This window comes from Brachycentrus maculatus, unplaced genomic scaffold (assembly GCF_059751285.1).
Source record: "Brachycentrus maculatus isolate JH-2025_06_01 unplaced genomic scaffold, ASM5975128v1 h1tg000144l, whole genome shotgun sequence".
Classification (NCBI taxonomy): domain Eukaryota; kingdom Metazoa; phylum Arthropoda; class Insecta; order Trichoptera; family Brachycentridae; genus Brachycentrus; species Brachycentrus maculatus.
In genome coordinates this window covers 952,900-1,062,521 of record NW_028280897.1, presented here as the reverse complement: position 1 = coordinate 1,062,521, position 109,622 = coordinate 952,900, and the positions used below count along the sequence as shown (strand labels likewise).

Here is a 109,622-nt window from a genome sequence, read left to right as displayed (position 1 = left end):
CAGGAGGGCCATTTAAGTCACTTTTGCTTGGCAAAAAAATAAACATCAATGCAGTTAGTCATTTTTAACAAGTCAATATATTATACTTCCAAGTTTAAAATCCTTTGGGATTTTTTCAGGGCAATATTAAGCTTGTAAAAAATCAAACAGTCAAATAGTTACGTTTTTGTAAAAAATCCACACGGTCACTTTCTATACGTTTGACTACGATATATATAAAATATAAAAATGAAAATAAATTAAATGTTTTTATTATTTTAATCGGAACATATTTTTTCTGATCTCCTATATGAAATTTCTAATCGAAATTTTAAGTACAATATTTTAGTCGAAATTGAATCTCCTTCCCCCGTCGAACCGGTAGCCGTAGGCGGCGGCGTTCTTGGCGTCGACCAGGGCGGGGTGGCGATGCTTAAAGAAGGTTCCATGGGCGTGCGGCGCGCGGGCGGCGCTCCCCTGCGGAGTGTTGGGGTAGAAGGCTTCGAACTGTCCTTTGGGAGGCAGAATCTCCGCGATCTCTGGGTCGTTCGGATCGTAAGCCCACGCGCTCATCGCAAAGATCACGACCACGAAGAATACGAAATTCATCTAAAAAAAAAAGTCAAAGTTAACTCGTTGACTGCCACGACAATTTTCGGAATTCCAGTCTAAAAAGCCAATTTCACAAACAATAAAAATATTCATATATATTTTTTGACATCCCATCAAAGATGAAGAAGAATATGAAAGTCTTGGCATTTACGGCTGGTTGACATTAAATGTTGTAAATAAATTATCTGGTCAAATTATAACCTAAAATAATAAAAATGAAAATGAAATTTTCTGGCGTTTCTCATGAATGTGATTATAATCCAGGATTCGGACCTCACAAACAAATGTAAGAGTTTTTGCTTACTAAAAAGCTTTTTTACATCTCACCAATAGATGTCTCTAGTAAAGTTCTAGTGATTCAATAACAAGGTTTCTAAGTTGGTTCATATATATGGAACTTCCAAGAATTTCAGTAGTGTGGTTGTCAATAATGGGTAGAATTGGTGAATGTTACACGTGTGTAAAAAGATCACTTAAACCAGCCTATGACAGTCGTCAGCCCCGTAAATGCCCAGACTTCCATATTCTTCTTCATCTTTGGTGAGATGTGAAAAAATAATATGAAAATAACTCCTGTAATTGGAGATAATCCAGATTTTGTGAACCAGTATTTGGACACACTCAAAATGCTGTAAATAAAAATAATATTTTACTTCTTGATTTCCAATATTTTTTATAATTATATTTTCTGTTCGTTTAATAATAAATTTTCTGTTTATATAAGCCAGCGTGATTTTTTGTTCTCTTCCCAGAAGCCATCTACCCATATTAGCACTGATGTATGTACTAGGAATTTTATCGTAGCTGCACGAATATGGCAAGTAAACACAGTACGAGATAACTCGTAGTTGGTGTCCTAGCGAAGAACGCAATATACGAGTTATCGCGTAGTTGGCAGTCAACGTGTTGAATTATTTTGATTTAATAATATTCCCTCTCTTCTATGACCAATTCGCCTTCAATCCCTCCAGTCGTCAGCGACCGAATTCCAGTTTACTAATTGTCCTTTCTCAAATCTTTCTCACTTCGTTCTCCTAGCTCAGTCAGTGTCATAGAAAGACTTGGTACCATAAACCAAGCTAGAACATAAAATACCGAAAGCTCTTCTTGTAACAGATGGCCTGTTGACGACAGTTAACAGTCCGGCTTCTCCTGTAGAGTTTTACGTGGTTTTCTCTTAGCAAAGAGCAAATACTGATAAGTTCCTGATTGGCGCACACTGGTTTATCTCTACTGTTCCCAACACACTTCTAGGGTTTTAAGAAACATATTTTTTTTGTGTTCAAATCTTGAATCACAAATCTAGTACTTTTAAATCACAAATCTTAGTTTTGAGTACACGGTACACGTGTATAAAGTGATCTCTTAAACTAGCCATGAAAAGCCCTGTAAATAGACCGACTTCACAATTCTATATTCTTCTTCGTCTATGTTGAGATGTTGATTCTAAGAATAATTTACGCTAAAAATCAAAACTATTTTTTTAGGTTGACGTCTAAACCACCTGGACTATGGTTTGGACACGTGAAACGAATGACTGACTACTTTATTTGTGCTATTATAATATTACAGAGACTAACACGCCTTAACGGTAGCTTTAACGAGCTTGTACGAATGCGGGTATGCAACCCCGAGTGCCATGACAATACATATATATATATATATATATATATATATATATATATATATATATATATATATATATATATATATATATATATATATATATATGGTTATATTTCTACTTACTACGCATCCTCCATATATTTTTCATTGTATAAATAATTTTCATCACCCTGAGCTACTTCACTCACGTCATCAGCATCTCTTCAAACATATTCTATTCCCATTCTCATGACAATGGAGCGCAGGACATACCTTCATATAATCACGATCGAGCCAAATCGATACGTTGGCTTATGTACCACTCGAAAATAAGAATATCTCTTCTCTTATTCTTCTTCCTCGTCGATTTCCAGCTATCAATACATTTCTTTAGTGATCTGCTCGCGAGTCGTCTAACTTGGGGTTGGCCGTGCAATGCAATGTGGGGAAGTCTGGATGGTTCCATTCACCTCACATGCGCATATCATTGTCTTCTTCGTTGTCTTCCTCGCCTAACAACATCTTCGATCTCGCATATTTCCTGGTGTTCCTTTTTCTATTTCGTAGACTCGTGCTAGATATGGTCCTTAAAGTCTGCATTTCCTCAGAACAAGAAGATTTTTTTTTCTAACCGGAGCGATATCACAATGAACCGGAGCTGTCTATAATATCCAATAATCTTGCAAATCAGGATGGCAATTCCGGTTTACTCCGGTCGACGCCAAGGCGATAAAAATATGTCACATGTCCTAGCGAACATTCATCGAATCTTTAAATTTAAACTTGCATTTACCTCAAAACGCAATTAATCGAGGTTTCAAAGTGTCTGAAGTGCTCTACGACAATTTACTTTCACAAAGTATTTGCATAAAAAACTGTCACGATGAACGAATAATCCATTCAAGTTATATTTCACGATAAATATACCAATTTTTATCCGGTTTTAATTTCATAACAAGAAATGCTACAATTTATGTATTGTATATCAATGAAATAATCATTTGTTATATAACAAAAATAAAATGTGAATGGTTTGGAGTTTTTTTTCTCTTTTAAACACATGGAAATATAACCTATGTTATGCTTTCCTAATACCAGTGAATACGACAACGAACCATTTCCCAAGGAATAAGTATTATATTACCCGAGCGTTGATGAGTAAGTATATACATTTTTTCTTCCATACCGTTAATTTTATGGTAGATCTATCACTGTTTTTAAACTTATAAATGAAAAAGAAACTTAAATTGTCGTTGTTAGTCAAAATAACGACAGCATGTACAACAAAGTTACATTGCAAGTATTTTGTGCCAAAGTTAAAAACACTTTCTCCGATCCCTGGGTGGGGTGCGCCACTGAACCGATTTTATTAGCAAATGTTCAAACCAAAACTTGATATTGATCAATTTAAAAAAAACTTTGAAAAAACCACTACAGATGGCTCTGTACAATCACTAACACAAACGTTCTGTACAAATTTAAATAGTACATATCGCTCACTCCTTTCAAGAACGTCATAAATCAAAAAACTTGATTTTTCAGGAGAGCGTTTTTAAAATTTAAAAATATAATACAATGTATTAAAAATAAATATCAAGCAACTTACTGAACGTTTTACATTGCAACAGATCTTTTTTAGTAAAACCTGAAGGTTTTTACTCCATTTGAAAAATATTTAGTATGTTTAAAAAAATAATTAAACAATACCTTTTCTTCAAAATGCAAAAACAACACTTTCTGCCCTGTAGCGGGTAAATATTAATTTAAAAATATGCCACTTTTGCTGGGATATAGTATATTTTCTGGGCATTCCGAAAACGTGCACAACTGAAAATTGACGAATTATGATTTATGACGTTCTTGAAAGGAGTGAGCGATATATTACTTTTACAAAATGCTGTACTTTAATTCCGAATTATAGTAGAATTAAATTCAAGTACCTTATGACAATAGTATTTCTTACGTAATGCGTTCCCTTGTGAAAAACGCGTGGAAAATCTATGTATGACAGAGTAAAAAATGAAAACATTATAAATTAATATGCAACTAAGCATCTGTATCACGTTTGTTAAAACTTTATTAAAAAAATAATTTTTATAAACTAACATTTGAAAAAAAATTGTAATAATAGCAAGAAATACAGATTTTAATAAAAACATTCATAATTTCTGTACTCGACATTTTGCTGCCAACCGTTAACAATCAATCATCGATCATTGAGTTTTTCGACTCTACGAGCTGGAAATTATTCTCACAATTATTCTTCGAGGGTTACAATCTGTGTGATGATTGGTTTGCTTCTTTCGTGGTCAGTCTCTACCCAACTTTATCCTCTGCTCGTCTCTTCAACTCGGGGTACCCGCTTCAATGCATGTCGGAGACAATTTGGTCCATGTAGGCTAAGCGGTCCTCTGTAGTCTGTGCCTTCGCACATGCCTTCCGCAATCGTAAGAAGCAGCCTGGGTGTCTCATATTATGTATGGCCAATCCATTGCCTTGCTGTTATGTTACTTTATTTAGTAAGCATCTAGACTCCCCAACCCTGCTTGATACTTCCTTGTTCCCTACATGTTCTGACCAATGAATCCACAATATTCGCCAACATCTCACAACTCTATGTTGAAGATAACATTTTTATTAAACAGGAATGTTTCCGGAATAAATCACTATAGAACATTTTTTGCTCACAATCTCAATTGCCATTTGTAACTTGCCAAAATTAAATTCTGTCATGTAGGAGTGGCTATCCAGAGATGTTCTCTTTTGGATAGGTTCAATATCAACCTGTGTTCGGCTATCAATTGTCCTATTCTCTCAATGCACTTATTAACTGTCAAAAAGTTCATCTTTCTTTCCCAGTTTACAATAAAAACTTGAATTAAAAATGGATAGATTTTACCATGTGACTGCCGAATCAATTAATGAAATCATATAGTTCTATTATATTTTCAACGTTTTTGGTATCGAGAAGGTATAGAAGAGGACCTAGGGTTAAATCTCATGGTACACCAGTAGAGACGGAATGATTGGGGGATTTTAAATTTTGAAATACAGTGGAACCTATCATGGCGAGCATAATTAGTTCCAGAATCTTACTCGTTAAGCGTAACATTATTTGTTTTGACTGGCATGGAAGTCCCGGTTCACAAGTAAATGTCGTGAAAAAGGGACTTCCCCTTTCTCTGAAACTTATCGTTCAAAATGTCACTAGTTAAGGGAGCAACTGTTTCACATATTTTTTTGCTCATAATGCGATCATTATGAGATGTTCCACTGTATAACAAAATATTCACATTCTCTAAGGTAAGAGCAAAATGCTTGTACCTTATTACAAATGCCATAAGTCTTCTTCGAGCATTCCAGGAGAATATTGTGGTCAACCGTTTCGAAGACAGAACGCAGACTGTCAGCTTATAGTATTTAATATGTTAACCCTTTGAGCGATGAATAATAATGAAGATTTTATTAAGAATTAATACTAACATTGGGCGACAGAGTCAACTATTTTCCATGCACATAAAACTAATAAAAAAAATATGGTAAAATCAGTTTGAACTATTTCTTTTCGGGGTGCCCAAACCAGGTACAGGCAAATCAGCAAAGACCCATTTTTTGCCAGTGTGTGTTACGGGCAAATTGTTTGCCCGATTGGGCAAAGGGTTAAAATATTTGAAATGTCAATACCATGTATAAGCTATATAAGGTTGTGGTCCACATAACATAGGATTTATTGGAAAAGAAAAGGGAGAAATAAAAATTAACAATTAATACATTTATCAATACATTTATTATGAAAAATACTAAAAATAAACAAACAAAATATTGTAAAAAGTGTTCTTAGTCAAATAAATATAAATAATATATGCTCAAATAAGCAAAACATCACATTTTAGTTATATATAATGCAGATACATCAAATCTTAGTTACAAATTCCATTTAAAAAAAAAAATGTTTATGCACAACTATCTTAAAAAATAATGATACAAAAACAAATACAATAAATAAGTGGTAAATAAAATTTAAAAAATAGTACATTGTTAAGGTTGTATATATAGTGGGTGTGCTGGCAAAATACACTAAGTAGTATGAAATGTCATATTTATGTAGTTTTAAAAGTAAATTTAACTTTAGGTTTAAAAGTGGGAATTTTATTCGGGCTAAAAGCTTTCAATAACAAGAATTATTCAAACAGGGATTTTAGAGTTAAGGTTTTTTGCCAGTATCCCACGATATGCTTGTATATATATATTTTTTTAGGAAGTGCAGGGTATTCAATATTTAACCAAATGTGTAACATAAGTACGTATAAATAAAAATGCATTTTGAAATTTTTTACGAACATGTTTTTGTATTGTAAACTCTACAATATATATACATTACATATTTAGGTATTATTCTATCTCCCTGTTTAATCAATCAATTCAGTACTAATTTCCATTTAAAAATGGATAAAAGTCCTCTATTAAATCAGACAAAATATATTACATTTTATTAGAAAAAATAAATTATTACTTGGAGAAAAAATAAATTACTAGTTCATTTTAAAGAATAAAGGGTATATTTTACAGCGTCTAAGATACATATTTAAATTATTTATTTACAAATATTTCCAAAATTTTATTTTCATTTTGAGTAAAATAAATGTATTAAAAACTCATTCACTAATTCATAAAAAATATATATTCAATTTTGATCTAGATATTTGTTTTTTTTTTAAATTATTTTATGTATTTATAAAATAATATATATAAAAATCTTTATATATATTAATAATTCATAAACAAATATAGACTGTGTTTTGGTCAAACGTATTTTTTTCTCTTCAAAATAGCGTTTTATCACTCAGGAGGAATGTCAGATTCAATTTACTTCATGTTTTTTTTTGTATTTATAAAAGTATAAAATTTTATGAAAAATATATGGCAGGTATGTATGAAAAGATGCATGAATTTGGAAGAGGCGAAGATTGTCTGCAAAGACAGATTGGTGTGGCTTTCTATTTTTTATGCCTCCCCTGCGGTGAAGCGGCGTGATAATATTTTTTTTAAAATTAAAAATAATGAAATTTTTTATTGTTAAATATGTATTGTGTAAAAACAAAAAGTTTTTTTATAATTTGATGAGATCATATGCTTTTGAAATGAACCAATGATGTTAAAACGACAGCAAACAATATTTTATTCCTGTCATTTCCTGACTGGAATACATTATTATTATTTTTTTTTAAATTTAAAATAGAAAAACCCGCAATGCGTCTATTTTAGATCTGCAGGTAGGATAGTAAGGATAGGGAAGGTAAATGTGAAAATACATCACAAACACCCAGACCAATTGAAAATAAATCTTTCTTGAATTTATTTTGCGATTGGCAGGAATCGAACCCGCGGCGCCAGTAACGCAGTTGAGCGTCTACCCAACTACGCCACGTCGCCCGTCATACTTGAACAGGGACGGCAAGCTAGCCGACTGATGTATATTATGAGTATTGTATATTATGAATATTCAAGATTCATTTGAAAGTGTCAAAATGCTTTTTTTATATGATCTAATACAATTTTTAAAAAAACTTGTTCTTTTTTTCAATGAAAGTTTAATTTAACCCTCCCTTCCCAGTATTGTGTACCTTGTACAAATTGCTTGTAACAACCATAATATCTCTATACATATAATAAATACAAGGCTAAGATTTTAGGTATTCCTCCATAACATATTTACGCATTGATTTAAAAAATAATATTAATAATAACCAGAATTTATCGGGTTCATCGGAGGTATTTTGTGAATATCGGAAACTAATTCGCGTATAAACAGCGCGTCAAGAGTGTACAGGAACCGCGACATTATATTCAAATTTCACTCTTGCATATTTGCACTGTGCAAGCGTGAGGAGCTCAGAGCTCAATGTTCTCGGGTTAGAGGCAGTAGCTTTTGGGCTCCCGACAAGAGTGGACCTATGCTTGTTCCGTGAGCATTGCCAAATGGTTTTTTTTAAATGTTTTCAGCAAATAAATTTACATTATTAAAATTTTTGACTTGATTTATAATTAATTTAGGGGATTAGCTATGTCCGTATTTTTCCGATTTCAAATCGCTAATTTTTTATTGTGTAGTCACTACCCAACACCGGAACGCGCGTTTTATTTTAGCACCTGAAGGGAAAGGTTAAAGAAATTTAGTCAAAAAATTTTAATTGTTTTACAAAAATATTTTCGAAACACGATTCTGCCAATCATTAATGGTTTTGTTCAACAGCTTATGTACACAAAATATGCCACAGTAAGGGTATTTTTTTACCATGCATATGAAACTTTCCTGAATACTCCTTGACGGAAACACAATAAATATTTGTAAAAAAAATAAATATATATTCAAATAATTTTTTTACATCTTCAAATTTCTTACATTTAAAATTAATGCTATTATATTATTTTGTTCATTTCTATAGGAGTGTATGGTAAGCTCTCAATTTACCAAGATAGCTGTGACCAGGAAGCGTTTAATCAGGATGTTTAACAAAACAAAGTATTTTAAGGTCTAAAATGTGCACACCAATATGACATAATTTTAAAGTTAAATTCTACAGATTAAATTCGCCGCAAATAAAAACAGTCAACTGTGTCTATAAAAGTCATATTACGGAATTTGGAAACACTTGGCAACATTCACAATTGTTAGGATTAATGAAGTTATTTTAAAGTTTGTGCGGAAACAATAAAAAATTTTGGGAATTCAAAACATTGTGCATTTTGATACTTTTTTTTAATTAACCGGGATACTCAGTAAATTGAGAGTCTACAATATATGTACAATAAATAATTTATATAAACATATTATTTTATTCAATGTATAGATTATAAATGGCGTATTTGAGTAGCATAACAATCATCACTTGAATATTTCATTACTTAAGAAAACACTTGTTTTCATACCACTTGAGTTTATTTATGACTACTAGTTTCGGAAGCTAAGCTTCCATTTTCAAGTCTACAAGTAAACATAATTAATAAAAAACAGTTCTATAAATAAGGAGAAGGGTAAGTCAAGGGGAGGGGGGGTAAGTCAAGGGGGCGGAGTTTGAAAATAAAGGAAAAATGGAAAGCAAAGGTGAAGATTTTGAAACAATATATTATTTATTTAATTATTATTAGAATAAAGTTTTTTTTGGATTTCTAAATAATTCATAATTTGGCCTTTATGTGGTACAAGGTGTAATTTTAGTTTATGTTTTATGAGAGTGGAATGAGTGATTTGTATCTATAATGTGATTTGCAAATTCCGAAAAATAATTACTAAAAGTACCGCTACGATGTTCTTTAATTGAAATCTTTAAATTTCTCGCGGTTTGGCCTATATTTTTTTTATCGCAATCTCCACACAATCCCCTCCTTCCACTAACTTACCCCTCTCCTTATTTATAGAACAGTTTTTATTAATTATGTTTTAGTTTACATTTAGACCTGAAGAAAGTGTTTTCTTCAATAATTTTAGCATGTCTTACCACAAAGTAAAATGCCGAAACAATAAATGAATATTTCATAGTTACTAAATTAATGAAAACTTATACATATCCAGTAAAAATGTTTTTTTATGAATCTAATTGAACATTGCAATGCGAAAAAATCAACAGCATTAGGTTTGTATATTTTAGATAAAACACTTGATAAATCTGTTATATTTTTAGAATATCATATATTTCGAAACGAACACCAATTTCGATTTAGTCTCCAGTCGCTCAAAAATAATATATCTTATTAAAAACTATTCCATATTTTGCTCTTATAATAACGCAATCGTTCAAGTGGTCTGGCAATTAGACATTTGACTTATATCCATGTTAATATGGAAAAAGTACCTTATTACTTTTAATTATATTATTACTATTATTATGGAATAAAAATGATATGCAAAGAGTACGGGAGAAAATATGCAACAAAAATTATCACAAATATTGTCTTTTTACTACAATCTACACTTTTTATTACACAATTATACTTACTTACATATAACCCAATAAATTACTATTGCTTAAATTCTTGAATCACATTTAACGACATAATGATTTTTTAGCATTTTCAAGAGCATTTTTGTATCGTCAGTCTACAGTTAGCTAATAACAGCTGTAGAAGTGTGTTACAATTTATATGTTTTATAGTGCCTAACAATGTTGGGTGTATTGAGTAATTTAATTTTTTTTTCATTATTGGAAGTTGGTCAATAATCATAATTAATAAATTATAGAAGTAAATAAATTATCTCACTACTTTCACAACACCAATCAGAATTAAAACATTTATTTTCTTAGCTTCTACGATTTTGCAGGACCTTAAATTTTGTTTCTACTAAAGTCAAATCAAAATTCAGTTATTATGTTCATTATAACCAAGAAACTTCAGAACAGTAGTAATAAAAGTGGGTTAGTCAATAAATTATTGCTAGTACAGTGGAATCTCTGATATTCGTTAAGCGAAACACTCGTTATGCGAAACATTTTTTGTTTTGACTGGCGTGGAAGCCCCGGCTCACAAGTTAATGTCGTGAAAAAGGGACTTGTCTTTTGGGAGCAACTTTTTCACATTTTTTTTAAGCTCGTTTTGTTAATTACTCGTGAGAGGTTCCACTGTATTTTTATATAAATATTACATCTTACAGGATAATGTTAATAATATCATCATAAGAGACACTATTGTTGCAAAATCGATATATGCATTTCTGACTAGATTTCATAGTAGTATCATTTTGTAAATTTTAACTTTATGTAGAAAAAAGATGTTTAACATATTTACAAAAAAATAAATAAAATTATTGCTACAGTTATTAACCACCAGGTATTAACACCAGTATTAAACAAATTAATGTTACATTCTTGACATAAAGTTGATACCTATGTAATATTCATTTAGCAAATATAATAAATAATTAGCAGTACGAAAAGGCGCAGTCAAATCACATTTTGTAAATAATAATAAAAATATACCTGAAAGAGACAGACGGCTTTTGTCTTTTTGGCGGAATTGTGGAAGTTTTTCATAACCCTTTTAAGGTGAAACTATGGTCCAATTGCACATCAATGACAAAAACAGTAGATTTTAAATAATTTGAAGTCTTCGTTCATTGAACGACATCAACACTTTTAACACATTGTTTGCAGAAAAAGCTGGTAGAGAGCGGGAGACGCTTATAAGCATTCTACTCGCTTATTTTTGGTAGAGTGCAAAAGGACGCCAAAAACAATGTGCAGATGGGAATTGGATTTGCAGTAACTTGTGATTAGTATACTGAGGTTCGGGCTTCAGACTGTCCGAGTATAATCAGGGTTGAAGTCCATGAAAAAACCACCTGACAAGAATGTGTTAAAACTTTATACTATCGTCTAGAGAAAATAAGAAAAATTAAAATGAAACAAATACATTGTTAAACGTTAAATACTACTGTAAAATATGTTAAAATAAATGTCATGAATCATTGTATTGCTTGAAATTCTACTCGACTCAGTTTCAAATACAAAATTCAATGGCCATTATGTATTTCAATAAATTTGGCACGATCCAGTTCATCAAGAGGTGACATACTCAAAACATAATATCAGTATCTGATACATACATAGTTTACTCAAATATCTCTTCATTTCTCAAATTCGTAACAAAACAGCAGCCCACAACACGTAATTTGAGTTTTACACTTACAAGCGGTGACACTTATTTGAAATTGCTACATAACACGTAGAAATACCTAACAATTTTATTTTAAATTTCTTCAAGCTTATATTACAGATTGCGTTCAAATTTGATGAACATGCAACAATAATTATTAGTAGCTTATATAGAGCACATTAATATGGTTACTTAATTACACCCCATCAATTTGAAGAAAGTTTTCACACCAAATAAGATATGATCACCTTTACAGTTATTTTTCACACTATAGATATCGTATTTTGCTATTCAAATGATTGTGTACATTACAATTCGACCCTGTCTAATTACTTTTATATTAAATAAAAAATAATTAGTTGACATTTTTGTATAACATAAAAGTGACTGATGACAAATTTAAACCAAAAACCATTAAAAAAAAAATCCGTATTGTGTTACTTGTCTTTATCGTTATTGTTGTCTCTATGGTTTTGTGAACATACAAAACCATAGAGAAAGTGCAGGTGTATAAAATTATTGTTGTTATTATTGTTGGAAATTTCAATATTATTATGAGTATATGTATTGATGTTTATTTGATTCAACTTATTGCGGTAAGGTTTTATTAGGTTTACTGTTAAAACTAATAGAAGTATTGAAATACTTAATTATTTATCATTACGAGAAAAGAGTGTGACTAATTATAATACTTTAAAAAAAAAACAAATCTTGTGACACAATTGCAAATGTAAACAAAATTAAAAGAACTTCACCAAATACATATAATAAACAACCTTGTCTTTAGAGATCTCATATGCTCATATTAGTTATATTTTATACAATATTAGAATGCACGTAATTGCAGTTACAACCTTTTGTCGCACAAGACACAGCCCTGCTAAGTAAAAACACAGTTGCGACAAAAAATGACTGGCAGGTAATAAGGTCAAAAGTTACGTTACCTTACACACATGTGATATATTTGCGATTTACCAATTCGACAGAGAAAAAAACATAGACTGGAATTCAAATATAAAAACAAAACACCTGTACAAGACCACACTTTGATTTTATCAATGTAAACATCACTAGTTTCGAGAACTACATATGTCCTCATAATCAGGTGAAAATGCAAACTGTTTGTATTTTTCCCAGTTGCTGAGAGCATCAGTAGTTCTCAAAACTAGTCGCGTTTACATTGATAAATTTAAAAAGTTACACAAGTGATTTATTTTCATATTCAAATAATCATGCTTTTACGCAAAGTTAATGCCAAATGAATAAATAATATAGGCTGGAATTATTTGTGTGTTAACTTTTTTCAAGACGAGAAAATTTGTTAATAATGACCAAATCATTGAAATAAACTGTTATAGAAATAATTAAATTTTTATAAGCGAGACTCATAGTTTTTATTTGTGAATCTTTTTAGACACCACGAGTCTTTATTTCCTCTGAATGAGGTAAACGTAACTGTGTGTTTTTTTTCATTGCTGATACAATACTGCATTTTGTCATTTGTTAAGCATAAGTAACCCTTAACATTATAATTTCCATTTATGACTTTTTTGTATTGGTGTAGTTGTTAACTTTTTGCTTAGCAGGGCAGTATAGGGATAAACGACTTTGGTAATTCATCGTAATATTAGATGGTACTCCAAGCAAATGCTTACATCCGTGGTATATTTCTATTACACATCCTAGATTACTCTCGGATTTAATATTATTTTATAATGTAATTAATATTTAAGTAAAATAGGTTTAGAATTCTTTTTGTTGTAATCAACCACTTGTAAATTCGAAAAGGAAATGTATTCACTGACAATGTATCCACATACAAATATGAGTGGAGATTTTTTGAGACAATTTATATTTTTTTATAATACAACAGCTGTGAAAAAATATTGTAATTCAAATCAATAAGAAATTTATCAAATACACTGCAACATTATAACAAATTGTGGAACCATTTTGTCAGTTGTTAATCTAAGATGTAAATTAAATATTACATTATAAATATTTAATTTATTCACAATTTACGCTTATTTCCGTCAAAGAGGTGGCTAGCTACTCCATTGCTTGATGAACCATGATAATTTAACAAATTTAGAGAATACGCTATTTGTACTATCAAACATACTGCAACTTTATAATAAATCTTGGAAGCATTGTGTCTGTTGTCAAACTAAGAAGTAAAATATTTAATTTACATACGTTATTTTAATTACTCATTTAGTTTTGAATTTTTTCGATGAGAAATTTCGCTTATTCCATCAATACGATGGTCAGTATTGCTTACAATTTGTGATACAATCTAAGAAATTTAGGGGAACACCATTTGTATTAGCAAATACACTGCAACTTTACAATAAGTATTAAAAGTATGTAGTCAGTTGTCAAACATAAACTATTTAAATTACATAATGCCTATGTTAATTATTCATTAGTTTAGAATTTTTTCGTTAAGAATTTACGCTTGTTCCATCAATAAGGTGGCAAGCTACTCTACTGCTTATAATTTGCGAAATAACCTAAAATGAAAGAATACACTATATGAGATAGCAAATACATCCCAACTTTACAACAACCCTCGGAAGCATTCTGCCAGTTGTCGAACTATAATGTAGATTATTTTTAATTACAAAATACACATTTTATTTATTTTTAGTTTCATCAATATTATTGAACTACCCTATTGCTTAAAATTTGTTCCTCGGGACTCACACATATTGATAGAGAAGCATACATAATGGTTGACTTCATACTACTCTAAAAAGGGAAATATTTAGAATTATTGTTACTTTTAAAAGACACATTTGATAGTAATAAGCATCTATTTTTCCTTGGAAGATCTACGCAACACACATATAACACACATAAGTAATTCATCTCAAATGACTTCTAGTCATCACTTGAAGGGATATAATATAATAAAAAAAATAAAAAGCATCAACTTAATATATACAATTTGACATTTAAATTTTTTAATGGTTTTAGTATTTTTTCACATTTGTTATGTATACATGCACCCTCGATTAAAACCCATTACTTTCTGACTTCACATCTCAGCTGATTCCTACAATTTTTTTTGAATATTGCTTTAACATTCACTCCAAACAGTTTTCTAGCGCCATCTCACAAACAGACTTACAAACATGGCAAAATTAATTTCGATAAAAAAAAGGGAAAAGTTAAAGCACTGTGTACATATAAATTATTACAAAACTTGACAGTAAAATATAACTAAATAACCATCATGTCGTTTCCCAATAGACAGAAAGAATAAAACGCTACAACGCTACTTCTCTTTCATATGCATGCATCTCTTCTTACATACCCGACTATCCGACTCTGACATGACCATTCATCCAAAACTCATACATCTCAGAATCACTGTCAGAGGTAAAGGGGGCATAACCTATCACCTTGGCAGTCTTGTTGATCCGACTTTGAATCTGACAAACACGAGTCTCGCATTGACAAACACATACTCTTTCATACATATTATTATTCTGGGTGATAGAAACACGGTGACGCCCTGGCACACTCTACCCGACTTACTACTACTCTTCATCACATCACACAGCTCTTTCATTTTTCCATTCATAAGTCCTCAAATTTTTCTCCTGTTGGCGCTTCCGCGGGAAGTTCGGTTCGCTGGGCAGCAGGCTCCGGCGCAGTCTTGGTAGGCGTATACCCGATGACCTACTAGGTTATTACTACTGGGAAACGCTGAATTAATTCGCAAGAAGTCTCTGGGGAGCCTCAAATATAGTAGTTCTAGGAACACAGAGAAACACGGAGTAAAACCAGAATGTATTGTATAATAATTAGATGGAATGAAGTCTCGGAAATATCTCCTGGAAACTAGCTATTTGTTACACCCCAAAGACTGAATGCTGCTTTTGAACTGTATTAAAAATGTATTAAAGATAAGTAGTAGTATATAAAAATTATTGTAACAAAATAAATAAAAAAAATTGTAACAAAATAAATAACAAATAACTCTTTACCATGCAAAATTAATAAATAGTAAATAAATGTTTAAATGCAAAATATATACATCCTAAAATTATACAAAAAGAATACTTAGGAATCACCCGGTATTTAATATTATAACATGTAATTATTTGTAATCACTAATATATTATTATTACTCATGTAATCTACAAATATCGGGGTAACTGGAATCACCTTTTAATTTTGTATATGTGAGGTTTCTAAACATTGTTACATCTAGTGCATTGATGTTACAGAGAATACCAAAATTACACATTCATAAATTTTTATAATAATATTGCATAATGATTTGCTTCAATATACCCCCAAAAATTACTTTTAGAAATGCAATTAAAGTCCTACCGGCAAAAAGAAGTCCAACAATACAGTACGGGGTAAGGGGAAAGAGTGCTATCAGGTCAAACGTACTATTACAATTACAAGTGGCTTGGAAACATACTGTCATCAGTGATGATCATTCCAAACCGTTATACTTTAGTGGAGATATTATGGCTAGGTACAACAAATATAGAAAGACCAGAACAGAAATCATCCCCCTTTGGTTTTACATACCGCCCCCTTTATTTCTTTACACAGGACTTCCAATTCCAGCAGATCTATAACTCTACCGATATCGACCTTATGATAAAGAAATTTGGTATGTATATTAAAATCAGTACTTTAGACATTTTGTAGATTGTCGTACGCTATTCCCGGGTAGCCGAATGCATAATACGCAGGAATGGATGGCCGGGTGAAAGGTGAAAACCAGCCAATAGAGAAACGCCCGAAGACGGACTGAATACTTTTCCAGTGAGACTGGCGCTCCCATTTGGCTTCCTCTTTCTTGAGTTGCTCAATACCCTGGAAAATGGTAAAATGAAATATAAGAATACTTACTTCTAGTCCTGCAACAACTAGATGGCGCTAAAGCAAAAATAAAAACTTCTAAAAATTTAACTATTAAAGCATAATTTTAACACATACTGTGCATTGAACATGGCTCCCGTATCCATACACATATTAAGTTGTGTTGAGTAAAGATAAGGATTTTTAGCCGGTTCTATGTGTTTTGAAAACACAAAGGAATATGCTTATTTATGATGCTAAAATAAAAAGCATGATTTCATTTTGAAGTTATAGGTTTTCAAAAATTTGCACTCTATGAGTCATTTACGCAAAAAAAATTAAATTTTTCAAAAAACCGGGTTTGGCCGGAACCTGCTCGCAATTCATTTTGAAATGGGAACAGCTTCAAGTAAGTTTGCCAACAAAAGAAACAAACTAGAGACAGTAGTGTTAGACATTTTTCGGCGACGGACGCGTCCTAGTGCTGCACTGCACTACTCGTTTTTTATTTGTACTACCTACCGAAGAGGAACACACCAATTCAAGTCACCCAGGATCCCAGCGCTGGATCAAGTGTCAGGAGGGCATAAAGAGGTCAGTTCTTTTGTAGTGCTAGCTCTTGTCGGAATTGCCGTCCCTTTGTCTTGGAGGTTCTGATGATACATCATCAGACCATAACTTGTGGGGATTTCGTGACTAATACAATCACTACATTTCCTTGTTTAGAGGCGCCCTCTCAATAACAGAGAGAATATGAGATTCGCTCTGTGTGTATCAAAATTACGTGTCGGTAACACGTGGTTGCCATCGAGCCATCCGCACTGTGGCAAAGCAATCGGTCCCACGTGTCAGTTACACAAGCAACAACCAAAAGGTCCTTCGAGTTATTCGTTTATTTTTTTGTTGTTTAGTTTCGTACCAGGTGAAACCAACGATATTGGCAGTTAACATGTTAAGATATTTACCGTTTCATCAGTCCAGATGGCCTGCAGCTGTGTGCCCAACATAGCGACCGTGAAGATGGCAAAGACGAATGCCTCGATGATCAGCATGATGAGGAAAGCCATTGTAGCAGTGGGCGAGACGGCAGAGCACTCCTTCCATTCCATCTTCACGCAGGAAGCCAGCTGCATTGCGGCCAACACCAATGAGTGGACGGAAATCATAGCAATGTACAGCTGAAATAAATTCAAATATATATAAGTGATTTTTTTACAATATTTCGATGTTTTTATGAAATTTCTAGGATATTCATTGTTCATTGTTCATTGAAATTAACAGTGTCCTCCTACGTGGTGTAATGGTTAGCATGTTTAGATACCGCGTTGGGGGCCCCGGGTTCGATTCTCACTGGCGGGTAAAATAAATATTAGTGATTTTACACACTAATATTTATTTAATAATACACTGGTCTGGTCCCTGAAGCGCAGGAGTGATCGCCTTACCTCCATATAAGTAACGATCAAGATAACACCGCGTCAATGCCATGCTGTACCCTATGCACCATTGGGTGCAGTAACGGTTAGAAGATGCACAAAGGTAAGGCGACCAGATGTACACGGGTTACATGCACCGCAGTCAGGGTGAAAATAAATAAATGTTTTCAACTCACGGTGAACAGGACAAAATACTTCTGATTGTTCTCTCCGACGCAGTTGTTGACCCAGGGACAGTGGTGGTCCATCTTGCGGATGCACCGCTGGCAGACGGAGCAGTGGTGGGCGCGGTCAGGCTTGATGCTGCAGCACTTGGGGCACTTGAACACCACCTGGCCCTCCTTGAACCGGATGAACCTCATCATCTCCAAGGTGGCGGTGCCCTTCGGAACGGCACCCTGCGCATCAAACAAAATAAATTAACCTTGCTAAAACCTAAACGCTGTGAGAATAGGTGTCTGCCAATTTTTTTACTTTAAATTAATTTTAAGTGATGTGTTTTTATTAAATACTTAATGATTTTTATCTCCAAATATTTCAGTAACATAAAGACTATATAATTGTACTTAAAAAAATAAAATACTTGTATAAATTATATATATATTTTTTTGAGTTTATTAATGTTTTCATCACCAGGCGAAAATAAAAATTGTAGTTCTTAAAACTATTTGTGGTTAGGTTAGGCTACTTAGGTAGTTCTTAAAACTATTTGTTTAAGAAATAAACAAATAGTTTTAAGAACTACTTAGGTAGTTCTTAAAACTATTTGTCTTAATATTAATAAACTCAAAAAGTGGTTTTATACAAGCGTTTTATTTTTACATTTAAATCTTCATGTTATTCTACAAAATTAGGGCCAAATCAATAAATAATGTTTGATTCTAAACTTGCCCCCAATTCTTGATTGATGACTATCTCTAAAATCCAAATTGTCTTCATAAAATAGCAAAATGGCTACAAAAATACTGAAGCTGTCACACATTGATCACTAATATTGAACAAAGAAGTTTCAAATATTTTTTTTTCACTAATTGTGATCAGTCTATACTTTTAATAACTTGGTGATTTATTGATTTCAATTAGTAACTATAAAACAGAAACAAAACTTTCAGTGTCGCGTGTCACTGCGCCTATAACAGCCACTAACGATATAATTTTTTTTCTCGTTTTCAGGTAACTATCAGAGATAGCATTACAAAATTGTTACATTTCAACTTCAACTATGGTCAATAAAAGCAACATTTAGGAATATTCACATTTTTCCTGTTTTTAAACCATATTTTCATATGGTGTACAAAATACATATCACCGGAACGCGCGGGAGTTTTTAGCATCGTAAGGGAAGGGTTAAAGACACAAGGTTAAGTCCAACTTACAGGATCCGTAAACATGGTGCGGATGTGAGAAGAGAACGCCAATATCGAGAAAGTTTGGAACAAGGCCAAGTTCCCATAGCTGTACAGTGGAAAGTTCACAAAAGAAGGGACCAGGATAATGCATACGACCACGTATTCCGCAAAGAAGATCAGTAACCACGTCAATCCGGCACAGATTATGCCGCAAATGTCCTACAATATGGAGGGAAAAAAAACATTAGTTGATATTTACTTGTTGATTCTATTAATAAGTGCATTGAGAATGGATAACTGAAATAGATATTGAACCCATCCAAAACAACTCTGGTTACCCACACTTCTTCTCTTCTTCATCTTCTTGCTCAATGCTGAGCGTCGTGGTCTTCTGGAATGTCAGGCACTTGGTGCACAAGTCCTCTCCATTCTTCCCGGTCCTGGGCCAACTTGATGGCTGCGTTTAGCGAGGATCCGGTTAATTCCTTTATTTGGTCTGTCCATCTTGTTGGAGACCGTCCTCTTGCCCGCTTGCCTTCAACTGTACCTGTTACTACCAGTTTTTCAAGACTCTTCTCGTTCTTTCTGGCGATATGCCCAAAGTAGGACAGAATCCTTTTCCTGCAAGTCGTGGAGAGTCTTTCTGTCACTGACAGTTCGCGGAGAATGGAGACGTTTGTGCGTCTTGCAGTCCAAGGAATGCGCAGCATCCTCCTCCAGCACCACATTTCAAACACATCCAGCATATGTCTTTCCTTTTTCCTCAGTGTCCATGTTTCCACTCCATACAGCGCAATGGAGAATACAAGAGATTTCACTAGACGGGTTTTCGTTCTCCTCAGTATGGACCGATTTTTCCATATCTTCGCCAGACTAGACATTGCTGATTTTGCCATTCCAATTCTTCTCCGGATTTCTGCTTCACAGCCTCCGTCTTTAGAAATGAGTGCACCTAAATAGATAAAGTCGTCGACTTCTTCATAATCCCTTAAAGAATTGTTCCTTATCAGGGTGCCGAATCGGTCGATGACAAGAACCTTGGTTTTACTTTTGTTTATTTGAAGTCCTAAATGCTGGCTTTCTATTTCGACTCTATGGAGGAGTTCAGCCATTTCGTCCTCATTGTTGGCTATTAGCGTTGTGTCGTCTGCAAACCTTATATTGGAGATCTTTTTGCCCCCTACTGATACGCCACCTTCCCACCCGTCTAGTACTTCCCTCATTATATATTCTCCATATATATTGAAGAGATCAGGAGACAGTATACACCCTTGTCTCACGCCTTTTTGTACTTGAAATGACTCTGAGAGGAAATTATCAACTCTTACCGATGCCAAATTTTGTACGTATAAGTTGTGAATAAGAACTATCAACTGTCTCGGTACACCCATTGTTTCCAAAACCTTCCACAGGCAATTCCAATTCACGCAGTCAAAAGCCTTTGTATAATCAATAAAGCAAAGTACGACCGGAACCTTGAACTCCCGACTTTTCTCGATTATTTGTCTTATGTTCAAGATTTGCTCACGTGTACCCTTGCCTTTGACGAATCCAGCTTGCTCAATTGAAATTTGCCAGTCGAGGTAGTGTTTTAGCCTTGCTTTTAATATGTGTAGCAATATTTTGCTGGCATGAGAGATGAGTGAGACAGTTCGATAGTTTTCACACTTTAGCGTAGAACTCTTCTTGTGTATTGGAATAAATACAGATTCCACCCAGTCCGTTGGCCATATTCCTGATTCCCATACCGAATTACATATATCGTGCATCCTCTTAATGCCGTCATCGGTCATATTCTTTAGGAACTCAGCTTGGATTCCGTCCTTTCCAGGCGATTTGTAGGATTTGAGTTTTTTAATGGCATTCTCTACTTCCTGGAGAATTATATGGGGTTCATCTGGATTTAAATCATTGAATTCTGCCTGGGGTTGCATACTATCATCTTTGTATAGATCCGCACAATACTCTTTCCACCTTCTGATGACTTTGTCGATTTCACAGATGGTATTTCCCTGCCTGTCCTCAATGGTCCATGTTCGAGGCTTGAACTTCTTGGCGAGTGTTTTCACTTTTTGGAACAAGTCGCGAGTGTGATTAGTGTTAGCGTGACTTTCAATATCCTCGCAAATCGAATTGATGTAGCGCTCTTTATCCGCTCTGCAACTTCTTTGGACTCTTCGGTTCAGTTCGGAGTATTGGACTCTTACTTCCTGGGTAGATGTGCTCAATTTCTTAAGCCGTTTCCTCTCTTCAATTAATTTCCAGGATTCTTCGGATATCCATTGACCTCGTGTTTCCATATTTGTCCTCGGGGCTTGAGACTCTTTGATGCTTGACGCTATGATATTCTTTAGCTGTGACCATTTGTCTTCAGGATTATTAGAATTATCTTGAGAACTCTGGATCATGGATGAGAAATTTACTTGGAATTTCTTCAAGATGTCTTCAGAAGGGGTAGTTCGTTTTTTAGCCACATTTCGTTTTATATTTTTCAGCTTCATTTGTATTTCAGCAACAAGAAGTTGATGGTCAGAACCGCAGTCGGCTCCTGGGAAAGTTTTCACATTACGAACAGTCGATCTCCATCTCTTACTTATCATAATGTAATCAATTTGATTCCTGTATCTATCGCCAGGTGACTTCCAGGTATATAGTCTGCGTATGTGGTTTTTGAACCACGTGTTCATAATAGTCAGTTCAGTTTCTGTGCAAAAATGCAGTAGTTTCTCGCCTCTATCATTACGTGTGCCAATTCCATAGTGTCCGACAATGTCTCTCGGTTGGTCAGAGTCTGATGTTTTTCCAATTTTTGCATTGAAGTCTCCAATAACTAGTGTCACTTCTTTATTAGGAATGCTACGAAGTACAGTCTCTAATTTTGCATAGAATTCATCAGCATCTGATTCATCCGCAGAAGATGTGGGCGCATAGGTCTGTATAATGTTAAGTTTGCAGGGAGAAGTGTTCATTTTCAGATGTATGATTCTGTCACTGACAGTAGTGTAGCTAAGCACATACTTGTTTAGGTGTGGTGCTATTAATATCGCTACCCCTGAGAATGATCATTTTTCTTTTCCTGAGAAATACATTGTGTTCCCATCCTGTGTTGTATGGTGGCCTTCATTGGTCCAGTGGGTTTCGGAAATACCTAGTATGTCTATTCCGTGGCTGCTCATTTCCCTCTCCACAATTTGTGTTTTTCCGGGTTTCAACAATCCTCTTACATTCCACGTTGCGATTCTGAGGTTCTTCCGTAATGATGTTCTCTTGTTCTAAGTGCGGATTGTTCTCAGTATGGCCAGTAGTAAATTTTCCATACGAAGCCTGGTTTTCCACTCCATTATGGCCGGTATCCAATTTCACACCCCGCAGCCCGGACCCGCGGTGGCGCCGAGCGTCAGTCGGATTGCGTGACATACCTGTTGCATATTGTGATGACATTTCTGTAATACTTTCTTGGGAGAATAATACAGTGGTTTCCCGTTGCCTTCCGTATCGCAGTACTAAAGCCATTAAAGTCCTCCTGACCATGCCTGTAGTAATCTGGTCGAGAGCCTTGCCGATGTCATTCATCTTCAGCCTCCAGCCAATACTGGTGGGTACTGCTGCCCTCCACCAGGGAAGTTTATCGACTTCCTAGTCTAGATCCATCATGTTCAGCGTAAACAGGGGCACCTCGTGTAGGATGTGGCTCTTCACCACGCATGACGGTCTTGGTGACAAGAGAGCTTGATATCTCTTTTCACCCTAGGGAAGATGAGGCCCAGTGTCCAGTCATCCCGAAACAAAGGTACTACCTCTCTCTCCCCCTTACCCACACTTAAATGACAGAAATTAATTGATAACACGACACCACCCAATGCAAAGACTACCACTTCACTGGCTGTCGAATTGCTGGGGGTATTTTTAGATTCTGTTCTCTCTCTTTAAACAATCAGCAAAACAATAAGTACATGCTTTTATCACCTAATCCAAATGGCGAGCATTCATAAGTATCTGCCAGTTAATGCTGCCTGTCAATTGATAAATGCGTTTGTAGTATCTAGAGCCAATTATTATAACAGTATACATACGAGTCTACCAAACAATAAAATGACTCAACCAATCAGTGTTTAACACTGCAGCAAGACTGATTCTTGGAGTTTCTAAATTCAGTCACATCACCCCACTACTTCAGCAATTGGACTGGTCACGTTTTCCCGAAAGGGTAGAGTAACTCTGTCCACTCATATAATATCAATACATAATATGACTCTGACCTGTGCATTCTATACGAATAAGTTGATAGATGTCTCACGTTTGAATCGTCTACAACAGCTGCCATAGGTAAAATGATCTTAAACAAACTCGCAAACAGCGCACTAAAGGCGAAAAACACACTTGGCGAGTGTGTGTATCGTTTGCTAAATCATTTCTACAATCTACTTTTCCCCAATTAAATCACATTAAACCACCCTTGAGTTCGTGTTTTACGAAAATGGCACTTAATAAATTATCCAAAATTATTATTATCATTCATGCCATCTGCATTATGAATGTACCAGACTGGTTGAATGTCACCGGCGCCAGATACGTAGTGAAGGAGTGGGAGTGTGACGCGAAACAAAGGAATGCGGGACCTTGAACGGGTCTGCGCTTGAGGCGTTTCGCCCTGTCAGGGTGCGGCCGTGTTATTGAGTGCCTAGTTTACAGGACTCTACTGTCTTATTATTAATGTGTGCGTAAGAGTCAGAAGAAGAATAATCCAAATTTATATAATGGTTCTTACCTTGACACACCAGGCAAAGCCTGAACAACATTTATTTTGCATATCTATTTCATGTTTGAATGATCGGTAAGGGGATTCACTTATATCCATCATCTTGGCAATGTTTAGCACATCCAGTTAGCAAAGTATCTGTAACAGAAGAAGGAAGAAACTTTAACACATAGAGGAGAAAATCATAGAATACGCAAATACAGTAGAAACTGGTTATAACACGTCTTTTACAATTCACATTCAGATACGCAGCGGGTCTTTTTATGCCATTTTTGTTTTGGACCCAGCAACAAAAAACACATACAAGCACTGCAAGGTAAATTAAAAGGTTAAAATTCTCAATATGAGGGGTCAGTGAATATTCCATCATACCAAGAGGCAGTAAAGGGTTAGAGATAGCCATTGGATGGCTAGAGGCACAACAAGATTATGGCCTAATAAAAACCATGCAGTCCCCGAAAAAAATCTATTCTCTAAAATGGATTAATGTCTTTTTTTAATCTGATTGTGTTATGATTTTTATTAATATTTCATGAAAAATTATAAAAATGGTAAAAAAATGTCTAAATCCAGTGTAAATTTTTAAAAAATGCCTTCGTAGCACATTCTTGTCAGGATTTTTCATCAACTCAAAACCTAATAAGTATACTAATTAGGGTCATAAACTAATCACAAGTAATCCCAAACCAAATTCCGACCTTTACAATGTTTTTTGGTATTTCTCGCGCTCAACCAAAAGTAAGTAAATTATAAGCGTCTCCAGCTAAAATACACTTTTCAGCATTTCCCGCAAACAACGTGTTAAGAATACGCATGATAAACTATCACACTCTGCAGCAAAAAAAACGGCATCAATATTTTTAATATCAAAACTTTTACCATTCGCTACTTAAAGCTTTGAATTCAGTAAACTGAACGGAGATGAAATATGATATCTCAGAAGAATAAGAAGAAGAATGTGCGGCAAAACAATGTGTGACAGATATTTAAATAGTGAAATAAAAATGAATGTAAGGCTGAGATAAGCATTATTGATAAAATTTAAAAAAGGTGTGTTGATATGGTTAAAACATGTGGAACGAATGAGTGAAGAAAGAATACTAAAATAAATTTATAAGGCAAATGTAGTTGGAAATAGGAGCAGAAGAAGATTTAGCATTATCAAGTATATCAAATACTTGAAAACGGTAAGTTCAAGATTCAAAATAATCAGTGGAAATGTATGAGGAGGTCTATGAATGTGGAAGAGGCGAAGATTGTTTGTAAAGAAATAGTGTTGCAATCTATTCTCTCTCCCTACCCCTGCGGAGAAGCAGCGTGATGCTTAATTAGTTATTAAGACTTTACTTCTATTTAATAAAAAATAAAAATTTATGAATTATTTTTAAGTAACTTTTATTACGAAATTGGCAGAGGAAGGATGAAAGCAGAGTGAACGAATTTGTGGAAAATCGAAATTAAAATGAAGATATTAGAAAAGAATGTAACGTTGAACTAGGGATAATTAAGAAAATTTCTTTAAGGTGGTATGACATGTGGAACAAATAGATAGCGAGAGAATGACTAAGAAAGTATATTTCACAAAAGTGAACGGGTGAACAAAATGCAGACTGCCAAAAAAGACATGGAATGACTAAAATCTATAATGTCAAAAGTCTATGTAATCGGAGGCATATATGACTAGATGTGTGGATAGGAAGGATGCTAGAAGCGTATGTCAGGATAGAAGGGTTATTCCGTCCTCTCTGCCTACCCCTGCAGGGAAATGGTGTGATGGTAGTGGAAGTAGTACGGGCGGCCCTCAACTTTTGCATAATTCGCTATTTCACACATTTTGCTACCGTCGTATTTTGTCAAACAAAATACGACACTCTTGTGTTGCCAAAACAGCAATAGCTATTTTAAAACATTATTATATAGGGTGGTTATGAAATAGCCCATCCAGGCAACTAACAAGGAAGGCGAGCCTACACGAAAAGATTTTTGGAGAAATTGAAACATACGGCTCGCAATAAACAATATATGATGCTAGTGGACCAAAATAAAAGAATTCACATTGAAACTATATTGAAAAAAATACGCCCACAATTGATCCGCGATTACCTAAATCTTGAACAGTCTCAGGAAACTATCAAAAATGAAATAGAAATAATGATGAATGAAGTAAACTTGAACAACGAATATGAATTATTCCAATCGCATTCAGACCCTTTGTCCAATGAATATCTAATTAAACAACAAGAAGCAAATAAAACAGAAAATGAAGGCGAAGAAGACATTGAAATCGCAAAGAGTTTGAGAGTAAAAAATAAAAATGAAACCTTCATGCAACTTGTAAATTTTTGTTATATCTTAAGTACGTAGAACTATCGAAAAAGACATGGCATGTTGAAGAAATCTCTATCAGGAAAAGACAAAAAAAAGGGGCTATTCAACAATTTCTTGACAAATCCGTAAAGAAGATTTCTGAATGCTAATTTATTTCGTTATTCTATTACGTGATTAATAAATAAATATCAAACTAAAAATATGTTACATTTTTAAACATAACCTCTACTTTTGCGCATTCTACTTTCGCGCACATTTTCAAAAACCAATTAAGTGCGAATGTCGAAGACCGCCTGCGTTACTATGAATTGACAAGTGGCTTAAAGTGCCAACGGCATTCACAATTAAAACCCGGAAGACAAGTTGATGTTAAAGAATCCCAGCCCTGGTTTTATACATGTTTTTGTAAACCGCGCTTCTATTATCTTCTTATTGTGCCCGCATAGGGTTGGCAATTATCAGTAATTTAACTTTGTCTGCAGCCGCTCCAAACAATGACTCAGCACTACAGTGGAACCACTCTCCCAATTTTCAAAATCAGGACCTAAGTTTTCCTCTTATTACCTTCCACTTTGCCTCGTAATATAGTGCATATTGCTGATATTTCTTTACCCGAATAATTTCTATTTTTATTTTACTGCTGTGTAACACCACACAACAGCAATTCAGCGTGTAGTACTGCATTTAAGGAACTAAGTATTTAAGATAAGGAATTTACAATGTGACTGTTAAGAGGATACAATTATCTTGCTAAGCCATAATTCAGATAATGATACAATAGAAAATATAATGGTAAAAATCTTTTAAATATATATTGACAAATAGAACATTATTATGAATGGAGAAATATATTTTACTAGGTCATTTAAAAACAAAAATGACCACCCTAAGCAATAAAATCCAACTGGGCAGTTAACTAAAAAAGTTAAGATATGGAAATACACTAACATAAAATTCGGCAGCAAAATTAAAATATATAAAACTTGTGTGAGACCCATCGTGACATACGGGATCGAATGCAGAGCCATATTTTGTATATTCTATGCTTACTATGGACAATGCAAAATAAACATTATGAGGTGAGGAATGTCAGATCAATGTTAGAACAGGTCAGTAAAAAACTAACCCTCAAATTGTAAACATGTCTACTAATAAGAAAAAGTGTCTCTCGATTCGTGAAAAGGTGGAAAATATTCCTGAAATAGAATGTGGGATGAAAAATGTTGAAGTGCGTAAAAAGTTTTCATCATTCAGTTGTCAACATTGTTGAAAAATAAAAATGAATGTCTTTTCATCTGAATTTGAAAAGAACATCACGGGCACAAAAAAATTGAAATTGGATTGTACAAATGTTGATGGAGCTTTACTAGAATGGTGTTGTACCCAGAGAAGCGCAGGATTTTCCAATTTTTATAGGAAAAGTGGATTGGCAGAAAAATATGATGTGTGTATAATGGGTGTATTGTGTATTTTTGTTTGAATTGCGACTTTTTGTGTAACATGACCGTTCCAGATACTTCATGTCTTCGTGCGATTGGAATGTTTATAAAAAATACCTATTCACTAATATAACGAGTAACACTTATAATGAGCAAATTCAATCGGTCCTATCATCCTAGCTATAACCCAAGATTGGCTGTATTTAAAAACAACAACAAAATATAAGTAAAATATAAATTACTGATATTCTTCCTCTAATCCTTATTCACATCCAAAGTGCATCGCATTAACATGGAAGCGGTGTAATCTTGATCCTTTATTATCTGGTGATCAGTCTTGCAATACCAGTCCAAGGTGATAATACTAACCGTGAAATACTAACTGTGTATTAGAGTGAAAAATCATTTATATTTATTTTCACTCCCCTGGGAATCAACTCTGAGACCTCCAGCATGATAGTCAAACATGCTAATCATCCACTACGCGGGCGAACCTAACCTCTGTTATATAAAACCAAAATAATGAAAACTACCTGTTATTGAAAGAACTTTGTTAATTAGAAATTCAGCTGTATAAAGCATACGTTTAGGATACTTAAATCAAAATAATGTTTGATCAAGCAGATTGTCACCTGAAAGTAGAACTATCCTAACTGCATTTAAGGAAGTGTTACAAAGGGGACAATCAAACTTACAATGTGTTGAATTGTCAGAAGTTTCTTCGAAATATTTCAATTCAAAATGTTTGAATACCTATTAATTTAACCTGAACCTTCTTCGCAACAAAATCGGTAACAAAAATTACACAAACACACCTTCAAAGGTGAGTTCTGTTAAGAATTAATAATAGCTATTTATTTAAGTCCATAACTCTGCACAACATAATCTTTTTCATAAATAACATAATACATTAATAAAAACCCAATGCACGTCACATAGGATATTTCTGTTTTCAGGTGACAATATTTGGGTACAGTATATCATTGGGTAGTATTGGATAGTTATGTTTTCAGGTGACAATATATAGGTGGGTAGTATTGCAATTGTATTTGATGACTATTGCAACAAAACAAAAATCGTGATGAAGTCAACAAATATTATAAAAAATATGATCTGTCGCAAGCTAAACGCAAAATGCCGATCCTATAATGTCAAGATATTAATCGATTGTAATCGAACTCAATATTCATTACATCTATAAAATACAATCGCAATGCACAATAAATGTATTCAACAGCATGACATTACAATATTTAAAAAAAAAACATTTTGTTGTAAAATTGTATAGTTTACCGATTTTTGACAAGCGAAGATGTTTTTTCCTGAGACCTTTTCAATTCGGGCAGATTCACACAATTCTTGGCAAAAAAAAATATGCCGAGATTTACCCAAATGTAGAAACTTAACGATGTAATGTCCAAGAGTTTATACAAGATATCTGAGGTAAAAAAAGATATTCCCGCGATAAAAAGCGAAAGACCTCATCCGCTCGAACTAGACATCGAATAACTGATATGACCGAGCAGGACGAGCGGAGATTATATTGCTGAACGAAACCGGGGTCGCAGACTACCATAGACTGAAATCAAACCAGAGATATACAACTGAACGATTCTATGTAATAATGTTGCTACTACCAAAATAAATATATTTAGATCTAAAAAAAATGTAAAAAAAAGTAGGCACCTAATTGTAACTGGAGTGTGATCAGACGTGCAACTTCCGACTACGACAAGAAGGTAAGAAAGACTACGGCAGTCTGCTGCGATTGGCTACCCGGCCAACGGGAGACGTCAGGTAATAAAAAAATCATAAATGAAATACCAATGACGACATAATCGAAAATAGATCTTTCATCATATCTCTCCCAAGTATATTAATGGATTCCTTTGTATGCAAAAAAAGTATTTCACACAAAGAGATTTCATTCCAGACACACCTCTTACAATCTCTTCCCACTATCGTTCACTCTCGCATCTCCATACAAACCGAGCGCTGATTCAAAACCGTTTTTCTTTGTACCAACCCACCCATTCAAATCATCGCCCAGAATCATCTTTTCATTATTCATTTTTCCATTCATCAAACTCATTACATTCAACCAAAACTCATCCTTCTCAGACTCGCTGTCGGAGTTAACAGGAGTATATCCTATTAAAACAAGTAGCTTTGTTTATCCGACTTTGACTATGGCAAACATGAGTCTTGCGTTGACGAACACATACTCTTTTATATCTTCTATTATCCTGGGTGATAGAAACGCGGCAACGCCCCGACAAGCTCTATCTGACTCACGGAGTCCAGACCAGAGAATCAAAGTGCCGTTGGGTTCCATCGATCCATTACCTTTTTTCCAGCTTTCAGTCACACATAATAAATCCAAACACTTACTTTCCATCATATCACACAGTTCATTCATTTTTCCATCCATACGTCCTCTTACATTCCACGTCGCAATCTTGCATTCCTCTTCTTTGCGCCTCCACGAGAAACACGGCCAACTGGGTGGCGAACCACAGCGTAGCCATTTATAGGCATTTTCCCGCATTCGTCCACAAACCTAGACCGAGAAAAACATGGCACGATCAGGTATGCCAAATACTTGAGAGTGGTCAGATTAGGGGTCGTAACAATTGGCGGGTATGTATGAGAAAATGCATGAACGTGAAAGAGGTGAAGAATGTTTGCAAAGACAGAGTAGTGTGGCGTTCTATTCTATCTGCCTATTATGGTTAGTTAGTTAGTTAGTTAGTTAAATGAATCATTAATAAGGACAATTAGAAGCTTAAATAAATAAAAATACTAATCATTGATAATACATTTAAAAAAAATAGATGAGGAAGCACTTCTCTAACAAATTTTGACACGTAAATATGTATTATCTATGGAAAACAGGTTGTCTGTTAATAAATTGTCATCCGTCACTCTTCCAGCTCCGGTGTTTGCGAGTGCTCCGTGTCACTTTTGAGTGTACATTTTTGAAGCATCTGTTCCTCACATAATGGCAGTAAGTAATTGAAAAAGCGAACTATGTTATTTATCATACATTATTCTACAACTTACTGCGATATTTTTCTCCTTTCAACCCAAGTTTATGTCATGTTTTGTCATCAGAAATAAGCTTTTTTATATTTAAAATATTCGTTAAAGCGTGTTAACCTGTCCCTTTATAAGCGTTTTATAACAGAAGTGATGCCTATAAATGAAAATCTGATTTTAATATGGCTTACTGGGTTATTATTTCATGGTACATATATTCAATTTCACCATGTCATAATTTGATTAGAACCTTTCATTATATAATATTCAAATTCATTTTTAAATATTTCATTTTGCTTTTAACTGATATAATATAAATATTTTTTTGTGAGTGACGGTGAAGTAAAATATTTACCAAAGACTCACTAATAAGTTGACATTTTAATTTGAAAAAATCTCAAATACATTTTTAACTATTAAAAACACGTATTAACATGCGCATTAATACCCGAATGAATGCGGGATTAAGAGGTCAATACACAAGGCGATACGATAGAGTAAAGTACCGTCCTCCCATTCTGCATAACCATTGGTATGTTCAAATTTCTCAGAAGAATACAAGTTTTAGATGTAAACAAATTATTTTTTAAAAGATAATACAAAATTGAACAAAACCAAAAAATACTGAAGTTTACTGAATTTTTAATAATCCATGATCGATATTTGTTTTTTTACTATTTTATTTCCGTATTTCAACATTTTTCGGCTTGAATAAAAAAAATTTCGGCATCAGTTATTGAATGAGCGTAGTAGAAAGTTTTCAATCTTTCAAAGAGTGTGCATGCTTCTGAAAATGAAGGTACAGGCAGCGGCTACTCTGCACCAATATCGATCTCTTCTACTGAACCCGTCAACCTTGCGTCACTTTGCTGCGCCTTTGTTTGGGTAGCAACTCCCAGTTCTTTCTCTGTTGGGTAAGCTCTCAAACCTTTTCATGCGACACAACATTTACATTCTCCTTTATCTGTTGCTGTTCAATTTTTTTCTCTCCTCTTCTATGTATCGACAACAAAAATCTGGGTGTATTCATTTTTTTCTTATTCTTTCAGCAAACGCAGCAAAAGGGAAAACAAGGTACTAAGGGTGCCAAGCAAATTGTCAAAGAAAATGGCGATACTCTGATAAACTATAGAAACATGGGGATGGGAGCATCAGTCATTTATATACTCATGACTATCATTTTCTTCTTTGATAGTTTTACAACAAGTATTATTGTAAGTATACAACCAAGAATTGAATTTATTAACCTAACTTGTCCCGGGGGTACTAGTTTCACATTTTATAATATAACAGCATATTTAACTGTCTCAAATACAAGTTGTGAAAAATGTTTAGTAAATATATAGTTTAGAATTTTGAGGTTACTGGACAGAGAAGTAACGTCAAAATAGAAGAATACCCTCTGTATAATATACATGATACATATACATGTAAGGCATTTCAGAAAGGGTTCATATAAGGCCTAAATATCTTAAAGGGTATTTTTATTATTATTTGTAATACTGAGATAATTTGACACTATAATTAAATAATTTTTGCACACAATAAACAAATAAAATTGGAGATTATAAAGTTGCAAACAAAAATAATAAATTTGAGTGTCTATAATAATTTCTAGTATTAATGGTGTACCCTAGTTTTGTATTATATGTCTATTTAAAATGATGAAGCAAGTCTTAAAGTCAATAATAGTCGACAAATTTGAATAAGAATTGACCCTTTTAACACTACTATGTAGAGAGTACAAAATCTGTAATGTCCGGGGTGTGAGTAACAACACCGAGATAAAGCTTGTCAGGAGTTTGGTCCACTCCATTTTTCTCTATGCTGCTGAAACATGGACCATAAAAGCAGCAGAAAGGAGAAAAATTGATGCTTTCGAAATGTGGTGTTGGAGGCACATGCTCTGAATTCCATGGACAGTTAGACGCACCAATGAGTCCATTCGACATGAACTACACTTGGATGGCTTGACTCTAGACAATTGATCACTTTAAGCTAGTTAATTGTGTAAATTACTCCACATTTGGTTTGTGTTTTGCATATTGCTAGACGATTTGACACAAGAAACTTTATCTGTAAAGAAATATAAACCGAGTACACGTGTATAAAGTGATAACACAAAGAGTATGTAAACCGATTACACATGTATGAAGTGATCACTTAAGTTAAAATGTAATCTTATTTCATTGATGAATTTATTTTGTGACTATTTTTTTTTTCAGAGCTTATTTGTATTGACAATATTCATCCACATCATTTGCTTTAGCTTGCTACGGTACGCCGCTAAAGCAACATATAATGAAGCAGGTCAGTTAATAGACTGCGGAACAGATCTAAACATGGAAGGAGGCATCGCTGAGTAAGCATATAACCCTTTTTTAACATTGATTTTTTAACACATTTTGGACGGGTGTTTTTACATCTGTGTTTTTTATGCGATCTACTATCGCCTGTGTCAAATAAAATTTCATCAGCAAACTTCACCGTAACCAATATGTTCATATTGTAAAGGTAGTGTATTTAGCTACTGTGCATAGGGTCTCGGGATCAATTCCCAGAGGACTCAAAATAATTTCGATCTATATTTATTCTTAAATTTTAAATTTATGCTTTTTTACATACTCATCTACAAATAAATGAATACTTAAAAATGCTTAACATATTAACAGTTATGCATATTTTTTTCATATAAGAAATGATTACAACAATATGAAATAATTGTATCTCTGAAAAAATTAACAGTCCTCTCTTTTGAACTATACCTACTGCAGGATGCGCTTGCGACGTATGGTATAGATTCTGTCAGCTACATTCAATTTGTAAAGAATAGATGCATTGATGCCTCTGGCTATACACAGGATTTGAAGCAAATGCCTCCCAGGATTCCTCTTAAATTATTTTTTGACATCTCAACACCGATGAGGAAGAATATGGAAGTCTAAGCATTTACTGGGCTTACGACCGTCATAAGCTGGTTTAAGTGATCACTTTACACACAAGTAACATTCAACAATTTTTCCCATGATTGACAACCACACTACTCCAATTCTTGAAACTTATAGATATATTATGAAACTCATAACACAGTATGTGAGAGTTTTGCTAAAGTCATCTATGGTGGTATGAGAAAGCTTTTATTAAACAGAGACTTTCATTTGTTTGTGAGGTCCGAATCCTGGATTATATTCACATACTTAAAAAACCTTTGAAAACGTCATTAAAATTTTTTATTTTAGCTTATAATTTAATCGGTTAATTTATTTACATTTTGAGTGTCAATTACTTGTTCACAAATCTTAATTGTCTCCAATTAGGAGTTATTTTTTATTTTTTTTGACATCTCAACATAGAAAAAAAAGAATTTGGTAGTCTGGGCATTTGAAAGGCTAATGACCATTATAGGTTGGTTTAAGTGATTACTTTACACATGTGTAACAGTCAGTGTTCCTCTTATACCTGCCCAGTTTTGATATATGCGACCTACGTGTTGAGAGTTTCTCGAGTTTCGACTTTGCGCCTGCAATCACTCAGGTGTTTGCTGACGCATATCTTGAAAGTCTAGGTATGCAGTACGTATCCCCATCAATCGTGACTCTAATAACAATGTTCATAAGTCCGAAATAGCTAATTGACTGGTTTCATTAACAAATATTAAGACAGCGTTAATACTGCCCTTGGGTTTTGAATATGCATTTTGTATACCTCTCAAGTGATATAATTACATGCTTTTTGTCAGCATCCCTTGTAAACACAATGTTGGTGATTGGTTTTTTCATCAACCGTGACCCTATTTAGTGTACTAATTAAGGTCATTTACTAATCACAAGTAATTGCAAACCCAACTTCAATCCGTACAATGTTTTTTGGTGTATCGCGCCGTACCAAAAGTAAGCAAATACAACGCTTACAAGTGTTTTTTGCTTTCAACCAACTGTATGTAAAAGACGCTTTTAAGCGTTTCTCACAAACAATGTTTAAAACAGTCACCCCACACCCCTGATACCTCCAGCACGCAACTCGTGCTCATTTTTATTGTTTTAGATATTCTGTATCTTAGATTTTGCGCTGTTCACCATTCCTTTTGAGTCGTTTGGTATTAGCAAGGAATTTTCTGTGATTTCAGACATGTGAAGGATATGATCATTCTGACATCGGGAACCGCGCTGTTATCTCTGATCAACAACTACTTCTGGTTGCTGATGCTTCTGGCCCCAGTCAGGGCTATCTACATGCTGTGGCGATCGGTTCTAGCTCCGTGGTTCTTCCAAGAAGGTCCTCCGCAGCAAGAAGTGGACGAGAAGAAACAAAAGAAATTAGAAAAAAGGAGAATGCAGAAAAATTGAGAATCCAACGTTATAACACCTTTTTATACAGTTTTTATTCTAAGATTCCATTTTTTTCTTTTTTTTTCTTCCTTCACTCTTTTAATTATATGTAAATATAACTGTTTTGAATGTGGCTTAATTCCATATCATTTTGCGCTTCCATTTTAAAAATTGAAATATTCATGCGTTGTGTATTTTGTGATACAAATAAGAATATATCCCTCCCGTTCTTGGCAGAAGATTAGGGTAAAAATTATAAAAATAAGGGTATGAATTATGGTACTATGTCGAGTTATGACAGATACAAACAAAGTTAAACTAAGTTTGATGTTTGTCTGAGTTACAAAAAGTATTTATTATTCAATTACTCACGGCTCTTCAATGCTTCATGACAGTCCTTCTTAAATTCATTAGTAGAATATTCTATCGGGATGAGCTTGTTTGTGTGTTATTTATTTGTCAGTATTGTAGTTTTAAATAGTCAATTTTACAATATAACATAGCGATGAATTTTATTTTTTACAATTTTTTGGTTATTTACAAATTAATTTTAGTTAAATCTCTAAAAAAATAAACAGAAGTGGAACTTCTTAAAAAATATTGATTAGGAGATTTAATGTGAGAGACAGCGAAAGAGAGCATCTCAAAAGAAATGCAATAATGCAAAATTTGCATAAAAATATTTTTTTAGTTCAATGTTCACACTGTCATTGATTGGTGCTTCAATTGGTAATACTGATATTAATGGTTTGTAATAACTAATAATTCAGATATATCCGTGATACAATATTTTTTCAATAATAAGAAAAAAATGTATCTTTTATAGTTCCGGATTTTGTTGGTTCGAGGTGTTACAACACAAAGATAAATATTCAACTCACAAAACACGTTGTACCTCAGTGTTCATAGCGTCTGATGTGTACGTTTACAAAGCGTGCATGCACAACACCATATTATTCTATTGCTTTGTATCGTTGTGTATACGTCTCTCGCTTTTACTCCACTCTCGTGGCGTCGGAATATATATCTCTCTTTATCCTCTCTACATTATATCTTTCATCTTTTTTATATACCGAAATGTGCCTAATAACGTGGCGAGTCTTTAAAATTTAACTCAATTCTCGCCGAGTTATAGATTGTTGAAATGACACCTAAGAAGTTTCACTTAAAAAGTCAACAAAAATTAACCGCAATACGGTATTGCAATCCACCACATAATTCATTAATGTGATTGAAACCAAATTGTAACATTCATTATTATTTACTTTACATCATCTTTATTTTACATCTCTCAACTTTTAGACTTTTTTATCTTATTAACAAAAATGCAATAAAATGATTTTATTTCAATTGCTGTATTTAAATAATGATTGCAATCAAAGCAGTAATTATATTATGTAAATTATTAAAATTATGATTTAAAAAAATAATTCTAAAAAACTCATTGCCACACATCATACATATACAACATTTTGAGGGTGTCCAAATACTTGTTCACAAATCTGGATTATCTCCAATTAAAGGAGTTATTTTTTATATTAATTTTTTAAAGCTCATCAAAGATTAAGAAGAATAAGCTAAAATAATAAAAATCAAAATGATATTTTCTGGCGTTTCTCATGTATGTGATTATAATCCAGGATTCGGACCTCACATACTAATAAAAGAGTTTCTGCTCAATAAAAAGCTTCTTTTCATCTCACCAATATGTAGGTGTCTCTAGTGAAGTTCTAGTGATTCAAGAACAACGTTTTGGTCGAATTTATTCATACATATAAAACTTTGAAGTATAAGTTCATACCGAGAATTTGAGTAATGTGGTTGTCAATAATGGGTTGAATTGTTGAATGTTACATGTGTATAAAGTGATCACTTAAACCAGCCTATAACGGTCGTCAGCCCCGTAAATGCCCAGACTTCCATATTCTTCTTCATCTTTGATGAGATGTCAAAAAATAATATGAAAATAACTCCTGTAATTGGAGATAATCCAGATTTTGTGAACAAGTATTTGGACACACTCAATATGAAACATCAATATGAAACATCATACATACTTTATAAAATGGTTCTCTTTTACAATAATGTAACATTTGTTAGTATTTATTTTACATGTTAACAATGAATTTTATACAACATATATAATTGAAATTCTCATAAATCCTGTGTACATATTATGATAAAATTTGTAGTTCTTTTTAGTGTTACTGTCAATTAAAAAATGATTTCAAATATTTTAGGTAATATTAGAAAATTTTACAACAATTTTTAATCACTTACATTGTGTGACCAAGAAAAGAGGTCTTTGCGGTTTTTGATAGAATAGCTTAAGTTTTTATAAGTATATATATATATATATATATATATATATATATATATATATATATATATATATATATATATATATATATCACATATTTGTGACATATTACACGTATGTGTGTATATATTTCAAGCAATATAAGCTTTAATATTCAATGAAATTCTGTATTGTGATTTTAAATACTTTTGAAATTGCGTAACAATTTGATAAAAAAAATGTTTAATATCTAAAATAAATATAAAAAAAGCAATATACCATTAATCATAGGATAAATTGCAATAATTTTTGAAAATATTATGTATAAGGTTGGTAATTTCTTTAAATTACTTTATAGATACATTAAGGATCATATATACATATGCATGGCATTTGGATTTGATTATAAAATTATGCCTTAAAAATGCGGGTAATATTTGGATATGCCTACAATTATAATGAGTGTTCATGAAGAAGTTTAAGAAATATTTATATAAAATAATAGAATTTATTCACATAGAAAAGGATGAATGAATGATGATTTTTATTAGATGATTGCCTTTTTATATAAAATTCTCTTCATATTTTATCAAATTTGCAATAAAGAATATACCACAAATTTGTTTGATTACTTTATTGTATAAAGCATTATAGCAATTATTATTATTTTTATGAATTTTTACCTCAACCCAATTCTTTTGTAAATTTTGTTGAATAAATGTTTAAAATTATTGTGAATTAGTTTCATTCAATGTCTCCCTTAAATTAAAGGGCATTTAAAATTTGGCTAAATCGTAGAATGCTACACATTCCATGGAGCGATTTGGTAACCGATGCAAATGTGCTCCAAAGAGCAAGAGCAGGGAGACAGTTGCTGACTGATATCAAGGTCCGGAAGGTGTCCTATCTGGGGCATGTGCTTAGAGGAGAAAAGTGCAAGCGATTGCACCTAATAAAAGGCAAAATAGAGGGTTGGCGAGGTGTGGGCAGAAGACAGATCTCCTGGCTCCGGAATATACGAGATTGGACGAGGATCAGAACTGTCGAGGCGTTGTTTATAGAGCTGCTCAAAACAAGGATAATTTCCCTCAAGTGATAGTCAACATCAGGGGGACCTGACATGACACGCACAGACAAATAAGTGTCTCCCTATGTCCTCCTTATAAATCTGAATATGGGCGATCAAATTTCAAAATAAACAAATAAATAACAATTTTTTCAATAGAAGACAACACTTCATTCACAGTTTTTTTCATTCGATCATTAAAAGCTAATCACACCAATCAGTGCACAAAGTTGGTTGCGCTTTGCAAATGTGTTATAGAATGGAACGCCATACTCTTCTGTCCCGACATACACTCTTCGCTTCCTTGCCCATACATCTAGTCACACAGCCCTCGTTTTTACCCAGACTTTTGACACCACCAGATTTAAGGTTCTGATTGATCTTATCGTGCCATGTTCAATAAGTAATAAAGAGAAATAAACTAGTCTGTCCTTGACCTTTTTTCTCTATTCTCCTCAGTTAAAATCAATGTGAATTTCAGTGTATGGTAAATTACCCGTGTGGTTTTAGATGTTGGCGACATGTTTACATGTAGCAATGTGATCATATTTTGGAATGATGTATCACGGTTTTTTTTCTACATATTCTGAATGGGTCCAAATCTTTGTTCACAAATCAGGGTGTGGTCCATGAAGGAGATATATTTTTCAATGTTGATATCTCAGCATAAATGAAGTCTAGAATATGATATCTCAACATTGAAGTCTGAGTATTCATCAGGCTGGTTTACGTGATCACTTTATACACATGTAACATTCACTATTCCACCTGATGATTGACAACCACACTACTTTTAAATTTGAACTAGCATAATCTTTTATCTAGTGATCACTTAAACCAGCCGATGATGGGTCGTAAGCCAAGACTTGCAGGTTCTTCATCTGTGTTTATTTACTGTTTTTTTTTTTTTATTTAGTGGAGACCTTCATTTTAATTCTGCTAGACTTATTCATCTGATCAGTAATGGTTTTGGACCAGTATTTCTTAAATCGCCTTAAAGATTGATTGAATCAGTTTAAAACCATTTTTTACTATCGTTGTAAACCGTCTTTCCATCTGTAGTTTTACCAATATTCACACACCATATGATCAACTTATTAATATTGTGTTTAAATCACAATGTGTATTTCAAAACTCCTATATTGGAGTTCCCCCTTTTATAAACTTTATTCATTGCGTATCTCACTTTATTCATTGCGTGTGTTGAAATAAAAATAATTGTTCTTAAACCATTGGATAATTTCACCAAATTTTAAAAGAAAAATTTCAACGGGCATTTTATTTTAATAGCGGTATTGTAACTTCACACTCGAAAAAACGTTAGCAATTTTTTTAAATATCCTAAATGTTACGCATTGTATTATATACCTTCTAAATAATTAGAGCGTTTATGTATGTAACTTTATTTTTATGTTTTAACTGTGACACGTACACCTTGTAATTTGAATGTTATTGAACAAGTCTTCTTCTTTTAATCCTTATCCTTACCCAACGATGTAAAAAACACGTCATTGTATAGAAGCGGAGTTATCATTCTTTTAAAAGAAAAACTTCATTTACCTTCCCCTTCCGGTGCTTAAATAAAAACGCGCGTCCCAGTATTTGGTAGTCACTACACAATAAAAAATTAGCGGTTTTAAACCGGAAATATACGGACATTCATAGCTAATCCCCTTAATTAATTATAAATGAAGTAAAAAATTATAATCATTTAGATTTACTTGCTGAAAACATTTTTTTTTAAAAACATCTGGCAACGCTCACGGAACAAGCACAGATCCGATCTTGTCGGAAGCCCAAGAGCTACTGCCGCTAGCCAGAGAAGATTGATCTCTGAGCTCCTCACGCTTGCACAGTGCAAATATGCAAGAGTGAGATGCGAATATAGTGTCGCGATTCCCGCACTGTCTTAACGCGCTGTTTATACGTGAATTCGTTTCCGATATTCACAAAATACCTCCAATGTACCCGGTAAATTCTGATTTTTATTAATATTATATTTTTAATCAATGCGTAAATTTGTTATGAAGGGATGCCTTAAATCTTAGCCTTATAGATATTGATTGTTATTAGAAGCAATTTGTACAAGGTGCACATTACCGGGAAGGGAAGGGTTAATGGATAATTAAACGAGAGTTGAGAGTGAAATTTTAAGGACGCGTTACATCTATTAGACACATTTTGTTACACGAGAGAGAAGAAAGATAAAACATAAGAAAAGGAGAAAGACAGCGACATAAACACAACGATACAAACCGATAGAACAAGATAGTGTAGCGCATGCGTGCGTTGTAGGTTTAAGACGCTTTACATTGTACGTGATGATATTTGTTTTGAATATAAAAAATAAACTTAACGAATCAACAACAAAATCCGGAACTGCGATAGAAACATTTTTTCCCGTCATCTCTAAAATATTGAATTATTTTGTTACATATGTTTTGGTTATCATAAACTATTAATGTCACGTAATATCAAGTAGCGGATATCATGGATCGCGTAGCAACATTTAAAGGCGTTTGTCTACTAAACGTTAGTTAGCGTTTTGGCTTGGGATGGTTTGTGCTTTTTTCCATCTTTCTTCAGATCGGAGCTCTTGATCAACGTAAATTCGAACACGTTGCTCGTAAATTCGATCACGCTTAACTTTCATGGTCGCTTTCATTTTTCAAAACCGGACTGCCGGACGGTAAAATTCCGGGTAGTGGACAAGCGCCCTAACACTTCCAGATGTTTCCATCTTAAAATTTTATGGGTAGATGGGCTCCTAAAATTTTAATATGGAGAAATTGCGAGAAATGTATGACCAATGTATGAGAAAAAAAGTCCGGCTCCGTAGTGTAATGGTCAGCACGCTCGGCTACCGTACCGGAGGTACCGGGTTCGATTCCCAGAGGGGGGGGTCTCTTGTGATTTTTTCAATCTAACATTTATTCAATATTACACTGGACTGGTACCTGAAGCGGAGGGCAAATCACCTTTCCATCATATGTAATCATCAAGATAACACTGCGTTTAGATGATGCAGTGCCCTATGCACCACCGGGTGCGGATAAGGGTTTGAGAGAATTGAAGATGTATGAGAAGATACATGAATGTGGAAGAGACGAAGATTGTTTACAAAGACAGAACGGTGTGGCATTATATTCTCTCTGCCTACTCCTGTGGAGAAGCGGCGTGATGGTTAGTTAGTTAGTTAATTATATAAATGATGCTATTAATTCGATGTATGGGATACCTCATCCGTCGGTCCAAAAATTTTGCCGAGGCTCGCACTATTTTTTTCAACGAGATAATTAATCACACACCTTGTATCAATAACATCGTTAAATGTTCATCATTTATCTTGCAAAGTGGGTTGCCTTGTCATTTTATTTTTTCTATGCTCGCAAAGCTTTTTATTTTATGTTTTTTTTTGTCACTCGAACTAAAGCAGTGTGTACAACACGAGGCAGATCAGCTATTCCTAAACTTTTTGGTCCAGCGCCCCTTTCTTATTTTGTACTTTTCTAAATTTAAACTTGTCATGTCCGCCTCCGTTGTGTAATGGTCAGCACTGTTCTGGTGGTCCCGGGATCGATTCCCAAGGGGGGGGGTCGAATAAATAAAAGTTTTTTTTTCACTCCAATATTTATTTAATATTATATAACCTGAAGCGGAGGGCTGATCACCTTTCCTTCATGTGTTAAACAATGTGTTTATATAATTTATACTTATTATACTTAATATTAACTCTATCCGCACCCCAATGGTGCCCTATGCACCATTGGGATGCGGATAAAGGTTTGAAATAACCATAGCCACAAATATTAACGACTCAAATGCAAAGCTGAAATAAGCATTATCGACAAAATTAGTAAGATTTGGACACGTGGAACGAATGAATGAGGAAAGAACGGTAAAAAATATGAGGCGAATGTATTTGGAAAAAAGAGCAGAGGAAGACCGAGGAAAACTTGGTCTGATCAAGAGTGTCAAATACTTGAAAGCGTGCGAGCTTTACAAATACTCGTATTTAACTAATGTAATTTTTATGCTACAGTTTTTTAAAAACAGTTACAGGCCATTTAGCATCAAGACAGGTTAGTACTAGCAGCGCCATCTGTTGAACATAACAACACACGCAATATTGAACATTGTTTGTGGCGGACAACTGGCTTCAAAATTAAACATTTTAGAAATGTGTTCTTTGCATTTTCTTTCTTTTCCATTTAACCAGACGGAACCACAGAACGCGTGGCCGGGTGCAGCTAGTTCTAAATATAATAATTTGATGGAATGAAGACTTACCAATATTTAATTGTTTAATAATATGTATATCAAAATGAATAGTTGTAGTTTTCTCCATAACACATTTATAATCCTTTTTTTATCAATTGATCCGGTAATAAATTTGTGTTAATACAAGTACGTATCCATTTTTATTTAAATTTCGCTTGGCATATACAAATATTTCTTAAAATACCACTTCAATTTTCACCGTAAAAAGTGTTTAAAAATAATGCAGAATACATCAAACTCGTGTCACTATAGACACTTTTAAAAAATTGTGTCGAATATATCTAATATGACGTAAACTTTATTTAGTTAAAAAAAAGGTTCAAAACCTTGTCCCTTGATATAAAAAAGAATAAGGAAAAACCACATCATTTGACATCTGCAATTTATAGAGCATTTTTTTGTTAATTAATTTTTTGTTAATTAATCTGTAAATTAAATCACCAAAAAATGTAATTAATGAGCACATTATCATTCGTATATTTAAATCTAGGCACATTATATATTTTTTTTTTAAAAAGATGGTGTAAGATTGGTATTCAAATAATATAAAACATTGAATCCAATATTTGAACTGCTTTGACTTTCAAATACAACTATTTTCAAGGTTGAAGATTTGTTGTTATGCAAAGCATATTTTCGGGTAGATATTTATTAAAAACAAGAGTATATCGACCCCGCCCCAGGGAGATAATCTACGCAATTCGAAATTCTAATTAGTGTATAAATTATTTTTTTACATGGACAATGTGATAACATCTCGTACATGTTTGGTGGTGACAATAAAGGGTTGACATTTTCCCCGAGATTCCGTCCGTACGTTTAAGCTGAAAGATTAAAAAAAGGTCGTCGGCTTTCAGATTTGTTTTTGTTTTGTAAAGGTTAATCTTACAATCAAAATCTAGCGATTTAATAATTACCGTATTTTTGAAGCAACTTAATTAATTGGATCGATTTTCCACACATAAAAAAAATGTGGACGAGGTGGGGAAATTTTTGCTTAAATTTTCAAGACTAAAATTTTCTCAGTAACTTAAAAATCTCATAAAAAACAAATGTTCTGTATTTTTTTTTTATCGTGATTGTTTTATTGTTTAAAAAATTGATTTTTTAAAAAAGTCCTGTAATAGGTAATAAATATGTATAAAAATGCACGAGCATTGGAATGCTACGTTGTGTCAAAATTTCTAAGCAATTAGTGAATTACTCTTAGAAATTTTATATTTTAAGCAAGCGAATATTAAAAAATTTAATACTCTCCTTTTCCTTAATATTAAATATTATATTTCTATAAAACAAAGTTAACAATGCTTTTAATATTCAAAATATATTTTTATTACATACAACTGAATATACCATTATTATACATATACATATATATATATATATATATATATATATATATATATATATATATATATATATATATATATATATATATATATATATATATATATATATATATATATATATATATATATATATATATATATATATATATATATATATATATATATATATATATATATATATATATATATATATATATATATATATATATATATATATATATATATATATATATATATATATATATATATATATATAAATATATGTGTGTGTGTGTGTATCACGTATTTGTGACTCCACGAAAAACAATAAACACATAAATTAATTTGGGAAGTAAACATCTCATCACAAAAGCGCCTAAGCTAGCGTTAATATACTACTTTGTATGGAATTCGTAGTGCACAAACGTGATTTTTAACACTTTTAACTTCTGGTATATGCTCGCTAAATATAGTCATTTGCTTGCCTTATGATTTGCACACACGTCCTACAGTGGACCCACCACGCGACTCCCAGATTATTGTATTGAAGATCGGCACTCAGGTACAGATCGCGTCTGAGCGCGGCAATCACTTCAGTTTTAACAGTCGCTTCGAACGGTGGTCCTTCTTGTGCGTCCCCGACAAAGGACGTTGAATCTGAACATCCCCAAAAGACATATATTTGTAAGTAAATATTAATAATATTTATTTTAATTTTATAATTATAGTGACATCTTATAGGTACATTGTAATTATGTATATGTATATGTATAAATGTATATATAAATTTATATATATATATATATATATATATATATATATATATATATATATATATATATATATATATATATATATATATATATATATATATATATAGATATAAGTATGTATTTGGATATAATTTTAGATTGTAGGGTTTATAATGACAATAAAATTACGATTATAAGATTACAACTTTTTTACGAAGAATTTTTATTACGAATGTATAAAGGTTATTATTGTTATTGTTTTTTTCTCCTCTTTCTAATTCCTCTTACATCCTTTTTTATTATAACAATGTATTTTTTTTGTAAGAGCCAAAATCACTATTGCTGATTTCTAAAATTTTTAACAACTCTAAAAAAATTGGCTACAGTCTTCATCATACTTTAAAGTATCGTGGACTTCTGAAAAACATATTTCCATCATCAAGTCTTCCTCAACTTGAATGATATTTACAATAATGGCAGGCGTACTCACAAAGTTGAAAACAGGGGCGTAGGGTCTATATAGGTGTAAATCTTTGTTGAATTTATTTTGCACTTGGCGGGAATCGAACCCATGTCGAGGATAATAATCTATGCAAAAAAATTAAATTGTGTTTTTTATTCTTTTTTTTATACCGTTACTCCCAGTTAAATAAAGTGTTGATATTGTTTAGATTTTTGTTATGTCTGATTAAAAACTGAGAACGCCACTGGTTTAAAATAACTGAAAGAATAAATGTGTTTATGTATGTAATCAGAACACAGTATATATTTTAACTTTGAAAAAAAGTGGTAATGCTGCATTAAATTCATCATATTGATACATTAAAAACGAAGATGTAAGAAAGGAATGTAAGGCTGAACAAGGAATAATTGAAAAGATTAATAAGAGTTCTTTACCGTGGTATCGACATGCGGAGCAAATGGATAACAAGAAAATTACTAAGAAAATATATGAGGATGACCGAAAAAGATACGATCTGATCAATCACAACCTAAAATCTGGTGGTGTCAAAAGTTTTTGTAATCGGAGGGCATGTATGACTAGATGTATGGATGCGAGGAGTGTATGTCAGGACAGAAAAGTGTGGCGTTCCATCCTTTCTGCCTACCCTTATATATATATATATATATATATATATATATATATATATATATATATATATATATATATAAATAATAATAATATAATAATAATAGTTGTTTTGTAATAAAAAAGTAGACCGGGTATTTGAAAAAATGTTTTTTTTTTAAAAATTGCAACATGCCTCACTTGATTTTGCAATTGTATTAATCGAGTTCATTTCCGTTCAATATTTTCAGTTGCAATATAGAGTACTTGGTTTCAATTTAATTCTTTATTGGCCTTTCACGATTACTGATAATGACGTGAACATATTTTTCAAATAATATCGATGCGAATACAGATGGGTAAGATCCGTTCGTTCGTAGCGATCGACATAATGAAAAACATACTAGGTTAGATTAGTAAGGTATTTGGAAGAAGAAGAAGAAGAAGAAGAGGTATTTGGAGTGAATCATGAAAGATTCGTTCAAAAGACCAGATCAACCGTTCGAGCGTTAAACTGATCAACGGCTCAGCGATCGTGAACGAGATTTATTCAAAGTTGAAATCCGGTTACTAGGTCAGTGTGTGTGAACGGATCGTTGCGATTCAGTTACGTTTGCAAACAACCCAGCCCAAATAGTACATGTATATACTAATAAGACATACTATGATAGAGATTTGAGATACTGAGATCCGGGTTGTAATATACCTTTGTACGTACATACAAAAATAATATTGAAGACATATAAAGGATATTTTTACATTCAGCAGTTGAGCAGTAGTCAGGAATAAAAAAAGAGTAAAATATATCAATAATTGCTCTAAGAACTGACTAACGATACTGCACTGGGTTTACAAAACATTTGTATTTACTGGAAAATGTATATGTATAAGTGAAAATCCGCCTAAATTCTTCTTTATATAAAATTTTCGTTTGCAATGTAAATATTAACGTGATTTCTGTGTACGGGATGGTTGCGATATTAAAATTATCACCAAAAACATAAATATATTTTGAAAACACATTTATGGAAATAATAAATATATTAGTAGTTATTTAGAATTTAAGCTGGTGCTAAGCTTAGCAGCAAAAAATAAATTCGCTGACTATCACGATAAATGTACCTTTGATCTTTTCTTTTGTGTTGTGACAAAGTGGGTCGACATCTGCCAGTTTTATTAGTAAGGTGCTTATTATTGTTTGGATACGCGAAAAATATCAACATGCCTTCAGACGACTTAATATTTTTTTGAAAAATGGTTTAAATAATTATTAACATTTAGGTTACTTTGGATTTCGTAATATAAACAAGTTTTATTTATTTTGGGTACATTCGAAACAAGTTTAAATGCGAAAGACTAACTCGTTTTATTTGGCACATTTTTTTCGATTTTATAATAGAAAATTTCATATAATATGCACATACAAAAATGTATAATAACCGGAATTATCTTTTAGTACACATATCTACGCAAATTACATGTTTAAATTTTAATTAATTATCATGAAACATGTATAATAATACATCTATAATACGATATAATTTTTACACATTATATGTATGTAGATGTCTCAACTTGAAATGAATCTATAATTTTCATATTCCAGGGCTTATGACCAATCATTGGCTTACTTAAGCAATAACTTTTTACGGTGTATAACGTTCACCATTATTGAACATCCATAAGGCATCGATTTTAGAATGTTGTGTTTTTACAATTTAATTGACTTAACTTTTTAATAATTATAAGAATTATATTCGTATCTCAGTAGATACTGCCAGATGGAATTGCCAACTGTTGAATATTTTTATTTAATAGTTTTCACCTTCTTGACTGTTTTATTATTTATTTAAAATTTTAGTCTTAAATACAATTTTTATTTATTTGCCATTAATTTGACCTGTTGATTACGAACAATTTTCACAATTTGGTAGAGTAAAATAATAATATAAAAGTATATAATATAAAAGTATATAAAATACATAATAAAAGTATATAATAGTATATAATACCAGTCTGATGATGTCGGTAACGACGAAACCCGGTCGCTGGTCAAATAAAAAAGTGGAAAAGCTAAAAATATTGGTTTTAATCTAATAATAAATTAATATAAAATGTTATAAGTCGTACGAATGACATTTAAAAATACTCATAAATTATGCGTTTCCTATGTAAAATTATATTACCAACAAATATATTACACACATAAAAACGATGTGTTGTTTAAAACGAATTTTAAAACATCTCAATTTTAATATTAAAATATATATTTAAAAAAAAAACAGTAATTTAAATTGTTCAACGCTGTTGAAATCTCGTCACTATTCACGACAATTTGAGTGTGTGATATTTGGGTAGTATGTTTTCTAGGGATGGAAAGATTGATAAGGACATAGAAAGGAGAGTGAATGCTGGGAACAAAGTGAATGGTGCACTGAAATTAGTTTATAGCAAATAAAAACCTATCAGCGGTAGCTAAACTGGAAGTGCACAACGGAGTCCTGGTTCCAACTCTAATGTATGGAATTGAAAAATGGAGTTGGCAAAAGAAGGATGAAAGTAGACTGAATGCAATCGAAATGCGATCTCTCAGAAGAATGTGCGACAAAACGATATATGATAGATGTTCGAATAGTGAAAAATGCAAAGCTGAGATAAGCATTATCGATAAAATTAAGAAAGGTGTGCTGAGATGATTTGGACATGTAGAACGAATGAGTGAGGAAAGAACGGTAAAACAAATTTATGAGGCTAATGTAATTGGAAAAAGGAGCAGAGGAAGACCGAGAAAAACATGGCACGATCAGGTATGCCAAATACTTGAAAGTGGTCAGGTTAGGAGTCGTAATAATCGGCGGGTATGTATGAGGAGATTCATGAACGTGGAAGAGGCGAAGAATGTTTGCAAAGACGGAGTGGTGTAGCGTTCTATTCCTCTGCCTACCCCTGCGGGGAAGCGGCGTGATGGTGAGTTAGTTAACCCACCGTAACGAATGAAAACTGATTTAGGAATTTTAGACAACCTAAAATATGTTACATTTCACGACTTAGAGCTTTCCGGAACCTTCTCACAGTTATGCACTTAATTGCGAAATAATATAAAGTCTGTGGTTTTGCAAGCAAGTGTGGTTAGGTACTTTAATTTTGATTCCAAGTACCTGCCGAGAATCGCAGAGTATCTAGTAGCAGTCATTTCCGCAAAGTCGCAATAGTAACGCGGTAAAGTTAGATTAATCTCATGATATTTTAACAAATTACGTACATTGGTGCATCGTGAAAGGATTGCGATATTCCGAAGCGATTTCCGCAATTGTAATCTAATCTCGTATTACTTTCTTACTAAGCTTTGAGTGACTGAGCCAAACTAACACAGATGGCAGGCCGTACGCGGTGTTTCTCTTTCCTACAATTAGATCATGAGGTGATTTTTATTTGTGAAAAAGCATGGAAACGAAATTAAAAATTAACACCGATTTTTGTTTAAAATCCATTTACAATTGATGTTATATTTTCTCTACGAATGGTCTTTAACAGTCTTCAATGAATTTATTTAAACAGATGAAAGGTTTAAGTATCATTTTTTAAACTACTAAAATCAGATTTATAAGTAACCCTTTTACGTCACCCGTTTTCAATCTATTGTTGTGCCATCATTTTATTTAAAAAAATTAACGTCTTAAAATAGATGAAGAAGAATATGGAAATCACGGCTTGTGATCTATCATTGGCTGGTTAAGTTATCACTTTATTTATACACTTGCAACGTTCACTGTTCTACTCATGATTGATAACCACACACTCAAATTTTGATCTTCTGACCAGACTATTACATCTCATAAGCCTTGTAAATACCCAGACTTTCATAATTTTATTAATTTATTTTGAGATGTCAAAATGTAAAAACTAAGTGGAGGATTCCAGATTTTTGAACTACATTGATTGTCAAAGATTTAATCTAATATTGGCAAGGAATCGAAAAAAAAAACGAAAAAAACTGACTTTTCTTGAACGAACAAATGCATAGATTAAGAACACAATATATGAAATTAAATATGATATAAAATAAAAACATATTTCTTGGATATTTCGGTAAAAGTAACGAAACTGGCTGCGTTCATGTTGATTTTAATCAGATGTGATATAGATCAACGCGATTGAATAGAAAAATTATGGCTTTGAATTGCTTACGGTATTATAAGTAAATGTATATTTTATGCATAGACTTTTCATTACTATATCAAATTTTAACAGTATGTCCTTAAAACCTTAAAAATTATAAGAAATGATTTTTTTTTTTGTTATTTAGGACTTATGAGAAAAATCTTTAAAATACATTTTATAGAATTTTGGAAAAAAACTTATTACTTTAAATAAAAGTTTATTTTGGGTCGTTTTATTTATTTCTTTTGTTGTGTGCTACGAGTCATAAAATCGGTTTTCGCACTCCAGAAAAGATCTTATAAAAGTGAAACACGTTGTATGTATAATATTATACAACGTGTATGTACCTGTGCCATATATCTAAGCACCAAGTAATTGGAAATAACAGTGTTAAATTATCTTGATCTAGGCTAGACCAACATCGCACACGAATATTACCAAAATAAAGTTAAATACGCCGTTTAAAAACGTTACTGCGCAAAATATAATGATAGTTTTATAACGAAATATCCGGCCGAGAGATTCAGGTGACACCATATATTATGTACCTATTATGATTGTTTGTAATGGTGGCATTACTGTAATTTGTTACTTCAATTTCACAATGATAATAATTAAATGCGATTACAAAATGTGCGTGTAGCACCGTAAACATGATTAAAGTGAAACTTCTTAAAAATAAAGAATTGAGAGATTTAAGTAAGAGACAAAGAGATGTAGAACAATACAAAATTTACATAAAGCGTAAAAAAATCACAAAATAGAATGTTAAATATTACTTACACATAGCATGATTCCATCTGTTCATATATAGCATCTGACTCATCGAAAGCAGTTAATTACCAAAAATAAAAATGGTTAAAAACAAAGTTTTATAAAATGTGCCACAAAGTAAGTGTCTACAATAAACGTCCAAGAAATCAAAAGAGTGGTCTTATAAAATTGTTTAATTTTTCGATTTATTTTTAATTTGACATTTAAAAATAATACATTAACAATGCTTTCTGAAATGCGTTTATCTGATAAAGAAAACGTTTAAAATTTCGCAATGCAATGCAATATATGTAGGTAATATGCGGCGGTGTGCGGGGTCAAAATAATGAAACACTTTATGCAATCATTTATTATGAATTGTGTTCTTTCCCTACGATGACGTAACGTATGACAGCCGCTTTCATATCCACAACATTTTGAGTGTGATCAAATACTTTTCACAAATCTGGGTTTGTCCATATAGAAGTTATTTTTAAACATTGACATCTCAACATAGATGAAGAAGAAAATAAATAAAAAGATATCTTTTAAATGAAGCCCATGATGGCTTTATTTAGAGTCGTTGCCAATCATGAGTACAATGGTAAATTTTACACGTAAATATAATGATCACTTAAACTAACCTAAGACAGTTAGTTAGCGCTCTAAACTTAAAAATATATATATATGTCCTTCAAGCCGATGGCTAATTATTTGAGGAGACCTCAACTATTCTTTACAGAAATGATTGTAATGTGTATAAAATATGCAGTGTATAAAGTGATCAATTAAACCAGGCTATGACAGATCATTACCAAGACTTCCATATTCTTCTTCAACTTTGTTTATATCACTCACTCCTTTCAAGTAAAAAAACTAGATTTTTCAGGAGAACGTTTTTAAAGTTTAAAAATATAATACAATGTATTGAAAATAAATATCAAGCCACTTACTGAACTTTTTTCTGTGCAACAGATCTTTTTAGGTAAAACCTGAAGGTTTTTTCTCCATTTGAAAAATATTTAGCATATTAAAAAAATTATTAAACAATACATTTTCTTCAAAACGCCAAAACAACACTTTCTCCCCTGTAGCGGGTAAATATTCAGTTTAAAATATGCCGCTTTTGCTGGGATATAAACATTTTCTGTGCTTTCCGAAAACACGCAAAACTGAAAATGGACGATTTTTGATTTATGACGTTCTTGAAAGGAGTGAGCGATATGTCAAAATTATTTGATATCAGTTATTGTCAGGTTGTGACTGTATTTCGTTCTCCGTTGCAGAAGCGATGGCGACTACCCAGGTCATGATGAGCAGGCTCTCGAGGCAGCTGGAGGGCGGCGGCGTGCCCCGCGAGGAGGTGGCCTCGCTGGCCATGGCCGAGCTCAGGGAGACCGAGGCCGCCAAGGACCACGGTCTGGAGCAGGTCAAGAAGTGGATCGAGAACAACGGGGATATAAGGAACGTTCGCACCGGTGAGTTGTGTGACTGGGAACTTCAGACTGGGCAGACGATCCCTTGCACTCTCAAGGCAAAACATCTATCACCAAAAAAAACTCGAGACGAATAACAATTACAATTAATCCATTATTTTTGGACATCTCAACATAGATGAAGAAGAATATAGAAGTCTGGTCATTTACGGGGCCGGTTTAAGTTATCACTTTACACACGTGTTACATTAACCTCGAAATCCTTTAGTACTCAACCATGATACACTATTTACACACAACGAAGGTTTGATAGTCCCAAGAATTAACAATAAATATGGGAGTCGAACACTGCAATATATCGTTCCGAACATTTTTAATTGTTGCCAACGGAGGTTAGAGGTCAAAATAAAATATGGAACTAAGGCAAAATAAAGGAATGGGTAGATAATCAAGAGTTAATTTTATGAAAATTGTAAAATGTTTATGCTCTTAATTTTTTTCTCTTTTTTGTGTGTATATTAGGTTAGGTTAGGTTAAAATCGTTAAAAACAATAAAAAAAAACCTGTCATAAACTTCACCGACAAGACACACAAGGTGGCTTGGTGGATCTCTGCAAAAAAAGTTCTAAATATGTATTAATTGTGATTTAAATAAATGTATACAAATAAAAAAAAACCTATTCTACCCACGATTGACAACTACGCTACTCAAATTCTTAGAACTTCTATATAACTGCTCAAATTCGAAATATTGTTTTTGAATTCATTAGAATTTCACTAGAGACATCTATGGTGAGATTAAAGAAGCTTTTTATTGAGCAGAAACTCTTTTATTTATTTTATTTCAGCAGTGATCGGGTTTCGTCGTAACCGACATCATCAGACTGGTGATGTCAGTTACGATGAAACCCGGTCACTAGTCAAATAAAATAAATGAAATATAGTTGTTAATGCAGTTCCACCAAGAAATGTTAGTACAAAAATTAAATCTAATTGTAAATTTTCTCCTAATTTTTTGACATCTCAACATGGTGAAGAAGAATATGGATGTCTAGGCATTTACGGGGCTTACGACCGTCATAGGCTGGTTTAAGTGATCACTTTACACACGTGTAACATTCACCAATTCTACCCATAGTTGACAACCACACTACTCAAATTTTTGGAATTTCTATGTATATCATCCAATTTCAAAACATTGTACTTGAATTACCAGAATTGGAGGAGGGAATTGTTGGGACAAAATAATAAAAAAAATTCTCATTTGAAACTCATCAATAGCCTTACATTTATCTTATACGGATGTGTATGGCACATAAAAAACACAAATTACTCGCTACTTGTTTAGTTATTTAAAATGTACTCAGACAGAATAACAAATATAAATAACCCTCATTGTAATGTCCATTAATTTATGGAAATCGTATAATTTGAAGTCCGAATAATCGACGCGACGAACACGCGATGTACGTATAAATATTTCCTTTGTTGACCAAGACATGTTTCTTCACTCGAGCGAGTGTTAATAACTTTGATATTTACACCGTGTTATTTAAATACATCGATGGAGCAAATTACATAAGCAAATATCAGCATAAAGGTACATGCGAACATTATTAATTATTATCGGTAAATGTACTCGGTTAATGAGATGCGCAGTAAAAGTACTCGATCAGACGTAAAAGGGCATGAATTTTATTAAATCTACGAGTATCTAAGTCAGACATGGGCAACCTTTCTTAGGTCCAGGGCCAAATTATCATCCTGTCTCCGAGTCGAAAGCCGGACCAAATTATTTAATATAATATGGTTATACAAAGTTAAATAAAACACAACATTTTGAGTGTGTCCAAATACATCGCAAAATCTGGATTATCTCCAATTATAAGAATTATTTTCATATTATTTTTGACTATTATAAAAGAGTTTCTGTCCAATAAAAAAAGCAACTTTTCATCTCAACAATAGATGTTTCTAGTGAAGTTCTTATGATTCAAGAACAACGTTTCGAAATAGGTTCATATATATATAGAACTTCCAAGAATTTGAAAAGTGTGGTTGTCAATAATGGGTAGCATTAGTGAACGTTACACGTGTGTAAAGTAATCACTTAAACCAACCTATGACGGTCGTCAGCCCCGTAAATGCGCAGACTTCCATATTCTCGTTCTAGTTCATTCTAGTTCTCGTTCATTCTAGTCCATATTCTTCTTCATCTTTGATGAGATGTCAAAAATAACATGTAAATAAAACACACTTATTAAACGACATAACATTTATACAATATAACATATTTCAAAAATATTGTGAAAATTGGCCTTGTACTTGAATTACGAGATTATCAATATTGGCGTTGGTATAGCTTAAGGATAATCGTTTAGAATTTTCGAGGTTTTCATCTGTTATTCTCGTTGGAATTTTGGATGTAGTGTTTCATTCTCAAAAAAAACTGTTCACACGTACGTATATAGCTCACTCCTTTCAACAGCGTCATAAGTATATCAAAAATCGTAAATTTTCAGTTGTGCATGTTTTCAATATTAATATTTACCCACTACAGGGCAGAAAGTGTTGTTTTTGCATTTCGAAGAAAAGTTATTGTTTAATTTATTTTTATTTTTAATATATAACTCTAAATATTTTTTAAATCTAGAAAAAAAACATTCAGGTTTTACTTAAAAAGATCTGTTGCTCATTAAAAAGTTCAATTGATTGATATTTGGCTTGATATTTATTTTGAATACATTTTATTATATTTTTAAACTTTAAAAACGAATTCCTGAAAAATTAAGTTTTTTTTTCAAATATATGACGTTCTTGAAAGGAGTGAGCGATATGTGCTGCCAAAAGAACAAATGATTTGTCTTGGAAATACACATAAAATTGTATTTACTTCTCCGAGATGATTGAGGGCCAGACAAAATAAATGTGGTAAAAATCAATGTTGGAATTTAATTGTAATAAAGTTTTGTTATTTTTAGACAATTAGAGTAGGTCATAAGGTTTATTACGAAATATACAAAGTTTCTTTGACCAAGCGTGGTAAACGTATGTTAGATTTTGATTGATGTATCTCAGAACTATTTAGTTTGTAGATGCCGCACTTACTTGTATGTCGGCAGAATTGTATATTACATGCAATTTAATATGTACAGGTAAACCTCGTTTTGCGCCGGTTTGATTTACGCCGATTCATAAATACGCCATCTACTCAATTCGCTAATTACACATCAGAAAATCCCAAAGAAGAAGAAGGAGGATGAGAAAGAAAATGACGTAAAAACCCTAAAAACGACCGATCTACATCGTATCCTTTCTTCTATAGAAAGGTTAACGTAAAAGCTCTGTGAGTAGACGGGGATTTCAATCGAAGCAAAAATTTGAATAGAAGCTTTACAGCTATCGTTTGCCCTTATGTTATGATTCTGCAAGAAAGGAAGAATAATCAAAGTAATTAATATTTATTTTAAAAAAAAGTTAATTATATGAAGTGATTTTTTACTTTGTAAACGTATTTAAACTTTATTTGTAATACACATTTACAATTTATTTTGAATATACATATAAAGGCTATATGTGACATTGTTCTTAGAATTTTGAACCTAACATTATATCGTCCATTGTGTTTATTTTACGCCGGTCTTTTTTGGATAGAACCTCGACGTAAAACAAGGTATACCTGTATCCGAAAATAATACTGAATGTTTGTATTCTTGTATGGATGTTTGTCCCCTTTAGACTCCTAAACTATTCTTCTACTAAAGCGACCCTACCGAGTATTTCCCACAGCCAGTAGATACCGAATGGTTTTCTCGAATGGTAATGAAAGGTTTTCTCGTCATTCGTTGTGTAACCTCGCTCATCCGACTTTCAGACGAGAAGTTCGTGCTCCGATTCCTGCGGGCCAAGAAGTTCAGTGTGCCGATGACGCAACAGATGATCCTCAAGTGGCTGAAACTACGCAAGACCTTCCCCGACATGTGCAGGGGACTGGACTGCCTGCAGGACAACGTCAGGCAGATCATCGACGACGGGTGAGGACATTTAAACAATCTTTATTACGAATAATCAGGGCGTGCATTGAATATAGGCAGAAAAGCAGAGCCTATCCTAATTCACCCGCGTAACATATAGAAACGCAACCAGTACCTGCCCTACCTTACTAAGTAGTGCCTAACTTACCTTACTACCTACCTCTACTGCCTACCCTAGTAAGTAGTACCTAGCTTACCTTACAACCTAGCTTTACTTCCTACCCTAATTAATTCTGTGTACACGCCACTGCCTGCTATATAAAACTAGAATATAACTTTATAATATATATAGACTGCTTTAAACAATTCTGTTTACAATTGTAGTTAGTTATTTCGCTAAGTGTAACGAAACTGGGTAGCGTTTACATTAATTTTAAGCACATGAGATACCGATTGACTTCTTTAAACAATTTTCCCTCATCTTTCTCAAAAGACATTTAGAAGAACACCAAAGAATTTATGGATACTGTAGAAAGAAAATTTGATTCGTAGGCATGTCCTAGGTGACGTTGCTTTTGACAGAAGGATCTACAACCTAAGGACGAGGAGAGCTTGCCCTAATAGTCCACAAATGCGATAAATTGGGATAGAGCCAGGAAGAAGCGTGGGTGGGTTTGTTAAAAGAAGATGTAGTTTTATTTGTCGCCGATGTATTTAGAGCACCATTTATTCCATTTTCTGCAATCACTATTTTCTCGATATCTATCATATATCCACTTTTCCATCCCATGAGAGCATGCTTCCTGGATATAAAAATTCTTGAACATCTATTTTATTAATAGATTTGGCGTTTAATTTGTAGAACTTTATATTAATTTATATATTAAATGTTGAAATCAAACATCGATTTTTTTAAACTACCAAATTGTATTTTACTGTTAAAACACTTAAAAAATTATATTCATGACAATTGTTTCGCCTTGTTATGGCATTTTCAAACGTATGTTGGCAGTTTTATTTTCTCATTTTTCCTTTAAAATGCCATAGCAACGCGAAACAGTTGTCAAAAATAAAAAAAAGTGTTTTTTAACAATAAAATACAATTTAGTAGACTCAGTGTTTGATTTTATCACTTAATATATAAATTACAGTAATCCATTAGTCACTTATCTAAATACAGGTAATTCGATTAAGTGCGCTTCTCAATTTCATATAAATATTTTTCATTCGTCTATAAAGAAAACATTTGAAACGAGTAAGTGCTTACTCAAACACTTAACATGACATAGGTAGATAGATCCTCTATTCAATCGTCGAAGCGAAAAAAAACATGTTCGCATTATTTGAGACAATACTAGTAGTTGTCCTCCGAAATATACCTTAAAAAGACTGAAGATTTCCGCATTTTTTAAATTTATTCACTGAAATGTAGGGAACAAGTATTTTAACAAAATCTAAAATATTTCAAATACAATTAAATAGGCGTTTGTATTTGAACGCACTTGAATCGATATAGTACGCGTGTAAGTAAATATTAGTTTTGACATGTCGGCTGTAAAATTTCCGTACGAAAATCGATATATTGTCGTACATCGCTTGGTTCGGTTGGTGATCCCATCGAAATATCGGAGTGTTTGAATACCGATTTGACTACGATTTAAGCAATGTACGTAGATTTATTTATTGATTTGGCTTTTAATTTGTAGAACTCCATTTTAATTTATGCATGAATTTTTTAATCAAACACTGATTTTTTGAGTCTACCAAGTTGTATTTTATTAAAAAAACACATAAAAATTAATATTGTGACAATTTTTTTCGCCTTGTTATGGCATGTTCAAAGAAGTATGAAGATCAAATGGACTGACGGTCCTAGCTATACAATTCTAGGTACTTAAGTGATAGTTTAAACATGTGCGGTAATAATTTATGGGAGACAACAATGAACTAAATACAATTGTTGGTAATATTATTTTTAACAATTTATACATGTAGATATAATTGAATTATAAATTATTATTTTATCAATAACGCAATGACAATTCGGCTGTCCAAACTTAAAACACAGTAAGGGACATTTTTTGTTATACGTTTTTTTTGCATTTTTGGACTAAGTAGATTCTACTTAGTTCAAAAATGCAAAAAAAACGTCCTACAAAAAATTGTCCCTTACTGTGTTTTAAGTTTGGACAGCCGAATTGTCACAGTATGAATTTTTATGTGTTTTTTTTTAATAAAATATAACTTGGTACACTCAAAAAATCTGTGTTTGACTTAAAAATTAATACATACATAGATTCAACTCAAAACCACTCCTAGACTTTTATTTCTTATGACTTTGGCATTTTAAATTTTGACTTGATGCGTTTTTATTTATTAATTTCATCTTACACATAGAATTTTCAATTAACAATATTGTATCATCAGTGGGTTTTCTCAAGAGATTTTACAAGACTTACTAACTAAGCATCACGCCGCTTCGCGTGATAGAGAGAATAGAACGCTACACCAATCTGTCTTTGCAAACATACATCGTCTCTTCCACATTAATGCATCCCCTCATACATACCCGCCGATTATTCAGACTCCTGGCCTGACCGCTTTCAAGTATTTGTCATACTTTATCTACCTCTATTTTACAATTATTAATGACAGTTTTATAAATAGTTACATTGTTTAATGATATTATTGAGTGAGTTATACTTGTTGCGAAATACCTAAAGTTCCTTTGACCACACGTTGTATTTGTTTGATTTTGTTTGATGTGCTTATGCGTTTCTGATATTGTGGTTCTATAAATGTTTTATGTAGGATGTTATTGTTGATTTGTGTAACATTTTGCCAGAAGGTGGTTTTTTGTGATTTGTGTGAGTTATGTATTTTTAAAAGGATATATGATGATAATTTTACATATAATAATATAATTTTTAAGAGGATCGAAAATATGATTTATTTCTCATTGTAAAAAAAAACTCTTCTTCATCACGCCGTTTCTCTGCAGGGGTAGACAGAGAGGATGGAACGCCACAATATTCTGTCCTGACATACACTCAAAGCTTCCTTCACATTTGTACATCTAATCATACACAAACTCCGATTACGTAGACTTTTGCACCACCAGATTTTGGGTTCTGATTGACCTAGTCGTGCCAAGTCTTTTTCGCTGCCTCGTTCTGTTCTCCCGTTCACATTCGCCAAATATACTCTCTTATTTAGTCATCCGTTCGCTCCACATGGCCATTAGATTTTTTCAAAAATGTAATTAATATTCTTTACATTTGAGAATCGAAGAACCGACAGAGTTATGCAAAACTAGACTATTCATAGCACGACTATGCGAGGTATTCCTCTTTTTGGTGAGGGTAGCCAAAATCAGGTTTGAATGCGATCAGTAGATACATGTAAACAAGATGTCTTCAAAACAAACTCGCCTAAATAGCACACTCAGCAATCTCACAATACTATTAACATACACTAATATTTTTTTAACCATCTTTGGTGATCTGACCAAATCACGTATCTGCAATTTTTTTTTTTGAATTAAGGTACAGATAGACATAATGAGGTATACTTATGGGCATGCTTAAGACGAACACGCTCGTTTATATATATATATATATATATATATATATATATATATATATATATATATATATATATATATATATATATACAACTATATATATATAAATATATATATATATATATATATATATATGTATATATATATATATATATATATATATATATATATATATATATATATATATATATATATATATATATATATATATATATATATATATATATATATATATATATATATATATATATATATATATATATATATATATATATATATATATATATATATATATATATATATATATATATATATATATATATATATATATATATATATATATATATATATATATATATATATATATATATATATATATATATATATATATATATATATATATATATATATATACTTGGCACGATCAAATCCATCAGAACCTAAAATTGTGGCGTTCCATCCTTTCTGCCTACCCCTGCGGAGAAACGGCGTGATGGTAGTAGAAGTAGTAGTAATATATATTTATATACATATGTATTTTTATATTTTTATTTGGATATTTTACTGAACTTTTGCATAATAACAAAAAACAGGTATTTGTACCGTTCCAGTTACAAAATTTCACATTTGTAATTTGGTAAAAATACATGGGAGGGAGGAAAAGGGGAAAATGGTATATGCTCATAGCAAACCTGTTCAGACGCGCTCAGAGCACGCCCTTTCCACCCGCGTAGCACGTAGCGCTCTCTAAAAACGAACGACTGTCGATTTTTGAGCAAGCTTATTTATAGCAAAGTACGAGTTCTTACACACATGGTACTTAGTAGCAGTTTCTCAATAATAGCATGCTTTTGTGCTAATAATGAGCATGCGTATCTAAACGTTTATGAAAATTTAAAAATTATTTAGATGTGAGTTCCATTTGTTATAAATATAATTTTTAAATGTTTGTGTTTTTATTACATTATTATATACAAGAAACTTCAAATTCATATTATTTTTGTGGGTCCAAGCCGCTCATTAATCAAAATGGGTATCAAATTGTGGTAGTGTGGATTCGAACCTAGAAACTCTGACACGAGAGTCCGTAACACTAACCACCGGACAACAACCCGACACTATTTGTACTTGCTTATTATTTACATGGTTTAAAGATCAAACAGTGGATTTTTGTTTCTTCTAACTAGAAACATGTTTTATTTTAATTTGTATGTGTATTATATATAAACATTAAACCCATCATTTCTTTCGTGAAGTATGAATTTAAAGAAATTTGTGAATAAAAAAATATTTCATTTTATCAACAGAGATTTTTTTCAATTAAATTCCACGTTACGATTTTCTAATCCTGAAATAATAAAATGGCCAATAAATGCAAAGAGAGCAACACATAAAATCAACTGTTTCTAGAACCTAATATGTAGTTTCATTTCTAACGTGCGAGAGTCTCATACATATTTGTTTTTGTTAATTCAGACAACTTACTTAAAAATTAAACTTTTTTAAATTGATATTTTTTTAACTGATGATAATTAAGTTCAACGCAAGGCACAAATCCCAGTTGGTTATAGGTGCCAAATTTCAAAACAACTTAATTATTCACGCCGATTTTTCAAATTATTACAAGGCAAACGATACGTAAAATGGGTGGGTTTCGCAATGCAAAGTGAAATCGACTCGATTTTAGATTCCAGATGATTTATTAAAGGCGAAATCGGCTTGTACCCGTATACGTACCTGTACACCACGTGCGTCTGGGCGAAACAGATGTCACTCGCGGTCTACGCCACTATTTGATTGAGTTTTATTGCACAATCGATTAGCGCTTTAGAATATCAGTATACCAATATTGTACATAAATTCATATATTTATAATATGTTGGTTCTGTTCATATGGTTTTTTTATTATTCTTTATCGTTTACACCATTTGCTTTTTAAATTTCTCAGGAAATAAAGTAAAATCTTTGAAATTGGAATTGTAATCATTTTATCAAGGCCGAATATACTCATACAATAAATAGCAATATATTTTTCTTTAAACCCTGGTGACATTTGACATCATTGAATTTTTTGCTTAAAACACTGTTTTTGTATTGAAAAATTATGTTTTATTTCGAAATAAAAATGTGGTTTAAAAAAGAGAGTTATAGAAAGGTAAAGAGTAAAAAAAAATGTAAATATTATTTTCAGTATGTATTCGAAATTTTTAATTTTTTATTATCTTTCCTTCTTTTGCAAATTATATGTTTTATTTCAATACATCTGTGCTGGTTGTGAATAAAACTTACAAATAGACGAACATAATCTACTATAAATTGTTATTATATAGTAATGAAATTAAATTTAGTAATTAGCGTAGATAATCACATATTGGCTGAATAAGTGTTGGATGAAATGTGTGTAGCCTTGGACATCGCAAAAAATGTAAATGAGATCACGACCTAAAGTAAACTTTAAAATAATATATTGTGACAGGTAAAAAAAGTGATATCAATTAAATTAAAATAATGTTGAACGATTAATAAGCTGGAGATATTATTATTATTTTTATTTATTTACAAACGTTTTTTTAAAGAAAAAAATCCCCAAACACTATGATAAATATAATGTATGTACAACATTTTGAGTGTGTCCAAATATATATTCACAAATCTGGATTATCTCCAATTTTAGAAGTTATTTTTCTTATTATTTTTTGACATCTCATCAAAGATTAAGAAGAAGAAAAAAAAATGGGCATTTACGGGGCTGACGACCGTCATAGGCTGGTTTATATAAAATGGTATGAAATATAATATACTGAAATAACGCGTAGTACCTCAGTGTTCATATATAGCGTCTAACGTGTACATCACAACGCGCGTATACGCGACACTTATCTTATTCTGTCACTTTGTATCGTTGTGTATGCGTCGCTCTCTTTCGCTTCACTCCGTGTATGTATAGCTATCTTTCTCATTCTTTTCGCGTATATCTTTCTTCTTATCTTTCTTCTCTCTCATGTAACGAAATGTGCCTAATAAATTTGACACGTCCTCGATATTTCACTGTCGATTCTCGTCCAATTAGCGACCATTTAATCGACGCTGAGCAGGTTAAAATGAGTGACTAAAGATAGTTATGTACAGTGCCATGTAGATTTCTTAATTTAACGATTTTCTTAAATTGTGCTGAATAGGATCTTCGCGATTTAAACTTTGTCCCAAATCCTAATTGATATGCACTAAATAAATAAATAAATAAATATCACTATTTTAATAGTATTCGTATTTACCGAGAAAAAATGGTATTTATCAAGTAGAACATAAATTCATAATAGATGGATATTACCACAAAGTGACCGCCGAATCAATGAAAAAAATGATTTTTATTTCAATAAGTAAGGTTAGATTTATCGGATTCCTTTTCAGTAGCAAATTATGTTATTTTAAATTACATTTTGAGAAAGGTTAAACGCTTTGAGCAACCCAACTAGTCCTCTCATAATTAAGAAAAAAAAATGATAACAGGTTTAGCTTAGGTCCATAGCAGCCGGTGAGGAATTTGTAAAAAAAATGTTGTTACTTGATAAATATAAATATATATTTTTCAAGGTCGCCAATGGTCTGATATCAATAACCCGAATATTTAAATGTAAAAAAATCGCTTAATTCGTCGTAGCCATTGCATAATTTATATACCTGCGAAAAATATAATTAAGACTGAATAGCATTCAGATTAATAATATTTTATTAAACTTATATTTCAAATGTTTCACAATTTTTAGATTAACCCAGATGAATAAATATTTTTTCTTTAAATTTATAAGGAGAATACGAACACTTCGAACAGGTTTATGATTTCATGTATGTACATATTTGGGAAGTACGTTTTAAGAATGAAAAGGAGAGTGAATGCTGGGAACAGAGTGATTATGAACTGAAATCAGTAAAAACAAATAAATGCTTGACAACGAAAGCTTAACTGGCAGTACACAATGGAGTCCTGGTACCAACACCAATGTTTGGAAGTGAAGCATTGAATTGGGAAAAAAAGGATGAAAGTAGACTAAATGCAGTCAAAATGCGATCTCTCAGACGGATGTAAGGCAAAACGTTATATGTGAGATGTTGTGAAATGGTGAAATAAGGAAATAATGTAGGGCTAAGATTAACATTACAGATAATAAAAAATAGGTGTTTTGAGTGGTTTGGACGTGTGAAATCAATGAGTGAGGAAAGAACAGTAAAATAAATTTGTGAGGCGTATGTTTGGGAATAATAGCAGAGGAAGACCGATAAAATCTTGATCAAGTTGGTCAAATACTGCGTGGTGAGGTCAAGAGTCTTAATTTTCAGCGGGTATGTATAAGGAGATACATGAATGTGAGAGCTGCAAAGACAGAGTGTGAATTGGCGTTCAATTCTCTCTGACGATGAAATAAGCTATGTATGTATTTCACAAATTTCTCAGCTGAGGGACCACCGTTAGCCGAAATTCGAGATTTATCAAATTATATGGAATGATCAAGTAGGTCAAATAGTAGCAATAATCGGCAGGTGCATATGTGTGTATATAATGTTGAAAGGGCGAGGAATGTTTGCAAAGACCGAGTGGTGTGGCATTATATTCTCTCTGTCTCCTCCTGCTGGGAAACGGCGAGTCGGTTAGCTAGTTAGTTATAATAAAAATTCGATATCCGTAGTCCGCCGACAATAACACACGCCATACTTTATCGTTTGCACAATAAGGTATTTGGGAAAAGATCGCAACACAATCATATTCCAACGTGGGCTATCAAAACTAGTATTATTGCCTAATACAGCGCTAAGACACGTGACACTTATTTTTAATGGTGCCCTAGAACTATTTCGTAGGTTTTTACAACAAAAACATTGGTAATAAGAAAAACATCAAACATGCTGACCTAAACAAATTTTAATTTTAGTTTTACTCGGTAAATACCACGTTTTCTTAAAATCCTATTGTGACACGTGTTTCGATGCATTCCGCGTCATTTTCAAGCACCGTATATGAATAGTAGGAACAGGTTGATGATTTAGTATTATTTGATTTATTATTTAATTATGAAAGTATTTCATAATTAATATGGATGAAAAGATTGATAAAGATATTGAAAGGAGAATGATTACATCGAAACATGATAGATTTAAAGAAATAGTGGCAAGTGAAATTTACACTGAGAACAACTTAAGACTGTTGTGGTAGAATAATTTTCAATTAAATTTATGTATTGAAGTTTTACCTGGTCACAGCTCAGTCTAATTAAATGAAAAAGAAAAAATCAGGAAACATCAATCATCAATATAATTCATTATATGGTATGTTGCTTGAGAAACAAATGAAAGTATTAAAAAACTATTAAAAAAACATGTAATCAAAAACATTAAAAATGATAAAATACAGCAGGAGTAATAAATATTAAGTTTTGCGTGTATTTCTGTTGCGTACAACAGATGAAGCTGCCATTCCGATCATGAAACGGTTTAAAAAATAAGTTTTTAACCATCACAGGTAAAAATACTGTACCCAGGTGCGTATAAAAATATACGCGTATTTGAATGCAACGTTATAATTAAATACAATATATGGTAGTGTATAAAATACTATATTATTTTTAAGAACAGATCAATACTTGTGTTTTTAGTACACAAGTATACAGAAAAATAAAAAATTGATACGATTTTTGTACCCCTAATTGACTCGTCATTAAAAATTAGAATCAAGTTGTGGTAGACTACGTTTTAAGATAGAAACAATGAAAGAAACTTTGCGATACTATTAGTATATGATGAAAATCCGACTATTATCTTTACCATTATCATGTTAATTGTGGTCTTCCTAGGGCATTGATTACATATGGAAGTTAACGTTTTAACTTCGTTGAGTAGGAACTTCAAAGTCACTTCTCTTCAGTATAAAAACACTTTTTTGGAAACTTTAATTTCAGAAAGTACGTATCCGGTTTAAAAATGCTTGTCATTAGAATTAAAATTTCAGAAGCACACCACGATGTCAAAACGTAAACTTCTGTATGGAATCGATGCCCACTTTAACATCGGTGCGAGTATTCTTAGATCTTTAAAACATAATTTAAATTGATGTATATTACAGTTGTCTCGATAGAGACGAAGCATTGATTTTCATACAAAAGGGAATTGAGAAGTCTAAGCTCCCCAGGGTTGACGACCTAGCACTGACTGGCTTAACTGATCATTTTATATTCTGTGGAATGCTCACCAATTTGCTCATTATTAACCATTTATATTTCCTACGTATAAAAATAGTGCTTCATCTTTGTTGAGACACCTAAAATATACAAATATAATAAATTGAAATTTCTTAAAAATGCCAGTTACGACAGGTAGCCAGGAGAGCGACGATGTATAACATATGACCTTATTTGTTGTATACGCATTGACCTAGCATGTGAGATCATATGCATTCTCTTATATAACATATTGAGTAAAATTCTGCGAAGACATTTTAGTGCTTAAAGTGCAAAACATTTTCCTGTAATTTTGGATTATCACAAAATTATTCTTACCGATTTCTCCATATTTATGTAACGTTCGCGTTACATCTATTTTAATTTATGTAAAATATGTAACACTTGGGACAAGGAAAAATATTAAAATTATATTTTTTTACTTAAACGATCCATGTAGGTATAGTTTGTAACGCACGTAAATATGCAAATCAATATCAAATCGAATTATTATCAAATTCTGCCATAATTATGTTCTAAGAAAATTATAGATAATGCGTGCGTTCAATGTGTAATATGAATTTTTTGCCAAATTTTGTAAAATTACAACCGTAAATAATAAAATATAAAAAAATTGAAATTCATTTTAAATATTCTCTTAAAGATATTCATTCGCCAACATTAATATCACTTTTGCCTGATATTATTAAACATATTTATTAAGAAAAGTCTGAGCATTTAGAGATCTTTCAATGACCTAACCTAACCTATTACTACTAGTAGTAGACTACTACTGACCTTTATCCACACCTAATGGTGAATAAGGCACTGCATCATATAATTTATTAAGACAAAGTTATCGGTCTTTCTCTTTTGGTACCAGTTCAGAGAAATTTCACACAAATACAAGAGTGAAAAAAAAATATTTTAACCCCCCAGGGAAACGAACCCGGGATTTTTAAAAAGATAGCCAAATGTGTGATACACTGGGGCTAAACCTAACCTGAACAATGTCAACCATCACAATTTTTTATTGATGTTTATCTCAATATGGATCAAGAAGTTTAATAAGACAAAAATATGGAAATCTGGGTATTTACAGGGCTTACGATTTCTCATTTGGCGGTGTAAGTGATCACTTCATACACCTTTTAACATTCACTTTTATGATTATCAACCACAATACTCAAATTTCCAAACGTTATAAATACATATGTGTATATTTCAAGTGAGAGGCATTTTACTTCTACATTTAATTTTACATTTAACTTCGTAGGCGACATCCATGGGTAGAAGTTTTAGATGTATAATATATACCTCCTTCAATGCATGCTATATATTTAACAAAGAATTTCACATACTAGGAAAAGCCTGAAAATGTTTCATTGAATTTATTATGCTTATTGAAAAAAAACAGTGAATAATCAATATTATATAATTACTTAAAATGTGTACATACCTTTATTATAAAAGAGGTCATGAGTCAGAATAATTCGCGAATATGTATGAGGAGATGTATGATTGTAAAGACAGAGTGGTGTGGCGTTCAATCTTTTACGTAGGTAGAATACCCCTACGAGAGAGTGAAATAATGGTTAGTTTGTTAGTATATAGTATATTACATTTGATCGGAACACTTTATTATTCAAAAACTAATTTCAGGGTTTCAATTTGTTAAAAATATTTGTTTATAAGTAAATGATAGAATATTTTAAATACTAGGAAATTCCTTCACACTTCTAATTTGTAAAGTTAGGTATGTGTATTCAAGCCTTTGAGGGCTCTTATAAGGTAAATACACCATATGTATTCAAACATTTCAATTCGCCTAAAAAATATTTAGACTTAATATTCGTGGGTATCATTTAATCAAGGGTATTATACTATAGACAAAAAAAACAATAATGTAATAAAATTAGATGTTATAATATGGAGATATGGAAAAATGATGTTGATAAAATGAAAGGTGTTGTTAGATGTACATATATAATTGAGGCCTAGAATATTTTTTTTTACAATCAAAGGTGTTTTAAGATGATATATAATATTATGGAGGTATTGAAAAAAAAAAATTGATACAATTAAAAGTATTGTTAGATGTTAAATAGTGGAGACATAGAAAAATAACGTTGATCTAATAAAAGGTGTTGTTAGATGTTATACAATTGAGACATAGAAACATAATGTTGATCAATAAAGGGTGTTGTTAGATGTTATACAATAGAGACATATAAAAATAATGTTGATACAATCGAAGGTGTTAGATGTTATATAATGGAGACATAGAAAAATAATCTTGATAAAACCCAGGGTGTTGTAAGAGGATAAAGATAGTAAAATAATATTGATACAAACAAAGATGTTGTTAGATGTTATATAACGGAGACGTAGAAAAATAATTTTGATTTTCTTTTTTATGATTATAGATACATGTTTGTCTCCCCGATTCGCGACAACCACGGCCGGAGAGTCATATTCTACAATGCCAGTGAGTATAAAAAGTGTTAAAAATGTATTTACTCGATAAACATGTGCGATTTTACAATATGTAAACAGACGACTTGTGCGATTGTAAAATGGTCCACAGCACACCAGGGTAGGAACGGTTTGACCTCATGACATGTTAGATAATACTCGGTGTAAGTGGCACACTGCATGTCAACCCAGAAGCGACCCGAGAGCCGATGTTCCAACCTTGCGAGCTAAAAGCTATTGGCCAACAGAGCGCGAAGTGAAAATTTGAATACACCTCGTGTTTTGTAAAATATTGCGTTTAATGCTTAAATATTTACAATGATATTAGCTATTAAAATTGGCGTATTTGAGTGTTTTCACATGCAAACATAAACTGTGATATTTTTTATAAATCTGTTAATTTAAGGTATTGTTTTTAAACATAACATTTTTTATATTGATGGTAAAATAAAATATGAAATATTTTGTAAAAATTACATCAAAATTCCCAAATCAACCTTTCAATCACACACACACACACACACACACACATAAATGTATGTGTGTGTGTGTGTATATATATATATATATATATATATATAAGTATATACATATATATATATATATATATATATATATATATATATATATATATATATATATATATATATATATATATATATATATATATATATATATATATATATATATATATATATATATATATATATATGTATATATATATACATATATATTTATTTATATTTATACACATATATATATATATATATATATATATATATATATATATATATATATATATATATATATATATATATATATATATAAACATAATTTTTTTTAAGATGTACCCGGCCACGTGTGCTGAGGCTCAATCTAGTTAACCGGGAAAAACAAAATAGAAAATAGAATCTCTGCATTTCCAGGAGCATTCGCCTCATAAATCTGTTAAAAGATATATAAACTGAACGCTATAAATCCTTGTACATAATAGGCAAGGAGAATTTTCTTAAGCAACTTATAAATATTATTTAAGAAATACTCAATTAATTATGTTATGCAATGGTGTAATACTTATTGGGTTAAATTACTCGATTATTAAGCCTATACAATCCGCTGTTTAAATTAACCACAAATTAAATGAAACGTTATCGGCTGTATTTCGATATATGGTACTCCGAAAGTGTCTGTGAATGATTCTATGTATTAATTTTAATTGCATTCGATATTGTATAGAAAAAAATTATTGCGCACTTGTAGCCTATGGTATTACGGACTACAAGCATCTCGTATAACTTGCATTAAAAATATGTATAACAGTAGTAAATGCAAACAATGAAGTCGATTACCACACTGTTTACTCTCTAAGAACCAATGGTGCAATAATATAGTTTTATGTGAATGAGTACATGATGCAGATGTGAAAGAAATTATAACACGGCAGCTTAGATCAGATCAATTGGGTCGCTAGTTCAACGATCTACAGCTCTCATAAACCACACACCACATTTTTCATCTCACGTATTACATAAAAACTGTTCGATTTCATTTTACGTCTGGCTAATCAGGTTTTGCTTTACTTTAATTTGTTACATTTAGAATTTTTTACATATATATTAGCATGTGGTAATTCTCTTTTTTGACATTCTGTAGAATATATCCAGCAATTTTTTATTATTTGAAGCTGAAGAAAGGACTGTGAATGCTGTGAACAGAGTAAATGATGCACTGAAATCAAGAAAATAAAATCCTGAGCGAAAGCAATACTGGCAGAATACAACGGAGTCCCGTTGGCAACCCTTATATATGGTTAACAATATGCAGATAATAGGCTTTTGTCAGGATGTTGGATTATTGGTTAATAAATTAATATGAAAGATCACAAGACTATCGATAACATTCTTATTGAAATCTGTAGAGAACTAAGGGAGATATTAAGGTTTAAACTTGGATATTTGAATAAAACGAAAAACGTGCGTTCGCATACGTCATCAAATTTCCGATCGAACTTTTTATGACGTCATATGGTTTATTGTCTACGGTTTATAGAGCTGCAACAGTATTATAGTAGTATGGATTGTTTGTTTACCACTACACTACCATTTGTGTTATACAAATAAGAGGGGAGGTGGGCTGGGAGGGTGGACCATAAACATATCAACAAATAGAGCCGCCAATAATTTAGCAATGATAGCAACATTAAAATAACTCCATCGTTTCTGTGACGTCATTCATTGTCAACTTACGAAAATAACGTTTTTTCGAGGGCGTATTTTCCAAAAGAAAATGAAGAACGAAAATATTAATTATATCGGCTGTTATAAACACAAAACGAGTTAAATACAATCCTTTATATGTTGAGTATGTTAAATTAGATATTCCTCCCGTCTGACAAAGATCCATTCTAAAAGTTTAGGTTTTATAACATGGATGTAAAGCATTGAGTTGACAAAAGAAGGATGAAAGTAGACTGAAGGCAGCCGATATGCGATGTCTCGGTCAAAGTTTTTTTTATTTAGCAGGGACCTTCATGAAATATACGAGTATGTATGATCTTCCTGAATTATTTAACTCGGTCGAAAACGCTTTAAAAACATATATTTTTTTTAAATGATAAATTTTTTACCACTTATTTTATTCAGAACTAATATTTTGAGTGTGTCGAATTCTTCATTCTCAAATCTGGGTTTGGCCACTTTCAGATTTGTACACAAAGGCATGCGAAATGCGATCTCTCAGACGAATGTGCGGCAAAACGGTGTGTGATAAATGTTCGGAATGTGAAATTAAGAAAAGAATGCAAGGCTAAGGTAAGCATTATCGATTAAGTTAAGAAAGGTGTGCTGAGATGATTTGTACATGTGGAATAAGAAAGTGAACGAGTGATGAAAGAACAGGAAAATATATTTATGATGTGAATGTAATTGGAAATAAAAGCAGGGGAAGACCGAGGAAAACTTGGCATTTCAAATATTGCGAATACTTGAATTGGTTACGTCAGAGTCGGAATAAGGCGAGAATGTATGAGGATTGAATAAATGTGGAAGAGGCAAAAATTATTTGCAATGACAAAGTTTGGTGTGGTGTTCTGCATGAAGCTTATTTCAGCCTAGCATTCTTTCCTTACATCACCATTCGAACATCTATACTACAATATTTGCCGAGCATTCGTCTGAGAGAACGCGTTTCTGCTTCGCGTCACTGCTTTCAGTCTACATTAATCTTCTTTTGCCAACTCCATGCCTCACCTTCAAACATTAGGATTGAACTCTATTTCATACTGCCAGTTTAGCTTTCGCTGATAGGGTTGTGAATCACCTATATGTTGTATATATTTAAATATCTGCTTGAGCGCCCATGTAGTTATATCATACGAGACATGTATAAATAAATTGATCCCTAGCCACCATTCTATAGGTCAGAACGAGAATTTTGCCAGCCATATTTTTTTCACATAATGCATTGTGCAAAAAAACACGTCTAAATCCGTCCAGTAGTTTTGTTTTGTCTACAACGGACACACACACGAACTTCATTTTACATATAAGTATATATACAGATACAGACATGATTTATTACTAGGTTTTGCAAAGACCCACCAAGCCACCGATGTGGCTTGTCGGCCTCCTTTTTTATACATTCATTTCGTCTAATTTGTAAAAAGTGGTTGTTACAAATACACACATAAAAAGAAAAAAACTACGAGACTAATCTTAATACATTAACCCTTGATCAATCAATTAATAATAGAAAAAACTACTATATATTGATGTTTACTACTATTACTACTACTGACATCACTCTGTATCGCCGCAAAAATAGGCAGAGAGGATGGAACGCCACACTCTTCTGTCCTGATATACACTCCTCGCTTCCTTCACATCCATACATCTAGTCATGCATCCCCTCCGATTACGCAGACTTTTGACACCACCAGATTTTAGGTACTGATTGATCTGATCGTCCTCGTTCTGTTCTCCCGCTCACATGCGTTACATATACTTTCTTAGTTATTCTCTCGTTATACATTCGCTCCACATGTCCATACCACCTTAAAGAACTCTTGTTAATATTTTCAGTTATATTATGAAGTTTATATTATATTTATACATTTTTGCGAACACTGATTGATTAGCGTATGTATACATAATAATTATGTGTCTTAATGTTCATTTATTCAAAATGATGTATCTCCTAAAGTAATTCACAGATTGTTTGCTTTCAAATTTTGGGAAAATGTAATGGGTAAAAAGTTTTTTTTAGGAAACCTTAAAAGCTTTATAACCACGATGGCAGCGCCATCTGATAAATCTAACAGAAACTCACGAGATACTGAATTTTTTTCTTGACAATTGGAGACACTCAGCATTTTCAATAATTTCGATTGTGTTGTTATAAGCCTGTATTTGCCTAGAGTTAAATTTTTTTTTTTTACAATGTAGATTTGAATAAAAGTAGTATTGTCCTGTGATTTTTTCAATATCAATTTATTTACTGAAAAAACGAATATAGCTTAATGTGTAGAATGCCATGTAGATGTAAATTTTACGATTTTTTTGAAAACCCATTGTACTGGATAGGATCGTCGCAATTTAAATGTCGTTTATCCCAAATCCCAACTGACTTTAGTTCAAAAGTCTTTTCTTTTTTTAAAGGAATAACCCGGAAAGCCTCTATTTTTAGATGCTTGTCTGCAGGTAGGATAGTATGGATAGGGAAGGTGAAGGTGAAAAATACATCACCGACACCCAGAACAATTGAAAATAAATCTTTCTTGAATTTATTTTCCACTTGGAGTAAGGTTAGATTTACCGGACTGCTTTTCAGTAGCTAATAATTTTCAGTAACATTTTGAGAAAGATTAAACATTTTAAGTGACATAACTATACCCCTCATATCTAAGATGAGGAATAAATGGTTACTAGTTAAGCATTAGCTACATATGTATTATTTATGGATTTGGCGTTTAATTTGTAGAACTCCATTTTAATTTATGTATTAATTTTAAATGAAACACAGTTAATTTGAGTCTACTAAGTTGTATTTTATTAACAAAAACTTATAAAAATTAATATTGTGACAATTGTTTCGCCTAGTTATGGCATTTCGACACATTCGTTTGAAAATGCTACAACTAGGCGAAACAATTGTCACAATATAATTTTTTTATGTGTTATTGTTAATAAAATACAACTTAGTAGATTAATAAAATCTGTGTTTTATTTCAAATTAATACATAAAAACATATATATTAGCTACATATAATGATAGGTTCGACGCGATTTTAACTTTATACCAAATCCCAACCGATTTTAGCTCCACAAACAAAGTCAGACTCGTCGCATTGCTTTCAGTAACTTAATATTTTATTTTTAGATACATTTTGAGAAAGGTTAAACGTTTTGACCAACCCAACTAGTCCTCTCATGCCCAAGAAGAAGAAAAAATGATAACTGGTTTAGCATTAGTCTACAACAGTCGTTAAGGAATTGTAAAAAAATGTTGTTACTTGAAATATATAGATATTTATATATTTCAAGGTCGCAAAAGCCAAACTTTGTCTGATATCAATAACCTGAATATTAACATATAAAAAATCGCTTACTTTTGCATATACCTTTATTTATGTCACCAATGAAAAATATTGTTGAGCTTTAATAAAAGCTACCCTGATCATCACTCTGTATACGCGCAACCAAAATACAAACGACGATAATTGGACATTTGGAATAATTTCATTAATTGATTCGGCAGTCACTTTGTGGTAAAATATATAGATTTTGAATTTAAATTTTACAAAGTAAATAACACTTTTTACCAAGTAAAAAAGAAAAAGTGATATTTCCCAAGTAAAATAGAGGTATTTACCAAGTAGTAAAAGTGTGGTATTAACTTAGTTTGTAGGTAAAACTTTAATGGAAAAATGTGTAAATTTGTCAACAATTAGTTTTTTTTAGTTTATATCAAAAACATAAATGAATTTAATAGTAAAACAAATTTATGAGGCAAATGTGGTTGGTAGTAGAAATAGAGGAAGGCTGAGAAAAACTTGGCAAAGTCAAGTATGCTTGAAAGTGGTTAGATCAGTCGGAATAATCGGCGGGTGTGCATGAATGTGGAAGAGGCGAAGATTGTTTGCAAAGACGGATTGGTGTGGCAATCTATTATCTCTACCTACCCTTGCGGAAACTGGCGTGAAATTAGAAAGCAGACAGTGCTCGTACGAAAATAGATTAAGTACGAATTTATTAGTTTTTTTGTAAAAATATTCGTTAAATATTATTATTATTTTAAAAATAGTCGTTATCAACTTACTTACACACATCAGACGAAACAGATACCATATCCTTTGCAAGTAATTGTGACAGGCGTATGTTGTATTTAAATATTAATAAAAAAATCATTAACTGATCCATTATGTTGTTATCGATTTCAATAAATTGGAATGCAATTTCCTTTGTTGCATTGACGTAATAACATTTCAATAAAATCATTTCAATCAATTTATTAGAATTCAATAGAATTTCAATTAAAAAAGCGTGTATAATTGTTTCGAAGCGAGTTTGTAATGGAAAAAGTACATTTCAATCATTTGCATAACACTAAGTTTTATATTAAACGTAACTCTTCCGCTGATATATGTATATACATACAATAAAAGACGCAATGAGAAATGCAAGAAATTAGTTTTGTTTGTGTAATATATTTTCCCTCTTTATTTCGGTAAATTGTAGACGAATCGCGTCGGCGGAAGCCATTTTTAATTACAGAATAATTGCGCGCTTTGAAATTTCTTGTGAAATCATTTTAGAGTTCCTACCTTCCCGTTATTAAAAATTTATTTGAATATATATATATTTATATATATATATATATATATATATATATATATATATATATATATATATATATATATATATATATATATATATATATATATATATATATATATATATATATATATATATATATATATATATATATATATATATATATATATATATATATATATTTCCTCCCACCGTCTTTCATCGTTTAGGGGGGCTTTCGCCCTACAAAAATTATTGTGTCACCGAGGGATGGTGCTTTATGGTTGTCAATGTGATGAGTTGTGATGCATAGTGCAAGGCGCCACAGTCACACTGGACCAAGACAGCGGCTGTGGCGCTGTGATGATGCCTAATCCACTTCTCCTGACACCTTATATTTGCAAGTAACGCTACTTCTCGAGAAACTTGCCAACGAATGTAGCGCCATCGTATGAAGAAATGCAGAACAATGCATTTACTATATACATATGTGCACTTATGACTTGTATTATATGTATTCGTTCGTATCGTCCGTGAATGCAAATTATATGCAACGTGTAAAAGCGGACCAACCGACGTTATGATTTTGTATTTGTGTCAAACTCTTGGGTATACCTTTTTTACATGTACATACAATTACTGACAGAAATTTGAATAAACTATTGGCTAATATGCATATGGTATATCTAGCATATTTTAGTATTTCGATTCCGTAGTGTAATGCTTGGTAACGACGAAACCCGGTTACTCGTCAAATAAAATAAAAGTGGAAAAATTAAATTTTAATGGTAATTAAATCTAACATTTTCTTTCTTTCATGCAATTAACGATAAAAAACACCGCTTCGATACGATGCTGCGCCCTATGCACCATCGGGTGCGGCGGGTAGGTTAAAAGAAGTAAAAGAAAAAGTATCGGTGAAGAGCGGTATTGAGACACGAAGTGGAGGTCTGGTTATTTGAGGGGCTAACGACATGTCAATCAATTTTAATAAGCTTAAATCGCTTTTGACAATGTAACATTGTACCCGTGATTGTCAACCGCATTCTCAATTTTTTTAAAGTTGTACATGTTGCAAAGTGATAAAACAAAACATTTTTTTCCGAATAAACTTTACAGGCGACATCTTTGGTAGAAATTAATTAATTTGCAGAAACCTTCATTCACCACATTTTGAGTGTGTCCAAATACTTGTTCACAATTTTGGGTTGTTCCACATTGGGGTTAATTATACATTTTTGACATCTCAACATAGATGAAGAAGAATATGAAAAAATTGGTATTTACAGTGCTTATGACCTGTTATAGGATGGCCAAGTGATCACTTTACACAAGTGCAACATTTACTATTCTACCCATGATTGACAACCGCAATACTTAATTTTTTGGAACTTCTACATATGTCATTAATCTCATGACACTGTATATGTGACATTCACTATAACAGGTTATAAGGCCTGTAAATACCCAAACTTCCATATTCTCTTCTAACTATGTTGAGTTATCAAAAAATGTGAAACCTTCATTGATGGGATGGTAATATTTTCGAAAATATTTTTTTTTCCGACTGTAAATCTTATTGCTTTTTCACCAATTCTACCCATGACTGATAACCACACTATTCAAATTCTTGAAACTTCTAGATATATTGATCAAGCCCGAAACAGTGCTTGGCTTTATTAGACTTTACTAGGGACATCAATGGAGGGATGAGGGAAGCATTTTATTAAGCAGAAACTTTTTTTTGTATGTCTAAAAATAATGTAAAAGATAACTCCTAATTGGAGATAATCAAGATTTGTAAACAAGTATTCTGACATACTCAAAATTTGGTATGTATTATTTCTATTAAAATGATACCTATGGTACGTATATGTCTGTTTTCATGCTTATTTCCTATGTATTAACGATGTTACGTTTATAATTGCGTCTGTGAATGCAAATTTTATTTAATCATATTCTTTGTTGCATTCTTGTGCAAATATAAAGTTTTCAAGGTTGTAAATTTGTACGTGTCTTTACATATATATTTGGCTTAATTTTGTTTTTTTTAAATCATGAGCCACGATTGCGTGACATGTGACATGAGACACGAGACATGAGACGTGTTATAACTTTAAATTAAATTATTTTCCAAATAATGTTTTCAACTGTTATTTTTATCTACGCTTTACGTTATCGTATCACCGAGTCATCAAATATCCAATATTCCAACAGTATTTTATCGCAAGACTTATCTCTGTCTCTTATCCGTAACCAATGCGTTATATAAGACTGCATCGGATCGATGCAGTCTTATCTCGATCATTTATTGATGATTGATATGTGTATGATTTATACAAAGTCGTCGATATCGCTTGATATCGCAAAATGTTAAAATAAAATTACTGAAAAAGATAATTTTTCCTCTATTCGTAGGTATTTATTACGTATTTTTGTACAAATTTACCTTATTTCAAGAATTAAACTTATCACACATAAATATAATTTTTTTGTGTTTTAAGAATTTAAAGTTTCAATTGGGGGATTATTTAAACACTACTATGTGCTTGTATCTTTGATATTTTTATATTGTCGATCTGTGAACAGAATTAAATAAATGAAATTTGTTAGTATATCTTGCGGTTTAAATGTTAGGTTAAACACATTTTTAATTGTAATAATTGATGAATTTATTCGGCAGTCATTTTATGGTAATATCTATTCATTTTTAATTTAATTTGGTAAATTCCACTGTTACTTAAAATTAATTCTGACACGTGTTTCGATGCATTCCGCATGATTATGAAAACGAAAATGTTTGAAAATAATGCCAAATGTATCCGTCATTTCAGACATTTTGAAAGGTTATTACCACCAAAAATTTGAAATCAAAATGTAATATTTCATATTTGTTACTTTTTAAATCCATATTATTTGCATTTATTTAGATTGGCAGGGGATATTAAAAAAGATTAAGTGTAAATTTAGAGTAAAATGGGAATAAAATTTTCTAATTAAGTTCATAATATGGCTTTGCAAGAGAGGTCTGTCAGAAAGTCTAGATGCTTTTTTATCAGATCCGGGGATGTGGATGGGAGCTTTAATGTTCGGCGCTCACCAAGTGTCAATAATTACTAACTATCCTATCTTTGTAACTAATCGGTCAGGATCACTTTCACCATCCTTCGGTGCTTCCAGTTTTGAGCCTTTGGCTATCTCCTCCTTGTATTTTCAGATATTTATCTAACGTCCGAGTGACTCTGAATTCTAGCTACGGCTTTTGCAATATTGCTAATCAGGGCCCTACTAAGGCTTCAACTTAATAAGTTATATAGCCTATAATTACTCGTGAGTGGATTCACTCTTTACGTAAAGCTACTATAATTTCATGTATTTTTTTTTTAATGGTAAGAATACTTCAAAAATACTTCAATTCCATACTATTTCTATAAGCCTAAACGGCGCATTATTGAAAATATGTATCAAATTGTGGTAGAGTGGGTTCAAACTCAGAAACTCTGACTCTAACCACGGGACCACAACCCGACACAATGAGTGAAAATTCCGAGCAAAAACACTCGCTGTTTTTCAGACATCCAACCAAGTCTTTTATTTATTTATTGACATAAGAGTTGAAAGACATTTTAAGACTGGGTCAGCTTTTGCTGTGTTTGACCGTTTTCTCAAATCTTCGAAGCGCTATAACTTGCCTAAGTTGATTATCTTCCGCCGAGGACATTTCGGCAGACTTGTTCTGTCTTGTGGGCCTGTTTAGACAGCTACAGCAATATATATCGTCTCAGAATTTAAAACAAAAAAAAAAAAAACAAAAAAACAAATAAATAAAAAGAAACAGCCTCTGTAAAGGTTACACGGTATTAATTGATGAAGGTATCATTAATGTAGCATATTATAAAAGACGCTAGCAAATGTTGACAAAAAAGATGGTGATAGAAATTCAAATTGCTAAAAAAACAACTAATCCCATGTCGTTCTAAGAATAATTATAGCTTATACAATGTAAATGTCGCATTCAAATAACAAGTTTTTTTCAAATTATTTTGTTAAACATAAATTCATTACACTATCGTATTATATGTGCATACTAGACATAAAGTTTTTTTAAATTTTACGCTGATCTTATAAAGGAATAAAGTTTGAATTAAGCGTTTATAATTTATTGAAAAAAATATTTTAAAAAAATATTTCGTAGCTAATACAATTCATTTTTATTCATTTATCATCTCGGAAAATCATAAAAGTAAAACAAAGTCAATATGTATGTTCAATAATGGGCAATATGGTGATCGTTACACAAATGTATAAAGTGATCGCTTAAGCCAGTCAAAAGCTAAATGCCAGCCCTGTGATGCTCAGACTTCCATCTTCTTTCATATAAAAAATACGATAGATAATGATAGATGCATTTCAAGACACCCATAAGATTGAAAATGATCGCTAACCGCTTAGAATAGATCCATAATCCAACCTTAAGGCCTTACTCGCAATAATATAATTCATTAAGCGGCTGGCTGTGCCGAGAGCCGGACGTAAGTTCATACCCATTTTTTTTTGTTTTAGAATATACGTTGGATTTTGTTTTGTTTTTAGAATACGTACACATAATAATAACCATATCCGCTCCCTAGGTGGAGCATATGGAGTCCACAAACTATCTCCAGGCTTTTCTGTCGGATACACATAAGTATATTGAAAAATATTTTTATCGTTTATTTTCAAACTCATTACTTTCGATAACTCTTTTCATTTCAAAACCATACATATACATTTTTATATCGTAGAAAATTTGTATTTTCAATACAAAAACGGTATTTTAAGAAAAAAAGAAAGTACGTTAAATGCTACCTGGGTTGAAAGAAAATTTCGGATAATCGTATATAGGACCTCAAAAATAATCGGTAGACTCTAATCCAACCTTAACTAAGGCTTCTCAGCTGATTTGAGTCGTGTTGATGAAATTGAGCACCGAGTGAAATTATGACCTTTCACTTTTATGCGCGGAGAATATTCGATGTAATTGGAAATGATGTCATGAGCCATTGTGTAACGGAAAAGTAGGTTTTATAAACTGTTCGGCTGCTCTGTGAGATATGCGCCGCCAAAGTAGGCGCTCGCATACTTGGAAAATGATTCGTGTTTCTTTCAAAACAATATTACCTGGCACAATGGTGGACGCTAAGTGGGCCGGCCCAAGTGGGTCAATCTAAGACTGCCGGGTGTTCGTGCGAGATGACATATCAATTATACGCGATTATATCATTCTAGTTCTGATCGACAACACTCCGCGTACCTGACTGCTAAAGGCAACTGTAACAAATAGCAAAACAACAAATAGCAAAACTCTGCAGAACAAGGATTTTTTATTAGGGAATTTTACAGAATAGTTACATCAATGAAGTCATTATGCATAACAAGGATTTTTTATTAGGGAATTTTACAGAATAGTTACATCAATCAAGTCATTATATCATTCATTCTGATTCTGATCGATAACACTCCAGGTACATGACTGCTAAAGGCAATTGTAAAAACAATAATAATATGTAATAAATGACATCTCAACATAAACAAGGTAACCTTGAGGTAGTATTTTACGGAAATGGCGCTATATAAATTATCCAGATTTATTATTTTTGTTACATTTTGAATATATTAAATACTTGTTCACAAATCTGGATTATCTCCACTTAAGAGTTATTTTTTACATTTTTAGATATCTTAACGTAGATGAATAATAATATGGAAGTCTGGGCATTTACAAGGGTTCACCAATTTGGAAACCCTCAAAATGATGACAGTGTTAATAAATTTTGATAATTTATATAGCGCCATATCGTAAATACTACCTCAAGGGCGCTTAATTGAAACCGAATTGGGGAAAAGGAGACAGTGGATGGGCTGGTTGCAAGCTGGTAAGATCACTTTGGCCAAAGCAGTTGTTATAGCTGATCGAACCGTGATACGTCTATCAAACATTTCCTTTGGAAAACACAGCTCTTTTAGATACTCTGGAGCCGCATTATGTAATAAAGTATTACGAGTTCATTATTTTAATACCGGTAATTATAGACACAACAGAGACATTTTCCCACACAATTTACCGATTTTGTAAGATGTCTCATTATATAGCTGTGGGACGAATTCAGTCTTCGATTAATCCATTCATTCGAATAATTTTTACCCTCATCCGCACCCAGCGACAGAGGGAGGAAAATATTTCTCAATTTTAAATTAATATTTAGGTGAATTTTATTTTTTTTCTATTCTCCCTGCCTATTGTGGAGAAGCAGGGTTATGGTTAGTTAGTTTTTGTACAAACTAACATTTTTTACATTTTTATTTTTCTTACGTGAATTTTCTGAACTGTAATTGATTTCACAACATTTTTGGGTGTGTCTAAATCCTTGTTCACAAATCTGGGTTTCTCCACTTAGGAGTTTTTTTTTACATTTTGTAAAAAAACTCCTTAATGAAGAAACCCAGATTAGTGAACAAGGATTTGAACACACCCAGAAATGTTAAAAAAAAAAACCTTGTCAAATTATACGCTGCATAAAAATCTTCAACCATGTTTTCAGTATATAAAATAATTAGGATCTTGCAAACATGTAAATAAAAGGGTGTCTGCTCAATAAAAGCTCTCTATAACTAACCATAGATGGCTCCCGTGAATTCAAACAAAAAGCGTCATGAGATTTATGATTTATTTAGGAGTTCCAAGTGGTTGTCAATCGGGGGTAGAATGGTGAATGTTGGACTTGTGTAAAGTGATCACTTAAAGGTCATTAGCGCTGTAAATACCCAGACCCATACTTCTTCATCTATGTCGAGATGTCAAAATATAAATGATTTATTTTCTTTGCAGAGAATTTCAACTCCATGAAGTACACCTCGGCGGATATGGCACGCGTCCACTTCCTGACGTACGAAACGCTCCTGGAAGATGAAGACAACCAGGTGTTGGGATTCACCCACGTGGCCGATGTTGACGGGATAACAACCAACCACATCACTTGCTGGTCTCCATCTACCTTCGCTCGCATCCTCCGTCATGGAGAGGTATTCATTTATTCTTCCTGTTGTGCCACTCCACACTGAAGGCTACTCATCTTCTTCTTCATGTGTCATGTCACGTCTCCCTGACGTCGACTATCGAGTCGACTATTGAGAGTAATTGTTTTTGTCTTGGACAGCTCTAAACAGCGCCTCGACGGTCGTGATCCCCGTCCAATCCCGTATATTCCGAAGCCAGGAGATCTATCTTCTACCCACACCTCGTCTACTCTCTGTTAGGTGCAATAGCTCGTACTTGTCTCCTCTTAGCACATGCCCCAGATAGGACGTCTTCCGGACCTTGATATCAGTCAGCAACTGTCTCCTGCTCTCGCTCTTTGAAACAAATTTGCGTCGCTGACCATATCGGTCCATGGCAATCATCACGTCAATTTTTTCTTTCCAAAATGTTTAATGTATGTCCAAATACTTGTTAACAAAACTGGATTACTCTGGACAAACTCAAAATGTTTTAAATAAATTAACTGGTCAAATTATAAGCTAAGTAATGAAAATGATAATGATATTTTCTGGCGTCGTTCATGTATGTGATTATAATCCAGGATTTGGATCTCACACACTAATAAAAGAGTTTCTGCTCAATAATCAAGCTTCTTTTCATCTCACCAATAGATGTCTCTAGTGAAGTTCTAGTGATTCAAGAACAACAATTCGAAATTGGTTCAAATATATTTAGAACTTCTAAGAATTAGAGTAGTGTGGTTGTCAATAATGGGTAGAATTGGTGAATGTTACACGTGTGTAAAGTGATCACTTAAACCAGCCTATGATGGTCGTCAGCCCCGTAAATGCCCAGACTTCCATATTCATCTTCATCTTTGATGAGATGTCAAAAAAAAAATGTTTTTACTTTTATGATTTTTTCTTTGTCTGCAGCCGCTCTAAACAGTATCTTAGTGCTAAACTAGGATATACGTCTTCTTCCTATGCTGCGTTTACTTTCAATTCTGCTTCGTAATATAATACGTATTACTTTATATTTCTCTCCCCTCAAATTTAAACAAAGTACTTATGCTTACTTTTCTTTACAGTGCTTATAACTTCTGTCTCTTTTCCCAACTGTCTCAAAACACCTTCGTTTCGAACTCTCTGACCCCATGATATTTTGAGCACTCTTCTACGGCACCATACTTCGAATGCTTTAATGTTTTTTGGTAGCTTGGGTGATACCCTAGTTACCAAAATGTACCCTTTTTAATATGTAGCTTTCTAAGTTTTTTTGTTTAATATTCAACAATTTTTCCAATTACATATGCAAAACTATACGTAATTCATATGGTGAGAAATCTATAATATATTATATAGACATCTAACAATTTATTCATAAAAACAATAAGAGTCATGTTAATTTATTAATTATTTCATTCGTAAAAACACTTTTTTATTAAAATCTATTTTAATATCAACATCATTTATGCTGAGTACATTTAAATATTTGACACAATAGATTTTAATAGTGGTTTTGAACAAGGTAACACAAATTTTAGAAAAGACAGATATAACCATAAAGTGATTGCGGAATCAATTAATGAAAATGTACATAGTTATTTATATAGTACCTATAGAAATATTTAGCATTTCTTAAAATCAATAATTACTTGAATGCTTCTAGTGTTACGTATGAAAACACGACATATTGACTCCCAACACGAATGATACCAACATTTGAATGCATACAAATGTTCAATATATAATGTTATATCATTAATATGTAATATTGTATTTTTACAGCAATCCACACCAATGCGTCACAAAGCTATACATTTACTGAATGTATCAAAAACAGTAAAGTACGTTTACGACTTCGCCAAGTCAAAGATGTCGTCCAAGATCAATAATCGGATGTCGGTAAGGATTATCAAGTATTTTCCGGAAGAATCAAATAGGATGCGTGTTAAATGGTCTAAACTCGGAGCAGGTGGATGATTTCGTATATTTGGGAATTATGTTTTCTTGGGATTGAAAGCTTGATAAATATATGCACAGAACGAGAGTTAATGCCGAGGATAGAGCGAACGGTACAGTAAAATCAGTTGTAGCAAACCGAGTTTACATGTGTGTATGTGTGTCTGTACGTGATAATGCGTGTGTGTGTGTGTTTGTGTATGTATCTTGATTAAATAATGCGTGTAGTGTTTATAAATTATCGGTAAGAAAAATATATAATTGGCGGGTTTGTATGGGGAAATGCATGAATGTCGAAGAGGTGAAGATTGTTCGCAAAGACAGATTGGTGTGGCGTTCTACTCTCTCGGCGTGATGGTTATTAGATATTTAGTTAGTTAAAAGAGAATTGAAATTACATTTTTTTTTGCTGTAATAAACAAAATCACATAAATCAATCAATCCTTAAACAGACACACAACCAACCCCTCTTTTTTCACATATTTTGGTAGAAAAAAACAAATATGTTTATTGTTTTTTTTTCATATATATTTTATGTGGCCAGTAACTGGGTTTCGTTGTTACCGACATTATGAGACTGGTGGTACGAAACTCGGTCACAGATCAAATATAATACATACCATACATGTATGTGGAAAAAACTATTTACATATGTAGTTATTTTATTATAAAAAAATGCAGTTCCACCAAGTATGTCAGTACAAAACTAAAATCTAACATAATTTGGTATTTTTTTAGATTCACAACGCATTGCCGTCTCTTCATTCGGCCGTGAAGTCGACCTGCCTCCCGAAGGAATACGGCGGCGAGATCCCGATGAGCGTCATGATCTCCGAATGGAAGAAGGAACTGCTGACTCTGCGGCCAGTTATTACGTCACTGGACGACATGGACATCCTGAACAAGGGATGCCTGTCAAACGGGCCGGATGAGAACAACAACCCCAAATCCTTCAACTACAGCATTCCCGGAAGCTTCAGGAAACTCGAAGTAGACTAAGTGAAACCAATCTCAAAATCAAGTTGTATTACAAAAATCAATATACTTAATTGTTAGTCAGATTGTTAAAGAGACCCATTAGTTTGAATTAGAAATTGAGCTTTTTACGATAAATTATATAATATAATATAAAACTCCAATATGCGTTTTCACAAATTTAGCACATAAAAAACGTGTGTAATCTTGACACTCGGCTGCGCAATCAAAAATTGCGGTAAATCACTGCACACGTGATAGAAGTGAAACTACTTAAAATCTAAAAAATATGAAAGATTTAGTGTTAGAGACAGAGAGAGAGAGAGAGAGAGGGAGCATCTCAAAAAATACAATAACACAAAATTTGCATTAAAATATTCTGTTTATTCAATATTTACACTGTCATTGTTAAGTGTTTCAATTGGTAAACAGTAATTAATGGCATGTGGTATCTGCATCTTCTCTCTTCTATCTTCTCTCTATCTTCTATCTATCTTCTCTCTCATGTTACGAAATGTGTCTCGTTTATTAGACGCATGGAAATGGACGCATCACGTTGATGCGTCCATGAAATTCCACTCAATAATAATCTCTATATTTAAATGTCTCAGGTATGTACTACATCACGTACTGTCTACATCACGAAATGGAATTGTGAGTACCAAAGTTTTTTTATGCCTATAATATAATTTCGCGAACACCGTTTTTTTTTTTAAATATGAAACAAAATTGTATGCGTTTTACTGAGTATCGGCAAAAATAACACCTGGTCTTATCTGACTTCTGACTACCGAGTTGTATTTTTAAATACAACATATAAGTATGTAGCTTGTATCGTGTAGTATGTTTGTTTTGTCACATTTGCATCTTCTTTATGTTGGGATCACAAAATTTTGAACCCAGAATCTCTTCACCTCAAGTGAGATGCTACAATATAATATACATACACATGCACACACATATATCGCTCACTCCTTTCATAACGTCATAAATCAAAAATCGTCAATTTCCAGTTGTGCATGTTTTCGGAATGCCCAGAAAATGTACTATATCCCAGCAAAATCGGCATATTTTTAACTTAATATGTACCCGCTACAGGGCAGAAAGTGTTGTTTTTGAATTTTGAAGAAAAGGTGTTGTTTAATTATTATTTTAAATATACTAAATATTTTTCAAATGCAGAATGAACCTTCAGGTTTTACCTCAAAAGATCTGTTGCATAGTAAAAAGTTTAATAATTGGCTTGATATTTATTTTTAATACATTGCATTATATTTACAAACTTTAAAAACGTTCTCCTGAAAAATCAAGTATTTTGATTACTGACGTTCTTGAATGAAGTGAGCGATATGTTACGGGTAAAGCGAATACGAAGTAATCCTTGGTTAATCCGGGTTAACTTAGCATTACCCAATGCTGTTGGGTAAACTTCGAAAACTGACAAAAATAAAATTTAATTCGCAGTTTACTTGTGTACACCTAGGCCTACCCAATGCTGATTGGATAATATTAGAAAAACGTAGACAATATAAGTACAAAATCAGTGCAAAGGAACGTTTAAACAAAATATTTGAATTTGTTCATCTTATTAAAAAAAAATCGTTAAAAGTACCAAACGTATTATGTAGTAAATTTTAAAAACCTAACCCAACCTAACATTACCCGGCCAGTGTTGGGTAGACCTAGGTAAACTGCAAATTCCATTTTTTCAGTTTTCGAACGTTACCCAGCAGGATTGGGTAATGCTAAGTTAAGCCGGATAAATCTAGGTTTACATCGTATTCTAGCATTACCCTCAACATATACTTTCATATGGAATTTGGCAAACCTGAAGTGTTCTAAAATTTGATGTATTTTGAAATGTATTATTTTTAAATATTCTAGAAACTAAGAACGATATGTAATACCTACATACATACCATAAATAAGCGATTGTTAGTGATAAGGTGACAAGCGGTGAGAATTTGAATTACCTTATATAGTTTTTATTACTTATACTATAATTTTAATTATATATTTGTCGAATTTGATCGATTCCTTATGGGGCCAATTTCACCCTTATTTATGTTTCATATCATCTTGAACTAGTGCATAACTAAATGAACTGATGTTATGCAATGCTCTAATAAAATTATTAAAACGTATTTCGTACTTTTTGATGTGTTTAGATATAAGAATATTAATATAAGAATATTATAGGTAAGTCGTCATAGTGGATTTGGTTTGAACCGAGTCAACTATGGAAAAAATTGAGTTGTGTGACGAAATTTCAATCGTTGTGTTCTTTTGATTATAAATAAAGTTAGTTATTTCTCTAATGATGTTTTATTTTGTCCTTAAAAACCCGTCCTTTTATCAACTCACTAATCACCACGCAGCTTCCCCGCAGGAGTAGGCAGATAAAGTAGAACGCCACACGTTGGTGTGACAGATTGCTGTCTTTGTAAACATTCTTCGCCTCCTCCACAGTCATGCTTCTCCTCATACATACCTGCCGATTATTCTGACTCTTGATACAACAACTTCCAAGTATTTTAAATACTTGATCTTGCCGAGTTTTCCTCTGTCTTCTTCTGTTCCCATTTCAATTTATATTCGCCTCATTAATTTGTTTTACCGTTCTTTCCTCACTCAGTCGTTGCACAAATCTACGATTATGCCTTCCATTCTTATTTCACCACTCGAATATCTATCACACGCCGTTTCGCATTTCCACTACATTTAGTCTACTGTCATCCTCATTTTGCTTCACTTCCATACATTATCGGTAGTTATTATCTAACATCATGGCATAATAATTCCTTGTATAACACATCACCATCCACTTATCTATGTTGAAACCCGACTTGTTATCTCTGTCCCAATCGAAACTTGTATTAATATCCTGTTGCATCCTTGTACAGTTATCAATCGAACAAATATTGTAATAGGTAAAGTTTCAGATCATCGGCGATAAGGAAAAAAACAGAATTGTAAACATTTGCATACATCATTCATGAATAAAAAAGTAGCGATTTTAAATTCACGCCTTAGGTATACAAGAGAAAGTAAAAACGTTATATTTCTCCGATTTAAATAATATATTACAATGTAGATAAGTATGTATTTATTTAAACACGAATGTTGATAACCGCCATATTATTATATAAATAAAATTGATTGCATCGTCAAGTCGATATAATATTTTTAATAATTCGTTGCAGATAGCTTTTGGCCTTAAAAATAATGATAAAAATTGCAATACGAAATAGATATCCTTATCAGGAAATTCATAATAGAGCCCGAATATTTGTTTATCCTTGGGCGCGGGTCGTCAATGTTAAACATAACTGATAACTCAATAATTATGAGATTATTGTTGCAGGAGAATTGTTTTTACACGTTGTGAGAAAGTGATGTTTAGTTGGGAGGGAATTTATCGTTAAATATAATATAACGACGAGATATCGACGAAAAATTTGGCAATAACACATTTGTTTATCATACACTCGATTTCAAATTACAATAATGTACCCTCACTGAGTTATTCCATAGCGAGAGCACATGTTACAATACTTATTTAACTAACTAACTAACCAACACATCAAATAGAACACCTTAAAATATGTAGAATCTTTGATAAAACAGAATCTTTGCAAACATTCATCGCCTCTTCCAAAGTCATGCATCTCCTCATACATTTCCTCCGATTATTTCGACTACTGACCTGGTCGCTTTCTATTCAATAAGATCAAGTATTTGACATACCCGATCGTGCCAAGTTTTCCACCGTCTTCCTGTTTCTTCTTCCAACTAAATTTGTCTCATAAATTTAAGTACTATGTATATTAGACTGAAATGTAAAAAGTTACAAATAATTTCATTTATTTATGTATTGGTTGGATGGAACCAATTAAAAAAATATACATACGAGTATACCTAATACGCCGTATGTATATTTTTTATATACGTATAATAATACCATTTCGCCGAACCGGTCCTTAAACCTTTGTTGTCACACAATTTTCCATTGAGATCATGTATCGGAGATACAAGAAGTCGCCTTAATCTGATAGGCCTCCCATTAGATACCTGGGACCCAGTTCCATCAGTACAAACTTGGTTAAGAAAATGTAACCACATAGTTGATGACACTAGGATTAAAAAAGGATAATCAAAGCATGTAGACGACAATGAAAAGGCAATTTGGAAGTATTTCAAAAACTGACTGAATTATTTTTTAGTTATTTTATTTAATGTACTGTGTTCATTATTATTTTTTTTTTAGTTTTTTCATGTAGGATGTAGATACCTACTTTGCTACAAAGCTGGTATATATACTGTGATTTAGGTTCTACAACATTGTTACATTACTTTAAATTGACTTTTAAATCTGTGCTTACTATTATAATTGGAGCATTCTCAGTTGCTAAGTGCAGAATAAAGCAAATAAATGATTGAATGTAAAAAAAAAATTATGGGGGGGGGTAGGGGTAGTGCCTAAAGGGAGAACCGGTTCTTGAAAATTTTGAATCCCATCACTGTATATAGTGCTTCATTAATATTTGAGTGGCATAAGGCGGCACGTACAACGTAACTTAAGTAAAGTGCTGTGCTGTACTGTATTACAAGTTTTCGACTAATCCGAACTTTTCCAAATCCGAACAGGCCACAGCCCCAATAAGTTAGGATTTACAGGGTTCCACTATAGATGCCTAGGTTACCAAATTAGAGAGAGAGGGGTCACTTTTTCTGTAGCATTATGCGGTGTACGAAGGACAAACCTGTATTTATTGTTATTCGGTCATTTTCCCCAATTAGCCACTCGACCCAAAATAACTTCATCCGGCGCTGATCATGCAGTGGACCACAATGGGTAGAATTGTTGATGACAGCAAAAAATTAATGAAATACGGCGCTTCTCGTACGATCAAATAAATTTATTTTTATTTTTAAAAAATCTGACTATCGTCCAAACTCGACCATGCAATTAAAAATTGGTTGTGTTTTTAAGCAAATCTTTTTCTTAATTTTTTTTAATGAAGCTGCTTTAGATGCAGAAGGCCAATTGGTCTGGATCAGACTATAAAGTGAAACGCTTACCCATCTCCGAATTCAACCGCTAGTTGAAAGGCAAGAGTAGAATAATCGTTTTCAGGAGAATTATTTTCATTCAAGCAATATTCCTTCTTTTTTTTGTGGATCGTAATATATTTATTTATTTAGATTATATATTTACGTTCGTATACAATAGATAGAATGATATATGTAAATATGAAAAATGGCAAGCGCCGCTCAGACGATATTTTGTAAAAATGGCGCTATATAAATAAGAAATTTTTATCATTATTATTATAATCTTTTTACATAAACCATTTCTAACCGTTGAAAAATATTATTATGTAATTCCTTTTCCAACAAGGGGACAGTATAATAAGGTATTAATATCCCTTTTCGATCAGATAAAAACCGATAAGATAATTCACGATTCATTCGTAGATAATTCTCTCCTATAAATTGGCTGGTTCGAGCAAATGTAAGTATCATTGCCAATTGCCAAGCAAAGGTCGCCATTCCATTTTCGTAAAAATGGATATTATTTGATTAGTTATGAAGAAGAAAACAAGTTTTAATAGTTATTAATTTCACTTACTTTGGTAACGGCTCATTTGCCATGTAAGGGCATTTTGAAATCATGTGATAAGCTTAAATCAAATCTGTATCTCGGTCCACGCGTCAAAAACCAACCACAGCGAATGCAGGCTTCAACCGAATGGAGGTAAGATACAAAGGGAAAGACCTCATTTTTTATTTTGTATGGAATTTTCGTAACCAGGTTAAAAATTAACTTGAATTTGTGTATGCGGATATAAGAGAACTAAATTAGATATACAAAATGGATGGAAATGGACATCAAACTTTGAATGCGTATGTTTTTCTTGATGCACTTTAATGTTGGATGCATTTTGGTCCAAAAATTCTGCTTTCGTAACTATTCGTTTATTTTTATTTTCTAATCTTTTTGATATCAAAGATTAATTTGTACAGGGTTAATTTTAACTTATAAAATAGAGTATCACAAGGTAAGTGATTCAAATATTAATTATATCTAATCTTTTTACCGTATTTAAAATGCTGCGGCAAGCAGTATGCCCTAACATAACCATACCTAACCTAACTTAAATTATAACTTAAACTAACTGAAATATTTAAAATCCGTCTACGATCAAAGTGACTTTAATTAATTTTATAACAATGTTGATTATAAGTTTTAAAATAGAATATGGCAAGGTTAGTGCTCCAATTTTTAATTATACCTAACCAAGTTACCGTATTTAAAATTATGCGTAATATTAAATAAAAAAATCAAAGGATATGTCTGTATTTACCAATGTATTTTTTTTTTAAATGACGTATGTAAAATCCGACTGCAGGTCATCAGCGTTAGGTCACCAGATTACCATTTGCAATCAATTGGGATGGAACGAAAGTACTAACTTCGAACATCTCCAGTTTTTTTATTATTTAATTATCATTATCATGTTACGTTTGTTCAATAATATGTATTTTTTATTATTTCTGCTACAATGTAATTAATAATTCATATATTCAATAACATATTTTTATTTAAATTTTGCGACGAATGTGTGGAATATCATTGTATGACAGAGTTAAAAATGAAGATATAAGAATGTAAGGCTAAACTAGGGATAATTGATATGATAATGAAGAGTTCTTTAAGGTAGTACGAACATGTGGAGCGAATGGATAGCGAGAAAATGACTAAGAAAGTAAATTTGGCGAATGTAAGCAGAACGAGCACGATCAGATCAGAACGTAAAATCTGGTAGTGTCAAAAGTCTACGTGATGGGAGGGCATGTATGATCAAATGTTCGGATGTGAAGGAAGTTAGTATTGTGTGGCAATACAGACGAGTGTGGGGTTCCAATCCTCTCTGCCTACCCCTATAGATAAACCGCGGGATGGTAGTAGTAGTAGTACGTTTCACAATTTTTTGTGAATTGTATAATATGTAAGAATATGCTCAGTTTTCTTGAGGGAACTTTTAACCATTTAATATATTCCACTTTGATATCAATGAATCGCTTCCAATTAATTGAAAACATTTTTTTCTTCATATTTTATTGTCCAGCTCAGGAAAAATAAATAATATTAATTATGAGCATTTATAGTGATCAAACAGAATTGGGCTTAGTAATCAATTAGGCCAATTCTGTCGCGTCTGAATTTTCATAAATGTCATTTAGTCACAAATACGAATAAAAGGTTTTTCCGGTCCCCAATCATATTTGCCGCTAGATATTGACCATAGACCAACGTTACCTTGCCACGAGGAACAGTTTATCAATGACGATTTAGAAATGTTCTTGAACACCAAAATGTTTAGAATAAAGATGTGTGGGTGTCGTGTCATCTTAAAGAGGAAGACCGGAATCACATATTCTTTGAGTGTTCGTTAAACGACGGCTACCCGAACTTCTTACTAGATCTTTCCACTATTAACATTCCATTACATACTAATATCTTAATTTTATTAGCCTCCGCTAACAAACTTGTGTATAAATTAAAATGTGAATTTCTTAAGATAAATTGTATTTTATTATAAATTGTATTAAATGTGTAAAATAACTGTCTTAAACTAACATTACAAATAAAACTAACGCCACTAACAGGAATAATTATATTTAAAAAATTAATGTTAAATGTGTAAATGAAAAAAAGACTGGCTTGGAGACAGGACACTCTTGAATGGTGAAAAGCTATAAAAGAAGAAAAAGGAGAAGACCATAAGAATGCAAACCAACTGAAGTATTAGAAAAATGTATTATAATACACGTATTTGTCATTTTTTTTCATTTGGTTAATTTTCAATTTACGATAGTATGATTTGCACTAGGTATTTCCGTAACAAGGGCACAATGAAATTATTTGATTAGCAATTTGCCAATTATAAGTCATGCAATCATATGTTGTATAAATATCTCAACACAGTAGAAGTCTCTGTCAACACGTCTAGGCGCCCTTGAGGTAGTATTTTACGAAAATGGCGTTGTATAAATTATCCAAATTTATTATTATTCATTGATATTTCATATTTTCAAATTTTGTTGAATTGAGTAGTTCGCTTTAAGTATAATTTTAAGTTAATTGATTTGCGTCTTTTTATGTACCTACACGAAAAAGCATGACGGTGAACGTTAAATTCGTCCGGTTCAATGTAATATTTTTCCAATACTGACTTAATATACTGTTTTTCTTTTAAATTGAATTGCTTCTTTTTTATTGTATTTTTCAAAATGATTTTCAATGCGCGTTTAGTTTACCTAGATTGAAAAATGCTTTTATGATTTTGTCATCATCTATTAATCATTTTAATTTTTGTATTTTTTCATATTTCAGATATCAAGGATTACAGTGACATCAGTAAAATCTGCCCGTACCAACTGCAAATGGCGTTCAATCTTCTCTGCACACCTTTTCGGAAATAATGTAAAATGTAAGTAGATCAGTCGATGGGTATTCTTTGAAAAACGTGGCAACAGCCGAAGTGAAGTATGGCGGGAGCCATAGACTAAAAGATGTAATAATATCGAAAAGTTGCATGTAAACTTGAGATGTAGTTACGCACTAAGATGTAGAATGCACCCTTTTGAAATAAAAGAAGCTTTAAACACTACGGCGGAAGAGCAAGCGGTGATGTCATTTCTAAATATATAACTAAACATACATTTTTTGTTAGCAAAAGCAATTTAGTATAAGTTTAAAGTTTACGTTTATAGAGGTGAATTGAATAAGTGCATCTATCCTCTAATTTGATTTTTCCATTATTTCGTGTGCACGAGTGATAGTTGTTTTGGAGCCTCCGTGTTTCCTGCTTTCTCGTTGCGTTCTTCATTGATAAACAAAACGTAAGGGCGATTCATTTACTTCTGACAAGTGACCATATTGCAAGGTATAAGATGTAATCATAAAAATAAACTTTGCCAATGACGCTAGATTTACCAACTCCTATTCACCCGAAATGTTTTTTTGCTGTGCCTATTATCATGTTGCGAAAGTTGTCCTGTCAGATTCATGTAATTTGATGGCATAATTTTGTTCAGAACATTACATGAAAATGTTAGGTATTTTTAGATCAGCGATAAGTTTACGTTATCATATATGGGATTCTCCACTCTACCTCCGATTTCATCATCTCACCTGCGTTTTTATTATTGTTTTATTTTTATTTTTTTATTATTGCATTCTTCCAGCTTATGTTGTCTAATTTTCTTATACTTAATTTCCATTTCCATCTCGTTCATTTTTGTAATGAATTTCTCGTTCTATTTTTGTAGTTGAACGAGGATTTCATAATTTCTGCATCTTGTATCCTCTAAAAGACCGTGATGTTAAAGTCAGTTAAGTTCTCTCAATTTCTCTGTATATAATAAAGGTGTCAGTGTTAAGAAAGGTATTTAAAATTTGACCACCCACTGATGTGTATTTAATTAATTTGTGGTAAAGAAAAAAGACAAATTAAGACCTCAGGCCTGGGCCACCATACAGAAGTTAATGCCATTATTTGTGGTTATTATGAGCTTCGATCTTTGTCCATTCCTCGCTGAACAGTCTCATTCGATATCTGGTCTATCCATGATATTCGTAGCGTTCTATGGTAACCCCACATTCCAAAGGCCTGGATTTTGTTCATGATGAGGAGTATTCAAGTCTCGGATCCTTATAGCATCACAGACCAGACATGAGATTTGAGGACTCAAAGAGGAATTCTTAGTGACAGATGATGACAACATAAGATATTCTTTAGTTTTAGGAAGACACCCATTGCCACTCCTATATTTCTTTGCTTATTCTTATGGCTCTTCTTATTTTTTCATCACATCCCATCATTATTAACTCTCGCGGTTTTTTTTTTCTCTCATAAATGGAACTAAAAATATCAGATTATTTATTTTTTATTTAAAGAGTTTACATAATTTAAAGTTGTCCAGTTAAAAAAACCAAAACATCAGCAGTAAAAAATGTGAAAAAACTTGACCTAATTTTTAAAAAAAAGTCTAATTATAATAATAAAGAAAACTGAAAATAAAAAGATACAATTTGGTCATTTATCGAAGAATTTCCAATAAATTGTAATAAAAAGCAACTGGCGAGCTCAGTCGGGTTGTTTGTTTTATGTAACGCAAACAAGTGGATATACACGGGCAGTGTTCGGGTTTGCGCAATATGATACATGTGCCGTCCACGAACACTGCTTGTTCCAGTGTGGTTACTTAATGCATTTAAAAAATATATATATTTTCATATAATTTATATTTGAAGCACTAACTTTGTGATGTAAAACAAAGTTACATTTTAATTATATATATAAATATTTTCATTTACTATGCTAGTTGCTAAGCAGTAATTGATCTAGATTCGAGAACATGTGATAAACGGTACAAAGAAGGTCATATTGAAGATATGATGCATAGAATCTTTAAACAAATATAGTAGTTAACTAGTAGCATTAGCTAATTACTGTATGCTTTACCCTTTTTCTTTAAGTATTTATAGTAAATGTACATACCAAAAGATATCGGGAACAGTAGATTTAAAAAAAAAATTATAATGGCATTGCATATAAAATATATTGCTTTTGTCAATGTCAAGTTAATTAAATAATATTACTTAATTATAAAATATGATGGACTTATTACTGAACTATAAATTAATTGTGTTCAATTTCAAAAAGAAAACTAAGTTTTGCAGATAATTGGGTTCCCGCTCGCCAGGATGAGATGGATATCTGTAGGGAGGGGAATAAGCGGGGAGAGATTTTGAAAAAATGTTGGCATTTGGTCATTTATTGGGTAAACAAAGAATATATGGTTAAGGTCTTCCTCTTCAAAACGACACTCGCGAATATGGGACTCAAAGACACCACTCTTCGCAACATGCTCTCTCGTACAGCAATATCCCATCCTCATTCGACAAATAGTGGATGTATCTTTCTTGTTCATCGAAATTTTCCTAAACCAAAGACGGGATGGGACAGTAGGCTGAATGAGAGTAATGTTTTCCTTTTGAAAATTTGAAGATGTTGCATTTGAGGGACCAGCTGGAAGACCTATCAATATTTGGAATCGTCAAAAGGTCATCAGATGGGTAGTTAGAGAAATTCGTACTTCCATTTAAAACGGCTTCCTTATCTAGACAGTCGGCTTTTTATTTCCCGGAATGGAAAATATTGTGAATTTCTGAGTCTTTGTCCGTTCTATAACAGTGTCTAACCGCTATCACGAAGAGGATTTATTGCTGATCAATCGGGCATATCCCTTAAGCTCTTATCTCTAAATGCAATTAAACAAAGTGTATAAACAAATATTTATTTGCTCTAGTTTTGCAGTGGCGTAACATATTTAAAAGTTGAATCTGAGATCTTCTCGTTCATTCCATTTCTGCAAACCTAAGAGAAACCTATTACTGTAGTTAGTAAATAATCAAAATAATTTTGGATAATTCATATCGTGCCATTTTCATAAAGCACTGACTGAAGAGTGCTTAGTACGACCGCCTTAGGACAAGCTATAGTTGAAATTTATCAATGCTAAAATTAATGTAAGTTTGTTTTTTTTGTAAATATTTTATTTCAATTTATGTGCACCTATTTCTGTGTTCGGAATCTTCATTAAAACATATATAAAAATTATTTTAACTCAATATTAATGCTCAATATTATCGATTAATACTAATGGAGTCTTGGTTCCAATCGTAATGTATGGAAGTGAAGCATGGAGTTGGAAAAGGAGGATGAAAGTAGACTGAATGCAGTCAAAATGCGATCCCTCAGACGATTGTGTGGCAAAGCGATGTTTGATAGATGTTCGAATGATGAAATAAGAAAAAGCTGCAAGGCTGAGATAAGCATTATCGATAAAATTAAGAAAGGTGTGTTGAGATGGTTTGGACATGTGGAACGTATGAGTGAGGAAAGAACGGTTAAACAAATTTATGAGGCGAATGTTGTATGTAGGAAAAAGAAGCGGAGGAAAACCGAAGAAGACTTGACATGATCAAGTATTTCAAATACTTGAGAGCGGTCAGATCTGAAGTCGGAATAATCGATGGGTATGTATGAGGAAATTCATGAATGTGGAGGGGGAGAAGAATGTTTGCAAAGATAGATTGGTCTACTATTCTTTTCTCTCTACCTACCTCTGCAAAGAAGCGGCGTGATGGTTAGTTAGTTAGTTCAGCTCGAGTATTTTAAAATCCTTGGAAATACATAATTGTTGAAAAGCGAAGATGTTTGGAGCCCCATGGTGCCTTGCGAAACAATAACAGCTAATTCGATTCCAGATGTCTGGAATAATGAACAATAACCTAATTATTAATGACCTTTTTATACTGGAGCGCTTCTATATTTTATCTTACGAGTCCCGCAAATGTGTCTTGCTGGAACTACTTATTCAATATTTCAAATGTCACGATTAATTTATGGATATAAGTAAACAGCTGCAGATCCGATGATTTAGTTTCATAATAAATTTGTAAAACTTCTGGAAAGACCTTCGATTTTGGAGACCAGGGCTGATCACTTTACCTTCATTAATTATTGATCCGGTTAACACCGTGTTGTTCCGATGCAGTGCCATTTGGGTGCAGAGAGAACTCAATTGCTTATAAAGTACCATCGGTTGTTTTTGTTGGCCGACTCTTGGATTTTGGCCTAAGCTAATTTAAATGCCCAAAAAGTTTTGTGAATTTGTTTTTCAAATACTCTTTTCATATTACTCCTACAATCTTATGTACTCTTAATGTTTTCTCTAATTTAAAACTGCGATACATAAAACCTTAATTACGACTTAAGTTAAAACTAGCCATTCAAAAACATTTTCACTTATCTGTTTTCACACTAGACATGTGATATCATAATGCACATATTTTTATGGCCTGACCTTTCTGCAAACCAGATAACATGACTTTGAATCAGTGTTTCAAAGACATGGCTAGTTTTTAATTAAGTAGATAATATGTTACTTTGTAATATAATATCTCAATATAGCACATTATCAGAATTTGCTTTTATAATTATTTTTGTAAAATATACATCTTTTATTGAATTCTTCCTCTTCTTTGTGTGCTTTTGTAAGGTCTCTCTGACGTCGACTCACTTGAGAGTAATTGTCCCTGTCTTGGGCAGCTCTAAACAATGCCTCGACGATTATGATCCCCGTCCAATTTCGTACATTCCGGATGCATGCTACGCATTCTTACGATGTAACCACATTTTGAATGCCTCTAACCAGTTCATAGTGCTGATCGTGAGGGTTAACGATTGAACTCCGTATAGAAGTACTATCCCATCATAACACCTAATCATTCTTTGTTCATTCTGTTTGATTAAATTGAACAAATGTATTTTCAGTTTTGTTCATAAAGATCACTCTCACAGTTGGTAGGATAACTTTACCCGTGGCAGTTATTTGTAGCTGACCAAAACATGAGATGTCTCTCGGTTAATTAATTTGTCTGTAATGCTTAGCTTTTTAGGCAAACTAAATTAAATTTATGTATAGTTAACTATCAAATGCCCCTGAGCTGTTCAAATGTGGATTTGTCCAAAAATTAAATAGATTGACTGATATTATTACGTTACACCAAACACCAAATGTCATGATGTAATGTCTAACTAAGGAATATTACCTCATATTGAATAAATGAAAGCAGATGGTTTTCTAACTTCCATTTTCAGCTATAGTTTAAATGTATATTTTATTTGAATAATGATAATTAAATACGTGATTATTGAATTCAATTGTATTTGGCATAATTTAATGGTTTTCAACCTTTGAACTTCAGTTTTTAATCCCATCTAGTAAATAAATACAAATTTGAAGGTGTCTCAACTTTGCTGTTTTTTTATAAGGGACCTTTTTAAGATAGATTTTTTCATTGAATCTTACTGATTTTTATTGTGACATAATCTTGTTGTGCCTCTAGCCATCCAATCACAGTCTCTAATCCTTGCACTACTTCTTGGTATGATGGAACTTCAACTGACTCCTCTATCGGTCCACGTCTTGGTCGACTTCATCTTAATTAGTTTGGTTGTTTACATTTCAGACTATATCCTCATCTGTTTAAACATGACAGATTTTTTTATCTTTTTCGATACTAACTCATGGTAATTTGTTCACGTGGGCGTTCTTCTTAGCCAGAGTGCCCAAACATTTTGGAAGGGGGCTTTAACTTTCTTGTCATGGTTCTTTTCCGCTTTCTGCGTATAGTTTGCAAATCCTTTCTTTTTTTCTCTTTTTTCTCAACAAGATCAGTTGTTTCTTAATATACGGTCCCTTTTTCTTTGATTACCTTTCTTATGAGGAAACCTCTACCGATAGCTTGTACTTTGATAACTGATTTTCGAATTCTTGAGAATGAAGCCATTTGCTGTCGGGATAGTATGGCGATGGCGGCTTGGAGATGTAGACATCCTCTACGCATGGTCAGATATTTTTGTCTCTATCGGCTAGCCCTCCAGTGCTTTTGAAATTTCAAAGCGGCAGCCGGCTCATGGAATATATTTACATCTGCCTGTAGCTCACTCCATGCGTTTTTTTTTCACCTTCATCTATTATAGTAAGCTGTTATTCATATAATAAATAAATTAAGTAAAAGTTACACTATTCTTTTCGATTGGTTGCCCACCAAAATATTACTCGACAAGAACTTTAACCTTAAAGGTCTATTATTTACCTTGCAGTGCTTGTATGTATTTTCTGTATTTTTTACACTAGGCAACATAAAACAAAAATGACAAAAAAAAGACCCGCGGTATATCAGAATGCACATTATAAAAGATGCGCTGGAACCGGCTTTTCCGTATAAAATTAAAACACTGACAGTATAAATACAAACCGTTTTGTTGCAAAATTTAAACAGTTATTGATGACATACAGGTAGTTCTAGTCGTGTTTATATTAATACACTCAAAAGTGGTTTTAAAGTGTCACGTCATTCCATAATGCTAATGCCAAATAGAAATAAACAATTAAATATTCATTTAACATGCAGTAACCAGTAATTTCGAATTTTTTACATCCCTCGCATGTACTTATAACTCAGTACTATGCGCTGAGAGGTATGCTGAAGGGGGCTAGGACAAAGGTATTGATTTTTTAAGTAAAATTAAGATACAATAAGCAAAAGCGAATTTTATTTTTTGATATTCTGAATTTATTTTAATGAAAGGAAGCAGTTCTACTAGAATTTTTATTTTATTATATATTTTTTTTTACACTTTATGTGTAAATGACGAGTTCAGTATATTAGTTGTGCGACAAACACAATATACATATATATATATATATATATATATATATATATATATATATATATATATATATATATATATATATATATATATATATATATATCATAAAATTGACACGTTGCTGCATATGTAAGTTCTCGGCAACATCTATGGTTGAGTTCAGTAAGCTTTTTATTTAGAATAGACCCTGATTTTAAATGGATTTTATTTGATTACATCCATATTATTCTTCATCTATGTTGAGATGTCAATCTATAAATAACTCTCAAGTGTAGAAACCCAAATTTCTGAACAGAAATATACTAAAATATTGTACATATAAGTGTATTACAATTTTTTTGTTAGTTTGAAGGTTTGAAACCAGTTGTATTGTTAGAATGACAGTATTCAATTTGGTGTGGAGTGAGAAATAATTTATTTATTGTTGTGTGCCCACTCTGTTCACAAACACAATTTTTATTGCTTGCGGTTGTCCTTGAATGGACGGAATAATTTTGCATTTCAGATATGTTTTTGTTGGAAAACAGATTTATCATATTACGTGGAATTTTAAATCATATCACCAGAGTGCAAGAGGGGACAAGTGACCCCTGCTATTTTCAAGTAATCAAATTTATTTATATTCACACTTTAGTAATAAAATAAATAAATAACAAATATAACAGCCGACAAATGGTCGCTAATTAAATGTTTTAAAAAATATAATAACTAACTAACCAAATAACCACTATATTATTTACAGATTTGGCGTTTAATTTGCAGAACTCCAATTTAATTTATATATTAAATGTTAAAATCAAATACTGAATATTTGAGTCTACCTAATTTGTATTTTATAGTTGAACCCAGAAACTTAGACTCATCCTGAGAGAATAATATTGTAATAGACCATTGTGCTGTCTCTAGAAATCCAAATGATTTGCCTTCATTCATAAATTAAATCTACAAAAATTGCACTTTTTTGAAAAGTGAATATAGTTCTCAGTAGATACTTTTTGGTCTTGAGTTAGCTGCAGCTTGAAAACTTCGAAGTTTGAAGGCTTCAAAACTGGTTTGCAATATGCAATTTTGAGGATATTGTAGTTTCAAATTGGATGGTGTCACCAGATAGTTTTGCTTATGACACCATCATGGTGTCAACGGGGTTTGCCCGATAGTCTTAATGGGAAAATAATTTGGTGTCACTGGACGGCATAATGTTAACAGCAAAAGAATGAATGCTATTGATTACATGTTTTCTTTAGTGCAAAACTCAGTACAAATGTACCGGATAAAATATATTGATATGATAGCATTCATAGAAGGGTCAAAATGTTAACGTATTGTGGGATATTTGCGATATGCTTTTATATATTTTTTATTATTATAACGTAATCAGCTCCTCAGGTATCAGCTCGCGGGCCAAATAAAAGGCGCGTGCGAAGCAGCAAATATGTCTTTATTCGAACACCATCTCTAGAAGTTGGACGTGTTTGTCGTCCGGGATCATCCAAAATATATTATTATTGCGCATTACTGCGTGATGCTTAATATATTCTTTCTTCACTCTTATTTTCAAGACCATGCATCTTAAAGTCTTAACTTCAATACCAGGTATGTGCTTTTAAATAATATAGCAAATGCATACCTTACAATCTGTTCCTTATATTAATTATTTATTTATTTATAAGTGCTCATACTCATAGTATGAGCACTTTTCGGTATTTATTTAAATTTGAATATTTTCAGCATGAAATGAAATTCTTGTTACGTGTGGAAAAAAATTCAATTTTTTTAAATTAATTGATTCATCAGTCATTTTGTGGTAATTAATATTTATCTATTTTTAATTTAAGTTTTACTTGGTAAATACCACTATTTATTCAAATATAATGTGATACAAGTTTCGATGCATTCTGCATCATTTTCGAACACCGTTTGTGAAGCTAAATTTTAGAGTTATGTCCTTGGGACGTTGAAGGATAAGAGAAGGGGAAGGAGCTGTTTCTTAATTTTATTTATCATTTCTATTTTTTTTAATAATTGTTTAAATATGTTAAAACTTTGTATTATTTAATTATTGTTTTGCGGAGACCACATATGTAGTTTGTCAGTGGAGTTATTTAAAAAAACACTTTTGTTGAAATAATATTTTCATAAAAAATGTACATATACAAGAGAATTTTTTTATTTTTATAAAATCTGTATTAACACTATCGCGTCGGTCACAAATAATATTAAAATTACTACTATTATGGGGCTGAAAATAATGAATTGTTTTAGTAAAATGTCCAATATTTATATGTTAAAATATTTTTTTTAAAACCTGAAGAGGTTCTCCGTCTGTGTTCCATATATTGAGGGCCACATGTTATTTTGTTCTGGTTAGTAATATTCTTTTAGTGGCATCTGTGGGCAAAATCTTAAAATAATATTACTCTGACCGATCTTTTTTACGTTCAATATAAGACATTTGCAAAGACTCGTATACAAGTCATCCGTGCTTTAAAGAAATCTTAAAGACTTGTATATCTGTAGCAAGGCCACTTGTTATTTTGTTCTGGTTAATAATATCTTTCTATTAGTATCTGTGGGCAAAATTTTGAAGTAACCTTGCTCTAACTGATCTTTTTTGCATTCAAAGTGTGACATACGCAATGTTTCGTATACGAGTCATCCGTGGCAAATGCGTTAGTATAAATGCAAATGTTTTTTTGTACAAAATAATAAATCTGCTAAAGACTGCTTTGAAATTTTTACACAACATTGCACTGTTTGGCTGTGACTAGTAAAGACTTTTTTTCATCGCTATGGGAGCGCCACCTGTTGAATGTATCAGCAGCACACGCAATCTTAAACATTTCTTATGGCGTCAGCGTGCTTCTTGACACAGGAACGCGTGAGCTAGTATAGCTAGTTCTTAACATATATTAACTCTTGCTCGCTAATCCATTCCTTTCTTTTCTTTTTCTTCCATAAAATTAATTTGTTAGCATGCGATGATTTTATATGTTTTGTTTTCTCGGTAATAAGTAAAGCAAGTCCAAAATGTGCCCATATTAAGAACTGATCAATATAACTTTGTAAATCGCTGTATAGGCGGCATTTGGTCTTCACCGAGTATAAATCTGATCTCCAGACAGCCTTCATACTGTTAAATGTGGACCTTGCGAGTCCTAAGCGCACTCCCAGTTCCTTTTGAAAGCTGCCATTTTCAGTCGCGTACACTCCCAAGTACTTGAAACTCTCGACCCTTTCGATGAGCTGGTTACGCAACGTCAACGTTTATATATTAGTTTATACAAAATTTGAGCTCCTCTAGAACTTGACAGGTGGAACTGCTATCTATAGAGAATTTAAAATACGCCAACCACTGCAATACATACATGTGCTTACACGTAAATAAACTAGCTAAATACAATATTCATCATGACTTGTGATAACCGGTTAAATGAAATAAAACGGGCACATAAAGAGTTATTTTCCCATTTCCCTGTATACATGTAGACCCAGTGTTACCTTGTTTGTTTATTACCCGTTTAAGGTAATAAGAAATTATTATTAGAAAGAAAAAAATAGTTTAATCCTCTCGGGAGTCAAACTCGAGATCTCTAGTACGGTAGCCAAACGCGTCAAACATTATGTTACGTAGTTTATTTTATTTATTTAGGAATTATACAGCTTGTACATAAAAAATATTAAATAAATAGTTAGATTGACGATGATAAAAGTCAATTAAACAATTCTGCAATTGGTTAGACTCATGCGTATGTTTAATCTGATTATTTGAGTTTTTGTAAGTAATTTTGTTTTTGTTTTGTTTACAGAATGAATAAGAGTTCTGCACCGCCCAGCTATGGATTCACAGTGCCCGCGCCCGCTGCTCCGCCTAGTTATGCCCAGGCCGTGGGGGGAGTTGGACCTTCCAGCCCCTTTGTTCCCCCACAAACCACCGGTAAGACACCTTGTGATTTATCAATATGTTTTTGTAAGGAATATGAAATTATGGATACAGACGTGTACAAAGTATTTTTTTTGTATATTAAAAGCACTGTTAACTTGGTGGTATGGTAATATAACACTCTCCTTACCATTCATCATTCACTTTGTGTAATGCCTTAATAATAATTTTTTTCTGAATTCGCTAATCATCTTATATCTGAAGACCATAATTTTAATAAATCAACGGGTATAGAAGTTTTACGTGTAAATAAAACTGGTTTTTGTTGAGATAATCTAGAAGAATTTAAAAAAGCAAAGCAATCAATTAAGACTTACCCATAATTTAAATTTAACTTCGAGTCCACATTTAAAAATATTCCCATTGTGATTCATTTGTCTTCTTTCTCTCTTTCAAAATTTTATTTTAGCTTAAATGTCAAACCGTAATAATTTTATATTATTGACCTGTCAATGAAATGATTATTCCGAAACTGGTAGTCACGAATAAGTGTTTATAAAAGTGGTATTACACTAAGTGAATGTTAAATGATAAGGAGATTGTTAGTGTATAAAGTGATCACTTAAACCAAACAAGTATGGTTTTTAAACCATATAAATGCCAAAACTTCCATATCTCTTTTGAATACAATTACTTTTTCTCTGTTGAAACAGGGAATCTAGAGTCAACACGGTTTCGGATAGAATATTTATTGTTTTCATAATTTCCATGTTTGTTATTTTGATAATTGTTTCAGGACCTGCAATAATGACAACAGTGGTGCCCGTGGGACCTAGTGCTACACACACGATCTGCCCCAGTTGCCATGCAGAAATAGATACCACCATCAAGAAGGAACCCGGTATAATCGCCTACATATCCGGGATAGTCATTGCATTGCTCGGGTAAGATATCATCTTGTAATCTTATAATATAAACATTCACATATTAACTTTTCCATATCCGCTCTCCATCTAGAGTATATATATATATATATATATATATATATATATATATATATATATATATATATATATATATATATATATATATATATATAGTCCACAAAAGGTCTCCGGGCTCTTCAGCCGCCAACTCCCTTGCATTATCCCAATTCGGGTCCATGTCCCGAATTGCCGACAGATTGTCAGCAGTGGACGTCCTGGGCGACAGGTACCTGACGCCTTGTGAATGAGGCAAGCTTGACGACGGCTCTTGGGAGTCACGCAACAATGTACATGGCCTAGCCAACTGAATCGCCTCTTCTTGACGACAGTTGTGATCGAGGGTTACTGTGTCCTATACCGTATTTCCTATACGCCTGCTCTGGGCCCTTGTAAGGTGCCATGTCCTACTGGCGATGCAGGCATTATATAGGTGGCGTTTGGTCCTCATCAAGTTCAAATCCGATTTTCAGACAGCCTTCAAACTGTTGAATGCGGTGCCTGCAAAACGCACTCCCTGTTCTTTACGAAGGCTGGCATTTTTCATTATATAAACTCTAAAGTACTTGCAACTCTCAGCCCTCTCGATGAGTTAGTTTCTGAACTTCAACGGTTGCTGGGCATCTAGGCATGAGGTGTTGCGCAAATTCCACTCCAAAAACACTAATATTGGTCAGACGTGGCTTACTCGTGGAAACTTATCCTCCTCTGCGTTAGTGATAAGGAAATCTCAAAAATATCAATGCCATATCTTCCATTTCATTCCTAAATTATTTAGTGTTTTGTGCGTCTTTACGGCCTTTAATAAATACATCACGAATGCTACCACCTCTCTCGATAAATCCCTATGACTCATCGCAGATTTCATGTCACTAAAATAAAATTGAATATCAAGTTAACACCGTGTCGATCCATGCGGTGCCCCATGCATCATTAGCTACAAACGGGTGTCAGAAGAGAATGATGTAAATAATGTACAAAAGAAGTGTTTCAAACAAAGATTATATTTGTTTTTTTTCTAATTATTTCAGATGCACGTTAGGCTGCTGCCTCATTCCTTGCTGCATTGAAGAATGCAAGGATGTCCACCACTCTTGCCCCAACTGTGGCGCCTACCTCGGGCGGTTCCGTCGATAAACGCTCCATATCCAACACCAAACACTTCATAAGACCTCTTCACTTCACAATTATCACAAAAGGTTTTTTTATTTTTATTTCACTAAAGCCAGGGACAAGCTTAAGCTCTAAAAACCGACCCCAGAAAGTAAGAATGTCATATTATTATAATAGATTGTCATAGTTTCTAATAGAATCCCATAAAAAATCAGTTACATATTTGCACAATTTTTACTGCAGCTTTTGATTCCATGCGGAATTTAACACATAAATTTATGTGCTGAATACACCTGGGTTTTGATTTTTCAGATTTTATAATTTATATCATTTAGTGAAGACCGTAATTATCTTAAATTTTTTAATTATATAAACTTTTTTCTTCTTCATAACTGTCAAATTAAAAAAAAACAACAAAAAAACAAAAAAAAAAATATTCTCTTTAATAATTTTTTTTTTATTTGCTTTATAAATTATTCTATACTTACTTAAATCAGCTTTATATATAATTTTTGTGTACTTTTTTTGTTATTACTATGTAGTATATAATACTTTTAATGCATGCATATCATTTACTTCTCTACTTAATATATATTATAATAATATCCCATATATTAGCATGTTTTTATATTTATATACATATAAAAAGAAAATCATATATATATTGTAGGTATACTGGCAAAAAACTTTAACTCTAAAATCCCTGTTTGAAATGTCCCTGTTATTTAAAGCTTTTAGCCTGAATAAAATATTTGCTATTAAACTCAAAGTGTAATTTACTTTTATCACCACACACACATTTTTCAAATATTTTTTGCCAGTTTATAGAACGTTGAAAACATTATGATATGCATCATCAAGTCAAAATTTTTAATTTTTGAGTTAACATTTTTTGCCAGTATACCCACGATTTACTTTTCTGGTTCCATTCATTGGAATTGGGTAATTGTAACAATTCTTTTGACTTTTTACCACATTTGTGTTCAAATCACCTAAAGGACATCACCATATAGTAATTTAATACATCTTTCATTTACCATAAACTCTTTACTTACGAATGGTATATTTAAAAAACAAGATTTAAGAAAAGAGATTCTGTATATAAAATACTAATAGAATTTTTATACATTTTTTCATTTCTTCTTCTGCTTCTAAACCTTATCTGCACCCAATGGTGCGTAGGGCACTTCATCATATTGACTCAGTGTTATCTTGATCGTACCTTCCACCAATCCTGCTCTTCAGGTACCAGTCCTGGGTAAAAGGAAAATAAATATTGAGTGAAAAGTCATTAATATTTATTTTGATCCTGCCAGGAATCGAATCCTGGACCTCCAGCATGGTAACTAAACAGTCGGACAATTTATTTATTTTCCCACTAACACATTATATGTTTTTAAAATTATGTTGCATAAAAATTAAATCACCAAAAATTAATAACATGAAAATCCTGCTATTAAAAACCTATTATTTATCTTTTCAAAGTAATTGGTATGTATAATATGCGTAACTTTGAAAATAAAAGCGATTTTTAATAATAGTGTTAAAATGAAATTTAATTTATGATGATCTAATTTTTCAGCTTATTTTAAAAATATATTATTTGTCTTATAAAGGAGTTAGTGAAAGAATGAAAGAATCGATGAATGTGTAGAGTTTTTGTGGTCCAGGCAAGAATGGAAGACGAAGCACGGTAGGATGAAGTATGATGAGAAGGAGAATGCTTGGTTAAATATGAATGTTAAAAAATTACATTCTAACTTGCAGTTTTACGGGTATTATCAAATGCAAGTATGAATGACATCAATACGTGGGAAATCAGTATTATTCGTTAGTGCGAACTAAAGTGAAAGATGGAATGGAAGAAAGTGTTTGAAAGTCATAGAGGGAAGTACGAATAAGTTTGCGTGAAGTATGGCAGGAATAATATAATTAATATTTAAAAGAACTTGTTTTTTGATAACTATTTTTATAACTTATAAAATAACTTTGTTATTAACACATTGTTTGAGGGCTGTTGCCATCAACCCCGACCCTAATTATGTTCAGACAGTCTGCTCCGACCCTTAGTAAACTAATCACAACTGCAAACCCAATTCCCATCTGTACAATGTTTTATGATCTCTTTTCGACTCTACCAAAAGTGAGCAAATAGAACGCTTTTAAACGTTTCCCGCAAACAATGTGTCAATATATTATAATTAAAAAATAATGTTTGAAAAAAAAAGTTATTATAACTTAAAAAAATACCTTTTTTATAAATATGTAGTAGGTTTATAAAAAAGTTATTTTTGTAAGTTGTAATAATATGTGTAATGAAGGTACAATAGCTTTTTTACAACTTAAAAATAACTTTGTTATAAGTATGTAATGATTTTATAAAAAAGTTATTTTTAATGTAAAGACACAAACTACCTTATAAGGGCAAGAAATAATGAATGCCAATGGAGGAAAGTATGAATGAGATAATACTGACGAACTAAATGAGTAGTAAAGTAAGTAAAGAGGTAAAAGAAATATGTATTAAAGTGTATCCCTTTTTTGCGATTTTCATGATAATTCTTTTTTCTAAATTTCATTGTTTTATAAATATACATATCATTCGTAATCATAAAAGAGTTAATGGTGAAATAAATAATCATCAAAATACTTGATACATCTAAAATGCATGCTCCTTCCTCACTCTTTCATACTCCTCGTTCCTTCCACCCAAATCCTTCTAAGTGCAAAGATCCCTGCTCGTCAGGTAGCAAGCTGCGACCTAGCCAAACCCAGAAGTACACGTGTCCTCATTGGCCAGCAGACAACTCTCCACTCCTCAC

General features: G+C 32.4%; 5 protein-coding genes across 9 annotated transcripts; 3 read left to right on the top strand and 2 right to left on the bottom strand.

Moving 5' to 3' along the window:
- Positions 1-242: 242 nt before the first annotated feature.
- On the bottom strand, positions 243-3,529 carry LOC148308888 (uncharacterized). Of its 2 annotated transcripts, none has more exons than XM_088260939.1 (2): positions 2,470-3,529; positions 243-588 (listed from the first exon to the last, which is right to left on the bottom strand). In XM_088260939.1, the coding sequence occupies exons 1-2, from the start codon at positions 2,473-2,475 to the stop codon at positions 325-327; spliced, it is 270 nt and encodes an 89-aa protein (XP_088117065.1). In that variant the 5' UTR covers positions 2,476-3,529; the 3' UTR covers positions 243-324. The 2 variants fall into 2 exon arrangements, with proteins under 2 accessions (XP_088117065.1, XP_088117066.1); XM_088260940.1 differs by having other exon boundaries at positions 3,383-3,523.
- An 11,918-nt stretch (positions 3,530-15,447) lies between these two features.
- LOC148308887 (palmitoyltransferase ZDHHC3) lies at positions 15,448-29,617 on the bottom strand. Its single transcript, XM_088260926.1, has 6 exons — positions 29,282-29,617; positions 24,231-24,359; positions 19,490-19,681; positions 18,290-18,511; positions 17,643-17,855; positions 15,448-16,692 (listed from the first exon to the last, which is right to left on the bottom strand). Exons 2-6 carry the CDS (start codon positions 24,321-24,323, stop codon positions 16,510-16,512), a joined length of 903 nt encoding a protein of 300 aa, XP_088117052.1. The 5' UTR covers positions 24,324-24,359; positions 29,282-29,617; the 3' UTR covers positions 15,448-16,509.
- A 1,276-nt stretch (positions 29,618-30,893) lies between these two features.
- LOC148308886 (transmembrane protein 208) lies at positions 30,894-37,691 on the top strand. 2 transcript variants are annotated; one of them, XM_088260880.1, is made up of 4 exons: positions 30,894-30,995; positions 32,077-32,241; positions 33,253-33,389; positions 35,154-37,691. In XM_088260880.1, the coding sequence occupies exons 1-4, from the start codon at positions 30,990-30,992 to the stop codon at positions 35,371-35,373; spliced, it is 528 nt and encodes a 175-aa protein (XP_088117006.1). In that variant the 5' UTR covers positions 30,894-30,989; the 3' UTR covers positions 35,374-37,691. The 2 variants fall into 2 exon arrangements, with proteins under 2 accessions (XP_088117006.1, XP_088117007.1); XM_088260881.1 differs by lacking the exon at positions 30,894-30,995 and adding an exon at positions 31,577-31,941.
- A 7,176-nt stretch (positions 37,692-44,867) lies between these two features.
- On the top strand, positions 44,868-86,219 carry Cralbp (Cellular retinaldehyde binding protein). The gene is made up of 7 exons (XM_088260862.1): positions 44,868-45,013; positions 52,351-52,542; positions 56,375-56,534; positions 68,693-68,754; positions 82,419-82,612; positions 84,359-84,475; positions 85,271-86,219. Exons 2-7 carry the CDS (start codon positions 52,356-52,358, stop codon positions 85,529-85,531), a joined length of 981 nt encoding a protein of 326 aa, XP_088116988.1. The 5' UTR covers positions 44,868-45,013; positions 52,351-52,355; the 3' UTR covers positions 85,532-86,219.
- Positions 86,220-91,017: 4,798 nt separating this feature from the next.
- On the top strand, positions 91,018-107,251 carry LOC148308884 (cell death-inducing p53-target protein 1). Of its 3 annotated transcripts, XM_088260861.1 has the most exons (5): positions 91,018-91,265; positions 93,909-94,005; positions 104,631-104,758; positions 105,501-105,648; positions 106,719-107,251. In XM_088260861.1, the coding sequence occupies exons 3-5, from the start codon at positions 104,632-104,634 to the stop codon at positions 106,822-106,824; spliced, it is 381 nt and encodes a 126-aa protein (XP_088116987.1). In that variant the 5' UTR covers positions 91,018-91,265; positions 93,909-94,005; position 104,631; the 3' UTR covers positions 106,825-107,251. The 3 variants fall into 3 exon arrangements, with proteins under 3 accessions (XP_088116987.1, XP_088116986.1, XP_088116985.1); XM_088260860.1 differs by lacking the exons at positions 91,018-91,265; positions 93,909-94,005 and adding an exon at positions 94,121-94,417; XM_088260859.1 differs by lacking the exons at positions 91,018-91,265; positions 93,909-94,005 and adding an exon at positions 102,259-102,417.
- Positions 107,252-109,622: the final 2,371 nt, after the last annotated feature.

What these genes read in the sequence shown, in the direction of transcription:
- LOC148308886 (XM_088260880.1), top strand. An exon ending in GTTTTACAACAAGTATTATT is followed by an intron (nt 32,242 to 33,252) that starts GTAAGTATACAA and finishes TTTTTTTTTCAG; the next exon opens with AGCTTATTTGTATTGACAAT. An exon ending in ATGGAAGGAGGCATCGCTGA is followed by an intron (nt 33,390 to 35,153) that starts GTAAGCATATAA and finishes CTGTGATTTCAG; the next exon opens with ACATGTGAAGGATATGATCA.
- Cralbp (XM_088260862.1), top strand. Translation starts at nt 52,356, where the DNA reads ATGGCGACTACCCAGGTCATGATGAGCAGGCTCTCGAGGCAGCTGGAG. An exon ending in AGTCATATTCTACAATGCCA is followed by an intron (nt 68,755 to 82,418) that starts GTGAGTATAAAA and finishes TTTTCTTTGCAG; the next exon opens with AGAATTTCAACTCCATGAAG. An exon ending in GCATCCTCCGTCATGGAGAG is followed by an intron (nt 82,613 to 84,358) that starts GTATTCATTTAT and finishes GTATTTTTACAG; the next exon opens with CAATCCACACCAATGCGTCA.
- LOC148308884 (XM_088260861.1), top strand. Translation starts at nt 104,632, where the DNA reads ATGAATAAGAGTTCTGCACCGCCCAGCTATGGATTCACAGTGCCCGCG. An exon ending in TGTTCCCCCACAAACCACCG is followed by an intron (nt 104,759 to 105,500) that starts GTAAGACACCTT and finishes TAATTGTTTCAG; the next exon opens with GACCTGCAATAATGACAACA. An exon ending in ATAGTCATTGCATTGCTCGG is followed by an intron (nt 105,649 to 106,718) that starts GTAAGATATCAT and finishes TAATTATTTCAG; the next exon opens with ATGCACGTTAGGCTGCTGCC.
- LOC148308887 (XM_088260926.1), bottom strand. Translation starts at nt 24,323, where the DNA reads ATGATGGATATAAGTGAATCCCCTTACCGATCATTCAAACATGAAATA. An exon ending in GCTTTGCCTGGTGTGTCAAG is followed by an intron (nt 19,682 to 24,230) that starts GTAAGAACCATT and finishes TCCATATTGTAG; the next exon opens with GACATTTGCGGCATAATCTG. An exon ending in GCACCATGTTTACGGATCCT is followed by an intron (nt 18,512 to 19,489) that starts GTAAGTTGGACT and finishes TTTGATGCGCAG; the next exon opens with GGTGCCGTTCCGAAGGGCAC.